General features: G+C 40.3%; 2 protein-coding genes across 4 annotated transcripts; both read left to right on the forward strand.

Annotated features, from left to right (window-relative positions):
- The first annotated feature begins 329 nt into the window (after nucleotides 1-329).
- Nucleotides 330-36,529, forward strand: TRIP11 (thyroid hormone receptor interactor 11). 3 transcript variants are annotated; one of them, XM_061998814.1, is made up of 20 exons: nucleotides 331-782; nucleotides 3,250-3,326; nucleotides 4,796-4,906; nucleotides 5,968-6,240; nucleotides 7,017-7,085; nucleotides 7,750-7,915; nucleotides 9,535-9,900; nucleotides 11,045-11,085; nucleotides 11,787-11,987; nucleotides 13,003-16,032; nucleotides 20,027-20,167; nucleotides 20,381-20,574; nucleotides 22,032-22,195; nucleotides 22,507-22,610; nucleotides 22,933-23,032; nucleotides 27,931-28,012; nucleotides 28,803-28,917; nucleotides 29,483-29,605; nucleotides 30,889-31,036; nucleotides 31,480-36,529. In XM_061998814.1, the coding sequence occupies exons 1-20, from the start codon at nucleotides 644-646 to the stop codon at nucleotides 31,686-31,688; spliced, it is 5,853 nt and encodes a 1,950-aa protein (XP_061854798.1). In that variant the 5' UTR covers nucleotides 331-643; the 3' UTR covers nucleotides 31,689-36,529. The 3 variants fall into 3 exon arrangements, 2 of the variants coding, with proteins under 2 accessions (XP_061854799.1, XP_061854798.1); XR_009818979.1 differs by lacking the exons at nucleotides 29,483-29,605; nucleotides 30,889-31,036; nucleotides 31,480-36,529 and adding an exon at nucleotides 23,540-23,646 and having other exon boundaries at nucleotides 330-782; nucleotides 28,803-28,894; XM_061998815.1 differs by lacking the exons at nucleotides 27,931-28,012; nucleotides 28,803-28,917; nucleotides 29,483-29,605; nucleotides 30,889-31,036; nucleotides 31,480-36,529 and adding exons at nucleotides 23,540-23,646; nucleotides 26,379-26,402 and having other exon boundaries at nucleotides 330-782.
- An 11,783-nt stretch (nucleotides 36,530-48,312) lies between these two features.
- On the forward strand, nucleotides 48,313-98,373 carry FBLN5 (fibulin 5). The gene is made up of 12 exons (XM_061998116.1): nucleotides 48,313-48,407; nucleotides 48,579-48,771; nucleotides 53,570-53,624; nucleotides 56,004-56,055; nucleotides 57,541-57,783; nucleotides 84,248-84,370; nucleotides 88,202-88,318; nucleotides 89,272-89,391; nucleotides 92,076-92,198; nucleotides 92,739-92,865; nucleotides 95,314-95,509; nucleotides 97,167-98,373. Exons 2-12 carry the CDS (start codon nucleotides 48,755-48,757, stop codon nucleotides 97,326-97,328), a joined length of 1,335 nt encoding a protein of 444 aa, XP_061854100.1. The 5' UTR covers nucleotides 48,313-48,407; nucleotides 48,579-48,754; the 3' UTR covers nucleotides 97,329-98,373.
- Nucleotides 98,374-118,453: the final 20,080 nt, after the last annotated feature.

Raw genomic sequence — 118,453 nt, forward strand, 5'->3', positions numbered from 1 at the left:
GCTGCCCGGCTGTTTGCGGTGGCCGCTGGCGCGCTTCCCCAGCGTCACCTGTAGCAGACTAAGCCTGTTGTGTTTGTTTATGTAGGTATGTGTGCGCGTTTCCACACACGCAGAGCCGCAACAGCCAGCCCTGGGACAAGGTGGGCGCGGCGGCAGAACCCAAATTCAGCCCCATGTCACGCTCTGGCTTTTGGCCCTCGGTTCCGCAGCCCGCCTCGGGTGACGCCGGCAGCTCGCCGTGACGGGACCTCACGCTCCGGCACCGCCACCCGTCAACGGCGACCGGCGGCCCGCCCCCGCTCCTCCACCGCTATCCCAGCGTCCTCCGCGGCCGCGCACGCGTGACAGCCGCCGCGGCGGCGCTCTAGGCGGCTGCGGCCGCTGTCGATGGTGTTATGGCGGCCGTTGAGGTGGCAGAAGCGGCGGCAGCCGAGAAGAGCCGCTGAGCCGTGCCGTAACGAGCAGTGCCGAGGAGATGTGTGCGGCGCTGGCGGAGTGGTTGCCGAGACTGGTCTGGTGAACCCGTGGCAAGAGCCTTGAACCCCCCGCCTCTAGTGAGGTGCAGGGAGGAGGAGCCAGTTGCCAGCTGTGTGGGCGCCCGGAGCGAGGCTGAGTGAGGCCCGGAGTCCTCTGAGCGGCGGCGATGGCGTCGTGGTTGGGCGGGCTGGGCTCGGGGCTGGGGCAGTCCCTGGGACAGGTCGGGGGCAGCCTGTCTTCGCTCACCGGCCAGATCTCCAGCTTCACCAAGGACATCCTGCTGGAAGGCGCGGAGGAAGTGGGCGGTAAGCGAGGGCTGAGAAGCGGGCGTGGGGGTGCCTGCCGGAGCCGTCGCCGGTCAGTTCCTCGGGAGTCGGCAGCAGCGGGGGCCTGCGCTGCCTGCAGCTGCTGCCCAGCTGTCGAGGACCTGAGCGGGCCTGTTAAACCACAGTTTGGTGCCGTTCGGCACAGCTGCTGGCTTTGGTGGCATTGTTTTCGTTTTTCATTCCACCCCTGTGACTTCAGGGTCTGGAAAATAAACACACATATTCCCAGGCTATAAAGTGGAAGGAAACCTGTGCTGGGTTTGTTTTTCAGAAGTTTCCGAACTGTGTGAAGCCTTGTGTTGGTAATGAAGGCACACAAACAATAGTGTTCTTCCATTCTGTTTACTTAGTTTGTCTAAAACCCAGTTTGATTATCAGTTTTTAGAGTGGCTTCATAAAACTGCAAGGTAGCAGTACAGAGGGGTTTCTGGACACTGGTATGATCTAAGTGTGACGTGTCACACAGGCAAAGGTCCAGTGTTTCTGATTGTTATTTTTGTTTCAGTTGGGCACAGAGAAACCTTTTGCATTCTACCATTCTCCTGCAGTCAAGTAGGAGATCATGACCCGTGTTTTTTATAGGAATTAGAATATAGGATGGTTTATATTTAAAAGAGAAAGTTGGGACAAAACGAGTGAGACATTTAGTAAGACAGTCAATAACAAATTTATTCTAGACTAAAATATTTTCTTTGTATTTTTAATAATGTGGTGTTAGGAGCTTTTGAGTAAAACTTTTATTTTTTTCTAGTAAAGTAATTGCATAAGATGGTAATAAATATCAACAGTTTAATACACCTAGTATTGTTTACCATCTTGAAACTAACCTTTTGAAAAAATGAGTGTTCTCAAAACAACGTTAAGAATAGCAACCACAAAGAACAGCTAAGACTTCTGAATACTCAAATGTGAAATTAAGCAGTTATACTTTGCTTCATAGTTGGTGAAGTTGCAAACGTTGTGATAGTATTACATAAATCTTGTAGGCAAGCTTATACTTTGAGTCTCATATGGATGGTTTTTCTTGGTCCACTTGAGAGAATTTTATTTTGATAACTGCAAAGTTATCTTTTTTTTTTTCTTTTCACTTTTCTGAAAGACTTGCTTAAAATTGTTTTAAATTCCCAAATCCATATGAGTTAGGTTTGGAAACTTATTTTATGCTCCTAAATTGTGTAGTCATCTGCTGCATTTGTTTTTCCTTTTTAAAGTATAAATTTAGATTCTGATACACACATTTGTGCAAGAGACGTGCTTATGTTCTTTAGTTAACGTCCAGGTGTTGGATACTGTTGTGAACAATTTCTGCTCCTAAAAATTTAGGAGGACTATGTTTTTATCAGATACTAATCTTGAGGATTGAAAAATCTAGTAATATCTAAGTACTCTTCCTTAAAAACCTTTAAATACAGTCTAGCAGAAATAATGCTTTCCGAGCAGTTCCTTACATTATTTTAAAAAATCTCCTGATTTTCTGATGTTTCCTGATTTATTTTAAATATTCATTATTAAATTAATATTTCCCTTACATTCACTGCTTTGACTGCCATCCAAACTGAAGATGGTGTTTGTGGATTGACTTTAACATCTTCACTTCAGCAGTTTTCTTCTGCAACTTGTTGCCTCCGCAGCACTTGAGCTGCAGCCGGTTTTAAACAGCACATAGGAAATGATGAAATAAAATAATTCCTTGACAGTTATGTTTATTTAAAGTTTCAAAAAAGTTGTCAAGGATTTTTTATAGTAAATTCAAGATGATTTCTCATTAATAAAAGGAAATGAGTTTCTATCCATTAAAAGTGAGACATTAGAGAAATTAGGATAACCTGTTTGAAGAGGGTTGATTATTAAAGGAAGAGTATCCTGCCACAGAGTTACATACTTTTTGTGTTAGATAAACTGATATGGTAGATTGTGTCACCTTTGTAAACAAAAGTGAGTTTTACAGGGTTTTTGTGCCTCTATATGAGGAGGCAGAGTTGGTGTTCTGTCATGTGGATTTTATTGGGTCTGGCATTTACAATTTTTTTTCCCCAAAACTTTAGTTGCTGTTATGTGTATTTTAGGGAACCAATTCTTGTTTACAAACATCACAAGAGATTACCCAGAAATGCAAAACTCATGTCAGGGTCAAAGTCCTAAATGAAAAACAGATTCAGTGACATGAAATAGTCAAGTAAAAGTTCTGATTTATTTTATTTTAAAGCTTAAATGCATACTTTCCTGTTTTGAAATCTGACTTAAAGACTAGATAAGAGAGACGTTAGGTGCAGAAAGATTCTGTGGTCTGAAAAAGAATTCTGACAGTGTTCTGACAAAAGCAGCTTTAGACTGCTTCAATGTTCGTTCCTAAGTAAATATCAAAAGTAAAATACTTATCTGTGGTCTTAACTGATGTCTGCTTAGCAAATTGAAAGTAGTTTAATTTTTTTTTTTTCACTTTCAGATGCAGCAACAGAACTCTATGTGTCCAATTCTAGGCTCAGAGAAATAGAGAGTATTAATGCAGCACAAAAGTTGGAAGTAAGAAATTTTGGAATACTACTGTATTTAAAACAGTCAATAACATTTATGTGAAATATTGCACAGACATTGCTTGTCCTTGGGTTAATCTAGAAACAAGCATGACCATGATGTTAGAATGTGGCTCTTTTTTATTTCTGACAAACTACAGTTAGGGGGGAAACATTTGTTTATTGGAGTATTGGTGTTGTGCCAGTTTTTGTCTTTCGCTAAGTGCTGCAATCCGCTACTGTTTCTACCTTTTATGTGGACTTGGACTGCAGCATTCATGTATGACCACAAACAAAAGCAAAACAAGAATGCCCAGTTATGCTGGACAGCAAGCTTCAAAGTATAGAATGTGCATGTTCTCTGTGCTGCCCAGCTCTGTGGTCATTTTGACACAGCTACTGATGCTTGTGCTCTTACAAAACTGCTTACGTATCCCATATGCCCTTGTGAAAAGTGACTGTGTACTTTTACAAAGGACTTGTTGGTTGTGTGACTTGAAACAGATAGCTTCCATGTATGTGTTCAGCCCTTGAGAAGTTAATATAGTATTTTGGGGAAGTAACTGTTCCTACTTGTGCTTTTTCTAGTCTCTGGCCAATAGCAGGTGGCAAATGTCTGGAGGAGAATACTGGGCTGTATGGACATTAGCTCTGATTTGTGCTCTCTGGGTGTTCTTAAATTCCATCTATGGATCATGATGAGATATAATTCAGCTCTTAATTTTTTTTCTTAGCATTTCACAGAATCACAGAATAGTAGGAGTTCTAGAGCTCTAGTCCAACCTGCTGCTAAAGCAGGTCAACCTCAATCCAGGTTGCACAGGGAAAGGTCCAAGTGGGTTTTGAAAACCTCCAGAAAGGGAGACTCCGCAGCCTTTCTGGACAGTCTGTACCAGGGCTCCCTCACTCTCACAGGAAAGAAGTTTCTCCTCATGTTTGAGTGGAACTTCCTGTATTCCAGTGCATGCCCTTTGTCCTGTCACTGGGCATTACAGAAAGAAGACTGTGCCCTTCCTCTCAACACCCACCCTTCCAAATATTTATAAGCATTGATAAGGACCTCCTCAGTCATCTCCAGACTAAACAGCCCCCAATCTTGCAACCTTTCCTCATAAGAGAGACACTGAAGGCTCAAGTTCCCCAATCACCTTAGTAGCCCTATACTCCAGATGAGACCTTACCAGGGCAGAGTAGAGGGGGAGGAGAACCTCTCTCGACCTGCTGGCCACAGTGCCTCTGCTCACCACAATTTTTTTTCTGAAAGTGAGCTAGAGTCAATGCCATACAAGAATGAACAACTTGGATTTGAGCATGATTTTGTGGCCACACTTGGAAGTTACTGCTAATGTGTGTTTTAAGAGAAATGACAGGAGAAAAGTGTAAAATTTAATTGATTTCTTTACTGTTCAGCAGACATGCTTTTCTTGTTCTGTAAGAACTATTCTGAATTTGCCAATGTTCGTTTCTCATTTTTGCTAGAATGAGAGACTGAAAAAAGTTTGCAGCGATTTAGAAGAAAAGCATGAAGCAGCAGAACTTCAAATAAAGCAATTATCTGTAGAGTATCGAAATCAGCTTCAACAGAAGGAGGTAGGATATCAAGTGAAGTATCTGAGTACGTCCAATAAAGTTATGTAGGGTGGCATTTCATTTCTTTGTTCTAGTACCTCTGCTCTTTCAATGGAAGTATTGGTCACAGTTCTGGTTTCTTGGTTTGTTAATGTAAACATTGAGGAACTAATTGAATCATTTAATATAAGCAGAGCTGCCAGAGCATTGAGACAAGAGGGAACTGTGAATGTCTTGTATATGTCAGAATTCTATTGTTTCTGGAATCACTGTGAGAAAGGACACTTAAACTGTTTTATGTTTCTGATTCATTTATCTTTGAGGAAGGCAACAGGAGCAAATTCTTATTTGAAGCACTTATGTTGTCTGTAGATATCAGAACTAGCTTTCATAATTTGAGAAGTGTCCTTTTGTGATGGAAACATTAGCTTTATGACCTATTGTGTAATGGGAGATTTCATAGCATTTTAAATGAAGGAAGTTGTCACTGTGCCTAGATTTACACAAAAAAGTTTTTATTTCTGCTTTGTTTGTAAATGCATGTGGAAGCTATTGCATTAGCAGAATTTTGAAATGTATGGAATTCTGCTTACAGAATAACAACAGAGTTATTAGAACAGCATGCAGATAATTTCACTTTATTATAAATAAGTAAATTTTCAATACATTGAGTTGTTAAGCATAAAATAAATAATGTACTGTAAATAACTGGGGGAGCATCATATATTGTTTAATTTTCATATCTGAATATCCTCTATGTTTTTTTTGTACAGCCTGTTAGCCTCAGTCTTACTGTAGTACTTGAGTACCTTGGCTGCTAGATAAACCAACAAATGCTTTTGACTAAAAACTATTAAGACTTTTAATATGTGTCCTTGCATGAGGTGCTCTGTGAAAAGTGGCTAAGATTTCTGTTATCCATTAGAAGAGTATTTGCGTTTTTCTCCTTGTTAGTGAAAGTGATGGGTAATGTATGCTGGGGAGAGTTGGTTGACTGTTTCATAATTTGTAAGGCCACAAGGGGTGAAGTGTATTTTGATATTCTTTTTATTGAAACAACATGTTTCATTTTGTGTATGCAGGTGGAAATCAGCCATTTGAAAGCTAGACAGAATGCACTGCAGGAACAATTGCAGAAAGTGCAGACAGCTGCTCAGTCAGCACAGTCAGGAGCTGGTTCACCACCAGCTGCTACATCAGCTACCTATGTTCCAGCAGTCAGACATCCCACAGGTTTTGAAGGAGACGACATGGATTTTGGAGATATAATCTGGTCACAACAAGAAATAAACAGATTGTCCAACGAAGTTTCTAGACTTGAATCTGAAGTTGACCACTGGAAGCAGATTGCACTGGTGAGTGGTTCCTGTCTATCTTACCCTCCTCTATCCTCTCCAAATTAGCTTTTTCTTTACATTTGGTGGTTTTGGAGTGCATCTTTTGCTGTAAATTGCTAGAAGCAGCATGTTTTGATTTGATGAAAAAGCTGAATCTTAATGATATTTTCGTTGTTTTCTTACTGTTGCCTGACTGGGGACACATTCAGTGACTGACTTCCAAATGCTTCTTCGTCATACTTTCTACATAATTTGTTAAGTTAAAGAGTTTCATAAACATTCACCTAGAATACTACTTCAACATTTCATTTTTGTGCAGCCTTTCAGAAAATATTTTTTTCTTCTTGACTGTGATAGTGGTTGACTATTCACAATGCTGTTCAAAATGATAGATAGCTGTATGCTCTTTTTACTCTGCTCTCCATCCTTGATATGTCAGTTATACTAAGAATATAATCTTTCAAGCTGCTGTTGATGTGAATAGTTTTTCAAGCTATAATCTGATTTCAGAGGTATACTTTTTCCATGTGGTGATACTCAAATAAAATGAAGCAAACTTGTTGCCCCTTTAGGTGCACTGACACTGTCCGCACCAAACTTCTACATGTTTGCGTCTAATAATAAAAAAATCAATGGAAAATTCTTTCCCTCAAAATGTCTTTTTTAGGATCAAAACTACTGTAGATTTGCAATTTACTTCACATTAGCTTTGTTGTTTTCTACTTTTGAGAATCAGTAGAGGAAGCACCCATGAAAAATTTACACATTTATCATAATTTTTTTTCTTTTCTCAGTCTTCGAAAGGGCAAGGGAGGAATGATGCTGAACAAAGTGAAATATGCAAACTGCAAAATGTTGTTAAGGTAAGGTGATAACTTTGCTAAACTAGTCTTATGCTGATGAGTTTGCATACCATTGTGTGACTTGTAAATACTACACTAACACTTTCACTATTACATGCCCACATGCATTTTTAATAGAACAGCCATATTTCAGTCAGCAGTGCAATATTTAAAACCAGCCAGTTATTGTTAGAAATGGTATTCATATGTTTTGATGAATATAATACATAAGCTTAAAGATGCTAGTATTTATGAAGGCAAATCACTTTCAGAAACAGTTGATGACTTGAGACCACATTTGAGATATACAAAGTAATTTCTTCTTTTTACTCAGAAGATCTTGCCTTTTTTCATTGGAGGTGCAAAGTACAGATGTTCATATCATCCTTGAAAGTTACCAGAAGTATGTCTTAGTGTATAAACTTCCTACAAGAGAGTTGTAATCTCTCTACTTCCTTTAGTGTTGTGGTGCGCATTGTGTTTGAGTAAACATTTAAAAGGGGTATGTTTTAGCATGTTTAAAAAAACTCAAATCAACAAAAGCCAAGAAACTTGACCTTTTCCACGAGACAAACTAATAAATCCTTTGGTTTTACTAGGGAAAACTTCTATTTCTTAGATGTTTTTTTGTTCTTATGCTTATGTACTGTATTTTACCATTCTATTTCTCTAATGGTATTTTTAGGAACTCAAACAGAATTTAAGTCAAGAAATAGATGAACATCAGCATGAACTTTCAGTATTGCAGGATGCACACAGACAAAAGCTAGTTGAGATAAGCCGTCGACACCGAGAAGAGCTGAGTGAATATGAAGAGCGAATTGAAGAACTTGAGAATCAGTTACAGCAAGGTCTTTATTACCACATACTTTTTGTTTTACTTAATATACAGTAAGTTTTGGTTAAAGCATGAGATAAATATGCATGTATCAGTGTAATAGATAGCAAATATATGATGTTTAGGAATTTCAATTTCAACATCATTTCAGTTTCACGTTTAAGACACATGTGTCCTAGAATCTTTTATTTACTATGGTTGCCTTGAGCACTGGAATGATGACATTTTGTCTTCTGACATATAACAGTCTGGAGAGTAATTTTCTGTATGAATCAAATATTGTGCTTTAAATTCTACACTTGCTGTTTTTTCAACTTACACTGAATGTAGCTGTAGATGAGACATGCAAAATGTACTGTGTGCCAATTGGGTTACTTGACAAAAGGTCAAAGATTTCTGTGAGGACCATGCCTTAGTCTGTGACATGTAAGCTGTAGAAGAAGCTGAGTAGTTCTCACAAGCAGCTTTTTGTTGTCTTGCAGGTATTTAGTATTACATAAAACTAGTCACATCATTTTGGTTTCTTTTAGAGCCTTCTTTGCACAAACATAAAAGATTTGCCTGTAAACCTTTATATTATTATCTATTAGAAGTTGAACTTCTAAAGAGTGTGTACTGTCCTTCAGAATGAGACATCCACTTTCTTCTTAGAAAGAAGGCAGAATGTTTTCAGAGCCTCTTAATTTCTACAGTAGTATTGATAGGGAATTTGTTTCCAAACATCTGATGCCTGCTAAGATGTTATCTGTTTTTTAACTGCATGTACTATATGTACTGCACACACATACACCAGCAAGGCTAATTTAATGAAGTCAAAGGCAGGTCTCCTTTATTTTTTGCATTACAAGTTGTGTGAAATAAATTCTTCTCACAGCTTTTGAAGAATTAGAGTATTTTTGTTTTGTTGGTTCTGTTTGACAAAATAATACAGACTGGGGGAGAGGTGGCGGGAAGTGGTGGAGCTCACACTGAAATTAATTCACAAGCCACGTGCTTTTATTTAACATTTTTTTCCAATATATTTTTTATTACAAATTTTTATGCTCTGTAACTTACCTGGAAATTACATTATGAGAACTGTACAGAACTATGAATGCCTTGTTTGCTTGGTAATCTGTAAAAACACCAGTTCTTCAAAATGAGATCTTGAAAAACTTTGTGCATTGTTTAGCAAATGATGTACTGATTTGTAGTGAATTGTTCTCTATAGCAACCATTCAGCAAACCTTTGAAATTAATTATGAATGAAATGGGATTGATAAACTGTTCTTAGCAAATTGAAGGATTCTAGATCCTGATAAATTAGATACTGTCATCTTCCCACCGAGAGAGATGGGAGTCAAGTATACTTTGAAGTATATGCTGTGAAAAATATCTGCAACAGCTTTTAAAATTATTTTGAGCCAGAGATGTGTAAACATTTGAAAAGCTGTCTGTCATACCAGTAACATGTATAGAGCACTGCTTCAAATGTTTCGTTGAATTTAAGTAAGTTTTATGTTGATGATGATGATGTCTTTGCTTTAGACTATCTCCCTGTGTCAGGAAAATGGGTGGAAGAAGAGATTTTAAGCAAAATACCTACATAGCTGGCTCTGGTTAATTTTGCAAACAATGTTTTTTACTTTCTAGATGGTGTGAGTGCTCGTGCCATGGATAACTCTAAAATAAGCATACAGCAAAACAATTCTCAGAGTCTAGACGGAGGAAAAGTAGACAAGTTGCAGATTGTAAAGGACCTAGAGGATGAAATAAGAAAATTAAATCACAAATTATCTTCTGCCAAAGAAGAAAACAAAAATCTTCTGAAAGAGCAAGAATTGGCAAAGGTAGAAAAAATCCAAATAATGCAAGAATGTGAAAATCTTAAATCCAACTTGAGTATGCTTCAAAGTTCTGTTGCAGAGCAAGATGCTCTCCTGAAAGAACAGGAGAAGAAGCTCCGGTCAAAGACATCACTACCAGAAGATGTTATCAGACTGCAGCAAGCACTGTTAGGTACAAAGATGTTGTTTGGTTTCTTGAAATTTTTTTTTAATCTTGGTATATATTCAGAAGCTTTCATTTTTAGTGCTCAGAATTTAAGAATTTGGATCTGAATATGAGAATGTGTGCCTTTAAAAACTTGGTGCTTTAGAAAAGCGTTGGCTGTTGAGATAAGGCGAAGCAGGAGAGGAGACATAATTAGGGCTAGGGGTTTCTGATTAGGTAAGTAATTTTATCTGCCAACAGTTCCATAGGTTTTTCTTCTTTAAAAGTAAGTCTATCTCCGTAGAAGGTGTTTGTTTAAATTCTAAAAGTACACTTCTTTGTGTAAAGGCAGTCTATTGTTAATATCTTTTCCTTAAACACTGAATCATATCTGTTTAAGAAGTATATCTGTATGCAGAAAATCCTTTAATATTGTTGTTCTGATTTCAACTCAGATGGAGTTAATTTTCTTCCTAGTAGCTGGAACAGGGCTGTGATTTCAACTTAGCTGAGAATACTGTTGATAACATGCTAATGTTTTGGCTATTGCCAAGCGGGGCTTATCCTAAGTCAAGGACTTTTTAGTTTCCCATATTCTGCCAGCGAGGTGCACAAGAAGCTGGGAGGGAGCTTGGCCAGGACAGCTGACCTGAACTAGCCCAAAAGTTATTCCATACCATAGGATGGCCTGGCCAGTATATGAGGGGAGTTGATCAGGAAGAGAGTTCACTGCTTAGGGACTGTCTGGGCATTGGTGAGCCAGCTGCATTGTGCAGCACTTATCTGCCTTGGATATTGTTTCTCGTTTTTTTGTTATCTTCCTATTATTATTTATTTCAATTATTAAACTGTTCTTATCTCAACCCACAAATTCTACTTTTTAAAGCTGTGTGGTGCTTAGTTGCTGGCTGGCGTTAAACCACTATAATTACATAATTGATACACTGTAGTACCAAAGTCCTCCTAATGTAGACTCAGTTATAATACTGATGCTCTACTTTGTGGGGTGATCGATGGTGCATTTGAATCTTTTACAGCACTGCTTATCATCAAAAGTATTGTGAAACTTATTTTCTGAGCAGTGCAGTTCTGTTGGGGCAAGGGGGGAGAGTGATTTGTTTTCATTGTTGTTTGGAAAGTAGTAAAATTATGTATCTTTTTCCTTTTATAGAAGCAGAAAATGAAATAGCAAGACTTTCAAGTCTAAATCAGGTAAAGCAGTTTCTAAATTAAGCCAACAAAAGCTCAAACAATAGTAAATGATGGAAAACACATTTTGGCATTACACTTTTTTTGAGCGTTCACACTTCTACATAAATAACCTTGTAATCAAAGAAATAATTGTAGAATAATTCTGTAATTCCATGCAGAATGATGCATTTTGACTTGTAAAACTCCACAGTGTACTCTGTTAAAGAAAACTGTTGTTACTTAGGCTGCTGTAACATACATTCTGTAAAAATTGTAGTTTTTCTGTTCTACTTTGGCACATTTCATTTTTCAGTTGTGAAGCATTTGTCTTCTTCATGTATTTCTGTAATATTACTACGTTTGATCTTACTCATGAATTTAAACACATAGTTTCTCTGAAACACAGCTTCAGTTTTTGATAAGATTGGCTTAGTCTTCCATAAACTCAGGCCTGAGAGATTTAATTTAGTTTACTTTGGATTCAAAGTGTTTTTCAGCTGGAGCCTTCTGATCTTCATGTATTCAAGAGTTCTCATGGCATTTTTCATAAAGATGTTATTCAGGTGTACTAGATTAAAAGTTCCTTTCTCACCATGCAGCCTAATGCATGTTTAGGGTATCTCTTGGGAGAGAATTAATTGTTGAAGGAAAAAGAAACATTTAAAATCTAAACAGCTGATACATTTTGGCGAGATTAAGTCTAATGTTTAATTTTTTTTTAGCTTAAGGAGGGACTCACAAGTGCACAACATGAAAATGAGAGTATTCTTTCTGCATGTACTGAGGATCAGAATTCTGAATTAAGTCAGTTAAGACAAGATTTAGAAAGGAAAGAACAAGAATTAAATGAAAGTATTGCTGAAAGAGAAACTTTAATAGCGGAACTGGAAGAACTAGACAAGCAAAATCAAGACGCTACTCAGGTAATAGCCTAACTAATTATTGAGCTGCTAAAGTAAGTGCTTATATTTATGTGCATGGATATTTGTCTTTTTAGTTGATCTTTGAACATAAATAGCAGGGAAATGTAAGTATCCTCTGAGGCTTAAAAAGAATATTGGGACCAGTTTTTCTCTGTATCTAGTATCTCAGTGCAAAGTTCTGAAGTGCCAAAAACTCACTTGTTATGGACAAATAAATAATTTAGCATGTCAGGTATCTATAAGGGATCTTACTTTTCCAAGGCCAGTTAAATACTGATTATTTTTTCTTTGCAAGACCTTTAATGCGTTTTGTCCTGTTAACATTTTGACCTGTCATATGACAGTATGTGGAACATGAATGATTTTTTTTTTTTAAAGCATTTTTCTTTTCCTTAATTACACTGAGTTAAGTTACTTTATTACAAGTTCTTCATAATATGAGCATTTGTGGAGAAAAAAAGATCACTGATACCTTTTTGTCATGTAGTTACAAGCTGTGTATTTCAATATTGGTTTGCTTTATAGAGTTGAACATTTAAAGTATTTTCCTATGAAACTAATTCCAGCAAGTATGTCTAAAAATAAGCTCAAACAAGACATTGAAAATGGAATATGCAGATATGCATTCACTTCTGTAATTTGTTATTTTAAATGTAATGCCTCTCTGTTTTTAGGTAGTGGGTGTTTCATGGGTACCCATTCCAACTGCTTTGACAAATTCTGATTGTTTGTTTTCTTAAGTACTTCTCTTTTTGTTCCTTGATTTAAATACTTAAGGGTCTTTTGGGAGAGATGGTGTTCTTATCTTAGTGAAGTGTAATCTATGCCTATTTGACATTTCATTTTAATCAATATAGCACTGGCTAGTTCATAGTGCTTACAAACTTATATTGGCGAGTAGGAAATACTTTTATTTCCTCTTAGTGTTTTTTTTTTAATTACTGTTCAGAGGATAAAAATGAATGAAATGCATAAATCAACTGTTCTTAATGAATGCTTGTTTTGTTCTTTTCAGCATATGATTACACTGAAAGAGCAGCTGTCGAAACAACACACAGAAACTGATTGTGTCATCAAACAGCTGAAATTTGACATAGATTTTGAAAGGAAGAAGGTATCAGAGTTAGAAACTGAGAAGATGGAAACCATTCAGGAATTAGATAGTCAGAAAGAAAAACTAAGCCAGTGTTCCTCTGCACTTAAAGATTTGCATATAAGTAAGCAGCAGCTTCAAGATAATATTAAACATCTTCAGCAACAATTAAGGGAAACCCAGGGCTGTAATTTGCATAATAAAAAAGAAATTGGAGAGTTGCAGCAGAAACTAAAAGAAAGAGAGGAGGAACTTTCTTTATACTCAAGCAAGTTAACAGAAAAAAGTACTCAGGAATCTAACAACATTTGCCAAGATCTGATTCTGAAAGAAAGAGAAGTAGAAATTGCAAAGCTGCAGAATGATATTTTAGAAAAGAAACAAATAAATGAAGACTTAAAGAAATCTCTGTCTGATCTCAGAACAGAAAATGGAAAGCTGATAACAGCCATTGAAGAACTAAAAGGAGAGTTAAGTGATGCCATTTCTGAGAAAAACAAAATTTACTTGGAAAAAGACACTGTTGCAGAGGCTCTGAAAATGGAAAAAAGACAGTTGGAGAGTGAATTACACCAGTCGGAAAAGAGGATTTTGGAACAAGCACAGAAGTATAAGCAAACTATTGAGGAATTATCAAATGCACGTAATATGGATACTACTGTGTTGCAGCTTGAACATGAGCGTCTGGTTAAACTCAGTCAAGAGAAAGACTTTAAGATTGCTGAACTTAAAAGGAATATTGAGCAAATGGAAACTGACCATCAAGAAACAAAAGAGATGTTGACTACTAGCTTAGGAGGACAGAAGCAGTTGACAGAACTCTTAAAAGAAAAAGAGGTATTTATTGAAAAAATGAAAAATCAAACCTTACAGATGAAGCAGGAACTTGAGGAATATATGAAAGCTTCAAAAAAGCAGGATGTCTTGAAACAGAACTTGGAGGAAAAAGACAGAAATCTTGCAGTCATGAAGGAGGAAAATAATCATTTGAAAGAAGAGATTGAACGCCTTAAGGATCAGCAAAGTAGATCTATGCCTGTGGTTGAGCCTAAAACTCTAGATATTATTATTGAACTTGAAAGTGAGGTAACACAGTTAAAAGTGATAAAGACTAACCTTGAAGAAGAAATGGAAGTTCACAAAAAAACAATAGAAGATCTGAATCAAACAACAGCACAACTTCAACAGTCTTTGCAGGAGCAAAGAAAGGAAATAGATGAATCTAAATTTCAGTGTGAGCAAATGAATGTCACACATGAAAGACTTTCCTTAGAGAAAGACGAGGAAATTAAAAATTTGCAGAGAACAATTGAACAAATTAAAACTCAGTTACACAAAGAGAGACAGATCATTCAGACTGATTCCTCTAATCTTTTTCAGGAAACCAAAGTTCAGACTCTTAATGGAGAAAATGGAAATGAAAAACATGACTTATCTAAATCTGAAATTGAAAGACTGGTAAAAGGTATCAAAGAAAGGGAAATGGAGATAAAGCTTTTAAATGAAAAGAATGTTTCTTTAAGTCAGCAAATTGATCAGTTGTCTAAGGATGAAGTTGGCAAACTTACTCGGATCATTCAAGAGAAGGATTTAGAAATTCAAGCTCTTAATGCTAGAGTTTCCTCTGCTTCCTATAGGCAAGATGTTCTTTGTCTTCAGCAGCAGCTGCAAGCATATGTTATGGAAAGGGAACAAGTACTAGCAGTTCTAAGTGAAAAGACAAGAGAAAACAGTCAGTTAAAAACAGAGTATCATAATATCATGGATATGGTCGCTGCTAAAGAAGCAGCTTTGGTGAGGCTGCAAGAAGAGAATCGGAAGTTATGCAATAGATCTGAAAACAGCAGTCAGGACATGTCTCGAGAAACAATTCAGAATTTATCCCGTATCATTCGAGAAAAAGATATTGAAATAGATGCTTTAAGTCAAAAATGCCAAACCTTATTGACTGTTTTGCAGACATCCAGTACAGGTACTGATAACGGGTCAGGAGGTGTTAACAGTAACCAGTTTGAGGAACTTCTACAAGAACGTGATAAACTAAAACAACAAGTAAAGAAGATGGAGGAGTGGAAGCAACAAGTAATAACCACAGTTCAGAACATGCAACATGAGTCAGCTCACCTCCAAGAAGAGTTACACAAGCTTCAAGCACAAATTTCAGTTGAAAGTGATAGTAATTCAAAGTTGCAGGTGGATTATAATGGCTTGATTCAGAGTTATGAACAGAACGAGCGAAAGCTGAAAAGTTTTAGTCAGGAATTGGCACAAGTTCAGCACTGCATAGGACAGCTTCATAACACCAAGGATCTTCTCCTGAGTAAACTTGATTTAGTAACGCCACCTATGGCAGCAGCTTCCACCATTCCACAGCTTTCAGGTGTTCAGTACAGCACTCCTGAAGTACTCAGTGATGAGTCTAAACTCTTTCAAAAGGAGTTGGAACAACTGAAAAAAAAATTGCAAGAAAAAGATTCAACTATTAGGACTCTTCAGGAAAACAATCAGCGATTATCTGATTCTGTGGCTACAGCATCAGAGATTGAAAGAAAGAGTCAAGAAGAGACTGAGTCAGAGATGAGGCAGATCAAAGAAAAACATGATGTCTTGCAGAAATCACTTAGGGAAAAAGACATATTGATTAAATCTAAAAGTGATCAGTTACTTTCCGTGAGTGAAAATCTTAGTAACAAAGAAAATGAAAATGAGCTTTTGAAGCAAGCTGTGACTAATCTTAAAGAAAGAAATTTAATTTTAGAAATGGATATTCGAAAATTGAAAGAAGAAAATGAAAAAATTATTGTAACGTGTAGGGAAAAAGAAACAGAATTCCGAGCGCTCCAGGAGACTAACATGCAATTTTCAATGATGCTGAAAGAGAAGGAGTTTGAGTCTCATTCAATGAAGGAAAAAGCTCTTGCATTTGAGAAACTATTGAAAGAGAAAGAACAGGTATGTGCATTTGTATTTATAAACATCTGTGAATCACCTGGTAATGCATTTCTGTGTACATGTAGTCACCAAGTGTTTGCCTGAATTCCATTTGTGACTCCTTACAGCATTACACTACAACAAAGATTCTCCCACTACAAAGTTAAGAAAGAAAAGTCAGCAGGTGAGTGGTTTACAGTGTTACCTGTTAACTCTGCAGCCAGAAACTATGGTTTACATTTATTTAGAAATTGATGGGTTACTGAATATCTGCTTCATATTTTGCTTTGGCCCTGTTGTTCATTGTCCTCTATATTATTTTTACTATAAGATGCACAAACTTCTGTGGAGTTGACCAGCAGGACGAATTTTCCAATGTGCTTTCCTCTAGTGTTTGTCATTCCAATGTTGATTGTATCACCAAATCCCTGTCAGATGAATGGCTTTATGTATCTTGCATTTATGGCCAGAGAAATTCACTCAAAAAAAAGGAAAAGATAGAAGATTTGCCAAGCTAAATGAGTGGTTTCTTGTCTACAGATTGACATTAGTTCCATTTAAATAAAACAAAAAACTTTTTCTGTGAGGGTGAGGGAGCCCTGGCACAGGCTGCCCAGAGGGGTTGTGGAGTCTCCTTCCTTGGAGGTCTTCAAGACCCTCCTGGACATGTTCCTATGCGACCTGATCTAGGTGAACCCGCTTCTGCAGGGGGATTGGACTAGATGATCTCTAAAGGTTCCTTACACCCCTACCATTCTAGGATTCCATGATGTGGAAAAAATGGATACTTTTTTCAAAGTGTATGTTCAGAGTAAAGTTGCAGTGGCTTATTAATTATCACACACTTAATAGGTGTTTTTTAAAAGATTCTCAAAAGAATTCTGTGGCATCATTGATACACAGTTCAACAGCTTGAACTTCTGCTGCTGTAGTCAATGAAGTAATGTGTGAATTGCCATTTCTTGTTAAGAAATGAGTATTAAGTACAGTGCAAAAGTTTTCCTGTAGGTTTGACAAGCACTTAACATCAGAATTCCAGGATGTAAGTATTTTTTGTTTGTTTTGTAGGCTCTGAAAGTGAATATATCTGAGTGGACAGTTTTTTCTGGTAATTAATTCCAAACAGATAATTTTCTTTCTTTGTACAGTTCAGGTCCTTTGTCTTGCTCGTTCTGATGACCATTTTTCAGTCTTCACCTGCAGTTGTGCCCCTCCATGCATAGTGTTCTTACTCTCTTTGTTGCTTTTAGCATCCCTTTGGTTGGAAAGTCCATGAAAGATCATCTAGTTCTGGCCTTCTGCCATGGGCAGGGATGTCTTTTGCTTGACCAGGCTGCTCAAAGCCCCATCCAACCTGGCCATAAACATTTCCGGGAATGGGGCATCTACAACCTCTCTGAGCAACATATTCCAGTGTCTCATTAATTCTCTTCGAAGCATTTTCAAACTACCAACTAAATCTACAAAGCAATGTATTTGTAAGAGCAAAACATGAATTCCATTTAATGATGTATGTCTTCTTATGATTTGGAAGTCTCAACTTTGACATAATATGTGGAAAACTAAGATTTTTTTTTGTTTTGAGAAGTTTGACTTAGGACAGATATTTAGCTCAGTTTACTCCAAGTGTAATTTTCCTTACCCTGTTCTGAAGAAATGCTGTAGAACTACCATGAGAAGCTTTACTGTCGCAAAGTACAGTTACATTGTGGAGAAGAGCTTTGCATACTGTTGGTGCTTTTTATGTTCATCAGACTTGCACACATAAGATACAGCAATGCTTTACAAATCCACACCTTTTTTTTTTTTTTCTAATTCTAAGTTGTGGAAATCTGTGCTATCTAGCTGGGTTCTTTATGTTGCTTGTCTTTGGCCTGCAGACTTTCACTCCTTGGTGACTTAGGCTTTGTTTAACAGGCATGAAACTTTTGCTTGGATGTTTTTCCTGCACAAATCGGAGAAATTTTTGTTATACATTTTGTGTTTGCCATAGAGAGCTAGAAAAAATAGTATTGTCGTGGTTTTGCCCAGCCAGCAATGAAGTGCCACAACAGTCTCTTGCTTACCACCCTCCATCCACCCCTACCCTCCTTAGAATGACAGAGGCCTCAGTGAGATGGGAGGCAAAAAAGATAACCAAGGTTGTTGTGGATTAAGACAAGGGCAGGGAGGGCTCACTGCCAATTACAGTTCTGGGCAAAACAGACTTCAGTACTCAGAGAGGAAAGTAGGAAAGTTTATTCTACTACCTACAAGAAACAGAACAGAACAAAAGGAAGAAACAGGGCAGGATGATGAGAAAAATACAACCAGCACTTCAAGATCTCCCTCCTGCATCCCTCCTATCTTTCCAGGCCCAGCTCACTGCTTCCAATATCTCTACCTCCTCCCTCCTCAATGGCTCAGGGGGGCAGGGAATGGGGGAGGTGGTCAGTGTCTCACAGATGGGCTCTGCCGCTTCTCTCTTCTCAGATGAGGATGACTCCTGGCATTCTTCCCTTGCTCCGATATGGGGTCCCTCCCCTGGGACACAGTCCTTAACGAACTTCTCTGGTGTGGGTTGTTCCCAGCAGCTGTGGCTTCTGCAGATACAGGGTCCCTCACATGGGACATGGCCTCCTCTGGCCATAGTCACTGCCCCTGGCACGGGGTCTTTTATGAAATGCAAACAAATCTGGTTGACCACTCCTCTCCCCAGAGTGCAGGGGGAGTCTCTGCTCCAGCACACCTCCTCCTCTCTTTCCTCACTGACCTTGGGGTCCATGTGGCTGCTTCTCTCTCTCTTCCCACTCCTTGCACCACCACCTTCCAAAAAAGAAGGCAGAACAGAAAATGAAGGAACAGGAAGAACCCTCCTCTTCTGGCTTATTCTTAAAAAGTGATCACGGAGGCACCTAATTGGCTCAGCCCCAGAAATGAGTCTGACTCAGAGCTCGGGACAGTTTTGAGCAACTTCTTATGAAGCCATCTTTACAGCCCCTTCCCCTTACCAGAAACAACTCCACACAAAACCATGAGAAGTATTAAAACAATTTTGTATTTTGTGTGTATTAGAAGATAACATGACGTAAAAAGAGAAGATTGCCACAAGTTTGTGATCTGACTGCAAAAATAATCAAACTGCATATAGCAAAATTAATAAAACCAAATAATTGAAGCTTGTAAGTATTACATGTTCCTGTGTGACCTGATCTAGGTGGACCTGCTTGAGCTGAGGGGTTAGACTAGATGACATTTAGAGGTCCCTTGCAACCCCTACCATTTTGTGATTCTGTGAAGTATTAGTGATGAAAACAAAGATGGGTTTACTTTCATCCAGTAGATCCAATAAAAGTAACAGCTTTCAAAACAACCTGAGACACAGTGTAAAAAACATGCAGAAAAGTTTCAAATAACTGCAGATGCATTCACATGTACATATAAATCTGACATAACTGGCATACACTGCCCTTTTATATGTTGATGTGGCAGTAAATTGCATGTAAGTGGAAACATTTTGTTGAAATTTGACAACTGTAAAAGGTGATGGACATTGCTGTGATTCATTGAAGGCTAGTCTTCGGGCATGATGCCACTTTATGGCTTGTTCTTCATGTGTTTAGTCATCAAAGTTGAGACAAGTTGACCTACCTAGGCTGATGCTTTATGTGTGCATGGCCTAATAAATGGATATCACAGAGAACAGACTCCAAACACTAAAGGGAAAAGTGCTGTTTTCAAGTATACAAGTGTTTAGGACACTGAGTACATAATAGATCTTTCTCTCTAAAGGTATCTGTTTATTCATAACAGCCAATTAAGACAATGCATCTGTATAGTGTCTTCTAGCAGTAACTTTTGCTTTTGACACGTGTGAGTGAAATAACTTCAAAAGAGCGTTTTCCCTGAATATTATTCTGTGTGCTAGGACTATGGTTGTCCTGCCTTTTTCCTTGTTAGATCAGTATTGTCTTTATGCTCTCCTGGGTAAAGACACGTTTTCTTCATTTGAAATGCTTGTTTTTGTCTTCAACAGGGCAAGACGGGAGAATTGAATCAACTGTTAAATGAAGTTAAGTCAATGCAGGAAAGAGCTGTTACTTTTCAGCAGGAGAGAGACCAAGTCATGGTAGCACTCAAACAGAAGCAAATGGAAAGCAGTGCACTGCAGAGTGAGGTACACTACCAAATAATTTACCATTGCAAGAAATAAAAGGCAATAAGAAACTGCATCTGTTGTTTTTTGAAAATATTTTTAATAGCAATCACTTGTAAAAAGCATTTGAAATCAACACACATACAATGTGCTTCAATGGACATGTTTTATGTTTGCTGAAATTGTTCTTGTGAAAGGTGATAGTATGAGGAACTTAAGGTATGTTCTACACAGATACAGCACTTGCGTGAGAAAGAACAGCGCCTAAACCAGGAACTGGAGAGGTTACGTAATCACCTTTTAGAAATGGAAGACTCCTACACGCGAGAAGCTTTAGCTGCAGAAGATAGAGAGGTCAAGCTAAGAAAGAAAGTTTTGCTTTTGGAAGAAAAACTTGCATCCTCATCTACTGCGGTGGAGAATGCCAGGTAGTCTTTTAATTTATACAGCAGTGGCATTGGCTGTAAATGTCACAGTTAGCTATACTGGTACTGATGGCTTTATTTTACTGAATTGCCATTCTACAAGATGTGAAGTACTTCAGAAAACAAAAACATAGGAACTTCATTACTCTAAATGAGGAAGGTGATTTGAAATATACTTAACTACATAATTTGTCTTTTTAGTAGCAACTAGTGAAATGTCACATCTTTTGACAGTATGTAGAACTAGAAACAACAAAAATACCTCAACTCGTCAATTTAGTTTTCTGTCAAATCAAAATAAATGGATTTAACTTACTTTGAAGTCAAGGCTTCATTCAGTTTGAACATCGTATTTTATGCACTTCAGTGCACAAATGCAACTGTCATGCTTGGTGAATTGCTTCCAAGACAAGTGCACATTCTTACTTTATACCTGGTACTACACTGCAGTTAGTCTTTTTCTTTTTAGCGTGTATATGTAAAGCAAGATGGATTGAAGTTCTCATGGGTAGCAGATTCTGGGAGGCTAGAGCTAAATGTGTAATCTTATATTTGATCCAGAATGGTGAAAACTCAAGCATTAAAATTACTCAATGCCTATCTTAACTGCTTTTAATATTGTTTTATTTAGAGGAATGCTCATTATTTTGGGCAAAAGAGTTCTTTTCTCATCTTACTACAGTTATCAAAATGAATAAGTATTTAAATAAAATTACGCATGTAGCTGCAGACTTCTTGTTCTTTAAGTGCCAAAGATGGATTCCTCTTTTAGAAATAGCTTTGCTGAGAGCATTGAGTTGAGCAGCATTTGTTGTGAAAAATTGGGGAGAAAGTGCAAGAGTTGAAAGAAGGTTGTGTAAAAAAACCTGTTCATTGGAATGTTTCTTAGTTCTTCATCAAACTTGTGAAATACCTTTAAAAACATACTGCCTGTTTCCCACGTGGTATGAAACTGGCTTACTCCTCGGCCAGTCTTTTTAAAGAGTGTATTTTTGAATAATGGGAAATTAAATAGAGCATTCAGTGGTCAGTATGGAGCGAGATATGCTGAGTTCTTGCAGACTGGCTTTAAAAATAAAAATAGGTAGAAAGATGTATTCATTCATGTAGTAACTGGAGCAAACAATTAGCAAGATATGGATTCTTTTGTTGCTAAATATACTGTTAAATTAATGAAAAATCAAGATTTTTCTAGTACACTTAAAAGCAGTGGATGCTTTATTGATTGCCAAAAGTTTATCACCAGACTTACTTAAATTCTGTTCTTAGTTTGGTTTTGTTTGTTTGATTTGGGTTTTTCTTTTGGCTTTTTGTTTTAAAGGGGAATGAGGGGAGAAAAAAAAAAAGCCTTAATTGTTATCAACTGAGGCAAGAAATTTAATGGTAGGGTGAGTTTACTGGGATTTAATTTTCTCTGTGTTTTATTGTCCTCATAAATAATGCATTTTATTTCCATCAAGTCATCAAGCTAGTCTTCAAGTTGAATCTTTGCAAGAGCAGTTAAACCTGGTTTCCAAGCAGAGGGATGAAACAATGCTACAGCTCACCATCTCACAGGACCAAGTGAAGCAGTATGCATTGTCACTGGCTAACCTGCAGATGGTACTAGAGCAATTCCAACTGGGTAAGTTTTGTCAAAATACAACAAAGATGTAACAAGCATTTCTCAACTGGATTCGTTACCATATTTTCATGCTTTTTAAATGTTAGTGACTTGGTTTCCATTCTGATAGCTCGAATTTCAGAATGTGGTGTCTTTTAAAAAGTTTCTCAATTCTGGCTGTGTGAAAACTAATGGTCAATATCCCATTTCTGACATTTGAATTCTACCTCTGCCTCATGAAGATCAGGCAGGTTTTGCAATCGTTTAACCCAAAAAAGTTACAGGTTGTAATTCAAAACTGTGTTGTTTGTTTTGTATTTTTAACCCTTTAGAAGAAAAAGCTATGTATTCAGCAGAGCTGGACAAGCACCAAAAACAGGCTACAGAATGGAGGACAAAAGCAGAAAGCTTGGAAGAAAAAGTTGTATCACTGCAGGTGGGCTGAATAATGAAATCGCACCATATGAAACTGCATGCTAGTTCTTGACTGAATTTTTTGTAACTGCTGTGTTAAGTGTTACTGTCTAAGGATACATCATTATGTAAATATTCTCTCTTACTTGGAGAGGGAGAGCACTAAAAAAAGGTTAGCAAAATAGCATTCATTTGCTGACTGTCCATTTTATGAGGATGTTTACTTATTCTAAAGAACAAGTGATTGGAAGTATCTGCATCTATTATGTTTGATCTACGTTGTATTAGTGTAATTGTGATGGTGAGCTTCCTTGATTCTGTTTTTGTCTTTTTCTTGCACTCAGGAAAGGTTAGGAGAGGCAAATGCTGCACTGGATGCAGCATCAAGGCTTACCGAGCAGCTTGACGTCAAAGAGGAGCAAATTGAAGAGCTTAAGAAAGAAGGTAACTACCTTTATTTTTTTTATATCTGCTTAAAATGTTCCAGGAATCTGAGGAGACAGTTTGTATCCTAGGAGGAAAAGAGTAATTCTGTGCCACTTCAAAAGAAAATTTGAAAAAGTACATTTACCATTGGTTAGGGTCTTCAGTTAAGATTTGTTTCAAAGGAAAGCCCTATAGTAGTTGTTTGGGGGTTTTTCAGTGTAAATATCAAAGCCCTTAATTTAGCTCTGCAAGTGTTTGGTTTTTGGTTTTAAATATTTTTGAAATACCAAATGTCAGATTTTGTGAAGTAACTACCGGATTTGATACAGACACAGGAATACAGTGAAGTAGAGAGAAAGGGTATGCTGTGGATAAGAGACATAGAGGGAGCAGCTCTTGCACAGATGTGAGACTGTCTGAAGAGACATGTCACAGACACATCTTTAGATGGTCTTTTTAGATCTCATTTCAAATAAGCTTCCTGATGGCCCATATTTGGAATGATGCCTTTTGTATTGTTCTCAGATGAAGTACTCCTGGTGGCCAAGAAGGCCAATGGCATCCAGGGATGCATCAAGAAGAGTGTGGCCAGCAGATCAAGGGAGGTTCTTCTCCCTCTCTACTCTGCCCTGGTGAGGCCTCATATGGAGTCCTGTGTCCAGTTCTGGGCTCCTCAGCTCAAGAGGGACAGGGAAATGCTGGAGAGAGTCCAGCGCAGGGCCACCAAGATGATCCAGGAGAATAGAATATCTTTCATATGAGGAAAGGCTGCAGGAACTGGGGCTGTTTAGTCTGGAGGAGACTGAGAGATCTTTTCTTCTGAACAGCTTTTCTTCTGAATGCAGTGGTACTGCCTTTTCTGAACATAAGCTACCAATTATTGCTATTAATTTTTAAATTAGAATTTGCCTTAGTCTTGAAATAAATATTTTCTTAAAGTATACTTGCTTATAATCAGATAGTTGGTGTGAAAAGTAATTTGGAAGTCTTCATAATTTAAGCAAGAACTCTACGAAAAGCTACAACTTTACTGCTGAATGTTTACTTAAATGTTGTTGGTCAAAATGCAATTTGGCACCCAAGTGAGTATTATAGGAGTGCTCTTTTGAGTTCACATATGAGTTTTACAAGCTAAATTAAATTTAAGCTGCTATAGGAAAGTACAACTAAATGCTGATTAGTTTTCTGACTGATCTGTCACACTACAGACATTCACAGCAAAAGTTTTCAAACATGCTGGATTGAAATTGACTTTGGCACAGGCAAATATGGCACTCTCAACTGAGCAACTTTTTGACACTGGTTAACTCCAATTGCAAACCTTTGCATATGAAAGCGGGAGGGATTTGAACTTAGAGGAAAAAATGCATCCCAGTATTTTATCAAGCTATGTTGTGTTGCCAAGCGATTTGTTACAAAAATTGAAATGGATTGTTGCATAGAAGAAACAGCAACTTGATACTTGTTGTAGAATAAATAATAATTTTTGTTGGAAAAAGGAGAGACCACTCAGTTTTCTCTATTTACACAAGAAAACATATAATGTCTTATTGAAAATTGGCCAAATACATTCCCAGACACAGTTTTGTTGGCCAAATCTTTAGAAGGATTTCTTTATGGATTTTTTTTTTTCAGCAGTAGAAGTTATTTTAATGGAAAAGTGTAAGATGTACCAGATGCAGTTTTCTGAATTGCGATAAATGGTTAACAAATTACTGGAGACTGTTGTAAATGTCTGGTTTACAGCAGTCCATGCTGAATTTTTGACCCAGGTCTTTTTTAGTATTCAAGTCTTTTCATACAAACGAAGTACATGTTTAAGTCCTTTTCAACTGTAAGATTCTATTTCAGAAGTAAATATTCTATTTAAATAATATATTTAATGATAGAGTTTCATAGTTACTGTGGATGGAATGTAGCTATCCTTAAGACTTGATCTTCTTTGATATATATATTCTTTTTAAGGGAAAAAAAAATAGTAAAAACCCACTAACATTTAATTTAAATTATTTAATTGTTTTATTCTCTAGATGAATTTTAAATGTTGAAAAAGAAACCTGTTATTATCATGGTTTGTAGAACAATAGCAAGAGCATGAGATTTACGTTTACAAACGTGGATGATGGTCATCTTTTTGTGACATAATTTAACTTTTTTAATTCTCTTTTTACTGTGTGGAGACCCAGATAACAACTTCCATGTATGGTCCTGCAACTGTTATCATTTCATAATGTTCATAATTCATAATATTTTCCTTCAAGGTAGCATAATTTAAAGTAAATTGAAACCTTGAAAGTAGGGCTTAATTCTCCTGTGCCTCACTCTGGTGTTTTGAAGAGAGAGCTGGAACGGATTTCAATGCATATGGATGTAGTTGTTACAAGATACGTTGTTGTATAATATATAAAATTTTGTTTGGGTTTTTACTTTGAGTACAGAGCTTAGTCCTTATGTTCATTGAATAAGAACTTTCCCAGCGTAACACTAGTTAGTTTGTTCTGTTCTGTACTCTGTAAAACTCTTATTTGTTAAGTAAAATGTTTATATAAAGATGTGGAGTATTTGAATAGGACAGTTTAGGTTGTACCCATTTCACAGTCCAGCTCTTTGATGTCTATTTACAAAAACTCAATGGGTTCTCATGATATTATTGGTGTTAATTGAGAGCCATGTTGTGTCGACATAGTTGTGGTGTACATTTATTAAAAAGTCATGTGAAAACTAGAGTGGAATGGTTTTCATGCATCCCAGGTGATTTGAAGGGTATAAAAATTTATAAAAGTCGCTTTACTTACAAAGATATTGAAGCTTCTTAGAAATTAACTACAGGACAAATACAAGAAAAGTGGAAGTTTTGTAGTGGGGTTTTTGGTTTTTTAAATAAAGCATCTTTAAATAGTATGAGTCCAAGAAGTGTTAAAATGGTAGGGGAAATTAAGGTTTTTCCATAGGATTTGAAGGTAAGAATTGTCCTTCCTTATAGAGGGAGAGGAGAAAAAGCTTACTTTTCTGCTAATAGAACTGTAGGGCAGACTTGGTCTTCACATGGACAGCCCATGTTATCAAGCTTTTGTGTGTGATTAAGACTTAGTTGTACTTTTACTCGGAAAAACAGCTTCAAAGATGTTATCTTGCAGAGCCTTAGTTTGGTGCAAAATTATAGTTTTGCTGTCTTGAGGTGAAGCCATTTGTAGTTTATCTTCTAAGAATTCTTTTTACCTTGTAATTATTTTCTTGTCTGAGAACATTTTACTAACAGCGTTCTTAAATCCTGTGTTTGAGCATTTAAATGAGATAAGTTTCTTGGGCACTTTTTACTCTGTGTTGTGTGGATTTTTTGTGGTTGTGCTTTTTTTCTAAAAAGCTTGTATAGACCTTAACATCACATCATTCTGTCTGGGAGATCTTGAGTTTTTGCAAAGAGAAGACTTTGTGCCTTACAATTAGAATGTTGTGAAATATTTATGGCAGGTAAAAATTTTAGGAATTTTTTTTACTTTATTATTAACTTTACTTTTTAAGTTTTTCTGTGTGGGAGATTAGAGGAAGCCTGAGTTATTGGCACAGAATGATTGAGGTGGTTGGGCATATTCTGTATTTGAACAAATAATTTGTGTTCATCGAATTTTAGAATTGTAGATAAATTGACGCTGTGAAATTACTGGGCAAGAATGAGTTACAATAATATTATGCCAAGGCTCCTTTTTATTAAATGGGCTAGTACACTCATATCTCCCTCATTGAACACTTTGCTGTCACGAGGTTCAAATGTGTAGATAGTAGGCAAGTTATTGGTTAAGGTCAGCAATTTCTGAAAGCTCAAAAGTTACAGCCTAGTGATTGCAGAATTTAAACTCCTGTCATTCTTCTACTAGTTCCTGTTTCAGGATTGTGGAGAGGAAAAACAGGGTCCTTCGTTGTAGGCCATGAATGTCATTATTGGTGATGAACAGATTTTGTTGCAGCCACTATGGAACAATATCCGAACTGGGTCTCAGTCTGCCAAACATGGCAGAAAGTCTGTGTAGTGACTCCTATCCTGCTCCTAGGCAACCTCATATTAATTAACTTACAGTGCCAGTCTGTTAATTTGCAGGCCATGCTTAATTTGCAGGACATGATGTCCGCCTGAAAGTGCATGACATTTTGTGCTCAGTTTTGTCGTTGGTTCATGGTAGGTGTGGCATTTAATCTCTGCTATTTGTAACAATTTTTGTATTCCCAAAAGTACAGGGAGTCTTGAATAAGTGTCTGTATAGCCTTTCTTGCCAGTGTAGTGAATTGTGAAGCACAGCACTAGTTCTTGGATGCAGTAGTGTGTCCTGGTGTGCTGTTTCAAGAGCATTGGTTAGCAAGGAGCAGGGAAGTTACTAACTGAAGACACTCATAAAAAGCTACCTCTGCTAGTGGGTTATTCTCCTGGGAGACTGGAGAATTTCTTACTGCTTCAAGGCTTTAGCAACCTGATAGTATAGAGAGTATTTGGCATTAGGAAATATTTGAGGTTAAGTACTGAGACCAAAAGACCTTTCATGAGCATGCAGTTTGGTCACATTATGAAAAAGGTTGCTACCATAGGTCTATAGACCTCAATCAAGAGTTTCTTTTTAGTTCTGTGTTGTCTAGGTGGAACAGAGCATTTTGTCAGGCCATCTCTCACTGGTTTATTTTCTGTGTGTTCCTGTTCTTTAGCAATGAATATTACTCTGGAAATTTGAGCTTATCATTTCAAATAATAATCACTTATTGACACTTTTTAATTACCAAATCAAGCTGATTTTGTATTGGTTTGTTGTGGGTTTTTTTTAATGCACCATAAGAATATTAGCATAATTTTATTTTAAAATGTGTGTGTTAAGTTTTGCAACAAAGTTTCAAAGTTCAAATTTTTGTTAATTTGCTGTAATATTTTATAGGTGAGATCAGAAGAGAAATGTTAGAAGATGTACAAAATAAGCTAATGAATCTTATGAACAGCACAGAAGGAAAAGTGGACAAGTAAGTATTTATAGAGAGACTTTGTATACATTTTTTGGGGTTTTATTCATCGCAGTATACAGCTATGTTATTGATACAGTGGCAAGAGTATTGCAAAACTGGGCTTTTGTATATGAACTTGTCAAAATAATGATTTGTCAAAGTATAATGACATTTTTCAATTGCTTGATGGTCGTAAATACTAATTTTTATTAAAACCAACATCTGTGTAAATTTGGATTACTGATGTGTTTAAGTAGAAATGTGTTTCAATGCTGTCAGAACTGCAAATGGATATTCTTTAATGAACATCTGCTAGAATGTCTAAAGTGTAAACAGCAAGCCCTTTCAAGTCACTAGCATCACCTGTGTGTTGTATAAATCTCTCTCTCTTAGTCTTTTGGGTTTTTTCCTGCTCTTTACCTTTTAGAACTGAAACTGGGATAGGCAAATGGTTTCCCTGTCTCTTTCCTTACCTTTTGATTTGGAATTGCACATAAGAATCTGTTTAAACACTCTATGGAGTCAAGATCCTAGAATAAACATTCTCCCTGATTGTAGTACTTGGCATCAAAACTTGCACACGTACAATTCAGTTTCACCTGTCTGCATACAATACTGTCCAAACTGACAGAACAAGAAATGTTACAACTTGAAGGAGATTGGTGAGGTACCATTTTAGTTCCTTGTATTAGATCATTATTTGAATTATTGTAAATTACACAAGGGTATGAGGAATAACTGCATCAATATGACAGTATCAAGTGTTAGGTAAGAGCAGATTGTATAATGAGCTTCCTTTGTTCTGCAGGCTTCTGATGAGAAATCTCTTTGTTGGACATTTTCATACTCCAAAAAATAAACGTCCTGAAGTGTTAAGGTTAATGGGAAGTGTTTTGGGAATAAAAAAGGAAGAACTTGATCAGGTAATGCTCTACAGAAAACTGGACTTTCTTCTTTTATTTGAAGTATCCTTACATGAAAATAGAATGATTTGCTAAACTAAACGTGACTGCCCCTGCACTTCTGGTGGAGAAAGTTTTGGTTTGGGGTTTTTTTTTGTTCTCTAATCTGTATTAATTATGTGGGACATGCTGATCTTAATGGGATCTTTTGAAAACATTATTTTAATAGAATGGTTCTCATTTTGCTGAGAAATGTTAATGCAGAGAGGAAGGAATTTAACTTTATACTGTCATGTATAATAGCTGTGATATGTCAATTACAGAAAAGTAAGCCAGTTTTATATGCATCACTGTAGGTATTGTGAAGAATGTGGGGCTATGTTTTTTTTAAATGGAAAGACAGATTTTTAGACTGCCAGTCTTTGGGAGACAGAGATTAGAGGTTTGATAGTAATCAAAGTTTCTATTTATCTATATGATTCCCACATAGTTACCATGAATAAATATGAGAACAATGTTGCAGTTTTTTTACCTGCTGCTTTAATTTTTGTTTCTTTTTTTTTTTTCCCCCCCAAATACTTTCTAGTTATTAACTGAAGACCAAAGAGGAGTTACAAGATGGGTGACTGGCTGGCTTGGTGGAGGAGCTGGGTCAAAGAGTGTCCCTAGTACGCCTTTGAGGCCAACTCATGAGAACATTTTTAATAGTGTAAGAATTCATCATGCATTCTCAGTTTAAGTGGAAAAAATGGAGCAGTTGCATATTAATGCTGATAGTTTTCATCAGTGTCTCGAGCTACATTTACTGATGCTACTGTGTCTTGCATTATTTGTTGCTTTGTTGCAACTGCTTTCACACGCATTTTATTCTTCACTAAAAAAATATGTAGCCATTGATAACAATCATACAATACTAAGTGTTGGACTAATACAGGCATCTAGTTGCTATTCCAGTGGTTTCTGGTATCAATGACTTTTTACAGTATGGTTTTCATCTTGCAAACTGAATACTGAAGGTTTAATACATGTGAGAGTCTGGAATACTCAACACTATAAAAGACCATGACACAGTATTTTGACTGTGTTCCCTTATATCCTTTACGTTTTGTTTGAGAAGCTTTCTCAGCTGCTGCAGCTAGTGCCTCTTATGTACAGTGTTGACATTTGAAGCTTTCAAATAATGTAAAGCAACAGTTGGCATAACATGGTCCATGACAGCAGTTAATCTGTGGAACTTCTTATTTTACAGACCAGTAAATAATGCACTCAAGGATAGTGCACTGAGGGATTAGACTGTTTGGTTTGACTTCTGATTTTTTGCTCATTGAACTAGAAAAACATGTTGAGAATTGATTCCTGAAAGTTACCTTGAAGTACAGGGATTTGTTTTTGCCCACTAAAATAATGCAGGCACTTAGATCATCAGAGAATTGTGGTCTGGTTGGTTAACTGTGGACATAAAAAAGGAAAAATAATGTTGTTTTATGCATAGTAGAGGCTTTACCAAGGAAAAGTTTATCTTGTGATGGTACTGACATCTTTATCGTTCCATGCTTCCTTTATGGAAGACTTTGTCAAATAAAGCAAGCAATGAGTTTTCCGGGAAGTGTTTGTTTTATGTGTTTCTAGAGGGGAGCGATTTGTTTCCGCACAAACACAGGAAATACTATGATGTCAGTAGCAACATGAGCTTCTTGAAACAATTGACTTAAATCAATAACAGAACCATGGTGGAAGTATGTGTGTTATCTTTAGGGTTTATAAATTTCACATAAATATCGCCTATTGAGACAACAAAATACTCTGTATTTTGAAAATAAACGTCATTGTCGCTCACAAAGGACTACTTAGTACCAAGTACTGAGTAGTACCTACCAGTACAAAATTCTTTGGAGGCTGTTGAAAGCTTTTTGGTTTGTATGTATGTATTTTTAATATACATACTTGTCAGCAGAGCATCAGTAAAATATAATAACTAGTAGCTTTTTATAGTCTTTTTCAGAATTGTTTGTGAAATTCCTTGAAACGGAATCTTGCCCAAGCCTTCCTCCACCCAAGCTCTCTGTTCATGATATGAAACCTTTAGGAGTAGCAGGAACTGGTAAAACTAGCACTACTTCGTCCAACAGTCAAATACAAGGTAACGTTTGAAGTAAATGTAAATCTTTACGTAGAACATTAAGGAAACGTGGAATTTTCAAGGGAATTTCAATGATCCTGTCCTTCCTTACTTGTGAACTATGAATTTGATTTCTTGCCACTCCCCCATTTCTTTTTTTTCTCTCCTCTTCTGTACCCCACTGCATAAAATCTCAGTACAGAGGATTAGAGGGACCAAATTCCCTTTGATGTAGAAAGGCTTTAACAGTGCCAGTTAGAGCCGAACAGATGCTGTGTTGACAACTCCATATGATATCTCAGTGAACCCAGTCCTGATGTTCAGCATCCCTGTTGATCAGCTTGGGTCTTGCTGCATGAAGAATGCAAGCAATGCCAACCTTGTAGTGCCTCTCTAGTATACAGAACCTGGTTGCTCAGAGAGGACTTGAAATAAAGTCAGGTTTGCTTTTTTTTCCATTTCAGATTCTGCAGCTGTGGGAGTGGGCAGAAGACCGGATACGAATCCGTTTTTAGCACCTCGATCTGCAGCAGTGCCTCTTGTAACACCTGCTAGTAGTTCTGGACATCTGCTTATGAAACCTATTTCTGATGCATTACCTACTTTTACTCCACTGCCAGTGTCCCCTGATGCCAGTGCTGGTGCTGTGCTAAAAGACCTCCTAAAACAATAGATGATCTTGTATCAGCATTATGATGATAGCACTTTAAGGAAAATGAGAACACTATGCTGTATATAATTTACCACAATGAGGCCTTCTGTAAAAAGTCATGTACTTGTCTGCATCTCGTCCTTGTTTTTCTTTTAATTGTGATTTAACCAGCCCTTTGGATATCCTAATGGTGACATGAATAGCAGCCTTCTTTATAGCAAGCATTCATTTTGGGTGTTGGAGTGGTGGTGGTTTAGCCCTGGCTGCCACCAAAGCTGCTTTATCATTTCCACTACTAAACTGGGCAAGGGAGAGAAAATGTAACAAAAAGCTTGCAGGTCAAGGTAAGGATGGGGAGTCCACTTGGCAGTTACCATCATGGGCAAAATGGACTCAACCTGGGAGAACTAGTTTAATTTACTACCAATCGGAATGGAGTGGGGTAATGAGACAAAAAGAAGTGAATCTTAAAACACTTCCCCTAACCCCTCCCTTCTTCCTGGGTTTCTGCCACTCCTCCCAGCAGCACAGCAGGACAGGTAATAGGGATTGTGGTCCGTTACATCTTAAGTTGTCTCTGCTGCTGCTTTCTGTCAGGACTCCTCCTCACACTCTGCTCTTTAACTGGGAAAATAAATACCTTTTTGCTGAGTTGTCACAAGACAAATAGAAGAACATCTAACCCTGAGTTATACTCCTGTTTTATGCATAGACAGCAGTAACTCTTTAATGTTGAGAGCTGTTTTTCCATGGAAATGGTCTGCCATTGGCAGTGGGCCTTCAAGAACCAGGTACTTGTTTTTTTTTAAAAAAACAAGAGATTATAACCTGACACTTGCTTAAATGTACACTAGGATATATGTCTCTTATTTACAGAATTAGACACATTTGGGGGCAATTTCAGGCATGTTCATCTCTTCTTGCACACCGTACTCTAATGGTCTAAGATGTATATTTGAGAGACTTTTTATCTTGCGGGATTCTGTAGGTCTAACTACAGGCTTAAAGCCTGAATACATGTATAGAGTTTAAAGGGAAGATGCTTACTTATGTTAGATGTGTAAATAGGCCTTTGTGAGACCAAGGCCAAGGTCAATTATTCTGTAAATTTTGCTGTGATAACCTGTACACTTTGTTTGGCAGGTAAAGAATGAAGTTGCATACTAAAGGATAAAAGTTACCTTGCAAAAATCATCTTCATAGTGAATCTGAGATAAAACATCTTCTGTTTAAAATGTATAATTTTGAAATCTTTTTATATGCTGTTCCTTGTTTATTCAGTGTTAAGAAGTGCAAGTTCTATATTAGAACTGTCAACCTGTACTTCTCATTTTCATTAAGATCCTGGAGGAAATTGTTCTTAGAGTTATATTTAAATAAAATGAATTACTGAAACTCATATTAACCAAAGCAATGCAAGAAATCTGCATTTATTTGTGTAGAACTTAAATAGTGAATTTCTTTTGTTGTCTTGAAATCTGGTGAATTTTGGTTTTTTTCTTAATTCCTTTATTTACCTTAAGAACTGCTCGAGCCTCTTTTCTCCAGTATGTTAATATTTTGTGGAAGACTTTATGCATATTTGGAAGCAGATTGATCATCGGATTTTTATTTTACATTTTTTACTCTATTATAGACAATGAATTTGGCAGTTTGGTTTCTAAAGGGATAGAAGCCACACGCAGTATACCAAAGTAAATTCTGCATTACATAATGAGAATTGGAAATTACCTCAGCTGAGCACATTTCTGTTTGGTACTTCAAGTGTACATCTTCATCATCTGTATTTTAAACTGGACTGGAATAGGTACTTTTTTTTTAATAGCAAATATAAAGAAAACTGAAATCAGATGGCTTCTGTGCAGTCTCTTGTTCTTGTAGTTATGTCTGTTTAAGGGTATGTAGCTCCTTCAGAATAAAATTGCCATTTAGTGATCCAAAGCAGGAGGAGATGCTTGGTTTTTAAAAACTATGACTCTTGTATATTATGAATTGTTAATGAACTTATGGTGCTCAATATCCTCTGAATATACTGAGCAGCTCTTAGCTTTTTTGTGCTAAATCGTTCTTTAATCGTAGTTTAAAGGAGGGAGATCTAAAATCAAGTGAAGATATTGAAGTACTTCAGAGTTCCTTATTAAGCTACTTTGGAGAGAAGAAAATCCTCTACAGGAGTGATACAAGAGATTGTCAGTCCTTAAGTCCTTGGAGATCTCTGAACTAGGGAAAAAATCCCCATGGCTTAGAGGTTTCTGTTTTAGTGCTTATTTCACAACTGCATTGGTGGGTTTTGTTGGTTTTGTCAGGAATCAAATGTGCTCTGTGTTTCACGCAGTACTTTCCCACTGAAAAACGTACTTCATTGCCTTGATTCTCTCATCTTTCTTAGACTGTTTCACAGACTATTCTGAATTTTCTAGATTTATTTTTGTTGAAAGATTAATGGATATATTTTTCCTCTAATTTTTCTTCTGTGTTTACTTTGGGTTTGGTAATTGTTTCATATATATTTACCATACCAGTTTCCCATATGTAGGTATGAGTCATGTCGTCTTGTTAATTGTGTGGGTCTTTTGCACAGCAGTGGAGAGGGGACAGGGGGAGCTGGAATTCTCTGTGGAATTTATGAGCAGATGCAGTAGTTGAAAAATTCTGTTCTTTAACTTAGTGGTTCTCTTTCACCACGCTTTTGCAAGGAAAATAGTATGGTCCTCCCAGTTTGGACAAAGAAGCTGTTAGTTATCTTTAGTAGTAAGGTAACAGAATTCTATTAAAGAATTAATTGAGGGTTAGGATTTTATGTTCACCTCTCTATACTCGTTCATTTTTTGCTGCTGTTTGCTCATCCAGCATTCCGTGGAGATAGAAGGAAGGAACCGGTTGATCTTTCTAATTGTTACTGTAAAGGAGTGCAGTTTTTGTCTGTTAAATGAAATTCTCCTGCATTAAAGCAGTTAGTCACAGACATGTAATTCATCACATTATAGTGACCAGTATAGAAAGATTTGTTTTTTAACCAAGCATCAGATCCCAGCTTGCATTTTATTATTGCTGTTTATTCGTGTTCTTGATCATTTTGCATATATAGTTACTAATAAGACAGGGTACCTGGAATATAATATAGCAGTGACTGATAAAGTGGAAGAGACAGAATGGAAGATGCTTACCGTGTAACTATTTCAAATAGTTTGCAATTTTAAGCCTTGGTGTCATCGTACTGCCTACTTTGACTTTATTGCTACATTGCCATATAAAAGTTCAAGAATAATTTTCTCAACTTGTCTAATCAGGCACATTAGTAAACCTGATGTTGCATCCTCTCAGGTTTTTTAGGTAGAAGAAAATATTTTTTGTCACCTATTTGAATAAAAAATACAAACAGTGGTTTAATATGGAGAGACATTAGTATAGAAATAGCAGGGATAGCAGCTTCATGCATTCTTCAGACAGAGAAGTCTTTGATTTATCTAGACGTTCAAACCAAAGTAGTCTTTGTGTCAAGATATTTAGTGTCAAGTTAATGCTTAAAAAAAACCCAAACCTATAACCTATGAAATATGTATATATACAGATATGGAAGGGGTAGCAGTAGGGCTTGAGAAATTAAAACCATTATATGTTTTCTGTTTTGGTTTTATTTTGTTTTCTCTTTCACAGAATCATAGAATGGTAGGGGTTGGAAGGGACCTTTAGAGATCATCTAGTCCAACTTCCCTGATAAAGCAGGTCCACCTCAATCATGTTACACAGGAACATGTCCAGGTGGGTCTTGAAAACCTCCAGAAGATATTCCACACCCTCCCTGGGCAAAATGTGCCAGGGCTCCCTCACCCTTACAGCAAAGAATTTTTTCCTTGAGTTTAAATGGAACTTTTTGTGTTCCAGCATTTGTCCATTACCCCTAGTCTTGTCACTGGACACTACAGAAGTAAAGTGTCACCTCATCCTCTTGACATACAACTTTCAAATACTTGTAACTATTAATGAGGTCTCCCATCAGTCTCTTCCAGGCTGAACACTCTTAGATCCCACTTTCCAGTAAATTTAATAGTTTTTTGCATAATTAGTTGTCTTTCAGGTGGAAAGCTTCTAATTAGCTTTCTTAGCTGCAAGAAATATGTATGTATATTATATACATATCAGAACTACCAGCTTACAATTTTTGTTCTATTGTGTTGTGCCATTATATACTGCCGAATTTATTTGCAGACCTGCAAAGCTTAAATGTAGAGACTAGTATTGAATAAAAAATAAAGGAATAGACAGCTGCTGGCATTTTACTTAAAGGAAAAAATAATTTTTATGTGGCATTCTGTTTACAGTGGTAGAAACACTGAGTCTTGGACTCAAGTTTATAGAATTCAGTATGGCATTCTGAATTTCATTATCTGAAAGCATCACTGAGAGAACTCTGAAATACATTTTGTAGCACACTATCAGGGTAAGTATGCCAGAGATGAGCCTGTCATTTGTTGGTTGTGTTAGATCTGTTGGAAGGCTAATTTGGAGAAATTGATTCCAAATTGGGAGTTCAGCCATGCTGCTAAAACTCTCAAACATTTTGCCAAGCAGAGAAAACTCTTTATCAAGTGATTAAAGCCTTATTTTCCTTAAAGGAAATAACAATTGGAAGATAACTGTTGATTTTTCATACATAAAAAGGGTCATTTATCATTTAGTAAGTGCCCATATCAAGTAATTTAGGGTCATTCTGTTCCTTCTTATTGCCTTTTGGGATTGCTGGTTAAATCTAATTTCTTTTTAAATGTTCACAGATGTTGTACATCATCCTTGAGCACTGATAGTGAATTAATGTTTCTGTAATGTTGTGTTAAAATAGCCATTAAACAGCTTGTCACAGATTATATTTTCAAATTAGTATTGCTTGCACTCCAGTTTTTGGCAGCCTGTGCCAAACTCTTTTCAAAGGCAAATTTTTTTATCTCTGAGGATCAGCTAACAAATATTGCTGTGAATATGCACAGTAACAACAAAAACATTTCCGAGGCCTCTTAAGCAGACTGGAAACACCCTTTTTTCTCTCTTTGTAGCCATTTTGATGTGAGTTCATTAATGTCTTGAGTTGTTGTTTGGGTTTATTTTTAATTGTTCTCATTGAAAACTATATGCAAATGTTTCCCCCTTGAGGAAACATGGCACGGATCTTTTGCTACTCCTACTTCCAGCTGTATGGAATGTTACACCTAGAAAGAAAGTGCCCTTTTTCCCTTTTTTTGTCTGCTGCTGCTAGTTCTGTTTCACCTCTATTACCTCAGTCATATTTTCTTCCAATGTGAATGTACACTATTTAGAGTTCCTTCTGTAACTATAATTTCTTGTGACTGTAGTATCACAGCTGGGACAGGTCTCGTGGTTACAGAAGCTGAGTCTATATGCTACTAGATCACCTAACTAGAGATGAGAATGTCTTTCAAATGTTTGCATGTAGTTGTGGAGTTTACAGCTGAAAATGGAGTGACGTCTCCAGTTGCTAAACTAGAGATGCAGATTCACACCAATGCAAAAGTTCAAAAAAAGAGGGAGATGGGACATCACAGATAACTGTCTGTTAATGTATTTCTGTTAGTAATTATTAGGTGGACTAGAAAAACATGTGAATATAGTAGCATGGTCCCAGAAGACTTGTTTTTGAATGAAGTGAGAATAAATCTGGTGTAATACACATGAATATTGATGGAATTTAACATTGAATTTGCCAAGGTAATCACAACTGTTAATTATGCTCATAGGATAAAGGAATAAATCCTATTTAAAACATTTTTTTAAAGATTCATAGAATCATAGAATCATTTCAGATGGAAGAGACCTTTAGGATCATCAAGTCCAGCCTTTGTCCCAGCCCTATCAACCACTAGACTGTTTCCCTAAGTGCAACATCCACCCATCTCTCAAATCCCTCCAGGGATGGTGACTCCAGCACCTCCCTGGGCAGCCCTTTCCAATGCCTGATAACCCTGCCAGTAAAGAAATTCCTCTTCATATCCAGCCTGAACCGCCCTGGTGCAACTTGAGGCCATTTCCTCTTGTTCTATTGCTTGTTACTAGGGAGAACAGACCAACCCCTGCCTCGCTACAACTTCCTTTCAGGTACTAGAGAGCTGTAAGGTCTCCCCTGAGCCTTCTTTTCTCCAGGCTAAACAGCCCCAGATCCCTCAGCTGTTCCTTATATGAGATGTGCTCCAAATCCTTTACTAGCTTGGTAACTCCCCTCTGTATCCTCTCCAGCACCTCAGTGTCCTTGTAGAGAGTGGCCCAAAACTGGACACAGTATTCGAGGTGTAGCCTCACCATAGCTGAGCACAGGGGAATGATCACCTCCATGCTCTTGACAATACTGTCCCTAATACAGGCCAGGATGCCATTGGCCTTCTTGGCCACCTGGGCACACTGCTGGCTCATGTTCAGTTGCTGTCAACCAACACTCCCAGCTGCCTCTCTGCCTGGCAGCTTTCCAGCCACTCCTCCCCAAGCCTGTAGTGCTGCTGGGGGTTCTTGTGGCCCAAGTGCAGGACTCAGCATTTGGCCTTATTGGAACTCATGGCATTGGCCTTGGCCCAACCATCCAGCCTATCCAGATCTCTCTGTAAAGCTTCCCTACCCTCAAGCAGATGGACACTTCCACCCAGTTTGGTGTCATCTGCAAACTTACTAAGGGTGCACTCTATCCCCTCATCCAGATCATTAATAAAGATGTTAAACAGGAGTGGCCCCAGCACTGAGCCCTGGGGGACACCACTCATGATGGGCTGCCAACTGGATTTAACTCCGTTGACCACGACTCTTTGGACCCAGCCATCTAACCAGTTTTTCACCCAGGAAAGTGTGTGCCCATCCAAGCCAAGAACAGCCAGTTTAAGAGAATGCTGTGGGAAGCAGTGTCAAATGCCTTGCTGAAGTCAAGGTAGACAACATCCACAGCCTTTCCTTTATCCAACACGTGGGTCACCCTGTCATAGAAAGAGATCAGGTTTGTGAAACAAGACCTGCCTTTCATAAACCCATGCTGACTGGGCCTGACCATCTCTTCCTGAATTGTAAGGGGGACATTTTGCTCCTCACTATGTCTCTGGGCTTGGGGGGCTGACTTTTCCCAGTGGAAACGCTCCTGTTTCCTAAAGACTGAGGCAAAGAAGGCATTAAGCACCTCAGTCTTATCCTCATCTTTTATTACCAAATTTCCTTCTGGATCTTATAAGGGATGGGGGCTCTCTCTGGTCTTTCTTTTATTGTTAATGTATTTATAGAAACTTTTCTTATTACCCTTTACCTCTAAAGCCAGTTTGACTTCTATCTGGGCTTTTGACCTTCTAATTATCTCCCTACATAACCTAACAGTGTTCTTGTACTCATTGTGAGTGGTCTGCCCCTTCTTCCGGAGGCCATAAACTCTCTTTCTTCCCCTGATTTTAAGCCAAACCTCCCTATTCAGCTAGGCCGGTCTTCTTTGTCTCCACTTTGTCCCGTTCTGTTGGTTGGTAGCTGTTATAGTGTCACTCGTGTGACCCATGGAGGGCACCACACCCACATGCAGCTCCAGGAGGGCCTGGCACTGAAGGCAGTGACTGCCCATTGGGGCTGAGGCTGTGTGGTGGGACAGCCATGATGCAGGCTCAGCGGGGAGGGCCGCCAGCTGCAGAGAAGACCCACATGGGAGCAGCTGGTGAGGATGTACAGCTGTCGGGGTGAATCCATGCCTGGAACATCCATACGGGACAGCCTGGTGTGTGAGAAACCCCACATACAAGCAGGGTGAAAGGGTGAGGAGTCCTCCCCTGAGGAGACATGAGTAGCTGGAGCCGTAGGTACAGGACTCACCACACTCCCATTTCCTATCACCCAGTGCTGCTGAGTAGGAGGAGGTGGAGAGAACAGGAACAGGGAGCTGAGCCTGGGAAGAGTGAAGGAATTGGGGGAAGCAGGTCTTAAAGAGACAGTTGCATCTGTCATCATCATCCTTCTCTGTGTTGTTTTCTGTTTGTTATGGCTTTGGTTGGTGGTGGATTAAGTTAATTTTGCTTTCTTCCCCAAGTCAAGTAGTCTTACCTGTTTTGTCTAGGACTGATGAGCAAGCCCTCCCTGTCTGTAGGGACTTCCATGGGGCCCTTTGTACCTTTTCTTTTCCCCAGCCTGCCATGGACGGTAGGACAGGAGTGAGCGTGCAGCTGTGTAATGTGAGAGTCATGTTCCTACTACAGCATGTCTTGCAGCAAAATCATCTCAGTTTTGATTTCATCAGTACATTTGTTCCTTCTGAGGTGTGTGAGATGCTGTGGTCTGCTTGGACCAAGAGAAACACAACTAGAGACTCAATACTCACTTTTCTGCCAGTGTTACCAAGAAAGCAATGTTGCGGTTTGATCTGTGCTTCACATAGCTGCTGAACTTATCAACAGTAGAGTTTTGCTTGCGTATCAGGTGGGAATTGTGTGAATGAATCATAGAATGGTAGGGCTTGTAAGGGGTCAATGAATGAATGAAAGAAATTCTTTGCAGTGTTTGATGGGGAATAGACTAGGAATCGTATTTCAGTCGTGAATCAGTCTAGTTTTCAATGCTTGCAATTAAATATTTGTTTTAATGAGATAATTGTGGAAAAATCTTATAATATTTCAGTTATGGTCAATTGTTAGTTGAGGTTTTAGAAGCCCTATTACATGTGGCATTTCAACAAGCACTGGTAGCAGGGAGACAAACTACTTAAGCCTATTTTTTGTGGTTTCAGTATTCAGTCAGTAACCTTTATGTAAAAAATGTTTCCCAGTCTTCTGGAGCACTTTTCTCTGTTGTTATAAGATATTAAAGTACTTGAGTGACACTTTTGTTTGTAATAAAAGGTTATTTTCAGATTTACAAGCAAATCTCTGAATTGATTCTGGTTCATCCATGTTTCAGTTTATATACTATACTATGGATCCAACACTGAATTGTACCAGGAGTAAAAGTTTAGTAAAGAAAGCAGCTTGAGTTGTAGATTGGAACATTGAAAAATAGTCACCAAAACTGAAAGTTTTTTTCTGGAAATAGAATTGGAAAATATTTAGACTGTACTTGCTCTGTGTGCTCAAGTAGTGCATGCCAATAAAAATGAAGGCAAACAGAAGACTGCCTTATTTTTGACAATAGGAGCAGGAACAGATGTGTTTAACAGTTTTCAGCTAGCTTAGAGGAGGCTTATTATGAAAATACAAAAATTTGAGGAGTGCAGGATTCTAAAGAAAACGAATGAGTCATACCTAGACTTGCCAGATCTGCCTGGACCCAAACCCAGACTCTGAACAGTCTGCAGAGTGCTCAGGATCCAGGACCTACAGCGTGCCACCCGCAAGCAAAAGTCTTGGAGATGGTACCTCTGTCTTTACTGGACTATGGACAGAGTGATGACTATTGTGTGCAGCCCAGAACTTGCCTCTTGAACTGAGGATTCAGGGAGCCCTCAGCACTCTGACTGTGATATCCTTCTCATGAACTCCATCACTGGCTCCACCTTCCTTGTACTTTTAACAGTCAAGGTGCTTTGCAGGCCACCTGAAACCTGTATTGCCCTGGCCAAATGTAACTAGTAAATCTAGTTACATGAAAGAAAATATTTCCATTAGAAGCTAAACCAGGAATTGAGCGAAACCTGAATTGCCAACCTTCCACTTGGCTGTGCTTGGCACTGAGCCAAACAGTTTCCCATGATAGTGATGCATCTATGACTGTGACTAAAAGCAGAATATATGGGCTTGGGGCTGAGAAGTCCCACTCAAAAAGCAGTTGGACTTACCTTTTGGGGTCCTTCTGTCTTTCCTTCTGCTCCAGTCTTCTAAAGGCATCTCAGCAGACCTCCTAAGGGCATGTTCCAGTGCCCAGGCCTCTGGGAGTCTTAGCCACACCTAGCTCAGCCTCAGTGCCCCATGTTTGGGCTGCCAAGAGTGGCCACAAAGGCTGTAGATGGAATTCTAGACTTTGAAACAACAACTGTTATATCCAAATTCCCAAGATTTTGCTGTGGAAATTTCATGTTTGGTATTAACAGGTGTCAGATGGCTGAAGCCAGTTTCCATTGCGTGGTGTTAGTGGAGTAAACACAAAACCAAATCCCTATACCATGGATCAGAGAGAATCTTCTAAGGTACCAAATTGTGAAGGATAATCTCCAAAAGCTATGCCTGACAGATCAACTAAGTCTTCTGTGCTTTGCTACTGATTTGCCTGACGTAGTGGATTTACTGTTCTGTATTTTATTAAGCATTATGTGGAAACCAGTGAAATGCAATATCTTATTTGGTACCTTCTGTTCTTCTATTACTAAGGCAATTTTGTGAGAAGTCACACTTAATGATAAATAATTCAGCTGTTACGTACCTTCACATTTAATTTAGTCATAACACTTAATTTCTAAATGTCAAGTGAAGTTTGATTAATCTTTCCTCTTCATTTTCTTGATTTGTTCTACAACCTCTTGTGCTGGCAATTCAATTTTAGGCAGACGTTCCCAAGTATGATCGCTTTTTAATTCCAATATGGGAGCCTCTTGAAGTTTCTTTAGCAAATGCAGATGAAGAAGAATCACTTAATTTTCTACTGTGATTTTATCTTTTCTAAGCACTATTTTTATACCTTGTTCATTTGTTGACTTTGCAGGCTGTTTGGCTATTTTCCTGCTCTCGGTGTGTCTGAAAAATAATTTATTATTAGCTTTTCTCCCCCCTGTGATTTGTTTCTCAAATTTTCTTGGCCTGCTTTCCTGTTTTTTACATTTAACCTGTCAGAGTTTTTGTTCCTTTCTATTTTCTTAATCTGGCACAACTTAAGCTTCTGGAATTTTGCTTTAAAATAGTGGGCAAAATGGGGACTAATTGCTTCATTGGGCTCCAGCTATAGACTCCATTAGCAGTATGAGTGCTTCTTCAGGTCCCATGCTACTGATACTTCTCATGGCTGCTTGAGACTCTCCTCCCCCACAGCACCTGAATGGCCTGTGCCCTTGGGAAGGAGCTAGACTGTTTCTGCAGGGGGAAGTCCAGTACTGCTCAGCTCCTTCTGCAGTGACAACCAGAACAAGTCAAAGCAAAGGCCAGCAGATTAAAAAAAAAACAGACCAAACCCCCTCACTTTGTGCTGTGGACTGAATCCTTTTGCCAGACTTTGTATGCCCTGCAGCATGCCTACAGCAGAACTAGCAAGCCCCTCCCTGCTCAGTGGAATTGCTACCTATAGCATTCTGAATTGCTTCTTCATAACAGCTCTCATTGCTGCAGAGCAGTAAATAGTGAGCCCGAAAGCAAATAGACAACACACATAATTTTTATCACCCAGTTTCATAGCCAATTTGTTTCAAAATGGCAGGGTTAAATTACAAAACCCCAAAAGTAAACAGACATATTGTGCAATGGTGTAATCCCTGCTATGGGAATAGAAAATGAAGTGTAGTAGTTTTAAAATTGAAGAAAAGTTTAAAAATGTTTTCTGGGGTTAGGAAAGCAGTTCAGTTAGTACAAAATGATCAAAATTATCCCTCTCATATGGAAACTTTCTGGTGCTCCTACAGCTGTGTAACATATAACCCTAGAAATTTTAAGATAAGGAAAAGATCCAAAAACATAGGCATCTTTGCTAATTGTTTGTTGAAAAGGAAGCTAGAAGTCTTTGCTTATATGTGCACCTATCAGCGAGACATGTTTAAAAAGGGAATGTTTTCCACCGCTTGGAAGGAGAAGCTCTGGAAGAGAGGTCTGATCTCAAATATTTTTCTACTCTGGATTCGTCAGCAGGGTTCTGGCAGATGCTGTTACAATAATAGTGCACATACTTGTGAACATTTAAACATCCCTGTTGAGAGATGGCATTTCCACAGGCTTGTTTGAGTTTGCTCAGAACCTGAAGTGTTTTAATGGAAAATGCAGCATATGCTTGATGCTGCAGAGAGCAAGCTTTTGCTCTGGATAAAACCAAAGAGAAACATATTTAAAAAACAAAATGAAACAAAGCCAAGGAGAGAGGAGAAGAGATGCTCAACTAAATCTGGGGGGGGAAAAAACAACAAAACAAAAACCACCCAAAATGTAAATTCCATGTGATGGAAGTGCTGTACCTGAGAGAGGAGGAAACACAGTTGAAGCTGATGCTTTAGCAGCACGTGCTTCACTAGACAGGGAAGGCAGTCAGGTTAACTCAGAAGGATGAAGGTCATTCATAGCTGAAACTGGCCATAAAGGATTTGCACTTTTTATTAAAGGGGGCAGGTCAACATCTTGTCACAAGATTAAAGAGCATTGCTATTAACTACACTGTCTAGGTCATTTGGCTGGAGCACTGCATTCAACTTTTGGACCCCCAGCACAAGAAGGATATGGACCTGTTGGAGCAAGTCCAGAGGTGAACTCTACACCTCATCCTAAAGGAACACATACTTCAGACAGATGGATGACATCCCCATAGAGGATGGAAGGAAGAGATGCTGCATTGGCTCTTTTTCTCACACAGGAAGTGATAGTACCATGTTGAGGCAACTGAGCCCCAAGACACAGGAACACAACAGGAACAGCTACACTTTCCCTTTTCTAAAGCAGCAGCATGAGCTGCAGAGTGACACGACATCTCAGAGACTGCGTACCCAGGACATTTCAGTTAGCACTAGTGATGTTTGTACAATTGCATATTATGGTAATTTTCACTGTTAGTTCTTGCTTGTGTTATGTTTGGCCAGGATAGAAAAATATGTGTGGGACTGTGCTTTTGAGCTTCTGGCCTGAGCCATCTGGAACAGGTTATTGCATTGTTCATGTTATAAGATGCCAATTACAATTCAGACACTGAATGAAGCTGACCTCCGTTGATAACATAACACAGTTCATCTTTGAAAAAGGAGACAGAACCCTCCCCAAACACTGAGAGCTTGCAATTGATATTCTTTCCTGGGAGGTGGAAGAAACAAGCCCTACTCTTTTGAGGCAGAATTAGAGTTTGAGAGCAATGTACTTAGTACTATTCATGTGACAGTAGGGTGACGTGTGTATTTCAAATTGCTGCCTCTCAAGGTGTGACAGTATCAAAAGCTTGCATGTTTAGCAGTCTCCAAGAACACTTAGGTCAAACTCCACAGTCAGACAAAAGCCCAACTTGTGAATCTCATGGAGCTTAGTTGCTACCATTATGCAATTGTTCCTGCAATTCCAGTAGTTGTACTGTAAGTATTTTTCTGGTTTTGCTGGTAGAAAAGTTGGTTCTGTTATGTTTGGTAGAAGCAAAATGAATGTTTAAAGCATCTAAAGCCTGGACATAAAAGATCTTTAAGTTATTGGCAAATTCCTTTAGTGAATTCAGGTCTGGACAACTGTCTAAAAAACATCTAAGACATCTATGGGAAGGAACAACCCCATGCACCAGTACAGGCTGGGGGTCGAACTGCTGAAGAGCAGCTCTGCAGAGAGAGACCTGGGAGTCCTGATTGATAATAAACTAAATGTGAGCCAGCAATGTGCCCTCATGGCCAAGAAGGCCAATGGCATCCTGGGATGCATCAAGAAGAGTGTGGCCAGCAGGTGAAGGGAGGTTCTGCTTCCTCTCTACTCTGCCCTGGTGAGGCCTCATCTGGAGTCCTGTGTCCAGTTCTGGGCTCCTCAGCTCAAGAAGGACAGAGAACTTCTGGAGAGAGTCCAGCACAGGGCCACCAAGATGATCAGGGGAATGGAACATCTTTCACACGAGGAAAGGCTGCAGGAACTGGGGCTGTTTAGTCTGGAGAAGAGGAGACTGAGGGGAAATTGTATTAACATTTACAAATATCTAAAGGATAGGTGTCAGGAGGTTGGGACATCCCTTTTTTCTATAGTAGCCAGCAACAGGACAAGGGGTAATGGGATGAAGCTGGAACACAAAAAGTTCCACTTAAATAAAAGAAAAAGCTATTTCACTGTTCAGGTGAGGGAGCCGTGGCACAGGCTGCCCAGAGGGATTGTGGAGTCTCTTTCCTTGGAGGTCTTCAAGACCTGCCTGGACATGTTCCTATGCAACCTGATCTAGGTGGACCTGCTTCTGCAGGGGGGTTGGACTAGATGATCTCTAAAGGTCTCTTCCAACCCCTACCATTCTATGATTCTATGAAGACTTGTCACTTGGGTCTCTCAAACCCACCACCAGAGATCTGTGTGATTTGAATCTTCTGCAGTTTGACAATGTCCTTGAGAATGTTCAGAGAGGGTGAACTTCAAAAAATGACAGAAACATCCAATAAAAGTTCTTGATGGATGTAGATCTGGAGAAGTGTAAGTATAATGTCAGAATTAAAAAATTAGATAAAGTGTTGTAAAATTTAGTAGATGAGGACTTGTAAAGCAGACTTTTTGTTAACAGCTTGAGTTTCCTAACTTGTGTACAACTTTTTTCTTAGCTTTCAGAACCTGCTAGCACTCCAGTGCTGAGGCCCTTATTAACTCAGCATTGAGCATTGTCTGCAGGAGCACAGTGCTTGCTGTGCACGAAGCAAACTTTTAGGAACATATTCAACCCCATTATATACTGGAAACTGTTCTACACCTCCTCATGAAGACAAAGAAAATGTGAGGGTAATCTAAATAAAGCAGTTAATTTTATAATATGTGGGATAGTTGAGACCAAGTGAGGGTACTGCTAGACCTAAAGTTTAGCCACCACCTGAAGCATAAATGGTGAAGGTGTCAGCACATGGTGTTGAAAGATATATTGAATTGTCCAGGTTTTTATAGAGTGAACAAAAGGGGTTTTATATACCAAAAATATCTTCCTTCCTGCAACTCCCATATCACACTGTTGTGAGAAGAGTGTGACTTCATCTTATTATTTTGTGGCTGATGGTAGTTACAGAAAGGTACTGCAGAAATTCTTCTTAGCCATAACATCAAATCCTTTTATTTAGGGAAAAAAAGTCACCATACTGTAAACTAGCCCAAATTGTGGTTTGGTACACTTTTTACACTCTGGTTTTTATCCATTCCAGCTGACAGATGGAGACAGGAAAAATAAAAACATTCTCACAGTACTCCTTCTTAAGGGAGCCCCTTACTTGGTCAGGTCTGGATGCACCTCCTATCTCCAGTACTGGAGCACCTCTGCCAGTTGGCTGATGAATCAGAACTCTTTAGTCTGAGGCAATTCTTTGGGAGCAGACTGGTGCTATGCTCATATGATGATACTGGCACACATACAACCATGTGATGATGAGAAAAAGCCAGTGGAGCAGCAGGTGAAGTATCAGCAAGTATACGAAGCAAGCGTTTCATCCACACAAATGAGTGCTTTGCCATAAAGCTCTTTCTTCTCACAGCTTGAGTAGATCCTCACATACCTAACATAGAGTAAGCATTGCTGCTTTTAGACTTGTTGGCTCTCCAGGTCATCAAGTGCATTGAGAAACACTGGACTTTGGTAGTAATACTGGTAACCTTTTGCCCCAGTGAAAATTTGCCAGTCTTTGCTTTCCATCTCTTGCCTGTTTTCTGACACATGACAAAACCTTCTTCTCTCAATGTGCACAGCAAGCTTCTTTCAGAAGCCCTTTGTGTGAGTTTTGTTAAGCTTTTGGAAAGTCTATTTAAAATAGCTTCAATGGTTCTTGTTTATCTGCAAATGTATTGACATGGTATGAATAATTCTGGGAGAGTGTTTGTTTAATTTTCCATACAGTGCAGGTGATGTAAGCAAGTCACCCACAGAGAAACTGTCAGAAATGACAGTAAGTGTCTGCTCCTGTCATTTTTCAAAAGTAGTTTGGACAATTACAGCCATTTAATGAGATATAGATGTCTTACATTTCTTATTTGTATTGATATGGCTTGTAGGTGCTTAGCAACCTTGAAGGAGCTCAGTGTTTGTGTCTCAAGCTGAGTAACCATGCTTAGAGGCCGGTTTTGTGAAGATCTATTGTAACAACTCTGTTTCTCAATCTGTTTCAGAGAGGTGCATGATAGTTTTTTATCTTGTCAGACATTTCACATTCCTTAGGAATAAAGAGTTTCCTCAAATGGAAGACTCAACAGAAATTTGAAGTTGTAATTTAATATCTATGTCTGTATTTAATTTTAGTGTCCATCTTTGGATCTAGCATAATAATCTTTGCAGCATCTGATTGCTTACCTCTCACATATCATAAATGTTCTGCTTGAGCTACTAAAGCTCTGCCTATGGCAAAGTTGCAAAATACCTGAACAAATACTGTATTTCCTTCCTCTTCAATCATAACTGGAGATCTGCAAGATATGTCTTTCCTAAGAAATATTTCATTTCACAAGCCACTCCCTCAAGCGTGGGGTCAGTTTAAAAAGAGCCAATGTTTGTAGATAAACCATTTGTTTTTCTTTGAATGTTTAATTTGTTTATTCCTGTTTTCAAATAATCCCCAAGCAATATAGTTCCTGTAGCTGCAATCATCACAAATTCAAGTTATTCACCCCCCAGAGGGTCAGACCTTTCATCAGTATGCCATTGGCACGGAGCAGCAAGTGTTGCATATTCATTGTCCGAGACACCGGCTAGAGGGCCTCCAAAAAGTCTGACTGGTTTTTTTTTTGTTCTCAGAGCAAGGAAAACAATCCCTTCCCTTCTCCAGTCCCTTGATAAGGGTTTCTGTCCAATAACGGTGCTCTCTGCTCTGAGGCACATTTAACTGTGAAGTCTGCAGCAGGAGAGGCTTTCCTTCAAGCTGTTAGTGTTTTATCCTGGCAGGCTCCTCGAGGTTGTTGTGAGGAGTCTAGCCAGTTGGTGAGCTTTGTAATCTAAACCAGCTGTCCCAGGCTGAGGCCCCCATTTGCATTGTTTAACATACTTAGAAAATGAAGTGTTCATTTTTAACATTCCTCCTCCAATTGGTTTAATGCTGAATTACAGAAGAGAACTAAGCAAAACCAGGTGCTTTCTCTGTATTCTCTCCAGTGTCTGAGGAGGTACAGACGGCTCCCGATCCTCTCCATTACTTGCTGTTTCATTCTTTGGACTATAAATGACTGAGGAACTGAAGTGCGAGCAGCGGGTAATGTTTGGAGAACCTTTCTAGTTATTCATCAGCACAGACTCTGTTTATTTTCCACCTTTCCACAAAGATTTTGGACATGCAAGGATTAAAAAGGTAAGTGGTATGCATGAAACTTTTTTACTTATTGGAGGGAAACCTGCTTGTGGAAACCATCTGCGGCAGGGATTCGGTATGCCAATCCACTTGCTAAAGCCATTTGCGAAGAGACGGGATCTCCATGGTCGGAGCTGGGGAAAGACAGATCGTCTGTTATAAAAAGTTCTGCTGTCTCGGACGAGTTCCTTCTTGATTTGTGCTTATATTCTGTGCTTTAGGAACCACGGCAGGAGCTCTGGATTGTGACAGCAAACGATCCCACTGGCTACAGTGATTGATTTGAAGCTAATTAGTTACTACTGCAGAAGTTAATTACTAGTTAAAATATTTTGCATGCTGGACAAGCTACTGTGACTGGCTGCATGCAGAGCTGATAGGTTGTGCTGCATGTCTGTTATTCATTCTTGAGGGGATTTGAGATGAAAGTAATGAGCAAATTGAGACGGTGGTTGCAGACAGAACACACATGAGGCAGTAAGGTCACCACCCCCCCAAGAGGAAAGAATATATCATCTTATAATAACGGAAACTCAAGACTGTCTAGAAATGTATGAGTTTTGTCTGACCAGTTTTATAGGGGATTTTGTTAGTGTGCACTGCTCTGCAATAACACAGAGCATAGTCCAGTTGCTAGGGATGTTGATGCTCAGCTATATAACCTGTTGTATTTCCTTCTAGTCCCGTTCCTCCTGTATGCAAAGTGAGTATGCAGTCTTTATGCCAGTGAATGCTTTAAATTTTTTTCAAAAAAGAATTAATAAAGTGTAAGTCCAAATGGGTAACATTGTACTTTGAATGCTTTGCATTTGACTCTGATGAAAAGTCTGTGCAGAATTTGCCTGTCCTTGTCACACAAAAGCTGACATGTAAAATCTGTCTCAGCAGCACTGTGGACAAACATTTTAGGGTTTATGTTTATTGTTTAGAGCTTGTGCTTATCTCCTCATTTAAAACAAATTTGTTCAAATATGCCAGTCGCTGTTTGCATGTGGCTTTGTCTAATGCATTTGTAGGTCATGTTCAGCAGTTCAGTTTGCACTGGAAATCTGAGACAGCTCTAAGAGACAATGTGAGCATCTTGTTTGGGTAGCAGAACTAAGGCTACCTAAAATATCCCTTGCTTTCTCTACTAGTTTTGTGTGAACATATTGTATACAATTGACATTCAGAATTAGAATCCAAGATAAGCAAGATGTCAGTCTAATTGTATTCAGAAAAAGTTTTAAATAAATTGGTAACAAAACATAAAAAAATCCATAGTACCCAGAAAAAAAGAGATTTTTTTTACTGCCCTTTCCTGGTTTTCTGTCTCTTCATAAGTACTTGAGCGTGGAGGCGTAGTTAACCGGAACTTTTATGCTCCAGGTAAGGAGTTCCAAAAATTGACAGAGAGCCCTGTTGGAAAGGCATTAGGGTTAGGTTAACCCTAACACTAAACTTAACCTTAACCCAAACCCTTAATTGTAAACCTGAATCATAATCCAAACCTGGACCCATATCCTAACACTAGCCCCTAACTCTAATTTCTAATCTGACCCTAAACTATAATTCCTAACGATAACCCTTAACTCCCAGCCTAACCCCTATCCCTAACGCTAGACCCTAACCCTACCTGTAAACCTAGCCTCTAACCCTAACCCCTAAACCTAACCTTAACCCTAATCCTAATCCAAACACTAACCCTAATTCAAATATTAACCCTAAACCTCATTCTCATGGGGGACTTCATTTTACTGGATGTCTGTTGGGTGTACAACATAGCAGAGAGGAAACACTTCAGGATGTTCCTGGGGTGTGTGGAAAATAACCTCATCATGCAGTTGGTAAGGGAGCCAGTGAGGGAAGCCACCTTGCTGGATTTGGTGTTTGTGAACAGAGAAGGTCTTCTGGGAGATGTGAAGACAGTCTTGGGCAGAGCAATCATGAAATGACTGAGTTCCTGACCCTCAGAGGAGCAAGGAGGGCCATCAGCAGAAGAGCTACCTGAGATTTCCAGAGCGCAGACTTTCAACTGTTTTGGAAGCTGATTGCCAGAGTGCCTTGGGAGGCTGTCCTGAAGGACAAAGGAGTCCAGAAAAGCTGGACATTCTTCAAGAAGGGAATCTTAAAGGCGCAGGATCAAGCTGTCCCTTTGATGAACAGGCAGGGCAGAAGACTGTCCTGGCTGAACAAGGAGTTTCTGCTGGAGTTTGGGAGAAAAAAGAGAATTTATGGTCTTTGGAAGAAGGGTCAGTCAGCTCAGGAGGACTACAAGGCTGTGGTGAGGTTATGCAGGGAGAAAATTAAAAGTACCAAGGCACAACTAGAACTTAAACTAGCCACTACTGTAAAAGACAATAGGAAAAGTTTCTATAAAATATCAGTAACAAAAGGAGGGCTAAAGGGGAACCTTTATGCTTTAATGGATGCACGGGGAAGCTTAGTAACCAAGGATGAGGAAAAGGCTCAGGTACTTAACACCTTCTTTGTCTCAGTGTTCAATGGTAAAACCATCTGCTTCTGAGTACCCGGCCCCCTGAGCTGCAAGACAGGGACAGGGGGCAGAATGAAGCCCTCTTAGTCCATGGGGAAATAGTATGACCTACTGTTCCACCTCGATGTGCACAAGTCCATGGGATCTACACAAGGGGGCTGACGGAGCTGGTAGAGTGGTCGCCAAACCACTTTCTATCATCGACCAGCAGTCCTGGCTAACTGGGGAAGTCTCAGTGGACTGGAGGTTGGCAAATGTGACCCCCTTTTACAAGAAGGGTGGAAAGGAGGATCCTGAGAACTACAGGCCTGTCAACCTGACCTCAGTGCCAGGGAAGGTTATGGAGCAGATCATCCTGAGTGCCATCATGAGGCACATACAGGACAACCAGGTGATCAGGCCCTGTCAGCGTGGCTTCATGAAGGGCAAGTCCTGCTTGGCTAACCTGATCCCCTTCTGTGACAAAATGACTCAGTGGATAAGGAGAAGGCTGTGGATGTTGTCTACATGGATTTTAGTAAAACCTTTGACACCATTTTCCACAACATTCTCCTGGAGAAACTGTCTACTCATGGCTTGGATAGATGCACTCTTTGTTGGGTAAAAAAAGTCTGGATGTCTGGGCCCAGAGAGTCGTGGTGAATGGAGTTAAATCTAGTTGGCAGCCAGTCACCAGTGGTGTTCCTCAGGGCTCAGTGCTGGGGCCTGTCCTGTTTAAGATCTTTATCTATGATCTGGATGAGGTGATCAGGTGCACCCTCAGTAAGCTGTCAGACAACACTAAGTTGGGTGGCAGTGTTGATCTCCTTGAGGGCAGGAAGGCTTTTCAGAGGTATCTGGACAAGCTGGGCCAAGACCAATTGTAAGAGGTTTAACAAAGGCAAGGACTGGATCCTGTGCTTGGGTCACAACAGCCCCATGCAATGCTACAGGCTTAGTACAGAGTGGCTGGAAAGCTGTCCTGTGGAAAAGGTCCCAGGAATGTTGATTGAGAGCAGCTGAACATGAGCTAGCAGTGTGCCCAGGTGGCCAAGAAGGCCAACGATATCAGAAATAGTATGGCCAGCAGGATCAGGGAAGTGATTGTCTCCGAGTACTTGGCACTGGTGAGGCCATACCTTGAATACTGTGTTCAGTTCTGGACCCCTCACTACAAGAAGGATATTGAGGTGCTGAAGCATGTCCAGAGATGGGCAATGAAGCTGGTGAAGGGTCTGGAGCACAAGTCTTATGAAGAGCTGCTGAGGAAGTTGGGGGTGTTTATCCTGGACAAAAGGAGGCTGAGGGGAGACATGATCACACTACAGCTTTCAGAAAGACGGTTGTAACAAAGTGGGGGTTGGTCTCTTTTAAGTAGTGAACAATAGGAGAAGAAGAAATGGCCTCAAGTTGTACCAGGGGAGGTTTAGATTAGCCATAAGGAAGAAATACATATATATAACTGAACCCTAACCATAACATAACCCTAACTCAAGCCTTAACCTTAAACTTAACCATAACCCTAACCTGAACCCCAACCCCTAACTCTATCCCATACCCTAACGCTAACTTAATCCTAACCCTAACCATAAACCGAAACCTAATCCTAACCCTTAGCCTCTAACCCTTTCTTTTATTTGCAGTGAAGGGACTCAGTATGTCCCAGTAGGTCATCAGATGATATAACTGAGGAATGCTCCACTGAAGAGAGCAACTTGTAGTAGCTTATCACCTGCTGTAGTGTATCCACTAGCAGAGCAATATGTTACTCAAGATTGAGTAAAGGGGCAGAATATGGCCCTGAGAAAATGGATTAACTCCGATATAGTCTCCTGAGGATGAAATGCGGTTTAGCGGTTAGAGCTGCTGGCATAGATTCAGGACCTCCTGCATAACATGTCTGCAGCCCTGCCAATGCCTTCCACTGTGAGCTTAGGCCTGTGCTCTGGTTTACCCATCTGTAAAATGTGCATAGTATGTAAGAAGAAAATTCAATTCTCAAAAGAAAGGTGGCAGAGAGGGGCAAAAATACTTTATTGAATATTGCACCCTTGTTCATTAAGCAGCTACTGCACAAAGTGTGATAAAAACAAATGAGTTAATAAACATATACAGGCTGATTCTGATCCCTGTTGTTTAAAACCATAGTAACATTAGTGACTCTGAGAACTGAACCTGGCCCACAGTTGTATTGTTGCCTCTCCAGAAGCCAGTTTCGTGTTAGCATAACTCTGTAGAATACACTGAAGTGTCACAAGAAATCATTTTGTCCATGTGTATTAAGTTCTGTGTAATGAGTCTGGATATCAGTAGGTTTTCAGCCTATTTTTATGCCCATTACAGGATACTGACTGTTTTCACATTGGCCGTCTGCCTTTCAAGCCCTGGAAAAGCACAGGTGAGAGGTGCACACAGAGATCTATGTCCTGTTTTGTACTGAAGTGCTGTATAGCATGAGACTTAACTGGCTAGCAGGTGAATAGGAAGCTCTGTGGTCTGGGGTTTACATGAAAAGGAAGCTGTGTGGTCTAAGGGTTTAGAGGGGAGAACTTGGAGCCAGCAGGATTCTGGAGTTCCACACGGATTGAGTTTATTGACTCATCCTCGCCAGCTCAGCAAAAATACCCCTGTAGAAACCTGGCCCTCACTGAAGATCTGTTTCTGCCTCCAAATTGAACATTTCTGGAAGAGGAAATAAGAAAAGTCATCCCACAAGAGCAAGGACAGCTCAGTTCTGTGGTGGGGAACATCCACGCTTGGAAAACATTCATTTAAAATGACATTTTCTATATACAGCAGGATGTTAAACCTTTAGACTGTAATTTTGGATGGCGAGCCTGAATGGCTGAATCCTAGTTTTCATTTTAACTTATGCTCAAACCCATTTTTGTTCAAGAGGGAGGGCTTTTGAGGGTGGATCTAAGTAAAGCAGTCCAGTTCTTGAAATAGCAGAAACATTAGTCCTTTGTGTTCTTGGGCTCCATGTGCACTTTAAAGTAGGAAAAACAGTTCCCAAAGGCATGTTAAGTCTGGATTCCTAGCTGATAACCCAGATTTACTCAGTGTCCAGAACTGTGTTTCTAAATACCTTTGCCAAAATTCTCTGAAATGTAGTCTTTTTTTTTTTCTATTACATTGAAAATTTCCTGCACATGACATGTTTATCGATATTTTAGTGAACATTATATCTGTATGGGAAATGCTCCTCATGCCCCTGGAGAATTTTAGAGATATCTTTAAGAGTTTGTTTCTATAATTTAAAAAAATGCTCTTTCCACTGTGATTTAAAAAAAAAATCTTTTACCATTAATTGATTTTTGAAGTCTCAGCAAAATGCAACCTGAAACCAAAATGATAGTAATGAATTCTTTCTGAAGATATTGAGGCTGCTCATTTCAGCAATATTGGATTTTTTTTTTCTAGAATAAAGTTCTCAAAAGTTTTAAAACCAATTTTACAGTAGTTTCAGTAATTCTGAATCATTGTTTACAGTCTAAAATAAAACATGGTGGTTTTTTTAAACTATCTTAACTTTCCCTGCTAACCCCATTGTAGTGTACGTGCCCCAGCACAGAAGAAACAGCAAAAGACAGAGTATGTATGTTATTTAAAACACGAGGCTGATTATTCACGCTCTCATCAGAATATCTTGGTTTTCCACAAAATGATACCAAAACATCCTGAAATGCCAAAATAAAGAAGACAGAATGCCTTCATACTTGTTTGACACTTCTAGCCACAATTTTGTGTACTTATATGTGTGAGTGGCCAGTGCAGTCCAAACAGTGCCATATGCTTCACTTCATGTCCCCTCCCTAGTTCCTGCAATGGCTCCCTTTCACTGACTTATCCCCCTAACCCTTTGTTTCCTATTTATGGCTTACTACTTTTCCAAACATGAACCAAGTATATGGACTTCCACAAAGTCCAAATATAAGTGCCTTTATCATCTAGCAACACCAGCAATGAATCTGGACTCCATCCCTCTACCCCCTGGTTACTTTAGTGGTTCCTGTGTTCTGGGTATCTCTTGCTTACATTCCTTACTGTAAGCATTTACGGTACATGTGTCAACTGCTTGACCCATTGCTAAATAGCTGGAAAACTATGGAGAGCAGGGAGTCCTTTTAACAGGCTTTGACACAATCATCACTGGTTTAGAAATGCTGAGGATTGCTGATGAGGTGCTGAAGGCTCAAGGTTGCAACCCAGATAAAGACCAGGGCTACAGAATAGGATGGAACAAGGCTTCCAGTAACCTTGCATACCTAGAACATGTGTCAACTAAAGATTTATTCTCTAAAAACCAAAAGGTTTGATGTAAATTAAAAGCCTTACTTTTATTAAGCTTGTTATGTTTTAACTGTCAGATGGATAACAGGTACATATATACCGAATGTATGTAGAGTTTTTAGAGAGAGGTTAGCTAGTATCTTTTAATTGCATCCCCCTGTTCTAGCGAAAACAACACCTCAAACCAGAAGAATGTAACTTCTGTGTTAACAACTGAAATGGACCCCAGCTCACATTGTGTGGGGAGAGGAGCAGCCCAACATTTTCACCATCTTGAGGGATTTGTCCACTGAGTTACAGGACTGGCATATATGCTGAGGCCTCAGGTTTATGGCTTGCTGACAGTCCTTTGGGGACGGGATTTTGTTTTGGTGTACTCTATATTGCTGAATGATTGTACTAAACATAATAATCCAGATGAGCATTTGACTCTGCAATCCTCTAATTTCACAGTCACTGAGAATCCTTTGTTTTCTCATTTTAGCAACAATGCACTAATGGGTTTGACCTGGACCGTGCCTCTGGGCAATGCTTAGGTAGGACTTTAATTAATACGTTTAAATTTTGGTTCAGAAATCCTGAATTAATTGAGTTAACATTGTGCTTCTGTTTTACTTGAAAAAGTCTTGCTCTGTGACAAATATATCTGTTTGTGTGTGTGTATGTACAAAAACATGTATGTATATATAAAAATATGTTTGTGTGTATGGCACAGAAATATACCAATCTTTGACACTGTTGAGATACTAACTGGCTGTCAGTGCTTCTCAAATAACAATGATTCATTTTGATGCAAAGTGGCAAGGATTGTTCACCCTCCTTCTCCAAACTCAGTATTTACTCTACTTGTTGCCAGCCTCCACCTGAATAATCATAAAGCCTACCACCACTCAGCATTGAAACTCCAAATAAATTGTTGAGGCAGTATAGGGAAGCATGCACTTGGCCCTGTAACACCTTTTTATCAATGGCATTTATCCCCCAGGGCAGCATCTTCTGTGTGCATTGGTGTCACTCAGACAGTAAAGGAAAAAGTAGCAACAGATTACTGCTGTCAGATTACTACTGCTTCTGTGCCTTGAGAACCAGCAGAATGCCTTGTTAGGCAAAACTGTTTGTGTCTTTCTAAGTGTACTTCACCAGTGATCTCAGTCAGAGCAAGAAAGGAACCCAGCCCCCAGATCTGAACATCCCTAACTTTTTCTGTGGAAGGAAGCTCAGGAGTTCCAAATTGGAATCCAAGTTTCACAGCTGGGCAAACCAAACCACCAATGTTTGAAATCCTCATCTGCATTTTGTGGTTTGGACAGACTCTCTAGCAGGAACAGGCGATAACATGCATTAGCCATGTGCAAATCAGAGTTTAAACTAAACATTTATGGAATAACAAAGAAGGATTTCTCCTCTCTCTCTGCCCTCTAACAGTGAAGTAAAACAAGTAGAACACAAGATATGTTGACTAGGTGGGATATTTCCTAGTTTAGTATGACATAACTTCAAAGTGAGGCTCCAAAACAGGTTTCCCATTCAAGGAGAGCATGAAGTTTTTTAGCAAAGCCTTGAGAAGAAGTTTCCTCATATGAGGAAAGGCTGCGGGAACTGAGGCTGTTTAGTCTAGAAAAGAGAAGACTGAGGGGGGATCTTATTAATATTTATAAATATCTAAAGGGTGGGTGTCAGGAGGTTGGGACATCCCTTTTTTCTATAGTAGCTAGCAACAGGACAAGGGGTAATGGGATGAAGCTGGAACACAAAAAGTTCCACTTAAACATAAGAAAAAACTATTTTACTGTGAGGGTGAGGGAGCCCCCAGAGGGGTTGTGGAGTCTCCTTCCTTGGAGGCCTTCAAGATCCATCTGGACACGTTTCTGTGCGACTTGATCTATGTGGACTTACTTCTGCAGAGGGCTGGACTAGATGATCTCTAAAGGTCCCTTCCAACCCCTACCATTCTATGATTGTATGAAAAAGATGTTAACTATTTTTTAGACAGATCTTTAACTTTTGCAGTTTCCTTACAGATGTTGACGAATGCCGGACTATTCCTGAGGCCTGCAGAGGAGATATGGTGTGTGTCAACCAGAACGGTGGCTATTTATGCGTACCCCGGACAAACCCAGTGTATCGCTCACCATATCTGAATCCTTATTCAAATATTTATCCGCCACCCGCAGCACCAGGCCCTGTTCCTAACTACCCTACTGTTACCAGACCTCTGATGTGCAGATTTGGTTACCAGTTGGACGAAAACAATCAGTGTACTGGTAAGTGGTAGAAATCTTTGTATTTTTATTTGTATTTTTAGTTGTCCAACAATGCATAAACAATTGTCCTGCTGTTGTGCCTTAGCGACTGAATCACTCAAGCCCAGTATTTGAAGTTCAGCTCCAGGGTTTTTTAAAAGTATTTCAGCTGTGTGTTTCATCTAGTCATTATTCAGTGCAAGCTAAGATATTATTTAGTCCTATTATGTAATCAAGAAACCCACTTTTGTGACAGAAGTAGTGTTTTTATGAAATCAGCAAAAATCTGATGGCAGGTGTTTTGTCAGTGCATTAAAGGCACACTTTTTATGCTTATATTTCTGTCCTTGAGAGAGAAGATGGCCCTCCATCTGAAGTATTAAATGAGGACTGAGGAAAACTTGATTTACTTCCTGGCTGTATGTGACACTGTTCAGATTTCTGGACCTTGGTTGTCTTCTTGTAAATGGTATAAATAAGAGTTGTTTCCTCCCATGCTTTGCGTTCTTCATTTAGACTACAAGTCCTTTGGAGCATAGAAATTTCTTGTCTAGAGGATGGTGCACAACTGATAGCACTGCTGTTTCCTTATAAACTTCAGGTGAGACTGGAACTCCTTTGTTCAAAGCACTGCACAAACATGGGAAAAGAATTGCTGCCCCAGCAGAGCACTGATACTGTCTTAGCACTTCTGTATTCCCCAGTGTCCAATACAAATACATAAGAACACTATGAAAAATTTCTTATGTTGATAGTTTTCCTTCTTTTCATCTTTTGCTAGCTTCTGATTCCACTTATTTCACATTTATTGTGTTTAACTTAGATAAAAGCTGCTCCGGTGTTACTCAAATGTAAGGCAGATTTAGATTATAATCATGTGGTGGTTTAGCCCTGACTGGATGCCAGGTGCCCACCAAGTCATTCTATCACTACTCCTCCTAAACTGGACAAGGAAGAGAGGAAAATATAACAAAGGGTTCATGAATTGAGATAAGGACAGGGAGATCATTCAGCAATTAGCATCACGGGCAAAACAGACTCAACTTGGGGAGAAATGGTTTGATTTATTAACAAAAAATCAAAATAAAGCGGGGAAATGAGAAATAAAATTGAATCTTAAAACACATCCTCCCCACCCCTCCTTCTTCCCAAGTTTCTACATCCTTCTCCACAGTGGGGCAGGGGGACAGGGAATAGGAGTTACAGTCAGTTCATTACAGATGGACTTTGCCACTGTTTCTTCTCAGGGAGAGGCCTTCTCACACTTCCCACTGCTACAGTGTGAGGTCCCTCCCACGGGAGACAGTCCTTCATAAACTTCTCCAACGTTCTTCTCACAAACTGCCCCAGTGTGGGTCATCCACATTGGGAAACAGTTCTTCAGGAACAGGCAGCTCCAACGTGGGTCCCCCGCAGGATTACCAGTCCTGCCAACAAACCTGCTCTGGCGTGGGCTCCTCTCTCCCTGGACTCCCAGGTCCCACCAGGAACTTGCTCCATGGTGGGCTTCCCACGGAGTCACAGCCTCCTTCAGGCATCCACCCGCTCTGGTGTGGGCTCCTCCATGGGCTGGGACTGGGTCTCTGCTCCCTGGTGGCCTCCATGGACTGCAGGGGCACAGCTGCTTCGCCATGGGCTGCACCACAGGTCACAGAGAAATCTCTCTTCCAGTGTCTGGGCACTCCCTCCCTCTCCTTCTCCACTGACCCTGGTGTCTGCAGAGATGTTGTTCTCACTCATTTCGTCTGCTGCTGCAGTTTTAGCATCTGCATAGCAACTTCTTCCCCTTCTCAAGTATGTTGGCTTTACCTCCATCACTAATTGGCTCAGTCTTGATCAGCAGCAAGTTCATCTCAGAGCTGACTGGCTCTGGCCCTGTCAGGTACAGGGGAAGCTTCTAGCAGCTCTTTTTTAAAAAAGCCACTCCTGTAGTCGTCCCCCCCCCCACCATAACTTGCCCACACAAACCTACTACAAACCACTTGATTTGCTTGCTTTTGATAATGTCATGTAATGAATGGAGATAAATTTTCTGAACTAAATGAGAGTAAATTATTTTGGTCAAAATATTTATGTAATACATGGACTCAGGGGATCAGGATCAAGCTGGTCACTGGTGGCTGCTCGGGGTAAATGGGGGAGATGTAGCCCACAGGTCTATCCTGAAGTTAATCTGTAACCACGACTTCTTTCTGTGCCTTAGTTGTCCCAATGATAAACTGAGTTTTGTATCTGTTACTATGTGTAGCCAACTGTCTGAGCACTTTCATAAAATACTTTTTGAAATGGGACTGGTCTTTGACAAGAAAAAAAGCTCAAACTACAGAAGATAATGGGCTTTCAATGGAATTTTGCATGTCTTTGGCCTCAAGAACTGCATCTAACTCGAAACTTTTCATTTTTGAATGCTGCTGCAGAACAACACGAGAGCTAAAACTGGCTTGTCTTTTGGGTGGGTTCTGCCCTACTGCCTAACATTTCTGGTAGGATTTAGTTTCAGAATAAGTATTTTGCTTCCCTAGTGAGGACACCACAATGCTTCATGGGAGCTGTGAGAGTCTAGGTTGAAATTCATCTAGTTTGGGGCATGTTTTTCTGCACTTGAATAATGTTCCAAGGTGGGAAATATATATTTACTAACCAGCACTATTAGCAATACCTACTGGAAAATTAAAAAGCCTGTGATTTTAATGAGGAGATTTGAAATCTTGGGATAACTGATGACTTTGCTGAAAAAAAGAAGCATGTATGCTATCCAGCCCTTTGAAAATAGCAACTAGTCCTTCTCATCTCAGCGAACTGATCAACCTCAGTTATTTTATCTAGTCATTTGTAGATTTCCAGGACTGTTTTCATTTTGCAAACTTTGATGTAGCTGAATCAGGAAGTTTGGGCAGTTAGTGAAAAAAAAGTACTGAAATCAAAGGGGAAATGAAATCCCTATATTTTACAGTTTCTGGCCAGCTGCATGCAAATCATACTATAATCAAACGAGGTGGATTTTGGAACTTTCACAGTGTACCTTCCAACCTGAAAAAGGCACATGTGTTCCTACCAATTCTGTCAGAAATGTGGGGACTAATGCTTTCTTCGGTCAGGACTGTTCACTTCTGCCACATTAACTTTCAAATATGGAATTTCAATTGTGAGAGAAAGTTTGGTGAATAGAGACATTAATAAGAGTAGATGGGAAAGGACAGATTACCATTTCAGTACCACAGTTAGGATCTAGAGCACAAGTTTTATCAGGAGTGGCTGAGGGAACTGAGGTTGTTTAGTCTGAAGAAAAGGAGGCTCTGGGGAGACTTTATGGCTCTCTACAATTGCCTGAAAGGTTTAGTGGTGGACTTGGCAGTCCTGTGTTAACAGTTGGACTTCATGATCTTAATGGTCTTTTCCAACCTAAATGATTCTGATTATATGAAAGTCTACATCAGGTTTGAATTTGAGCAGATGATGGATCATATTTGTATTAAAGGAAGAAAAACAAAACTTAAAGAAAACTAGACCTGTCAGAGCAAAGTGGTCTCTGCTGGGTTTAGGTATCATTTTTCATTTAGTGAAATCAGCCAGAGACATCCACTCTTGATACAGCGTTTATTTTTGTATCACTGTGCCCTGGGATGGAAAGTGTAGTTACCAAGGGGAGTGATGTGAGTACATGTCTCACTGCAGTGGTGGTAGAAAGTCTTGATCCTCTGTTTCCAGGACTTCTGGTGCAGTTAACAGGGTAATGTGAAGTTTCCTGCTTGAAGGCCTTGGAGACAAGACACCAGGGAACCTTGATAGGGTCCTCAAGATTGACCAAAATTTTGCCCAGGTCATTCAAGAAGGTCTGAATCAGGTGAATTGTGTCTCTATCATACTACAAGGTAATTACAAGTATTGGTGCTGTTTATGATGTTTTGATTGTTCCGTGCTTCCCTGCTTGTCAGCCTCAGCATGTTGTTAAGATACAAAGACTGAGGTGAACAGGATGGAGAAGGAACACGGACACAGGAACATGGACACCTAAGCCCTGCCTATGACCATCCAGGCCAGAAAGGATGAGGCCAAAAAATGGAAATACCTGTGACTAATTTTACTTGAAAATAAGGTACTCGAAAGTGGTGCCAGAACACCATTCTTTTGTTTTCAGATCTCATTCTTTGTGAAAACAAAGCCTTTTCTGGCACAAGTGCCTCTCAAAGACACCTGTCAGTGACTGCTGTTCCCACTCCAGTGCCCTCTACATGGTGTAGAAGTAGCTGTAGCCATTTGTGGCAATAGGGAGATACATATTTTAATGACAATTACTTTTAAAATCTTCTGTGGGTTTGATTGCTGATACATGGTATTTTTACCCCTGGAGCTGCTGAATGCTTTATATCTTGTGTGTATAAATGTACTGTGTTTCCAACAGCATGAAGTCTGTGTAAATTCATTCCAAAGCAGGTTGGGAATGATTTACAACCACAATTAATGCTGGAATAAAAGACCACATACAGGAAAAAGAAAAGAACATTTAGCCCAAGAACACTGCTTGAACTGTTTGTCTTCTAACACCGCTTCTTTAGAAATACAGAACAGTTAGTCATAATAATGACTTTTTATTCAAGCAACTTGGTCTAGTAAGTGTTGGCAAGACGAAACTGGAGCAAGAGCCCATGTTTTTGCGTTATACATTTGTAAGCTGAGCACTCTTTCCCATTTCCCTTCACTCCACCTTCCTGTTTCCTGATTTATAATGATATTTAAAACATGTCTTAAACAAAACTCCTTCTGGGTATTGTGGAAAGAACTGTAATGGGTGGGCTCTTATTTTTGCTTTCTCTGCCATTAATGCAAATGCACAATGTGAGGAGATGATGGGGGTGAGAAGGCATCTGAGAGGGTTGAACGTGGAGATTGGAAAAAGCAGACCGCAAAGACAGAGAAGTAGATGTTAGGAAAAGTATAAGCATAAGGCAAGATGAGTATGGCCTAGAGACAGAAAGAAGGGAGGAAGACAGAGACGTTATTAAAAATATATATATTTTTTTCCAACAAAAGCTAAAAGGAAAAGACACAAAACCAGAGGGAAATAGAAAGCTGCTTATTCCAAGTGTAAGAGAGAATTGTTCTTCAAGGCCTCATTAGTGGAGTTGTCATTGCTTCAGCTTTTCTCATTTCTCAGACTGCTAGGACCTCCAAAATTTCCCACTCACTGGTCCCCAGTCCTGGATTTGTGGAGTGAAACTCATTCCTTCAAAACATTACCTTTGCACAGATGAGTTTTAGATCATTATCGTTTATATCGCAAGCATGCCTAAAACCCACATCCAAAGCTGCAATTGCTCTGACCTGCCCTGTGTACAACCTGTGTACAACCTCATTAAGAGCAGCCTATGCTTACATGAATTTTCAAGCAAAATAAAGGAACCAGATGTGCACGTGTGAGGAGAGGGATGGGAAATGAAGATACAGGGAACTGAAAGGAGGTGCCCGGGTCTTGTAGCAGGCTGTGCTGGGGATAGGGCCCAGAATTCCTTATCCAATGGCTTAGCCACTAAGCCAGGCTGCCTCCTCATAGTGACACTGGGCAATCACTGGTCAGTTTTGTCTATGTTTCTGCATAGATCAGAGGGAAGGAGAAGGCCTAGAACTTTATTAGAACGTTCAATTTACTTCAGGAATACCTATGCTACAAAAGCTTTCAGGGGTTATTTGATTCTGGAGTTTTTCAGTCACCATCTGCTTATGCTATACTCATTTAATGTTTTAGCACAATTCAAGATGGTTGCCTCTTGATTATCTAATGCAAAGGACTAGATAAGCTAGGTAAAATGAAGATGTGGAAAATACAAACTATGTACATTAAGACAGAAGGCCATAAGCCAGAGGATTAATGGCAGAAGGGTTATTAACATCATTGAGTACAGACATATTTTACATAGCCCTGTCCCACTGGATGCACATTATACAGCTCCATACAAATGTAACTATAATTCTCTGGGTCCAGCCTCAGATTTCTGATTTGATGACCCCAACAATGTTCATAAAGATAGTCACATATTGACCATAAAATATTCATGGGTAAAAGGTACATCTGAAAACACTCAGAACTCCTTCCTCCCTCAGGAAACCATTGCACCAGCACAGAGCCTAAATTGGCACTAAGGAAAGGCAAAATTAGGCTAATCCCTATAGTAGGCTCCAGTAGTAGTGTCATTCCTACAGAAATGGTCCTATTGACCATCAATAAATGTATCCACCCCCAGCAGAATTTACTAAGGAGAATGAGGGTGGAAATGCTGCTTTTTACTGAAGTGAATACATTTGTGGTGGAGAAATTGGCTTGATAGAAAAGGTTACTGTACACATCTGTCTGTATCAGGCTAAACTGAACCTTCCGTGGCTTGGATTATTTCTTCTTTCATTCCTCACTAAGTGCAGTGTGGGAGGAGTACAGTTTGGTGGTTAAAGCACGGGGGACTATTTTGTTTATTTCTGACACTTCTACTACTTACAAAAAAAATTAATAAAACTGAACCAAGGAATACAACATGCTAACCAAGAAGGCTGGCATGTTATTAAGACAACTGGCATCTATGTGTACTGGAATGAAAAACTGCAGGCTCCTGGGTATGACAAAGTGTAACAGTAAGTGCAAGGCCATCAGTTATGTGTAGTGATGTGAGAAGGGCAAATAAAATAAATACAAATACAGTATAGCCATAACTGAACTTGACTGAACTACAGTCACACTGGGTAGATAGAAATATAATCAATTGTAGACCAAAAACTTTTAGACCTCTGATTACAGTCCCCATTGTCCTTTGTGAAGATTTTAGGATCTTGGAGCAGAAGTTCTTGCGTTAAATTTATTAGGTTTAAATTTATCTGTCTTCAGCCTAAGCCATTGACCATGAATAGCTTATGGTCAGGGAGTTTGGTACCATATTTTCCTCCTGCCAGATGATTAAAAACTGTGGCCGACAGGAGCTTTTGAATTTGTTTTCAGTTTTAGCTTGAACTAAACTGATTCTGTCTGTCGAAGTGCCTTCACCTGCTTATTAGGAGTGATTAAAAGTTTTCCTGTTTCTCCTGTACTGAGACTGAGAACCAGGAGGGAAGCAGAGTGGAACAGCTGAATGAGAGTGTGTCATGCCACAAAACATAACTGGTTTGTATACAGAGAAGGCACATAGGCACAGAAGAGGCAATGTCCATGTTAAAGGCCACAGTCCAGACACAAGAAAGCTACAGTCTCTCTAGATTGTGAGCTCTCTATTTCATGATATATTTCCGTTTCCCTCATTCTTTGAATTGCACGTTACTTCAGTATTGCAAGAACCCAGGAATCCCATCTCCCTTGCATTTTGTAGACTGCAAAGGGAAAGGGTGTGCAAGGGAAAAGTTTAACTGATACTCTGCGTTTTGGTTGGTTTAATGGCCTTGATTAAGCTGGTCTCTGAACTGGGAATTATTGGTCACTGGGCTCTGAGCCACATAATACATAGACTTCAGTTGTCACCAAGAGCTAGTTGGCACGAGGTTGTATCTGACTCAATTCAGAGGAACAGTAATCGTGCCTAGCCTGCCATATCCTCAGGCATGTGCTGGCCAGAGCAGGACTGTCACCCCTGCTGTTAATCTCTGAATGACTCCTTAGACTAACTGCTAACAGTGGTTTGATTTGTGGGGCTTTGTGGCCATCTTGCCCTTATTATGTCTTACTTCCAGGGATTTCAGCAGTGCCAGATCAGTTAAGGCCACCATGTACCAATTAGCTCTTTCTGCTCTGGAGCAGATTTCATGAGCTTTCCTTTGTGGAATAGCTGTCATGCAAGGCAGTCCCGCCAACTAGACAATTATAGGCCTAAAAAGAAAATTAAATCACTTAACAGTGCTGTAACATTGACAGACTTCATGCCTAACTTTCTCCACTCCGCTGCCTCTGTGACTTCTTGTTCTTTTGTCTTCCTATGGGTATCTCTTTTGGCTGTGGATGACAGTCCATCCCTAGTTTTCTGTTGGGACCCCCAGGGACTTTGATTTCATGAGTGACTCCTTCTCTTCCTCTCTGTGGCATAATGTGCAGAGTTCAGTACATGATAGAGTGTCTGTCCTTACCTTGAAGACTTATTTGTTTTCAGGAGCCTTCATAGCACCATCATGCTGTTCAGGTGTCTGTAATTTTTGCATATATTTTGCACCTACTGCCTAGAGATGGCACTGTTCTCAGGGACTTAAAAGTCACCATTTTTCTTGGCCTCTCCCTTATGTTTTTTTGGGACAGATTTGTTCCTTTTCACTTGGTTCCAGCCTGAACTTGGCCATGGTTGTATGTCACAATCAAGATGTTAAGCCAAAATATATAGAAAATACAAATGGACTCCTTTGCCAATACAAACCAGCCAGCCAGACCATATGTTTTGCCAGACTGTATAGGCAGAGGTAACATGCTGGCATTGCTCCTTTGTCTTGTCCCAAAGATGCCAGACCTATGACAGGGCTGCCACACAGAAACAGAAGAGTTGCCTGATGTGACGTGGAGTTTAACATGCTCTGATATGTTATCTGCCAATTGACTGACTTCCCATTTCAGTACTTCAAAGAGAAGAGATTTTTTTTTTTTTTTCAAAGAAAATAAAGCTACCAGAAGATGAATGGGAGATAGACATCACCAGCCCAGTTCAGAGGAGCAGTTTCAATGTTCTGCCTTGGCTGGGACATGCTTCCTATTGGGGATGATAAGATGCACTGCAATCCAGCTTCAGTTTTTGCACCAGGAAAACCCTCTCTGCATTTAGTTCTTTTTAACTATAACCCACAGCTGCAGGTAACCTGTGGTAGACGGCTACACTCCAGTGTGAGGGAAGGGTGGTCCATGACTGACCGTTTGGTCTGGCACTGTGTTGTTTGTTGTAGGGTTTGATTTGTTTCTTCACAAAAAGAAATAATTTAAATGTCTGCTTTGTTACAATATTTTGAGCTTTCTTTTTTATGGGGGGCAGGAGGGGGAGAAGTGAAATTCTTGTTTTTCAGCCAGTTCCCCAGCATGAGCTGGTGAGCTGGTAAATTGCTAGTTGGATCAAAGGCATTAACTGTTTTTGTAGTACAACCCCAACATATCTATAGGTGACACTGAATGGGAAGATTGTACAAACACTAATACACAAAAGTCTAGAAAAGCTACAACTGTGATTAGGAAATGAATAGACTGAAAATGCAGCAGTATATGAAAAAATATCCTAACACATGGCCATCTGATGGAACATGGACAATAGAAGGCAGTAATGTCAAGAGCAGTGTGGAATGGGGCTGTTTCCAGCACCGTTACCGAGACTTTTTATCCCAGGGCAAGGAGGAAATAGTCTTTCAATATGTTCTGCTGAGAAAAGATCCATCCTACTGGTATGAAGTATATGTACTTGACTACCAGATAAATTTAGGTAAGTTTATGGAAATCTCAGTATAGAGCAGCAATAAATTGGAGGCATTAATAAGGCTGACTGATTTAAAGAGTTAGTATATTGTAAAGCATAGGGGTAGGATGACAGCAATTGAAATTGTAAATGTCAGAGAAACAGAAATTGTATATGATGGGTGGTACAAAAAAATGAATATTCCTGAATAGGGTATAATTAGCTGAAATGAAAGAAAATCACTTTTACACTGAACATAGTAAAGCCTTTTAAGACAGTGCAGTGTTACACAGGAATACACTGGATATGTTGTAGTAGAGGAATAGTAAAAAACATACCAGCAGAAGCATTTAAAAACCACTTGGAACAATTGTTAGCAAGAAAGAGTCTTGTACAATTTGGGAGTGGGATAGAAGTTATGAGGTATCTCTAACTTGCTGTAATTTTGAGTCCTTTGATGTATTTCCAGCTTTCAGTGTGCACAGAGACAAAAGAAAATGGTTTGCTTTAACTAATGATGCAGAGAAAAGTTCACAGCATGTGTAAAAGCCTCCACCCATTAAGTAGTAGCTATTGTTATTATGGTGGAGCAGTGCAAAGCAGAGATAGCTTAAACAAGTAGCCTGACAACCCCTTTCCAAAGGGGGAATCTTGGAGCACTGCAGAATCAGTTTGCCAGACTGCCACTTGTTACTTCTGGAGCAGGAACTGGGCCAGGGAGAGGAGATATGATCTGAAAGCTGTAGCATGCTCCTAATTTTCAGCTATCTCAACCTCTGTGGGGAATCCCAGACTAGGCATAGGCTGGAGCAGCCTTGGGTCATGCTCATGTATTTCAAAGTCAGGCTGCAGCAAAGTATTATTTGGTGGCAACACTTGTTGCCATCAAATCACTGAGCACTGCATCTGAAGCTTCAATTCCAAAGCAGATTGAAATTATTGTAATTGCAAGCAGGGCTATCTCTGTGATGGAATAGTCTGGAACCACACACTGACAGCTTTCAGTTGGTTTCATGGAGTCATCCCAAAGGACCGTAGCATGTCAACTTTAGGAAGGAGATGTTCTTCCCCACTAAATCAGTGCTATTTGAAGCTATGGTTTTATAAAACCTGTATTATGTTATTCAGATAGTATATTACATTTGGGACAAAATGTTTGGTGAAATCAGTGATTTTTATTTTTTCTTGCAACATAACAATTTGGCTCATTGACATGTTCAAGGGTTTCAACTAGTCATAGATGAAAACCATATGAGAGAATAAGATTTTTTACAGGGTTATACCTAAAATCTCCAACAACGCCTATGATTTTAATTGAAACAAATGAAAATTTTCTCTCTATATTCCCCAGGTGATTTTTAAATCCTGAGTGTAAATTTGAGCTCAGAGAGCTATAGCATAGATGTGTACTGCATGTACTACATTCTGAAGCTGATAAGGGATGTGTATGGTCTCAAACCACAAGATACCATCATATTCTCCTCCACCAAATTTTCAAGATGACATTTAGAAGCTTTGGACATAAAATCCTTTCAGAAATATTTGTCCATCTTTGATGTATTGTCTCCATCCTGGAAGGATATATGAAATGCTGAATTAAGCTCTGTCTGCAGTATTTGATTGGAGATTATTAGAAAGACTACAAATGCTAAAATGCTTATCATGCAGATGATCTAGGCATGCTTTGTGCTGGAGACTGTGCTTTCTAAAATGTGCCTTCTGTCTTGCATGACTATAACCAGAGCCCTTCTGGTAATAAAGGACTAATAAAGGAAAGCACTATGATAAAAGCAAAAATGTAATTGATCTTTTCACTAGAGGAGGCCCATATGATGGAAAATTCACAGGGATGTGCCTTCTGGAGAGTAAGAGAAGTTTGCTCCAGGAATAAGTGTGAACATTAAATGTTCCCTCTAGTTGGGAACATTGCTCTTTTTTGTTTGTTTATTTACTTCTTATTTTAAAGAAATAAATTACTTAAACAAATCATGTTTTTTTTTTTCAGGCCAGGCTAATTTGAACCATTTGGCTTGGGAATGCTTAGTGTGAACGTGTGTCTTCTTGAGCTTTCATGGATATTGCAAAAGCTGGTGGGGCTGTCTGTCATACTGGTAATATGACTGGCCACTTGCTCAGCTTTGAGTTCTGATCTACAATTTCTGAATTCTGGTGCAAAGAAGGCACTCCTGGTTCTAGCTGTCTTTGTACAGCAACCATTGAAAAAATTCTTCCGCTTCAATAGTTTGTAGTAAATTAAGCACAGATTCACAAAAGATTGCTGCTGTGATGAACCCCACTGACAACAAGATTTAGAGCTAATCTGTATTTACAGGCATTCTAAGTATTTTCTCTTAGCTACCTCCAGGAGAGAGTTCAGTGTGCAGTGCATTACTGTTGCCTTCACAGGCACTCAGTTCTCCCGTACATAACGGTTGCCTGATATAACACAGACAAGGTCACACTTTAAAAGGGTATCCAGGAAAGTACCACATTACAGAGACTGAGAGGAGTAGGTTTACTCTGCCTTAAGAGGAAGAGGCTGGTGGGGGAATTGTGTTGCTTGCTGTCTTCAGCTGTCTAATGTGAGTGCGTAGAGAAGACAAAGGCAGATTCACCTCAGAGGTGCACATGGACAGGAACGGGCAATATTTGCAACATGAGATAGAATAGTAGAATGGTAGGGGTTGGAAGTGACCTTTAGAGATCATCTAGTCCAACCCCCCTGCAGAAGCAGATTCACCTAGATCAGGTTGCATAGGAACATGTCCAGGCGGGTCTTGAAGACCTCCAAGGAAGGAGACTCCACAACCCCTCTGGGCAGCCTGTGCCAGGGCTCCCTCACCTGAACAGTGAAATAGTTTTTTCTTATATTTAAGTGGAACTTTTTGTGTTCCAGCTTCATCCCATTACTCCTTGTCCTGTTGCTAGCTACTATAGAAAAAAGGGATGCCCCAACCTCCTGACACCCACCCTGTAGATATTTATAAATGTTAATAAGATCTCCCCTCAGTCTCCTCTTCTCCAGACTAAACAGCCCCAGTTCCCACAGCCTTTCCTCATAAGGAAGCTGTTCTATTCCCCTGATCATCTTGGTGGCCCTGTGCTGGACTCTCTCCAGAAGTTCTCTGTCCCTCTTGAGCTGAGGAGCCCAGAACTGGACACAGGACTCCAGATGAGGCCTCATCAGTGCAGAGTAGAGAGGGACAAGAACCTCCCTTCACCTGCTGGCCACACTCTTCTTGATGCATCCCAGGGTGCCATTGGCCTTCTTGGCCACGAGGGCACATTGCTGGCTCATATTTATTATCAATCAGGACTCCCAGGTCTCTCTCTGCAGAGCTGCTCTCCAGCAGTTCGACCCCCAGCCTGTCCTGGTGCATGGGGTTGTTCCTCCCCAGATGCTGGACTCTGCCCTTGCCCTTGTTGAACCTCATGAGGTTCCTCTCTGCCCAACTCTCAAGCCGGTTGAGATCCCGCTGAATGGCAGCACATCCTTCTGGGGAATCAGCCAGTCCTCCCAGTTTGGTGTCATCAGGGAACTTGCTGAGGGTACACTCTGTCCCCTCATCCAGGTCATTGATGAACATGTTGAACAAGACTGGCCCCAGAATCGATCCCTGTGGAACTCCACTGGCCACAGGCCTCCAACTCGATTCTGTGCCACTGATCACCACCCTCTGGGCTCTGTCATTCAGCCAGCTCTCGATCCACCTCACTGTCCACTTGTCCAAGCCACACTGCCTGAGCTTTCTGGTTAGGATGTTATGGGAGACAGTGTCGAAAGCCTTGCTGCAGTCAAGGAGATGTTCTTATTGGGTGTAAGGAGAAATGTTATCACTGTGAAAGTGGTCAGATGTTGCAACAGGGGGTCGTAAAGTTTGTGGCTAAACTTTTTATCCTTGGACAAATTCAAACCTCAGCTGGAGAAGGCCCTGAGCAGCCTGACTGAATTGCACCTGCTTTGAGGGAGGATTGGACCAGGTGACTTCCAGAAGTCAGTTTCAGATTTCCTTGTGCAATGGTTCTTAGGCTACAATGCCTGAAGTGCAAGAACCTGTATCTGATATTGGTTCTAGCCTTTAATTTATCTAAGACTCGCATAAATTGAATGTGGTATTTTCTTTGTCATGTAGACTTTGAGTTTTAGCACTGATTTTAAAGTGATGTAAGATCTTTGAATGGAAGCTGAAGCAATAATCAGAAGTGAAGGATTTTATTCTCAGCTGTTCAAATAAACAAATCTTGAGTTTCCCAGAGTGCAAATTCAGTCAAGACCATCCAGATCAATTCATCTGTTTTGCAGCAGGATCAGTACACATGATCTCGATTGATTTTTTGATTTACAAGTCTTGGCCAGAAGTCCTATGAGTGTTAGGTAACGTTTATAAGAAATGTTCTTTGCTGCAGTTTCAGTCTCACATTTTGTCCTGCTTGGGGATTTCACAGCCATCCAGAACCTGTCGTGTTTCTGCTCAAAGCTGGCAGCTCTTGGGACTCAATGAAACACAACTTCCTGCCTCTAAAGGCTCTGCTTTGAGGTCTTGCTATCTCAGGATTTCATAAACCTTGACCTTTTCTGTCTTCATCTACTTGTTAAAGGTAACTGAAAGGATTTTAAAAGGTGGGGGGGAAGCCCTTTTAGATGAAACACCTCCTTTTCCAGGGAGCCATGAACTGAGAGTAAGGATAGAAGGAGAATTGCCAGTAGACATTCATATCGTACACTATTTAGGATAAAGTAAACCTTCCATATCCACACAGTTTTCATTTATCCAGGAAGATTTGCAACCCAGTTGGCTGGCGGCAGTCTTTGGAACATTGCAAGCAAATGTGGCTCAATCATTATAAACCAGCAAATGCCAAATCTGAGTTAAAGCCAGTTATTTGTGCAGGGATTATAGGCATTTTCCAATGATCACCACCACTTAAATAACTAGATGGCTTGCTATGTATACACTCTAAGGGGAATGTTGCCCAACATGCATAGCTCTTTTCTATTAACAGTAATGAGGACACATCTGTCTGAGCCTGGAAGCCAGTATTTGCAGAGGATAATTCTCAAAGATTTTTCTTCTCCGCTGACTTTTGTCTCCTACCCATTCTTGGCTCATAAAAGAGCCCAAAAGGCCCTAATGTTTATAAAAGAATTACCTTGTCTTTATGGTGCTTTTTGGATTGTTATAAAGCATGCTGATACATGGACAGATGTGAAACTCAGATGAAATGTGAAAAACAGTTACCTCCCCTGGTTAACTCCCTAATGTCCTGGTTTCCCTTGTTTTATCTACTCAGTTCGGGGAATAAGGTCTTAGATTCCTAAAGGAAGAGAAAGCACTGTAGTCTCCATTGCATGTGCGTTTGACTCATGCTGTTTAAGTGATGTGAGGCTCCTTGCATGCTAAAGCCAAGCAGCTTTGAATCAAGTCCATTCCTGAATGAGATGCTGGTGATGACTGCTTCAGCCCTGTGAGATATGTGATGAATTTCATATTCTATTCCCATTCCCCGTAGATTTCAAGATGTCCTGTGAAAGTGATTATAGCATCCATACTGAATTCATTGTAGGAGTATGTACATATTGCACACCTAGAGTCTCTCTTGTATTTTCAGATCTCCAGTACTTCACTCTCACAGTTGTTTGCACAACATGCTTGGGCATATTTAAAAGCTTTATAAATAGCACTTTAAACTCCTGTATTTTTAATATATTCCTTCTTACAGGGTCCTTTTAAACTATCCCATAGCATTGCAGAGAAAATATACAATTCGGCCATAGAGAATTCACTTCTCAGTGAATTCTCAGTGGTCCTACTCCTGTGAATCTTTATATCTTCTATAGAGATTCTTGCATGAGACTGTTTCATATCATGCAGCAAAGGGAGGAACTGTAAGGACTTTTTGCTAGAAATATGTTTTATTTTCTTAGTGTCCGTTTCCTGGCTTTGATTGTGTCACAAAACAGCTGGGAGTATTCTCAGTAAGTGCTCACTGACTCCTTTCACCAGCCTACCAGCAGATCTCAGTGCAACATATTATCATACAAAATAGGTGATTATGAGAAATGGGTAGTACAACGGTAATGCTCCACTTACTAAGCTGAAAAATATGTTTCCTGCTAATGAAGATGGAATCGTGTTGTGCAGCAACTGCTTGGTACCTTGCAGTCAGTGTCATCAGTGAGATGCTAAAACATCTCTACCCCACTCCAGCAGGATACTTGGGTCACCCTTGTTCTGCTGTACCACAGGTAGTTAGAATAGTTTAAGTGCAGGAGGGGAAGTAACAGAGATTCCCAAATCACATGCACTGACCATGGATTTCATAAGTTGTGCAAAACTTGCAGCAGGAGATCATGAATCCAGAGAGTACAGTTATGCTTTAGTCCATGGAGTTTCGATGTTTGAGCAAAGCCTTTAATTGAAGTTGGGAGTTTGTCTCATTTTTTATTCTAGAACTAACATGTAGCTTGTGCATTTGTGCAAAAGCTCTCATTGGACAATGGGAATCGTCCACACAACTGAATGTGATCTTGTACTGACAGAGAGCTGTGAGAACTGGTGGGACTGAGGTGCTGTGGTCATGCAGGTTATGCCAATAAACTATACACAGGTTTGTTCTGAGCAGAAGGGGAAGAGGCTGCTGCCCCTTTTGTCATCTTGCTATGCACTCATCTGCATGGCTGTTCTGTAAATTTCAATCACAAAAGCAGAACTAGAACTGTGCTCAGAGAGCAAAGTCAGAGTTTAGCTGTTGTTTATCATCTTTGAGTAATGTTAAAAGTGTGTTAGCTAAGGAGAGGCTCAGATGGCTGGCAGGAGATCTAGAACCTGTGACACATGTTGAGCAATTTTCATACCGGGAAGAAGGAGTATAATTACAGATTCATGCCTAACTCTAGTATCCCCAGGCTGACCATCGTTATGAAAAACCACTTTAATCCTTGTTTAGCAATCAACCAATAACATAATGTGTATGGGATACAGATAGAAAATGAACATAGCAATCAACAGACAGTTCTCAGACACTGGAATATGCAATTAAACAGGTGTTTAGGGAGTTGATCTTGGATTGTGTCCAAGCTCAGTAGGGTCAGTCATCCTTGGAAAAAAAACGCTGACCCCATACAGCAGTAGTTTGAATTTGGCTTCAGTCTGTGCTTCAGGAATGTGGCATTGTTATTTCTGCCCTTTTCTTATCAGATGCAATTATCTTGAGAAAAAAAAGTTTTGAGAAAACATGTGATTTCACTGAGTAAAAATCTACTACTGAGGAAATTATTTCGCAGTGTCCAAATAAGGAGTGAGGGATAAGTTTGGGGAAAGTGCTCTGTTCCAAGTAGTTTTGGAACCAATACCCATGTTGCTGAGCTCGGATGTTTAGTCCTGGCCTGAAATTATTCCTACAAAAAATAGACATCCAAGCTCTGTATTTTAAAATAGAGCCCTGAGTGTTATAAATGACTGAACAAGCTTCAGTGTTTGAGCAGACAGAGATTCTGGAATGAGCTTACAGCCTTGAACCTCTCTGCAAGAACTTTGTATTGCCAGAGTAGGATGAGCTCCTGGGGTTGTGATGGTACAGCAGTGGGACTAAAACAGACATAATAAAATAAAGAAGTAGGGCCCGAAAAGACTTTCCAAGGCAAAGTTTTTTTCAGTCTGCAAGATCTGTGCTCTCACAACTGTCAAAATGATCTTCAAGCTTACCGTGTTGAACCCCATGGTGCTAATAGCTCTCAAACAATCACGATAGCAAAAAACATACCCACTTTTGTCAATGGTTGATCAAAAGAAGGAAACACAGCCATAGCTACTACTGTGACCCACAGAAATCTGTGGCATGACTATCAGAATTCATTACTTAAGAAAGGAAGTCATGCATGCTAAATATGTTCCAAATAGAACAAAATGTAACAGTCCATCTGTGAAAGAGCACACATTGCCAAAAGCATATTGACTTGGAAATCTGCTGTCCACATTGGCTTCCCTTATGAATGCAGAGTCCAAGCAAAGTTTCTTTTCTAATCACCAAAGTCTCCAAAAATATGGTTCTAGCTTAGCTACAATGAGTCTACATCCTTCCATGATAGCTGTCTGCTAGGAGTGTTATTGGTACGACAGCCAGCAGGAAAAGGACCCATCATGGAGGGAGTGGAGCAGTCACAGCACCCTGCGCATGGACCATGTAGTCACCCACTTTTAACACCAGCAGATGGACTTAACAAGGCAGTAGTCTCCCTTGTTCCTGTAGCAACAGGTGCAAATCATCTCCTTGGGATAGAGCTTCTTTGGTAAGCTTTCCACACAAATTTACTCTGTTGTGTGGTATGTAACCACATGATTCATAAATACCAAAATTAAACTCCTCAATAAAGTTATTTTAAATGCTTTATTTAAAGTAGCTTTTTGCCAAAAAATTATTTTCCTGGAGGAATTTTCTGATTTTGTCTCTGAACTGATCTTGAGGACTTTGTTTCTATCAGTGTTCTTTAATGTTTAAAGTCCTGAGCAGAAGAAAGGCAAAAACTGGCCTTGCTTACAATTTTTGAACCTCATCTTCCATTAGGCAAGTGCTTCCGCTTCCTAAGCACCTCTGCTCCTTCTCTTCAGTTAGCTGGCTTTCTCCCCTGGCTATGCACCTCTTAAAGTCACTTAGCTTGCCAAACAATCTCCTACTTCCTGCACATACACTTCCCTTAACCTGTGGTGGAGTCCTCTCTGGGCTCTTTGATTCAACAGATTGACTGTGGTAATAACTTGGAATCTTCCTCTTTATCTTGCTTCATAAAGATGCAACCATTCCATGCATCCTGAAATGAAAGTCGTTGGCATGCCCAGCCTCTTTAGGCTGATGACTCAACATTTTCTAGCACAAGAATGTTATCAACATTTTCTAAGTTTTCTGTATTTTTTCTGAAGTTATTACAAATATTACAGGTATACTATCCCTCACTAAAAATCAATATTATTGATAAAGGTACAAACAGAAAATGAAAAATTGCATGTGCATACATCTAAATCTTTGCAAAGGAAAAGTGGCTTGGAAGAACTTTAAGAATTCCTACTCCCATTTTCAATAGTTTCACCAGGCAAGATAGATCTCCTAATGACCTAGTAAGAAAAAGGTTGTCAGATAAGCAGAAAACCTCAGGTATGATGGTTATGGATATCGATAAAAATCACTAAACAATGAATAACATTAAATCATTAAATGAAGACTTTAAGACTCCATTTGGACCACATAATTGGTATTTTTTTGTGACATAGGCCATAGAACCTTATGCAGCAATAGGTGTTTCAGGCACACAGATTTTTGCACATCTTATTTCAAAGAAGAAATACTGTTCAGATCTTAAGCCCTAAAGTGAGAGAACATCTACCATGTGCTTCATTACATTTTTCAGATGGTTAATCAGTAGTACCACAAAAATTTGTGCTTTCTTTCTATTTTGAATTTGTCTTCTAAACATTCATTCATCCTATTTTCTTTTTCTATCTCTTTAGTGAGCATCTCCAGCTAAAAACTTTGTTTCCATGATGTTTAGAAGTTACAGGCAAATATACCTTGGACTTTTTTTTAAATAGATTATTAAATGGAGCATTATCTTGCTCTGAGACAATTTTTTGTCATTTGGAATAACTTTTTGGAGTTTTCCTGATTTCATTGCTATATCACTTTTTGAAATGTTGACACCGGAAACGTATCTCTGTTATTATTTTACTAATGTAGTGTATAGTGGTAAGTGGTAATAATTCATTGTGTCTACTCAGTGCTCTCATGTTTATGCCTGTCCTTTCAGCAGCACAGTGTCAGAAGTCCATGTTCAAGTGGTTATCTTTAATGACCTCAGCACTATTTTCTTGACCAACCTTTTTTACTCTTGATGTATGAGCTTGCATTCGTGTACCTTGAAATTTACTGTGAAAAGTGCTCACCATACCTAGGAAATTATTTTTATAGGATTTCTGTTAGCTTTTTAGTTCTTAACTCCACCAGCTTGTGATCCTTTACATTTTATCACAAATGTGGGAAACTGGGCCAAAACCAGATCATCGGGATCCTGTAGACACTCACAACACGATCACCCGTTCTTTCTTCAGATTTCTGGTCCCCTAGTTCTAACCTCTTTCATTTGAGCAGTATTGAATATGTCTGGTCTTAATTCAGTGGACTAAAATATTGTGAAGTTTTTCATGCTGTGATTTCTTGCAATATTGTTGTTACAAATGAGAGTGGCCTCAGTCCTGCATTCTTTGTGGACATGAGTTGCTAAAAAAGATCACTATGTCTACTGATAAGAACTAGATTCCCTGGTGAAATGGGGTGTTGTGCTGCAGGTTGACTTTTTTTTGATGAATGGATGGATGGGTTTTAAATTACTTCAGTTTTAGAAAATTTCTGGGCAATGAAGTAAAAATTTAATTCCTTTTTCTTCAATGTGGCTACATTCTAAAGAATCCATGAAGATTACTGCTAGTTTTTACAGATAATAAAACACAAAGCCAGTAATTTACATGCTAAACACAATTAGTTCATTTATTTATTTTGAGATTGCAAATGATATCTGTCTAGTCACCAGACCTCCTGCCATCCATTAAAAATACAATCTGTACCAATAAAAGCAAATTATCATCAGATCAAATCCCACAAAAGGCAGCCAGTCAGCCAGAAATATGAAAAACGCTTTCTCCACCCTTCCAATCCCCCAGTGAAACCCCATTGCCCCAGCTGCCTCACCTCTGTCAAAATGTCAAGTAAACAGAACTTCACACCCTAGGGCTGTTAGACTGAACCACCACAATCATAAATTTTTAGAACAGACACACTGAGCTAAGAGAGAGGAGTGTGGTTAATTTTGGAGAATTAAGGCTCGGGCTCTTGCAGCAAGGGCTTCCTGACAAATGCATATGGAGATGCTGCCTACCTATTCTCTCATTCAGTCAGTACACTGAAGATCTTAAAAAACTCATGGCTTTGAGTCATGAGGCTCTGAGTTTGTTCTAGGTGGTATTTCTTAGTAAGCAGAGAGTGGTGGTCTGGATGGGCTGTGTGATTGCTCTCAGTATTCAGTTGGGAACTAACAAAGCGAGTTATTCCCACTTCAGGTAGAATTTTAATTTCAGTTTGGATTTCTGCCTGAACTTCTGGAACTAGCTGTGGAAGCAGTAATGTGAATGCAATAACTAGAAAGATGGATAAGAAAATATAGGTGACTCTTAATTTGACAGTACACAGCAGTATAATTAAGAGCCGAGACATCCAAGGCCAACATTGGCCAAGCACTCCTTGGCAAAATAGATTTTGAATAGTGATGCATCCTGGCCTGCCTTAGTGCTCTAGTGTGGTTTTAAGCACTGAACAGCTGTTCTGTCAAAATCAGGAACCTCTAAGGAGCCACCCAGAGTCACTAGTCACTTGGGAAAATTTGGACTTATTCAAAATGATTAGGTATGTCAATCCTTAACATCCTTTCATTTTCATCTGTAATTTCACAGCAACAGTCCCAGTCCTGCCTGTGAGGATAAGAGGAGGGATGGTTGCTAGATAACTCAGTTTGCCACTGACTCTGTCAATAGTTCTCTCTCTATTTCAGCAGCAATTGGAAACTTTGAAGTTCAACTTACCATTAGGGTAGAACAGTAACATTGTGAGTAGCATAGAGTTTAGCTGAAAGAGCCTCTGAGGTTTCCTAGTAGAACACAATGCTTTCAGTATTACGGTTAATCTTTTGATTTAGATCTCATTAGCCAATATAGAGGCTGCACGAAATTTCTGAAAAAAAGTTTCATTTTTAAGTGTTCCTATAATAGGAGCAGATTGTATTGGGCTACATGAAGGACTAAATTCAGAAATGCCTGTGACCTGTTCTTGCTTCTGTCTTGAGTGGTTGCAGACTAGTCCTTTAATTCCTTAGTCTCGAATTTCCTGGTTAAAATCCAGGGACACTGATATTTATCACCAAGTGGGACATTGTAGAGTTTTGCAGTACAGTCTAATTTGTGCTAGAATTGGAAGACTTCAAATAAAAAAGGACTAATTGTGAACTGGCTATGTAAGAGAACAAGCCCTGCCCTGAAAAGTTTTAGATTCTAAACAGTGAGGAAGGTTGGATTATGACAGAAACGCTGTTCTCCCCATTTTTCAAACAGGAAGCAGGGCTGTGGAAAACGACGAGCAAGGGTGAGTTTCTACAGGGTAAATTCTCAGCACATGAGTTACTGTGTGACCACTGCTGCTGTGCTGATTCCTTGTCCCGCATAGTAACTCCCAGATGCTCCTGCTGACAACACTGTTCCTGATACAGGCCATGATGCCATTGGCCTTCTTGGCCACCTGGGCACACTGCTGGCTCATGTTCAGCCACTGTCAGCCAACACTCCCATTTGACGATGAAAGGTACAAAAGGTGGATTTGGCATGATGAAAACCTTCCTTGGGTACCAATGATGGGTGATACTGCCTGATGCTTTCATGGTACTGATGCCAAAATCATGAAATATCTCAACCTATTAACACCCTGAATGGGGCACAGTGGTGCTTCTAGGATTTCTTGCTATCTTGTTTCACTTCATTAACCCTCCTGCTCTCCAGTTGATTAGACTTTACTTTGAGGCTCAGACAACTCACTGCAATGTTTCTTTCCATGATGAGTTCTGCAACACAACTTACACTGGTTCAGAGCCAATCTCCTAGAATCTAGAAAACTGCATCTCAGTGGCTTCTTAGCCACACCTGCTGTCCTTGTCTGGAGCAGTCCTTATAATTTTTTATTCTCTGAATTTTCAGTTTAATCAGCTTGAGATCTACAAATCTATCGACAATTTAGTATCATGCACGTTTAGCATCAGAGTTTTACTCTGGTGTTGTGTATGACCCGTTGCAAGGGCAGAGGTGATGCAAATGAGCTGTAAGGTGGTACTCATAGGGCATGAACACACCAGATTTATGTTTGAATAGGATAGAACTAAGCTGTGCAACCAGAATAAGAAATGATTTACACATTATTGACTTCTTATCAGGTTGTTTCCACTCGCAATTTTCCACTCAACCAAAAATGCCCTGGGAGTATTTTGATACAGCTTCTGTGTTGGTACTTAAGTTTAGTGAATCCATTGTAGACAATCTTTTTCAGCCTTATGGCTACTTTTCTCCCCAGTGGAAATAATTTTGGTTTGGGTTGGTGGTTTTTTTGCCTTTCTCTGTGTCCTGGTATCAGCTGGGATAAAGTCGATTTTCTTCCTAGTAGTTGCTACAGGACTATATTTTGGGTTTATGCTGAAGAGAATGTTGATAACAGGGAGAAGTTATGGTTATTGCCAACCAAACGGTGAATGGTGCTTTCGCAACATCAAGCTCATTTCTGTTTCACACCCTGTCCTGACAGTGTGTGGGCTGGGGGGAGTGGGGATGGGTAGTGATGTGTGCACAAGAAGGTGGGGTGGAGCATGGCCAGGACAGCTGACCCCACATAGGAAAAGGGCTATTCCATACCATAGGACGCCATGCCTAGTATATAAACTGAAGGGGTTGTCCAAGAGGGGTAGATCACTGCTCAGGCATTGGTCAGTGAGTGGTGAGCAATTGCATTGGGCAGCACTTGTCTTTTTCTTAGGTTTTGTTTCTCTTAATTACTATTATTATACTTTATTCTTCTTACTGTTATTATATTTTCTTTTAGTTTAGTTATTATACTTGTTCTTCTTTTAACCCATGAGTTCTGATTTTCCTTTCCAATTCCCCTCCCCATCCTAAGGGAAGTGTGGGAAGGGGCAAAGAGTGAGTGGCTGCCTGGGCCTTTGTTGCTGCCTGGGCTGGAACCATGACACCCTGTCAAATGTCTAGTTTTGACTTTATCAAGCACACCAGTTCCCACTGTATGCTGCCACAGTGTGCATATGGACTGGGCAAGGCACCCCCTGTCTTCTAGCTCTGATATTCTTCAGGACAATACCTAACAGTTAGCCAATCACGGCACTGACATTTTGGTCAGTGTGCAAATATCAGCTTTCACTTAGTGAGCCCACGTAATATAAATAAACCCTGGTAGAAAGGGTAGAATTATACTACCTGTTTGAACCAAGAAGGCTGTTTGACAAAAATAATTGAATTGATTGTATTGGCTGAGTCTGTCAGAGTTTAATGGTGCATTGTGTTAAGGGTCAATCTTAGATAAAGGCAGAGATATGTAATGTAGAACTAGGTGGGTGTGCTCAGGCCCAAGCAAAAAGATGTGATCACATAGATCATAGAATGGTAGGGGTTGGAAGGGACCTTTAGAGATCATCTAGTCCAACCCTCTGCAGAAGTAGGTCCACATAGATCAAGTCGCACAGAAACGTGTCCAGGCGGATCTTGAAGACCTCCAAGGAAGGAGACTCCAAACCCTCCCTGGGCAGCCTGTGCCAGGGCTCCCTCACCTGAACAGTGAAATAGTTTTTTCCTACGTTTAAATGGAACTTTTTGTGTTCCAGCTTCATCCCATTACCCCTTGTCCTGTTGCTGGCTACTATAGAAAAAAGGAATGTCCCAATCTCCTGACACCCACTCTTTAGATATTTATAAATGTTAATAAGATCTCCCCTCAATCTCCTCCTCTCCAGACTAAACAGCCCCAGTTCCCACAGCCTTTCCTCATAAGGAAGATGTTCCATTCCCCTGATCATCTTGGTGACCCTGTGCTGGACTCTCTCCAGAAGTTCTCTGTCCCTCTTGAGCTGGGAAGCCCAGAACTGGACACAGGACTCCAGATGAGGCCCCACCAGGGCAGAGTAGAGGGGGAGCAGAACCTCCCTCAACCTATTGGCCGTACTCTTCTTGATTGCTAACAGTGATGCTGACAGTAAAGCTGTTTATATCTGTCATTATTGAAGTCAGCAAGATGTTATTCAGTGTAAAATGTGGGAGTCAAGGTGTTCGGCATAGAGAACTTCAGGTTGATCAGCTTTTCTAGCGACACCACAGGTAGTGTTTATTGTAAAAAAAATGCATTAGAAAGTAAATATGTTTACAATACCACCACAAGAGGTAAAGACTCAGAATAAGCATAGAAATCAGCTTGACAGATAGCAAAGAAAAGAAGATCTTGCTTTTCTAGAGTGGTTGTTCTGCTGCTCATGCAACTGCTATAAAGATGATTCAGGGACAAACCCAATCCTGCAGCCATTTGTTTGTAGTGAAAGATGCGTGTTGTACCCCTGCACCACAGAAGACTTGAGGATGTATAGTCTTCTGTGTTGCTACTGTATATGGTGGTAAGACTCTGACCCTCATTTTATCTCTACTTTGCTTCACCTAATATTACTGGAAGCAGGGAACATGGAAAAAGAAAACCTCCTTTTTAAGCTCTGAATAGAAACAGCAAAATTGGCCATGTCCCAAGGTCCCACTCCTAAAACAATAAGCAAACATGACAAATAGAAAGCTTTTTCATTTAGAAAACATTAATGTCATTCTTACTAAATTCATAGTGAGATAAAATCTGTGTTCAAATACTATCAATTATGTGATCCAGATTCTTTAGCCCAGTTGCAGGAGCAATAACTGAACAACACATCTATCTACCTATATAGTCTAGACTTGTTATCTTATGCCTTTCTCACTTCCCTCACCATTGCCAACCTTCATCTGGCCAATAAATATGTGGGAACTGATTTCCAACAGAATTAATTACCCCTAATTGTCCTACTCTTGTTATTTTATCAGCTTTGACTCACCATAAATTGCTCTGCTACAGATGTTGGCAAGATAAGACTCCCTCCATATGTATAATATGTATGTATTTATTTATATGTCTGAACATATTAGATATGCTGCTGTGGTAGATTGGATCAGTTATTTCTTGATTGCTGGTGTTTTACAGCCGTCTGGCTGTGCTAGGTGCCTCAGGAGCAGATGCTGAGATGTAATTTCTGCTTTCTGCTTCCTGCTCCAGCCCAGTGCAATATTGAGATACTTACAGTCATGACCCAACAAAGTCTGGGTTAATAAGAATCAGGGGGAATCGAGATAGTAGCAATGCTTGGATGACATAGCACTTCAGCAAAGACCAGTGCACAGTATGCTGGAATAAAACATAGAATCATAGAATGGTAGGGGTTGGAAGGGACCTTTAGAGATCATCTAGTCTAACTCCCCTGCAGAAGCAGGTTCACCTAGATCAGACCGCATAGGAACATAGTTCAGTTATCAATAAGTAAAACATAGAAATCCGAGTTGATGGAAAAAATGACACAATTTATCTTTTAAATTTCTTTTTCTGACATCTGTAGGCAAACACAACACCAGAAACATCAGGTAAGAGATTGAGCAGGGAAGGATTCAAATTGAACTTCTGACTCTGAAAGACATTTTTATTCAGCTAGGTTCCAGGGTCCTGGCTTATATAAATGTAGGAATGCTATTCACCTCCTTCAAAAAATCCAAAAATACCCCAAACTCTGCAACAAAAACACCCTGAGGGATTGTAATAAAAAACCAAATACATTAAAAACACTCAAAATGGTAAAAAATGAAAGAAGAAAAAGGTTTTATTCTCAGGAAATTGATTCCAGGAAAGTATACATTTCTTTTTCCTCAGGTAAAAGTTGAGTTTTGTTAAATCTTCTATCAGAAAAAATAAGAGTAAGATAATCTGAGTTGGGGAGGGTTAGGAATTTTTTTATATGTCTGAGTTGTGTTTGTACATCTCTCAAGCTCCCATTGTATCTTACTCCACAGTGGGGTTATATGGGCCTTTCATTAGCCTTTCCATAGGACTGAATGCTTGTCTGTAGCATGGAAATCCCAGTTCAGAGGCAAAGCAAAGGTGGAAGTAATAAAAAGCTCAAGGTAATGTGATCCCTTTTTGGAGATGCTCTGAGAAACACTGGTTCATCTGCAAAAGGGAGAGATTTGGTGACAACCCTCACTTCTCACTGCCCTCGGGTATTTAGTACTATGAATTTTACTTCAGGTTATAGTCAGCCTCTCTACTCCACGGCACTTAGGTTCCTTGCAGGGAGCCAGCACATACACTGTAAGTGCAAGCCCATGTACAGTGTGAGCCATCTTTTGGTTTTGCCATTTTTAACATTTTCTTGCTGTATTTTTGTGTTGCAGATGTGGATGAATGTGCTTCAGATTCTCACCAGTGTAACCCCACCCAGATCTGCATAAACACTGAGGGGGGCTATACCTGTTCCTGCACTGAAGGCTACTGGCTGTTAGAAGGCCAATGTTTAGGTAAGGAGAACTCATGCAGTACGGTATTTGAGCATCTGTATCTGTGTACCTGTGAAGAGCTGAAATAATGTCACTGAGCACCTTTGCCAAACACACAGTTAAACCTTTGGCTACATGGAAACTGTCTTTCAACTTTTTAAGTGCCAATGGTATGCCTGGCAGAGAGACTGCCTTGCAGAACAAAAATGTAGATATGAGTGCCATGACTAGCATCCATGTGGGATTTTCATGTTCCTCATGTGAAGGATTCCCTTTCATACAAGGTCAATCACAAGCATGTATATAAAAAAGTATCTGTCCTTTACACACCATGGTTGTGGACCAGAAGGAAACTGTATTTGATACTGGGAAACAATAAATCTCTAGATTTAATCAACCCTTTTGCTTGGAGGTGAAAAAAAACCCCTTACCTTTCAACTGAGTGCCATTTTCTGTAGCTTCCAAGCAATTTTAATTACATTTTATTGTTTTCCTTGCAGCAATATCTTGTTCATCTTTTCAGCCCAGTCCTGTTGAAAAAACAAAATCCCTCATCAAACAGCATGGGAAAACCTTCCAGCTTCTCTCCTCTGGCCCCTTTTCTTCAATGTGCTGTTGTGGCTTAACCCCAGGTGGCAACTAAGCACCACACAAGCACTTGCTCACTGTCCTACTCCCAGTGGGATGGGAAGGAGAATCAGGGGATAAAACAGTAAAACTCTTGGGTTGAGGTAAAGACACTTTAATAGCTAAAGAAAAAGCTGCATACACAAGTAAAGCAAGGTATTAATTCACTGCTTCCCACGGGCAGGCAGGTGTTCAGCCATCTCCAGGAAAGCTGAGCTCCGTCACATGTAATGGTTACTTGGGAAGACAAACGCCACCACTCCAAATGTCCCCCCTCTTCCTTCATCTTCCCCCAGCTTTACATGCTGAGCATGATGTTCTCTGGAGTGGAATATCTTTGTGGTTAGTTGGGGTTGATCGTCCCAGCTGTATCTCCCCCAGCTTCTTGTGCACCCTCATCCCACTCACTGATGTAGTGGGGTGAGGAGCAGAAAAGGTCTTGACTCTGTGTAAGCACTGCACAGCAATAACAAAAAACATCCCTCTGTTATCCACAGTGCTTTCAGCACAAATCCAAAACATAGCCCCACACTAGCTACTGTGAAGAAAATGAACACTACCTTAGCCAAAATCAAAACTCATGGCCATGAGATGATGAAGTAGGTGTTAATTCTAGGCAAACAGACAGTATCTGGGAGATAGCATAGAGGGGGGGTTATTTTTTTTTTTAAAGTTTGCTCATTATTACTTTTTGCCCTTTGCTCAAGCTGTTTGTGTGCCAGCTCTGCGGAGCTGGACTGTCCTGTCACAACACCTCTGCTGGAAGGAGAATGGGCTTTCCCTGCCCATTCATCCCTGGAGTCTCTCCAGTTATTTTCCAGCTTTCTCCTCCCAAGTACCAGTTCCAGCGAAGGACTGACTCGCGGCTGCTTTCCTGACTACTGCAAACAGCTGCTGTGCAGCTTACCTGGCAAGGACAAACCGAGCCTCGTCCAAGCTGGGGACTGTGTAGCCATAGCTGCCTTGGGGTGTCACTGACTTGTAGGCCCTCTGGGATATGAAATCTCCAAGCCTTCTACTCCTTAATCTCTGATAATTCCTCTTCAAGAATTGTGCCATGGGTTCTACAGGTGTACATGATGAGATTGGGGATGAGTGAGGGCAGAGATGGGTATTCTGCTTCACATCACCTGTTTTGCTACCCATTTACTTCTCCCAGCTACAGCCCAAACAAGAGTTATGTGCAGCACTCAGGATTTGGAAATAGATCTTAAGTACTTTACTGCTTGACGGATATACCAGAGAACTGAAATGATTGCACTGTTGAGTTGATTTGAGTATCTGCTTATGCTATTTAAAATAGGCAGTAACATCCCAATGTTGCCCAATTTTAGTAATCATGAGGTGGATTATTACAAGGCAATGCAAAGAGCTAAAAGCAAATTACGTTTACAGTTGCTATATTTTCCTCTAACTGTCAAAAGTGACAGTTTTCCATATTTCCACTGGCCTCAGAGAAGTGATTTTTGCTGGCATAAAACAGTAAAAAAACTTTTATTGCAATCAGAGGGCTGGGTTGGGTTTTAGAGACAGATTTTTTTTGTGCACTGTTAGTAAACCGCAGTTACAAAACTCTATATTTGTTTCTGTTGTAATTTAATCTCAGTAAAGTTTATACAGGAGGAGCCAGTACAGCATAGCCACACAATCATCCACAGCCATGCAACCTATCCACAAGAAGTGCTGTAGAAATCTTTATCCTCAAAATACAGAGCTCTAGAGATAACAGTTCTCCAAAAGCCAAAGCATATATTTAGTGTAAGCATTGTGTCAGTGAAATGAGGTATTCATTTACTTGAAACCTGTGTCAGTTTTTGCAGGATTTGGGCCAAGCCTACTGCTGGTGTACATACCATAACTGACCTTGGCCTTTAGCTTATCTTGCTATTTAGAATGCAGCGGGAAATAAAAGCTGCTAAGGGTAAAATCGAGTGCCAGTGTCCTTGTTATTTTACACAGAGAGAGTATTTCCAAGACTTTTCACAGTTTCAGAACGGTTTCCTGAGACTTTCTATGGAAAAGCTACTCTAGTGAGGCCAAGAACATAATCTTGAATTGCAGGATATAGCTACTTACACAACAGATTCACAACATTGTTGTTTGTATGGTATTACCACATCATGTAAATGTTAAAGCCTTTCAAGAATTCAGTTTCCCAACACATTCTTAATATTTAGTACTAAACCAGGAAGCAGCCAGTTTATCTAACAAATAATGAACTGCTGGAATTCATGCAGATATATATGTATATGTGTCAACCATAGGGAGAATACTGTCATTTTGATTTTCATGCATGTTGGAACCTATGGTGGGAGTATTTCACCAAAATCTGTGCCTTCCTACTTTGCTCTCTCTGGCAAACTGATTTGAGAGATTCTACTTGGTTTTCCATTTCACAAACAGCTTCAAAGCTCTGCAAGCTGCCATTTAAAAAATCTCCATAACTCAAAAGCCAGTTGATAACAAAGGAAATGTAAAGCCTTGAAAAGGACAACTACTTCAGGTGTTTCATTTCAGTTCTTAGTCCAGAAGCAAACTTCTTCTAGCATTTGCCATCATATGTATTTTACAGGATTTTCTTGTGCTTGTAAGTCAGTTGCATGTATTGCTAACGCTGCAATTCAGCCCAAACTGCCGTTCTGGCATTAAATTTAGTGTTTACACTTTAGAGTCTATAACTTGTCAGTTAAAAATTCATATAAAATGTGAATGTGACTATTCAAAAATAAGTCTTATAGAATGTCCCCTCTAGGAAAAGAGAAGTATTTAGTAACAAATACTTACTGCTTTTCTAGTGAGTAGCTTTGGTCTGTGTGGAGGTAAAAAAAGTTTCTGTCTCGATTCTGAAAAAGCTTTGCTACAACATTGGCTGTGCTTGTGCTGAGGGGCTGTGTCAGGTATCAAGTATGCTTTAGCTGCCTAAAGGGAGTGACTCTTGAGTTTCCTGGTGACATCACATTCAGCTGAAGATTACAGCAATGACAGTTCATAGGACATACTGATAGATGTCATCTGGGGACAAACACACATTTACATTCTTCTGGGTAGGTATGTATTTTGACTATAACTCTGGGTCTGAACACTTGAAAGTTTGGCTGTTATATCTGTAACTAGCATGCTGGGTTATTTCTGTGTTACTGGTGCCATTGACTCAGTGTGTTTGCTGCTTTGTAGCCGCAAGGTGAAAATACAGACCAGTCTACTTTTCGTCTTTCCCAACTATAGATATAGATGAATGTCGCTATGGCTACTGCCAGCAGCTGTGTGCCAACGTGCCTGGCTCCTACTCCTGCACGTGCAATCCAGGCTTTACACTTAATGAGGATGGAAGATCGTGCCAAGGTACTGTGTATGGTAAATGACAACTGAAATCTTTGGTCCCAACCAACCAACACCCTTATAACTATCTTAGTTTTTAGAAGAAAAATAACCTTCACAACACTTCGTATTCAAATGTTTGTAGATTTGCCACCCTGAGATATTTCTGTACCTTGGAGTGGTACAGATGCAACACAACCAATGTATCAGAAGAAATATGTACAGAGGCCCAAGATCCCTAAAATACAGAGCTACTCAATTCACTGAAATTACTAAGAGTGTAGGCACTTAATTTAGTTTTAAAATCTGAGACTGTGTGACCCACCTGAGACAAGAAAACTCCTTCAGATCTTTAAATTAGGTCTGAATCTCCCAGGTTCCAGTCTAGGGTCCTGAGCATTAGACCACCTTTTGCTGTTATGTGCTACCTCAAACCTCAAAGTCAACACAACTTTTTTATTAAGCCTTCCCTAGCTAAGCAGGGTGCATCGTCCCACGTGCTGCAGGAAATGGTCTGTGCTAATGATGTCCAGAAGCTGCTAATGTCCTAAAAGGAAAAGAAAAAAAGCTTTTGACTTAGCCCTAAGTTTCCATGAGGACTGTTCCTCATTGCATTATTTTCCTCAGGAATATCCTGCTGCATTTTGTCTCAGGTCTTTTACAACAAAATCAGTTCAATAGTTTTAAAATTGCAGGATAAAGAGAGAAGCATTTGTAAAAATATTTCATCCCCACTTTCCATGTTCTTTTTCTGGTTGAAGACATTCCCAAAATGCTTCATTTCCATGCATTTTGTGTTTCCAACATCCTATTTCCTGAATACAGTAAATCCAGTAAACAATGCTGGCTTGGTTATATTTTTTCAGAACAAATCATTCTGACTGTACAGGTAATCTCTTTGAAATGCTTTACAGTAATGACTTGAAAATAGAGTTTAGGGAGAAATCCCTGATGCATTGGACATTGGTTTCCCATAGATGTGAACGAATGTACCAGTGAAAACCCTTGCACTCAGACCTGTGTCAATACCTACGGCTCTTTCCTCTGCCGCTGTGAACCTGGCTACGAACTGGAAGCAGATGGAGTTAACTGCAGTGGTAACTGCCTTTAGTTACTTACTCGTTTGGGGTTTATATTGTTTTCTTTTTGCAATATATTGTTTTGTTTATGCTTTTTAAAAAGGTTTTTGCCTTGGTCCATGGTTAGCAGCAGGATAGCTGCAACTCATATGATCTTCTTTCCAGTTAAAGCACAGCAAATACCGAGAAAATCACAATGGAGGAGGGCTGCAGATGGTTTTAAAGATATGAACTATTAAAAGGCTCCAAGATAACAGCAAAACATAAGAAATCACTTTGTAATGCTGAACAGGAAGCTTTATTAGAGCAAGTAAAGAAGGGATAATCCTAGAACATTCTTCCATGATTAAAGAAATACTTAATATAAAGCACTTTTCTGTTTCTCTGTTGAATGTATGTATGCCTCTTGCTCTTCTGACTTCACACTTCTGCTAGAAACCTTCCCTAGTTTCCCCTGTATGGCTCTGGCTATGGCTCTGGCTTTAGAAATGATATATGGTTTCTTAGTACTGCTATTGCTAATCTGTTTAGTACATAGCAGAAAAAACTGCGCTTATGTCATTGTACTTTTTATTGTCTTTTGTTTTTTCTTTTTATTTTATTGCTTTATTTTAATTGAAGGCAAAACTTATTTCTGTGCCTAATGTTCCCACAGCCTGATAAAATTAAAGAATCCAGCCAATATTTCTTGGAAGGAAAAATGCACTGGAAAATACTTGTTTTTTAATGTAACATGCTGTTTCTGAGAGACATGACATGAGATATGCAGTATGTGTATAGATTAGTACTTCCAAAGATATTTTTCCCTGTAGATAGTCTCATTACAAGGATGAGAACAAAGACTTTAAAGGGTTTTATGCATTTAACATTTAGAGCTGCAACACCTAATTTAAGTTTGATGCTATGTTAGACTTCTGCAACTTTCTATGTGCTCCTGAGCTAGCTGGGGATCTGAAGTTTAATGCAGTGCCGCATAAACATTACCAGTACAAAATGGTGACAGAAGAGGTGGTACTTGAGCCTCATTCATGTTTGAGAGTTAAGCCAGCAAAAGGGATTTTCCACTACCCAGATTTAGAGCAGAAATCCTTTTCTTGACAATTCTGAACAAGAAAATACTTGTTCAAGCAAGTCAAATTTATCTTTTGGTTTACAAGCAACCGGTAGACATCCCTGAGGCTTGCAAAGGGAATGCCTGGTTAGGAGGACACTCATGTGAGATCTAGATGTACTTCAACACTGCCTAGCAGACAGCTTACCTTGAAGATGGGAGACATCCCTGTCTCAATTCAAGGAGAGAGGTCGAGATTTCGACCAGGCTTTCCCAACAGCAGTATTTTGTATGAGAAAGTTTTTCCATTATATGTACTCTGAAATGCCTGCTATCTTGTCCTCTGCACATAATCATCAGGATGCCAGAACTGTTTAAGAACAGCAAAGGTGTGTCTGTCCTGTGAGGGCTCAGCAGCAGAAATGTAGGACCCTCGAGACTTTAAGCCCCTTCAGAACTTGACAGTTGCATGAATCCAGGATGCTGGAGGTCTGGGCACCTTGAGGAGGTGGTGATATCTTGGATCCTTTTGTGGAGTCAGCCCTCAGTCCATGTTTTGTCAAGATGGTTTTTTTTTTCAGCAATCTCACTGGGATAAGTCACACAAGAACAGGGCTATGTAGCCATAGAGCTTCTTTTATCTCCCTTTTGATAACATAAAGCAAGTTTAATGTATTTGGACTTCAAATACTTTCCAATCCATCTGCACAAAACACCAATTGATGGATTAATAGACTGAGCCCAATTTAGAAGACAGGGAAATTCAGTTTGAAGAATAAAAGTGATTTGCCTATGATGGTCAACATCAGAGCTGGGAATAAGAACTTGGGAGTTCCTGGCTGGAACTCTGGCCTCTGATTCTTTCTTCCCTTGAACAGGGAAATAAGGAAATTATTAAGTGCAGCCTCTCTCAGATGAGCGCCTTTGCATGTGTTTCCCCCTCAGCCAGCCATGCCTCCATGTGCAGCTCTGAGTTTTGTCATTCTCACTTGAGCACAGCTCTGCAGAATACAATGATGGGTAAATTCATGAATGTAAAGGGAAAAGTAGACAATTTCTGCTTTCAGTCAGAGATCTGACAGACTGCTTAACTTCCTGGGTATCTGGGAGATGGCTGGGCCTTCCAGTAGGTCTGACCCAAGCTGGGATGAGCACTGTAGCCTTGGAAGTAACTGTCTGGAGGCTAAGAAACATGAAACAGCTGGGGCTGGCTGCAGAAGTTCTGCTGGAACTCATGTGGCCCTGGGAACAGGAAGTGTGTTCTCCAGAAAAAGAGGAAAAAAAAGGAAAAAAAACCCCACTTCCAAGTCTCTCCTTTCAAATTTTAAGTTGCAGCTTTGTTGCTGAAGTAGCTCTATTGCCAATGCAAAACAGAGCTGTCGCCAACTGGTGCCAGGTATTCAAAAAGAAAAGCAATTAAAGAAAATCCACTCATTGTGTTCAGCAGCAGCTTTGGTTTCACTAGGAGAAAAATGTTTGACCAAGAACTTGTTGTATAGCACGTTGTCAGGTTGCTGCAGAGCTCCGGGGAGCTGGAGGGTGCCAATCTTGAGCTGAATTGATGGGCACATAGTCTGGATTGCCACCTGCTTGAGGGACTGTTCTTTTGACCATAAAGCCAAAGACAGTAAACTTTGTTTTACCACTGCAGATATGGACGAATGCAGCTTCTCAGAGTTCCTCTGCCAGCATGAATGTGTGAACACTCCTGGTTCTTACTACTGTATCTGTCCTTCAGGCTATAACTTGCTTGACGATAGCAGAAGCTGCCAAGGTAAGAACATTCCTGTGCTGATTAAAACCCAAAGGGACCAGTAAATAAGTCCTGTGTCTGGAAAGATGTTTCAAGAATTGAGATGCTTGGTCTTGGCACTGCGTAGTGAAATACTCATAGGGGCCAATTATGTAATTCTGGTAAGAATGTCATCATGTGAATGGTCCCACAGAGATGGATCAATGTGTTGGGGTAAGACTTTACTGACTGGGAAACAGCTACACCAGAAAGCCCTCAGATGCTCTACTCTCAGCTGCACCACTCCCTTTAGTTTTCCCATTCTCTAAGGTCAGAAAGCTTGAGCAGCCAATTTCTTTTCTATTTTTGCAGCACTTAGCATATGGAAGCACTCCAATAAGCAGAAATGAGGGGAGTAAAACCTGATCTTAAAAGAGTTGTCAATTATAAAAAGACTACTTCTCATGGTGCCAGAGTGTTAATAATTTTGGGGCAATTCCTTAAGATGGGAACTAGTTTGTAGGAGTGGTGCCTTGCACGTATTTCCCTACTTTAGCCTTTCTCTTGTTTCTTGTGTTTTAGATATCAATGAATGTGAAATCAGAAACTTCACCTGCACTCCGCAGCAAACGTGTTTCAATATCCCAGGAGAATATAAATGTTTAGACCCAGTAAGATGTGAGGATGCTTATATGCAAATTAATGAGAAGTGAGTAACACACCCACAGCCACAAAAGCAAATTCTGTCTATGTGAAATGCGTGTAGAGTGAACCAAAGAAGGTACATTTTTACAACACAGCCATGAGTGTGTCTAGAGAGCTTTCCATATGTACGGTTACAGAATCACACAGAATGGTAGAGGTTGGAAGGAACCTCTAGAGATCATCTAGTCCACACATCCCCAGCCCTCTGAACCCAGTTAACCTGTTGCTGCATTCAGTGTTGGTAAGCTTTGTAAAAATAACACATTGCAATTACTTACCAGGTCAACAGGTGGCATGTGACATAGTACTCAGATGTGTTCCAAGTTAGTTAGACTGGAAAAATGCCAGTGAACAGAGAGAATAGCAAGGTTTGTGATGTAGTAAGAGGAGTTTACTTACAGTACTAACTGACTTCATAAATGCTCAAATGCATCCTGTATCTTAATATGAGTATTTCCTGTAAATATTAATTAGTTTATGTCTGGAAAGTACCTTATAACATTAGATGAAAGTTCTATCAGAATACAAGTAGTTTCCTATTGCTTAAATGCTAAAAGTGCAGAAAAGTCCACAGACTGGTTTGCCTTGTCCAAAAATATGGGTTATGTCTGGATGGGGCTGTTAACACTGTTAGTGTCTAAATTTGAAATGACCGAGCAAGCAAAAAAAACCCCACAAACACCCCACATTTATAAAAACTGCCTGTTTCTTTTACACTTTTGTAGGTATTTTTCTAGGGCGCAAAAATATTTCAGCTGCAGACAGATCTTTAGATGTCACAGCCCACAGTAATTCATCCATAGTGTTTGCACTAAACCCATTTACTTGGGACTGCTTGGTAGCTTAATGTATTTTATAGAAAGGCAAGAGATGAAGAACCTGCTTTTGTCCATTGTAATTTATTCACGTCTCTACATTGCTTTCTGAACTAGCGCAGCTGAGGAGTGGACACCCTCTGTTCTGTGTTTATCTGCCTTCAGAGGTGATAGAGTCTTAAACTGGAATTTGAAATATCTGAAACCTCTATATCTAAATTCCACAGAGCCCAACTATAGAGTCTTCACAGATCAGCTTGCACCAGAACTCTTGATCTCTGAGCTTTGTCGTGGTGACTTTGGCTTGTATCTAGGTGTAACTGCATTTAATTTGTGGCATATGTCCACAAGTGATCAGTATAAAAGTCAAGTGACTTCCTTGCATCTGTGGGGTTTTTTTGTGGAAGGAATGGAGTGTTTGTAATACCAGAAACCTTTTTGCAGGGGACATGGCAGATGAACCGTTGGAAATTCGTGTCAGTAGTGGACGTTATAGGAAAAATAGGCAAAAAGACACAATTCTTTTCCAGTAAATTCCCCAACATGGCTTTTATAAAGAGATATCCTGCATCACAACTTTAATATAGCAGTACTCACTAGAGGTCAGAAAAGCAATTTGAGGTGTTAATAGGTAGAGGATATCCTTAGAGCACATCATTATGCACCCATATCTTCAAGACTGTGCAGTTCCTTTATCTCCTCTCGAAATAAATATAAAGGACAAATGTACATAAAGGGTTGTGGAGATGATCGAAAGTATAGCATAGCTTCCTTATGAGAAATAACCAAGTTAGGGCTCTTCAGTCATAGACATGGTCATTTATGAAATCCTGAGTTGTGTGAGGTAGAAGAGCAAGGATTGACTGGCTGCTCCCCTTCCACTACATGAGCCAGGAGCATCAGATGAAGTCAGCAAGGGGCAATACAAAGAGAGGTGATGGGGCTGTGGAGCTCCTGCCCACAGAGGCTGTGGATAGCACACATTCAAGTGGGGAAGCTGGACAAGCTAATGAATAAGAAATCCATTAAGGGCTGGTGAATACACAGAAGATATCTTTGTTTCAAGAATTCCCCGGGACACAAAGAATTGGAGGCTGTTGGTGGAAGTGCTCTACACTTGACTTACTATCCTACTCTTCCTTAGGGCTCTACATTTTATCCTAGAGCTTTGGCGTGATCCAGGATGTTTCCTTGCATATTCTCACGTAGCACATAAAAAACTGTTAAACAGATAATAAGATTTTTATGTAGTACTATCAGTGAAATGATCCAATAATTCATATTATTTTGGGGACAGTTCAGTTTAAATTACTATCAGAACAAACATGTACCAGGTATTCTACACCTGCACAGCTGCTTTAAAAAAAGCTACAGAATTTTGAGCGACCTATGGAGACAAAGGATGCCACGATATTTTGGCTTAGAAGACAAGACAAAGAAGGCAGGGATAAAGGCAGGCCAGAACAGCCACACATAGAATACTAAAAGTGAGAAAATTCATTACAAGTTTCGTAGATTCTTTTATCTGGTTGACAAGAGCATTTGCTTATTTATTTATGCAGATGTATTTGCATATAAAGAATCAAACATTACAGCAATTTGTAACCCCTGATGACAATCCTGCCTCTGACCAACAGCCGCTGCATGTGTCCAGCTGAGAACACGGGTTGCAGAGACCAGCCATTCACCGTCCTGTACAGGGTGATGGATATGGTGTCTGGGCGCTCTGTGCCTTCCGACATTTTTCAGATGCAAGCAACAACTCGCTACCCTGGAGCCTATTACATCTTCCAAATCAAATCAGGGAACGAGGGCAGGGAATTCTATATGCGGGTAAGTCTGACACTCACTTAGAGGAAGCACAGAATATCTTCTCCTTCTGATAGCAGATCTCACTATTTCTGGAATATAATTTAAACTTTCAATATGAAGCATTTTAATATGTAGATGTGCTGGGCAGTGTGCTGATCTGCAGGGAGTGCTGGCTCCTTCAGGAAAATATCCTACCTGAGGCAAACATGTTCATTTTATCAGGCAGGTTCAGGAAAGTCTGGGGCTATACCCATGTCTAAATAGCTCAGGTCTCCCATGCTCAGGAGAATCTATTTTGCCCAGCCTTTTTTTCCATTTGATGGACAATCAGCAATTGTCACTGAGAGAGTCATCATTTCTTGTTTGTTTTATTAAATTCCTCATTGGAATTTGGAAAACCTGAAAAACAAGGAAGCAAGCCAAAAAAAACTCCTTTATCCCAAGAACTGACTTCACTTTCATTCATTATGTGTTTTTTCACTGAGAACACACACTTTATGTCGACATTGTTAGACACAACTACTTTCTTTAAAAAAAAATCTGAATTTTCCTCAGGAGCCATCTCTGTTACCCAGTCTCAGAACACGGCCCAGCCATTAGAGATGGTGGCATCCAGAAGGTTGATTTTTAACCCTAGGCAAAAGCTGGCTTTGATACTCTCTTTAAATGTCTTTCAGTGGCCGTTCATAGTTCCCATATCTCACAGAAACCAGTAGCGTGATAGATTCAAATACACATTTCTCATGAGAGTCTCAGATTCTCACTGTAAAAAAAGGGAAATGTTTCAAAATCCTGAAATGACAAGTGGTCCAGGTACTGTCATTTACTTCTCACAAGAGCTTTCCTGTTCCAAAGTCATTACTGATCTCACTGACCTTCTCCCCCTGATCTGGGTCAATCCACCAGATGCTAAGGCTCCAGTGACCAGCTAGTTTTCTTTTATGTTATTTGTCACATCCCTATACGTTTGTCACCTCAGACACTTGGCTGAGGCTGAGGCTGTCCTTCACCTGCCACTGGCAGCAGCATGGTTGCTCCACTTTGGGTGTGTAAGTTTGTTGGGAAAAAAAAAAATGCAGTTAGTTTTAGTGTCAGAGTTTTAAATGCTTGTAATCTACTGTTCTGGCCAAATATTTCAAAGACAGATGTCCTGAAGTGCCTTCACATCTTTAAAGTTTTCTTCAGAGGATAAGGTTTTATGATGTTAACATAAGCAATTATACAACAAACTCTGATCATGTTCTCAAGGAACATCTGTTCTCCAAGCTCTGTTAACACAGCCCCTTCTTGGTGTTCACTGCTTCAAAGAAACAGTGTTCTTTACATCAAACAAAATAGTATCTCACAAAAAAAATAAAAAAGGTATCACTATTTGTTTATGCTCTGAATCCATGTTTTCATCTTTTTCCATTTGGACAACAGCAAATTTCTGTGTTCAATTGCTCCTTTTTTGTGCAGGGCTCACAAAGGCTTTACAAGCTGTCAAAGGTGATAGTTCATACAAAACACCAAAACGGAGCCAAATGGTGAAATGAAGTTCTCTCTTTCATTATTTGCAGTGGTTTCAAACAGTGCAGCAGAAAACAGGTTTATTGGCTGCTTGGAGACCATAGCAGGACAATAATTTTCACCAGCCATTTTTGAGAATCTCACTTGCTTTCTCTTGTCTTCTGCACAGCAAACAGGACCAATCAGTGCTACTCTGGTGATGACCCGCCCCGTGAAGGGGCCCCGTACTATTCAGTTGGACTTGGAAATGATCACTGTTAACACTGTTATCAACTTCAGAGGAAGCTCCGTCATCCGGCTGACGATATATGTATCACAGTACTCCTTCTAAACCTCGAGTTTGTGCCCTGGAAGCATGAAAGAGATGATTCCTTCTCTGCAGAACTCTCTCCTCAGAAGCCAGTATGTATAGCAGCTCCAAACCAAATCAATATTTCCACAGACCTGGTGACCTATGCTTGTCTGAGGAGAGAGGCCTCTTCATGGACAGGCCCTACCAGGATGCAGACATCTGAAGATGTGTTGTCAGCAGATCCCATATTCTCATAGATTCTCTATGTGGTTGTTTATTTGAAGGACTCTTCTTTCATTCCTAAACACTTCTAGGGTATGTCTCTATGTTTGAAAGACTGTGAACCTTTATAGCTCCAAGGCTGCTTAGCAAAAAGCACCAAAGAAACTGAGGAAAAAGCTGGCTTTTGCAATCTTGTCTTTTTTTTTTCATTATAAATGGAAGGCAGACAAACAAGTAGAAACAGAAACAAAAAGCCACATATTGAATCAAGGGATCTCAGAAGTGCTAACTTACATTCCCAGTTCTCTCTGGAATTATCAATCAGGCACTTTGCCTCAATTCACCCTGCATTTGTCCTAGTTTCACCTGTTTTTTTCTTTGACTTTATTTTATAGTTAAAATTCATTGTAAATTCATTCCAAAATACATGTTGTACTATGTAATCTGCTTCCTAACAGTGTCACATGTTTGGGTTCCTTCCTGTATTAAATCTTTCTATATAACAGAGTTCATAGAAATCACTGGATGGTATGTTTTACAATATTTAGGATGTTATGCTTATTTACACCCAGGCTCTTTGACACAGGTCTCCTCTGCCAGAATTGTGTACAGGACTTCAGAGCAGATAAGAAGCAGAACTTTATTTTCTCTTGTTTTGCTGAGTGTGATAGTTGCCAAGGGTTTGTAATGGTTATAAGATAATTATACTAACTTTTTAGTTAATGTGGCAACTAATCTTCCATTCAAAGACCACTCAGCCCAGACTCACCCAAATTCCTTCAGAAAAATTGAATCTTTATGTTCACATGCAGTCTTTCCTACATTCCTAACATTGGGGAAAATAAACTGAATAGAACTTGAACCAATCTCATAATTCATGCCTCTGCCACAAAGCAAACCCTGCTATGTCAGTACCCATACCTCAAACAATGGGATTCCACAGTTTCCATAGGCAATGTCGTCTCAGGTATAACTGCTGTAACCAATAGAAAGTTTCTTCTGAAGTCCAGTCTGAATCTCCACTGTTGTAATTTAAATCCATGGCATTTTAGCCTACTTCCACTAGAAACAGAGAACAGTTTATCTTCCCCTTTGCAGCAGTCTTTAACATGTCTGAAGACTGTTGTCACGTCTCCCCTCAGACTGTTCCTCTCTAGTCTAAACAAACCCAATTCTTTTGGTCTTTCCTCATACATCACATTTTCTGGACCTTTGATCATTCTTGTTGCTCTCATCTGGATTTTCTCCAGTTGGTTCACATCTTTCATGAAGTCCAGTGCCCAAAACTGTGAAAAGTATTCCAGCTGAGGCCTCACAGTGCTAAACTAAATCTCTATATATGTAATGCTTACCTTGTTGAAGCCACTGTCAGTTTGGCTTCTCATTTCAGGAAGGATGAGGGTTGATATGCCTTGTTCTTAAACTTCTCTGAAGCAAGTTCTTTTGCTACTTCCATTTGCTTTCTTTTTTTTTTTGTTTATTTGCTCATCAGCATCACTAAGGCAGGAAAGACAACCTTTTCTTCATCTTTTAGAGAACTGAAGTGCTTAATGCTATTTGGGAAATATGAAGATTAGAATACAAGCAGGCTGGAGCCGAGTAGAAGCATTATGAGAGGTCTTCCTTAAAGTGGAGAGTTAAATGGGAGAACATAGAAAGTTATCACAACACAGATGCATGACAATCAGAAAAACAACTTTCTTGTTCGTAATAAGCTTTATAAGTTAGTTTAGACAATTTTGCTTTTTTTTTGGAGAGATTCTGCTCTTTTTAGTTATACTCAGCTTTAAGAAAGCCCTGATGCAATAACTCACAGCAATGAAATGCCGATTTGAATGTGCTTCAGCAGCTTCCATTTTATAACAGTTTAAAGTTTTCTCCATGCTGCTACAATGTCCTGGGATCCTGTGGCTCAGAGCTCTGTGCATAGACTGTCCTTTATTGTAAAAAAAAACCAAACCTGACTCCAGGGTTTAGTGTGCCAAGCTGAGGGCAGGAAGCCAACTGAGTTTTGTGAGTAGCCGACTTGGAGGAGATAAATGTAGTGGAAACATGCAGAGAAATATCAGAAACAAAAAATGTGTTTCCTGAGTGTGTCATGGCTCATCATATACCACAGTCTTGGAGGTGAAAATAGAGATGACCAGGAAGGAGGAAGGCTAATTTAAAACCATGGGACTAAATGTGCTCATGTGTCCTAGATGATGGAAGTGAGATGTGGGAAATAAGCAGAGAGCAGACAAGGGGCAAGCATCTTCTTACATTAAAGATGTTAAACTTTTAACATAATTAAAGTTCTCCCAGTACTTAAAAGCCCCCTTTCTCCCCGTTCGTGCCCCTATGTTATGGTTTCTTCATGCCCAGTTGAGGAGTCCTTTCTTCCTGCCATCACATCACCTTCTGGAGAGGAAGCACACCCTGTTAGACATCAGACAGTTTCTCACTTCTGGGCTGTTCTCCCATGGCCCCCACATAGCAACCTCATTTAACCCCAATTTAGAAACATCAAAACCCAGAGGAATTCCAGAACAAAACACTTTGTTAAAAAGTAAAGTTTGAATGCTTAGTTTTAGCAGGGTCCAGCAAATACTCATAAAACAATATTACACTTTCTATATAAACATTCTGCTCCTTGAAAAAAAAAGTCTGCGAACAAAGGAATTGAGCCACTTCTCAACAGCCATAACATCTTTCATCACTCACTATCACTCCAGCCAAAGTTAACATTGCCAAAATATATGCCAATCTCAAAAGAATACATTACTAGCAGTTTATAACATCTAAATGCTCCGTTTCCTGGTCAGGGATCTGTTTCCAACAGACTATTGCAGGCTCATACATTACAGCAATTCTCACCAAATTAAAAAAAAATGAAAGTTTTTACACATGAAAGTTAAAAATGCAGCTTCCCGTGCTGTGTACATTCATGTTCTCCTTTGAGGCTGGGCCTCCCTAGAAGCAGAGCGGATTCCAGGGCTCCTCATAGAGTTACTCTTTATTCTGACCTATTACAGAGGATTTTCTAACACAAAGACTTGTAGCATATGTAGTAGACAATATTCTGGCTGGCCCTCAGTGAGGACACTGGCCCTGGTACACTGCCCTTGGTTTGAGTCCGTGTGGCTTCACCCCAGCTCTGCTCTGACATGCTCCTTGCACAGGGGCAGAGCTGTTGCCAGGGAAAGCTCCTTGCCTCTCCTGTCCACCAGCTGATGTGTCTGGTTAAAGGAAGGTCCTCAGGAGAAAAACCGTCTTTCACTGCAACTTTGTACAACACCTATTACTGGTGCAATAAATGGAATAAAAGTAAAACCAAGCAGAAAAGGCAGTGATCTTTGTCACAGATTACGATTGGCAAGGAGATCATGTTCTGATAAATGAACCAAGTGATTTGTGCTAGTCCATTTAGGTGCAGGGGGAAAAGAATGGTGAGAGGTGTGTGATCCAGTGCTGTAGAGCTGAGGGAGGCCTATCATCTGGCTTCTTTGACTTTGAGATATTTTTAGGGAATTGACTATTTTCAACACAAACAATAAAACGTTATTTCTGCTAAGAGTTTGCTGGATCCCACAGAATTGCTTTTCAACTTGTGGATCTCTGACAGCAATAACTTTTTTGAGAATAACTAAGCTTCTGGCCACCTGCCATATTGAGTGTAGTTTTTAGGGCCACTCACACAGATCTTTGTCCTTTGCAGGCTGGGGATCTGTAGTCATATTTACCTTTTTTTGGCTTAGCTTTTAGAAGACTCATTTTTCTTTGTCTCATAAACATAGCATCAGCATCAGAACTTATACGTTTATTTTCCTCTGTCTGGAGCAAGTGGAGCAATAGAATCAGTGCAGTCATTCAAGTTCTCCAATCTGGCTTATTCACAGAATATGCTACTGAATGTCTTTGGTAGCATGTAGCTGTATGAAAATTTCATAGCACAAAGATGTTAAATAATAAAATAAATTAATAGAAATATGCCCTAACATTATTCAAGCCTGACAGGCTTGTCAAAATAAATCTCTGTTCTGGATAGACAAAACCCTCAGCTGATGTTAATTTGTATGACTGTTGCTCTTTAACAGAAAGAAAAAAGTATCCTTAGGAATCCCATGGGATAGGATTCTGGATGGTAGGAGGGCCCAAGAAAGCTGGTTAGTCTTCAAGCATCACTTCCTCCAAGGCCAAGATTGGTGTGTCCTCACAAGTAGAAAGTGAGCAAAAGGAGGCAAGAGGCCTCCATCGATGAAAAAAGAACTCCTGGAACTACTCCAGGAAAAGATGTGAGGTGAAAAAAGGGCCTGGAAAAAAAGGTGGAAAAAAGGGGGGAAAAATAGATTCCACTCTATGTGAGATGGAATGGCAGCCTGGTTGTTTGGAAATAGCAAAGGAACATCACCAGAGTACGCAGGGACAAAACCAGGAAGACCAAAGCTCTTTTGGAATTAAACCTGGCAGAAGAAGTAAAGGAAAACAAGAAAGGCTTTTTCAAATACATCAGCAGCAAAAGGAAGATCAGGGAGAACGTGAACCCGCTGCTGAACACGGAGGGTGCCCTGATGACAGAGAATGCAGGGAAGGCAGAACTCCTGAATGTCTTCTTTGCCTCAGTCTTCACTGCCAAGGCCAGCTCTCAGGAAGCCCAGTTCCTGGAGCATAGTAGGATAGTCTGGAGAACAGAAGACTTTCCCATGGTAGATGAGGATGAGGTCAGATACCTGCTGGGCAAGCTTAACACCCATAAATCTATGGGACCTGACGAGATACATCCACGAGTGCTGAGGAAACTGCTGGTGTTATTGCTAAGCCACTCTCCAGTATTTTCAGAAGATCGTGAAGGACTGGTGAGGTGCCAGAGAAGTGGCAAAAGGCCAGTGTCACTCCAGGCTTCAAAAAAGACAAGAAGGAGGACCTGGGAAACTAAAGGCCACTCAGCCTCACCTCCATCCCTGGAAAGGTGATGAAACAACTCATGCTGGATGCCATCTCAAAACGCATGAAGAAAAAGATGGTTGTCACGAGAACTCAACGTGGACTCACCAAGGGGAAAATTCTGCTTGATCAACATGATAGCCTTCTATGATGGCATGACTGATGGGTAGACAAGGGGAGAGCAGCAGATGTCATCTACCTTGACTACAGCAAGGATTTTGACACTGTCTCCTGTAACATCCTCAACCAGAAAGCTCAAGCAGTGTGTCTTGGATGAGTGGACAGTGAGGTGGATTGAAACCTGGCTGAATGACAGAGCCCAGAGGGTGGTGATCAACAGAGCTGAGTCAAGTTGGAGGTCTGTGGCCAGTGGAGTTCCACAGGAATCAGTTCTGGGGCCAGTCTTGTTCAACATCTTCATCAATGACCTGGATGAGGGGACAGAGTGTACCCTCAGCAAGTTCCCCGATGACACCAAACTGGGAGGACTGGCTGATTCCCCAGAAGGCTGTGCTGCCATTCAGCGGGATCTTGACTTGAGAATTGGGCAGAGAGGAACCTCATGAGGTTCAGCAAGGGCAAGTGCAGTCCTACAACCCCATGTACCAGGACAGGCTGAGGATTGACCTGCTGGAGAGTTGCTCCACAGAGAGACACCTGGGAGTCCTGGTTGATAATAAACTGAACATGAGCCAGCAATGTGCCCTCGTGGCCAAGAAGGCCAATGGCATCCTTGGAGGCATCAAGAGTGTGGCCAGCAAGTCAAGGGAGGTTCTCCTCCCTCTCTGCCCTGTTGAGTCCTCATCTAGAGTCCTGTGTCCAGTTCCGGGCTCCCCAGCTCAAGATGGACAGGGAACTCCTGGAGAGAGTCCAGCACAGGGCCACCAAGATGATCAGGGGACTGGAGCATCTTTCTTATGAGGAAAGGCTCTGGAATCTAGGACTGTTCAGCTGGAGGAGACTGAGGGTGTACCTCACTTCCAAGTATGTAAAAGGTGCATGTCAAGAGGATGGGGCAACACTTTTTTTTGTAGTGTCCAATGACAGAACAAGGGGCAATGGACAAAACCTGGAACACAGAAAGTTCCACTTAAGGAAAAACTTCTTCACTGTTCAGGTGAGGGAGCCCTGGCACAGGCTGCCCAGGGAGGATGTGGAGTCTCCTTCTCTAGAGGTTTTCAAAACCTGCCTGGATGTGTTCCTGTGTGACTTTATCTAGATGAATGTGCTTTAGCAGGGGTGTTGGACTAATGATCTTTAGAGGTCCTTTCCAACTCCTACCATTCTGTGATTCGGTGATCTTCCCTGTGTATGTGTAAACCCCTGTGCATATATCAGGATACACGGAGAATTTGCAGAAGCTAGAACTATCTGTGGTAGGATGGCTATGTGTCTGGACTTCAAAGAGTTGTGAGATAACACAGCAAAATGTGTTTCCTGATCTGACAGACATGCAGGCAAGTGAATTACACCAGTCACGTGTTGTTAAGTCTTCAAACCAATCCTGAGTAGCTCAACCCCAAAGCAGGCTCCATGCATGAAGACTGAGGCTGATGGCCATAACTAGACTTCTAGGCATTCTGCAGAATGCCTGCCCAGGAAAGTGACCTGTGCTAAAGGGTCAGGGAGTGTAACAGTGCAGAGGTATTGGTGCCAGGGTGTCTCTGATCCTGCAGCTGCCTCTGTCCTCACTTGTTTCAGTGCAGAGTGCAGCTGATATTAGTAACTATGTACATCAGAGACAGAAGTCTCACCTATTCTAGTTCTTAGCTCAAACTTCTGAGGTTCTCCAGTGGTTTCCATTGCCCAAACTGATCAACTTGTGCAACTCAAGTAATATTGATGGTCACACCAGGAAGTGAACAATGATGCAGTAACTTTGACGTAAGAATTGAGGAATGTAGCTGGGCAGCAAACAGATCTTTAGAAAACACTTCAGCAACCAAAAATTTCCAAAACATTGAATCTCTTTCCATTTCCTCCTGTATCCCAGAAGTCACTCATTCTCATTTTTAAGTTTATCCTGTGTCGTGGTTTTGCCCAGTCAGCAATGAAGCACCACGACAGTCTCTTGCAGTCTATCCATCCCCTGCCCTCCATCCACCCCCCACCCCTCCTTAGGATGGTGAAGGCTCCAGTGAGATGGGAGGTAAAAAAGATAAGCAGGGTTGTTGTGGATTGACACAAGGGCAGGGAGGGCTCACTGCCAATTACGGTTCTGGGCAAAACAGACTTCAGTACTCAGAGAGGAAAGTAGGAAAGTTTATTCTACTGCCTACAAGAAACAGAACAGAACAAAAAGCAAAAAGAGAGTAGGATGATGAGACAATTACAACCAGCACTTTAAGATCTCCCTCCCCCATCTCTCCTTTCTTCCTGGGCCCAGCTCACTGCTCCCGATGTCTCTATCTGCTCACCCCTCAATGGCTCAGGGGGGCAGGGAATGGGGGATGTGGTCAGTGTCTCACAGATGGGCTCTGCCGCTTCTCTCTTCTCAGATGAGGACAACTCCTGGCATTCTTCCCTTGCTCCAATTCCGGGTTCCTTTCCCCAGGACACAGTCCTTAGTGAATATCTCTGAGGTGGGTTATTCCCAACAGTTGCAGCTTCTGCAGATACAGGGTCCCTCCCATAGGACATGGCCTTTTCTGGACATCATTTTAATGAACTGTTTTGGCCTGGGTTCTTCCCCACTGTTGCAGCTTCTGTGAATACAGGGTCCCTCCTACAGCACACGGCCTCCTCTGGCCATAGTCACTGCTCCTGGCACGGCGTTTTTAATGAAATGCAAACAAATCTCAGCTTCACCAGTCCTCTCCACAGGATGCAGGGGAGTCTCTGCTCCAGCACACCTCCTCCTCTCTTACCTCACTGACCTTGGGGTCCACATGGTTGTTTCTCTCACTCTTCCCACTCTTTGCACCAGCACCAGCTGGAAAAGATAAAAGAACAGAGCAAGAAAGAACAGGAAGAAACCTCCTCTTCTGGCTACTTCTTAAAAAGTGATCATGGAGGCACCTAATTGGCTCAGCCCCAGAAGTGAGTCTGACTCAGAGCTGGGGACAGTTTTGAACAACTTCTTACAAAGCCATCTTTACAGCTCCTTCCCCATTACCAGAAATGGCTTCATGTCAAACCATGACATCCTGGACAAGGGATTGTGTTACGGTCATGCACTGCAAGCAGATGCTGAGTGAGCTCCACTTCTACTCTGGCACTGTGCAACATTTTTCACTTTGCTTTTTGGAGATCAGTAGGCTATGTGTCTCTTCTAGACTCTGACTGACCTTAATTGCTTTTCTCATAGCCAAAGCAGATCCATTATCTCCCTGCCAGCTTCCTCTGCTCCCACCATCTGTACAACAAGCTTTTCATGTTTTTTACTGGAAATGCAGGCACTGTTGTTGGCCCATCTGCTGCTTTTTTACCTCCCTCGTTCTGCAACATCAGCAGGCATCCTTAGAGCAAAGTGTTAGATCTGATCACTCTCTTCAACTACCTGAAAGGAGGTTGTTGTGAGATGAAGGGTGATCTCTTCTCTCCAGTAATGAATGATAGGGCAAGAGGAAATGGGCTCAAGTTATGCCAGAGTTGTTTAGATTGGACATTAGGAAGAACTTTTTCACTGAGAGGGTTGTTAAGCACTGGAACAGGCTGCCCAGGGAGTTGGTGGAGTCACCATCCCTGGAGATGTTCAAAAGATGCATAGATGAGGTGCTGAGGAACATGGTTTAGTTTAGCGATGGGCTTGGCAGTGTGAGGTTAGTGGTTGGACGCGATGATCTTAAAGGTCTTTTCCAACCATAATGATTCCATGATTCTTTGAGTAGCTGAAGGGGTTGCCCAGTTGGCTGGCAGAGCCTGGCTTCATGAGGAGAATTTTAAAAAAACCCCACAACCCTCCCACTTCTGAAGGTGATAGATGCTCTTTTAGGTCCTGATGAACCACTTTTGTCTTGAAATTTTCTCTGGATCATGCTAGCTTGACAGTCTCAAGGCTTTTTAAAAGCCTGATAAGATCATGCTTATGCAACACATCCTTAGGCCCTTTACATCTTGGATGAGCTTTTGCTTGTTTGCAGAGCGATCAGCCCACCCAGAGAGAGTGCAATGGGATCACCGCTGTGCTGAAGTCAGTGATCGTTAACCACTTTACGTCAGGTCTGGATTTAGTCTTGAACTTCTGTGTCAGTGGTATAAATGTAAAAGGATATGTATTCATTTTACAGTAGAGCTAAGTGTTTCCAGTAAATAAACACTAGTATGGTTGCAATATCTTTTTTTTTCTCTGTGGGCACTATCTTTGGGTACTTTATGATTTCCCGAGATATCCTTGACACTTCAAATTTTCCTGTGCTATATCAAGCCGTTCATGGATGTGTTTCCATGAATGATTCCTCATCCTTGTTCTTCAAACTCCAACCCAGACACTTGACTTTACATGTTGTTAAAACATCAAGCTACACCCAAGCCTTTGTAGACTCATGGCTCACGCATCATGCATAGAAATTGCTCCTCCCTGCAACCTATAAGGAATTATGTTGACTTCCTTGAGATTCTACAGTGTTCAAAGTAATGCATGTGCACGTATGTTTCAAGACTGGGACCTTAATCTGGAGATTATTCATCAGCAACTTATTGAAAATGTTTTGTATTCAGCATCTCAAATCAGAGCCACAAAGACTAATTTTGACAAAATCTTCAAAACATATAGTGTTTCCTGGCTGCCTATGCATATTGCAAACACAATTCAAAAGTCCAGCACTGTCATTCTCAAGAAATCACTGTTTTTAAAAAAAACATTTTGATTGATCTAATTTTGTAGATTATGTGAAATGCAACCAGAGAGGCAGAAGGCCGGTCAAGACTACACAGGTTTATTATTCAAAGCACTATCTCCAAGAAAACCTGAATCTAGTCCATGATTGAAAAAATGTTTCTTTGGACTCTGACATCTAATGCCACTCAGGTGGGACAGAGTGACAGAAAAGCTGTCATCTTCTAAACCAGCAGCAGCTGCTTTCCAGAGATCTTGGGGCTCCTGCAGTGATTTGAAACACTTATCAGCTCATCCCCAGGTCAGAGAGGAAGGCACAAAACTCACAGAAACATATCCTCAGCTGGAGCAGAGAAAACCTCAGTGACTTCTTAATGATGTCAAGTGAAGATTTACTTCATAACATGCATAAATTTCATTGTGTTTATAAATCTATGGAAAATTTAAAATGACAGGACACAATTTGTTGCCTACCACATGCATGCTACCTGCAGCATGCTCTAGCATATCCCTCTGCCATTGCCTAGGGTTGTGCTCACTTAGAATCACCCAGTCTGACTTGGTGTGAGTAACAATGGCCTAAGTGACAGCATTCAGTTTACAAAAGTGTAATATCATTCCCACAGATGAAAAAAGAGAATTATTGAGGAATAAAATGACAATTGAACCAGGAAGTTAATTTAAAAGTGTTTGATATTAGTTGACCTTCAGTGTTTTCGTTATGATGTCATTGTTATGGACAAAAATGATCAACCAGAAACCCCAAGTCTTTAAAAGTAGACTATTTCCTTAGAAAGTTAAGTGCCTGTGTAGCTTATAAATAGCTTTGGAATGAAGACATCCCACGCAACATCTGGAAAAGGCAGAATTCGTTCCTTGATCTCCAGCATCCCTGTCTCCTAGTGTCAGGATTAAGCACAATTGATCCTTACCAGGATACAAACTCAACAACTTGCTGATGGATGGACTAGGGAAGAGGCAGGCATGGCCAGAGGCAAGGAAAGGACGAACCAAGGTAATCTAAAAGTACTAAGAAACACTCTCAGTGTGCAGAATCTCTGAGATAAGTCTCTCTCTTACAGTGCATTTTAGCTTTGCTTGGGTCTGTGAAAGACAGAGAAGTGCTAACAGTCACTTCAAGAAAAATAGGAGGGTAGCACTAACATGTTTGAATGCAGCACCAGTTTTCAAAAAAACCACACTGCCCTGGCCAAACTGTCACCTAATGAGATGCACTGGACACCAGAAGCCTGTAAGTACAATTTAAGGTGTAACACATAGGGCATCACCTTATACCAACAGTTTCTGATGCAGACAGCACAGGTGCAGGGAGAAGGACACGCTATCCAACTCAACCGCTGCTCCACAGAGCTTCTGCTTACACAGTCATTTCCCTAACTTTTACTTACTTATATTTTGTAGTCTTCATTCTTTTCAGAAGAGGCATACTATAGATATAAAATAAGTAAATATAAATAATTTTAATGTTTAGATGTCCCTCATCCTGCCCCTTTTAACCTATATCCATTATTTCATTTGCAGAAGAAAGCCAGCTTCTAGTTCTTGTATTATTTTACATTGAACACACCAGTAGGGTCTATTTTAAAGCTTATATATATATATATATAACAAAAAATGTAAATGAATTGCAATTTATTTTGATCATTGCCTGGTTTAGTGGTGACCATATAGGATCACTGCAAGCATTCCTGCCAGAATCATTAACTCCTTTGCAAAGGAAGCTGAATGAGGATCAATGATACTGGTACATCTAGTGGTCTTAACTACCAGTGACATGTATACAGTAGCAGAGAAAATGTCAAAGCAAGATACAATAAATTCTCAAGATGCTAATTTTCTTTCACAGTTTTTAGGTTGTAAATTTGTCCATACTTAGAGGTACATCTGTGCATTTTATCTTCACTTCCTGTTGGGTTTATGCATGGTATGACCCACCATTCTGTGTAATGCTACCTTATCTGTATAAGGAGCTTGATGTATCTGAGGTATTTCTTTCCCCCACAAGTCCACTGAAGTTAGAGTAAGTCATTGCTTTTGATTGGTGGCAATGGCTCCCTTGCCTGGTTCCCCCAAGCAGCAGCCATGCTTTACCCAGCATTTATTCAGAGTGTGTTGTGGCGGGGGAGGATGTATAGAATGCCTGCTGCAGCCTTGGAGGCATTCCTGGCAGATCCCAGGAGATGAGCTGTCTTCCCAGCCTCACACAATGCCACTCTGTTCTCCCAGTTGCCCTCAGTCTTGGAGGCACAATGTGGACCGGTGAAGACAGGGGTTTGTACAGTGAACATGAGGCTATGGGAAGAATTTGTGCTAGCTCTGAAGAATAAACTAGTCTCCTTAACAAGTAAATATAAGATAATTTAGACTGAACTAGTTTCCTCATACATAAATCATTAATTAGTAGCTAGTTCTCACTCCCACCTGCACTACATAGTTTGTGACTTCAGCAAAAGAAGGGCTTTTTCACCCACACCATAGTCAATGATCCACGCCTAATGGAGTTTGGCTGTTTGTTGGTTGTGTTTGTGTTTTGCAGGTGGAATGTTCTTATTTCAGCAAATTGCAGGGGCAGCCAAGTCTGGCTCTGGTTTGCTTTGTGGGAAATGAATGAACTTATATCTCACAGTTGCTCTCTCGCAATCTCATCACTCAAGTAACCCACTGCAGAAGTGAGGTAGGTCATGTGTCATTCACTGGGCTTATGATGATTTACAAGCCTCTCAGAAAGCTGATAAAGATCTTTACAGCTGTTTTGAACTCAAAGCAACTGTCACAGCTCATTTACAGTATCACGAGGTTACATCAGTTCCCTTCATTACACTGCAAATGCATTAATTCTGAATCACACTCTCAAGAAAAATTACACTGAAATGGGCACACATGCTAAACAGGAGGAGAGGCCAAGTACAGGAATGCTGGGCTGCAACATTTCAGAAGCAAAAAAACTCTCTACAACAGCTCAAATAAAAATGAAAAAGTAGGCCTGTGAGCCATGATCAAATACTTCTGGTTCTTCAGTCCCCACTGAGATGCCTAGGTGGAAGCGGCCTGACCAGTGAAGGCACAGAACAGATGGGCTTTCCCTTCAGTTTGGTGGAAAACAGATACCTCAGGAAACAAAATTGCTCAGATTTAGCTGTTGGCATACAGCTCAAATTGCCTAATCTGAGGTTTCCAGACCTGAGCCACTGCGTTCTTCTTTCTCTAGTTGCTTACTTTTCAGGTTATTCTTATTTTCCTTTTCAGGTTATTCCTATTTTACATTCTGTGATGTTTGTCTTAGATGGGATTGCCCATGGGACTCCATAGTGTCACTCCTTCCCCTTTTATTTCTTATTTCACAGTGCACGACCAATCTGCTCTGACAGTATCTTCCCAGACAGGGGTCTCTCCCTTCAGTAAGAATTCTGTGGATAAGGCAACAGTATCTTTGGAGCTGGCTCACATCCATGGGCAGGAGAAGCAGGCTGTACTTTCTCTTCTGTGAGCGCTGTTCAGTCAGCTGGTAAAGGACACTGTGCTGCTGGAGAGATGGGGTTTGGTTGGTTTGTAAAAGCAGCAAGGATTTAACCTGCTGTGCACTTCCTTAAGGGTGAGCTATGAATCATATTTCCTTGACAAGTCCCATGGGCTGTATTCTGTGTACCAAAACTCTTGCCTTCTCCTCCCTTCTCTGTTGGGCCTGACATTGCTGCTGGCTGCTGTTACACCGTCCTCACTGTCAGCCTGCACAGAGCCACATTGCTGATGGAAAAATGGAACCCTATGGGTTTTCTCCAGGAGGCCGGATGGCAGCTCCCTGTCTCACAGAGGTGAACATTTTCTCACACTAGTAGCTTATTAGGATGCCATGCATGAACTCAGTTCTTTCACACCGATGTAAGTGTTCATAGTCAGTGCCACTGTTCCTAAGGACTGTCCCAAATGGCAGCTGATTGCTCATCTGTAACAACACTTTTGTATTTGCATTTTTTCCTCTTTCTAATCTGTGCTATTTCTTCTTTCCTGGGCACAGTTCAGTCACCACACTGTTACAGAATGATCAGAAAGGCAACTCCAGTACTAAAGCACGGCCTCCATCTGCATGCTAGTGAAAACCCTTGTCAGTTGTGGGACCACCACATCAGTTGAAGCAAAGGAGCAGCCAGAACATCAGCTGAGAAATGTTAAGTTTTCTAAGATCCTGAAGAACTAATTCAATATACCCTTGCTTGCTTGCTTGAATGAGTGCACCTTTGATTTCCCATTACATTTTTCATTCTGTCACTTAGATACAAACACACGTGGTTTTAATGTGAAGTTAATCCCCGAGCTGCAGTGAAATGATTAACCCTTCACCCTTGAATTCATTGCTACCATATGATCTAGTTCTTATGGAGCTAAGAGTTAAAGCAATAGTGACAGCTGAAAACATTTGAGGCTAACAGATATTTGCTTACCAGGGAAAGCCAGCCTTTGTCACACATTTATAAACTTTTTGGCTTGGGGAGCACAAGTAAATAATATGGCAAGGCTAAGGTGTCATGCAAACAAATATTTGAACCTACTCTTATTATTGCTGACTCAATTATTCTTGAAAATAATCTGTCAAGAAATCACTGTCAAGAATAAAATCCTGCAGTTTGCAGCTGCTAAACTTTCTGTTAAACACACATTTGTTACACCTATGCCATTCAGCTCAGGTGTACAATCAAGTACCAACATGGTTACTCACTTCAATCTCAGTGGAGTGGTCTGTGAAGGGTTGTATGTTCTCTCCTCTTTGGATATTTACGTGTATAACCAAACATGAGTTAAATATGCATAATCCTCTGCTTTGGGGTGAGAGTGCATCCTTATTCCTGCCCTGAAATCCCTGGTGATGTTAGCAAGGGTTGTAACCACAGCACAGCTATTATCCAGTGATTCTGGGTGCAGTGGTAAGAGGCAGACAATGCTGCTGGTGATCTTGAAAGTGAAGGCTGGGAAGATGAGTGTCTTGTTTCGAGTACCTTAAGAATGCTGTATATTGGTGTGTTTGCCTGGGAACAGAGACAAACACCCTGCAGCTGGATTAAAGTATTAAAATTTGGGTTAGAGTGGGCTGGTAATCTCTGCTTCTAGTTATGCTATTTCTTAAAAGTCTTTAAGCATCAAGCCAGTCTCCTTGCCCTTCACTGAGGAATGTCCCCAAAGCTCCAGCTAGAAGGTCAGTGTGCTCTTGTTTTGAACTTTGCAATTTTAGACAGAAGAGCAGCATTCCAGCTTCCGTGGACAACTGGTCACTGGCCTCCATGGACATTCTTCCCAGCTGCCTCATTTTCATGGGGCCAGCTGCCTTTAAAGTGTTGTGATTTCTGGAATGGCTTTTTGCCCTCATTCATTTTAAGCAGGGTGAATTAAGTTTACTTGCACCTGAAAATAGAAGAAGAAGAAAAAATAAAAAGAGTTTTATGACTGAAAACAAGAAGTTCTTTTTGTGCTTCACAAGTTGTGCCTGTTTCTTGATCGAGTCCCTTTCAGGAAGGGTCTTTTGTGTGTTGCCTTTGCTCTGTGCATGGATGACACCTGGCTGGCCCCTGTATCCTGGGGAGAGGAACATCTGCTCATCCTCGAGCAGGCCTGAGTCTTTTTTCAGGAGAGAGGCCAGCTCTGAGGCCCTGAACGATCCCAGAGAGATGATGGTGTGAAAATGCAGGACGGCAGCACCTGCCCTGAGGTCCAAAAAAAGGGAGGGGGGGAAGGGGCCAGGAAAGCATTTGGACACCTCCTGTTCCTGCACTGGCTGCCTGTTCTGCCCTTTGCTTGGGCAGACAGATACCCGGGCTCCAAGGAGACTGGGAAGGCACAGAGAGTCACCTGTCATCACCTCCCCCATGTTGAAAAATCTATTTTTGTGCAGTGCAACAGGCAAGAGGGACCAGAACAGTGTTTGGGGAGACAGCTCAGAAGCATCCCAGGAGGTGGCACCATCCCAGCCCGGAGGAAAAATACCTCCTGGGCAGACTGGGCTTCACAAACAGCCTGGAGAGCATTGCCTAGGTATTGGGAAAGAGGTGCTCCTATGAGGTTTTCACTGCTTAGGAGAGAGAGGAGTAAATGGTAGGAGTATAGGTCTTCAGCTGTCCAGAGCCCTGGTGTCCCAGTGAGCCCAGCCCCAGCCCCACAGGGCTGCCCAGGGCTGCCCTGCTTGGTGGTCTGGCTGTCCCCTTAGCCCCTAGCTACCAAGGCTCCCTGCAAATTCCCTCCTCATTCCCTTCACAGAGCGGGAGTGTAGCAAAAATACAGATGTGCATTTAAGCAATTTCTGCATTTGGAACTCTCTTTCCAGCCCATTTCTAACTGCAATTCTTAAACCCCACAGATTTTCACTGCTAGCTGGTCATAGCCATCATTCATTGATGTACTTTTGAACAGATGAGCTTAAACAGTTCTTCAAGCTCTATTATGCCTCTGGCTTGTAAAATGCAATGATTTCTTACTAGGTTACCCTAATATTTTGTAATTCATTCTTAATATTATTCTTCAATAAAGCTCTGTGCAAACAATCTATCCCACAGGAGGAACTTCTGCCAGAGCCCAGATGTCAAACACATTTGCTTCAAATACAGGAGTTCATGACCTTTTGTGTTTGTTAATGTGATGTCATGGAAATTATTTATAATAAATAAGTGTATTTCAGAGTCAGGTGTTCCATGGGGCCTTTTTCAGTGATATAACAGTCTTTCCTGAAACAGGTCTTTCCTGTTTTGCTCCCCCCCCCCCACCTCGACAATGAAAGTTTAGGAACAATTTGAAACCCTGTTATTGAACTGAGTCCAGCTACTGCACTGAAAGGTAGAGAGGAACTCAAAGATATCTCAGATTTCAGATCTTTCCTGAAATTAGCAACAGATAAGGTTCTTCCTTTCTCTTTTATCCTCTACCCTGAAAAATGCAGTTTTCAAATAGGAGATGTATGGATCCAGACAAACACTAAATATATTGGTTTAAAGCACAGAATCAAACAGGAAACTACTGGAATTTGAAAACCAGATTCTATATGCCAAGGGTTTTCTGCATGTAGCATGCTCATTTTAAAGCTGGGGTAGTACTAGCTACCCACAATCTTGAAGGTTTAAGAGTTCTAGAAAACATCTGAAGGTGCCATTACGTTGATAACATTTAACCTTATTATCTTTCTTCAGCAGGTATGACAATGTCCTCCCAAAATTGTGTTGGGATTAAGAGTATCTGGCTCTGAATGAAGCTAGGCAAGAAAAGGATGCAATAGGAAAACACTGGAAGGAGCATATCTTGGCTTTGTTTCATTCGCTTGCCAACTGTACATGAAGGTTTATAGTATTTCCTGAGTTTACTGGATTCATCATCCTGGATTTCTAGACAGTAGCAGCAGCAGCAAGAAATACTTCTTGAAGAGGAAGCTGAACCATTTGCTCCAGAATGAATATGCACCCATAGTCACCCCTGCCTGTCACTCTAGGCTGAAGCTCATGGCCCAAAAGCTCCAGTCTGGGCCCTGTGCTTCCATGGTTATCCACCCAGAAACCTCACCTTGCCTTGGGCTAGTTCAGGGCTGGCAGCTATTTACAAGGTTGAAGACTGCTGTGCAGCTCAGAAGCAGTTGCTAGAGCCCGCACAGATGCAGGACTGGCTGTGGAGAGATGGGACCAAACTGTTCCAGTGCACAAAGGATGAGCCCTTGGTTTTATTATCAGAGTGTATTAATGATGTGTATGTGTGTGTACAAAGAAAACCTGCCTTATAGTATAAGGCAAGAAATAACAAGCCAGAAAATCTCTTTTCAAATTCACAGTACATCAAATCTAAATGAGATAAAGAGTGGGTCTAATGTGGACAAGAGAGTATCTCCATGCAATTTCTTCTCTAGGCATCCTAGCAATGTTTCAAAAGATGCTGGACACTGTGCAATGAAGTTGTCCCTCTGCAGCACTGTGGGAGAAGGCAACTGGCTGCAGCCTCAAATGTTGGGCAGAATTACAACGGGTTATGTCAGGAAAGCATGACATTACATGTGCTTTTGAGAACAGGAGAAAACAAACAAACAAAAAAAGTCACAGATTGAATTATAGCAGCTTTCTGTAATGAAGTGTGTGGACCCCACCCAGCATCTGTGGCAGAGGAGAGGTGTCTGCTAAACCCAAAGGTTGTGATGGGAATGGAAAAAGTCAGGCTCCAACTGAGAGTCGGACACAGAGGATGAGGAAACAGTTTCATGTTTCTCCCAGCAAAACCTCAGGAGATAAAGATTACTGCTGCAAAAACTTTAGTGGTAGTAAAAGCCTCTGGCTCCAGAAGTTGTTTACAACAAAGGTGTATTAACCGCTTAGAGACTTCAGCTGAGGAGGACTCGCTGAAACCTAAGTTGCAAAATCCGTTTTTCTCTCTCAAAAAACCTCTGCATCAGAAAACTTAATTGAGTGGCTACACCTGGATTTTGGCTGTGAGACGTTGTATGCTGTGTTCTGGACTTGTCATGATACCACCCTGAACTCAGGAGCTGAGTTCATCAATTGGCTATTGCAGTATATGTTGGATTTTAACTCTGATCATAAGTATATCACTTATGTCAGTTTCTGAAACTAAAATATTTCACAAGCTGTAGTGTTACAGCTTCCTTGCTCTGAAGGATTCTTAGCAGATCTGGGGAAGCTATTTGCCATCATCAACTGCTTAATTGCATTTAATCTTTTCCAAACTAGGCAAGAACTACTAAGCAATGATGTTTTCCATGTTTTTCTTGAGATATTTCAGCATGCTCTGTACAAACATGATTCAATCTCTGAGCCACTTGGTTTTTAACATGGAAGTTATCATGAGCCAGAGTGTGCACAAGTGGTGGAATTGAGTTTCTGATGCAAAGGATCAGGAGGGAGAATTCAGGCTTGATTTATGTAAAGCTGCAGCCTCCATCAGTACTTAAAACCTTGTTCACTGGAGTATTTGCACAAAGAAAAAGGGTCTTGGTCTGTTTGAAAACTTTTACAAATATAAAGAATTACTCAAGTACATTTGTGTCAGTATTTATACATGAGGTTTTATTGTTTCAGGTCTACTTCCTAAAGGTTTGAGGCCCAAAGACAATAATATGCACTCCCGCTTGTAGCTACTTTCTACAGTCTCTCCTCTGGCTGCTCCTCTTTCACCAAGAAAAACCATGGGAAGTTGTAATTCAATAGCACAAACAGCCTCATCCAGTGAGAAAGTGTGCATGCAGAGGTTCAAAACAGATGAGACAGGCCTCAGTGGGGGATATAAAGAAGTGAAGCACAGTCCAGACTAATAAATTCTCCTCTATTGGCTCCATACAGACCTGCTTAAGTGTCTCAGCCCTGCATTTCTGGAGCTGAGTGCACTGTGGTTTGGCACAGTCAGCTCACACCAGCCCAGTTTATTAGTCTTAGTTTATTGGTCTTAGTACTAGGGGGTGCCCTGGGAGGAGGCAGCGAGAGGAAGCAATGAGCAGGTCTAGAGCACTGCCAAGGAACAAGTGGTTGCAATGACAGTCTGGGATGAACAGGGAAGAGAGAGGGGCGAAGAGCAGGCATCAAGTGAGGCACAGGAACATCACCACGTTTCTCAAGCAAGGTTTAGTTACAGAAAGAAAGCAGGTGCTAGAGCAGAACACAGGGTACTCTGTGTTGCCTGGAGGCTGGCAGGGAAGGGAGATCATATTTGTGGCTGACAAAGAGGTCTAGGGAGCAAAGAACACAGGTAAATTGGTTTCACTGGTGATCTTCAGACTAGACTTCTTTGGGACAAAAATCTTCTAAGGGACAGTGGAGGTTTGTTTTTCATCCTAGCTAAAAAAAAAAAAAAAATCACAGCACTGTGATGTTCTCCCCCTCCACACAAAATCAGGCTGGCCACATCTCTTACCATGTGCAGCTGAATTTTGTGCTTATTGAAACAAACTTCCCAATTTTCAAGCAGCTGAAAGCAGTATGGAAAGTGTGTCCCAAACCACCAAAGGAGCCCCTGGGATGTGAGAAGAGGGCTTTTCAAATTACAGAGGACAGCCTTGCCTTGAGAAAGAAGGAAGGTAGTTCTGCAAACTGTTTTTTTCCTTTAACTGCCTTCTCAGAAATACTATTTTTAATGTCCTTTCCTTCACTGCAGAGGCAACCTGCAGTCCCAAAAGCTGGCTGCTACCCCACTGCCAACTCCAGCAGCCGGAGAGCTGCTCAAACAGAACTGGAAGTCACTGAGAGCTTGAAAAACCCTTGAGCTTGGAAAATGCTGATAGCAGCAATCTGCCTACAAGAGACCTTATCAGCAGTTAAACAGTGCACTTCTATGACCAGTGTTCAGTCACGTACATTAGTTTGGTGAGATGCCTTGAAATGTGTGCTTAATGTGCATCTCAGGAGAACTCAGATAATTTTAGAAGCATAGCAGGTTACTGGCATTTCTTTAAAGCAGTGACCACACGTAATCTTACGAGCTCCATTAACAGGAATGAGAGACACCCCGCTATGCGATAACCTAGAACTGTGTGACTGGCTCTGCGCACAGATGAACAGAGGTGCTTTGTTAGCTCAAATATCATGTATGTGCTTTTGGCAAAGGATCTTTTCTTACGGTGGCTCTGGAGCTCAATTGAAGTAGCTGCACTACACTGTATGATGACAGACATGAAATTCTTAGCAGCAGGTCTGTGGTGCTATTAAATTTAAAATTAAAAATATCATCATAGAAAAATGACAGTCTTGGTGAGTAAGGAGCCCACCAAAGGCTGAAATTCAAGAGGGCAGTTATGTGAAACTTCACTGACTGGAAATTTTAATGCTCTTAGAGCATAACAGTATTTCCTTGAGGAAATACTCCCTTTGTCCTACTAATGCAGCCACACTTCTCACTCATATTTGCCTCCTGGGGTACTTTAGCATTTCTAGTTCTTTATCAGAAACCAGAAATGAGGAGAGGGGAGGAAGGGATAAAAGGCCACCTTGAGTCTCAGAAAACTTTTGCATCCTGCAAGAAAATTTCTGAACCAATCCACCATGTGTGATTCAAAAATTCTACTACAATGATAGGGGCTTTCTCTCATGTATCAACCTAAAGCCTAACCTGACAGATCCGTATAATATCTGGATAGATCTATGTATAAGAATGTTATAACAAAAATTAAAATTCACTTTTACTCTCTGAAATACAGGGCCAGGTTTTGTATCTAGCAAAGCGAGAGGCAACTTTGTCACTGACTGCTGGTCTAACAGTC

The sequence above is a fragment of the Colius striatus genome, chromosome 6 (assembly GCF_028858725.1).
Source record: "Colius striatus isolate bColStr4 chromosome 6, bColStr4.1.hap1, whole genome shotgun sequence".
Lineage (NCBI taxonomy): Eukaryota > Metazoa > Chordata > Aves > Coliiformes > Coliidae > Colius > Colius striatus.

Excerpts from the sequence above, each read along its gene's own strand:
- TRIP11 (XM_061998814.1), top strand. The coding sequence starts at position 644 with ATGGCGTCGTGGTTGGGCGGGCTGGGCTCGGGGCTGGGGCAGTCCCTG. Across the intron at positions 11,086-11,786 it reads GACTTTCAAGTCTAAATCAG|CTTAAGGAGGGACTCACAAG; the intron begins GTAAAGCAGTTT and ends ATTTTTTTTTAG. Across the intron at positions 28,013-28,802 it reads ACAGAAGGAAAAGTGGACAA|GCTTCTGATGAGAAATCTCT; the intron begins GTAAGTATTTAT and ends TTTGTTCTGCAG.
- FBLN5 (XM_061998116.1), top strand. Across the intron at positions 53,625-56,003 it reads CAAGCCCTGGAAAAGCACAG|CAACAATGCACTAATGGGTT; the intron begins GTGAGAGGTGCA and ends TTCTCATTTTAG. Across the intron at positions 57,784-84,247 it reads CGAAAACAATCAGTGTACTG|ATGTGGATGAATGTGCTTCA; the intron begins GTAAGTGGTAGA and ends TTTGTGTTGCAG.